The 144,179-nt window shown below is 39.9% G+C and overlaps 2 protein-coding genes across 2 annotated transcripts; both read left to right on the top strand.

Moving 5' to 3' along the window:
* The first annotated feature begins 7,344 nt into the window (after nucleotides 1-7,344).
* On the top strand, nucleotides 7,345-35,740 carry LOC142594474 (FERM and PDZ domain-containing protein 2-like). The gene is made up of 9 exons (XM_075717919.1): nucleotides 7,345-7,384; nucleotides 9,174-9,266; nucleotides 22,485-22,613; nucleotides 26,623-26,780; nucleotides 27,735-27,800; nucleotides 29,032-29,217; nucleotides 30,096-30,222; nucleotides 32,017-32,148; nucleotides 35,652-35,740. Exons 1-9 carry the CDS (start codon nucleotides 7,345-7,347, stop codon nucleotides 35,738-35,740), a joined length of 1,020 nt encoding a protein of 339 aa, XP_075574034.1.
* A 356-nt stretch (nucleotides 35,741-36,096) lies between these two features.
* On the top strand, nucleotides 36,097-90,382 carry LOC104029029 (FERM and PDZ domain-containing protein 2). Its single transcript, XM_075717920.1, has 38 exons — nucleotides 36,097-36,159; nucleotides 40,706-40,777; nucleotides 41,449-41,623; nucleotides 42,379-42,529; nucleotides 42,626-42,764; nucleotides 43,673-43,825; nucleotides 46,031-46,216; nucleotides 47,068-47,224; nucleotides 50,425-50,635; nucleotides 51,564-51,667; nucleotides 52,690-52,788; nucleotides 54,154-54,270; nucleotides 54,744-54,979; nucleotides 55,554-55,658; nucleotides 57,060-57,153; nucleotides 57,659-57,744; nucleotides 57,940-58,087; nucleotides 59,155-59,369; nucleotides 60,637-60,735; nucleotides 61,923-62,287; nucleotides 65,536-65,830; nucleotides 66,781-66,939; nucleotides 67,593-67,767; nucleotides 68,872-69,082; nucleotides 70,257-70,294; nucleotides 72,177-72,263; nucleotides 72,701-72,765; nucleotides 74,270-74,431; nucleotides 75,318-75,489; nucleotides 77,351-77,430; nucleotides 79,533-79,618; nucleotides 81,400-81,515; nucleotides 84,063-84,211; nucleotides 85,908-85,998; nucleotides 87,121-87,455; nucleotides 88,939-89,154; nucleotides 89,424-89,486; nucleotides 90,311-90,382. Exons 1-38 carry the CDS (start codon nucleotides 36,097-36,099, stop codon nucleotides 90,380-90,382), a joined length of 5,547 nt encoding a protein of 1,848 aa, XP_075574035.1.
* Nucleotides 90,383-144,179: the final 53,797 nt, after the last annotated feature.

A 144,179-nucleotide genomic window follows, 5' to 3' on the forward strand; every position in this document is an offset into this window, starting at 1 on the left:
AGGATGGCTGCCCCCAAAGCAGGGGACTATGTGAAATTCAACATATTTTTCTTAACTACTATTAGAAGAATCAGGAGTTTCCCTTCATTACGAACAAGGAAAGCTCACGTAAGTCAGTGAACTCAATTTGACAGTATCCTTAACTAGGTTTGGCCCAGTTTCTCTTCATGTTACAGTTTAAACCATTTCCAAGTTATCTAATATGCCGACATGCCTGCAAATACATAAAGGTGCACATCATATACTGTTCTACGTGAGAAGTGCATTTGTTAGCATCTCTAGAAGTGAGAGCAGGTCTCAGGTGACCTGTGAGACCATCACTGGTTAACTCCCCACACCTGTAAGTAAAACCCAGCTGCAGCGAGTAAACTTGCTCAATTCTACATGCACATGCCCTAGGGCAAGTAATACTTTCCTTCCCTGAACAAGCATAACACCCTTTGTTTTCATATTATCAGATAGGCCAAAGCATGGAGGATTTTTCAATTGTCTGAGAGGCTTCAGCAAGCCTATTCTGTACAACGTAACAGCTACGGGGAAACCTTATCGCGGCCTTTCAATAGACGGAGGGGGCTTCTAAGAAAGACTATTTACCAAGGCCTGCCGTAACAGGGCAGCGGTTTTAAACTGAAGGAGGCTAGGTTTAGATTGGACCTAAGGAATGCATCTTTTATGATGCGGATGGTGAGACACTGGAATAGGTTGCCCAGAGAGATGGTAAATGCCCCATCCCAGGTAACATCCAAGGTCAGGTTGGACGGGGCTTTGAGCAACCTGATCTAGTTGAAGATGTCCCTGCCCATGGCAGGGGGGTTGGACTAGATGATCTTTAAAGGTCCCTTCCAACCCAAAGCATTCTGTGGTTCTACAGAAATTCAAAAACATGCTGTCCACTCAAAACCATTATTGTAGCTGGGGGGAGGGGAATAAATAGTCAACTGAGATTTGCATTCATAGGTTATTGGTGGTGCTCAGCTCAAACTTCACTGATGGAACCACTCCAGAAGAAAGGCATAAAGAAGCAGCCTTTGGGAGTAAAACTGGATGCTGTTAACACCACACATTATTTATTTTGCTCTTTGGTTTCTCTAAAGAGACAGCTGACTCCTTTTGCAAGAAATCTAAGAATTAAAAGGCAAAAGAATCAAAGCCACTGCCGGAGTCCCTCAAGCCCCTATGTCTGGATCAGCTACGTTATCCCAGAGGCGCATTTTTTGCCTTAAGAGGTATTTTTAAGAGCAAGGTCATGGAAGTTAGCCCCGGAGGTGGCTCGCTCACTCGCAGAGCCGCGGTCGCACCTCCTCGACCGCAGACCCTTCCTTCCCCGGAGGCCGAGCGGCCGCCCGGGCTGGAGGGAGACGCCAGCCCGGCCTGGGTGCCCCCGCTCCCAGGAGGAGGAGGAGCCCCGCGCCGAGCCTCCTGCCACACCAACAAAGAGGCCCCCGCCATTATGCACCGAGACACCTCCAGCAGCCCCGAGCACACAGGGAAGGTCACCGGACCGGGCAGCCCCGCACCGCCGCCCGCCTCCGGACAAGGGCACGGGCCGCCCCCGGCTCCCTCCCCGCCCGCTGCCCCGCCGGAACGTAAACAAAGCGGCCGGGCCCGGGCCCGGCCCCGGCCCCCGCGGCCGCTCACCCGCGCACCGCGCCGCGCCGCACCGCGCCCCGCCCGGCCCCGCTCCCCCCGCCGCCGACCGCCGCTCCAGCGGGGCCGTGGCCCCCCGCCGCCGCGCTCACCGCCACCGCCGCCTCCTGCCTCGGCCGCTGAGTAATGAGCCGGGGCCGGGCCGCGCACACGCACCGCGCTCCGCCCGCCCGCCGCGGCTGCGGCTGCCCGCCCCCTCCGCTCGCCCCGCCCCGGCCCCCGGCCCCCGGCTCCGCGCCGCCGCTGCCCGGCCCCTGCCCCTGCCCCCGGCCCCCGCCCTCGGCCCCGCGCCGGCGCTGCCCTTCGGCGCAGCCTGGGCTCGCCGGGGGCCCCGGCGGGTCCCTCCCGGCCCCGACCTGGCCCCTGCGGAGGCTGCGGGGCCCCGGCTGCCCGCGGGCCCGCGCATCCCTGCTCGGCACCAGCATCGCTCCGGCTCCTCCGCAGCCTTTCCCCTGGAGCAGGTCCTTGCCTGAATTGCGCCCCTTAGCCAGGCCTCCCTTCCTGCTGGGGCTTTCATAAAAAATTTTAATTTGACGGGTCTTTGCCTTCATGCTCTGCGCCCGTGCTTTGGCCCCCAACCGTGGCACTCTGGCATTAGGTTTTCTGCTGCTTGTAGGCAACTTTCATGGCCTTGGCAGCCCCAGGCTTCCAGTTGCATGCCTGGCACGCAGCGCTTTATCTCATTATTGGGTGTCTGGAGCGTTGTAACGTTTTCTTGTTCTGTATCTGTTTTGGCGCTGGTTTTCCTTTAAATCTTCAGTGCCTCTTTGTGGGATTTTGAGTTGCTCATTACCATTGCCTCTGGTTCTTGGCACCTGGCATGAGTACTTGCTCCTTGGTTTTTCAATATTTTGTTTGATATATCATCGCCTCTTTTTTTTCTCCTTTTTCTTCCTTTTTTTTTTTTCCTGGGAATGTCCCTGCTTAGAGACAAAAGGAGCCCCTCAGTGCCTTGAAGCCACATCAATATGGTTGAAGCAAGCTTTTATATATTTTTACTACATAGCACAAAAAAGGCCTTATGAGCAGTATTTAAAAATACATAAAATCTACCAGTCAGGCACAGGGTGCTCTAAAAATGGACATTTCACATTTAATTGATTTTCAAACTTGAGTGGCCTATGCCACATTTTCGAAGATGCCGAAGATTATATTGAAATTGTTGCTGCTGGCAGCTTTTATCCATCTGTAAGAAGCATGGATTTTTACATAGTAAAGGTGGTGCTTCGGAATATTCCAGTTTTGCCCACTGTCTTGGTGTTAAAAGCTTCAGTTTGATACTGTCCATATACTATTCATATGCCCATTTTAGTGAGATCTCTGCACTCTCTGCCCTTAAAATACTCACTTAAATTAAGCAAGCCTATTTTCACTCTGTATGTTAGAAGTGGTTCTTTTACAGATCCCCACAGACAGATATATGATGCTTCCTTTAAATCTATACAAAAAAACGGAACAGAACTATTGCTCAGACTCCACCCCCAGTCCTCTTTAGATGCCACTGGGCTCTACGTGTGTTTCTAAGACACACCTTCCACCTCACCTCTGATGGTTTTCGTGGGACAGCCCCAGAACTGAATTAGCCAGCTTTTAGCTTTGAGGCTTTTTCTTGTTGCAGTATGTTAGATCACAGCCAGACATTGCATTCCCTTCCATGTTTATGTATGCCAAAGGCAAAGCTCAGCTGGCAGAAGGGGCAATATGAATCCCCAAAATACACTGCAGGCAAAATTTAATCTGGATAGGTCATACTCATCTTCACCAGCAGATTAAACTAGCCCTGCTGATTTTGGCTGATGCAGGTCATGGCACCTTCAGACGTTTCTTTCTATCGGCAAATAGACCTCTGGCGTTAACCTCCGGTCTCCTCTGCACAGAAGAAACAGGTGGGGTGACATCCTGTTCAGCCAGTTCAGTTATTTGCAACAAGACCCATGGCCTTCCAGATCACTGATATTACTCCTAATCTTTTTGGGAGAGTTATTGTTCCTGATCATCCTATTTGAAGTAAGACTGCACTGAGATTTGCAAGTGTCGTGGATTAGCCCCAGCCAGCAACTAAGCACCACGCAGCCGCTCACTCACTCCCCCTACCCCGATGGGATGGGGGAGAGAGTCGGAGGAGGAAGAGTGAGAAACACTCCTGGGTTGAGATAAGAACAGTTTAATAATTGAGATAAAGTAAAATAGTAATGATAATAATAACAATATAATAATGCTAATAATAACAATACACGAAGCAAGTGATGCACAATGCAATTGCTCACCACCCATTGACCGATACCCAGACCGTTCCCGAGCAGCGATCGCTGCTCCCTGGCCAAGCCCCCCCAGTTTATATACTGAGCATGACGTCATATGGTATGGAATAGCCCTTTGGCCAGTTTGCATCAACTATTCTGGCTGTGCCCCCTCCCAGTTTCTTGTGCACCTGGCAGAACATGGGAAGCTGAAAAGTCCTTGACTAGCATAAGCAGTACTTAGCAACAACTAAAAACATCGGTGTGTTATCAACATTCTTCTCCTACTAAATCCAAAACACAGCACTATGCCTGCTGCTAGGAAGAAAATTAACTCTATCCCAGCCGAAACCAGGACAGCAAGCAAAGGACAACAGTCCCTTTAAAGTACAAAATGGTGTTTTGCTTAGGATCCAGATTTGTCCCATTTCTTTTTCAGGGCATAATCAAATTCTCATTAAGATTTTATAGTTTACAAAGTTGACGCTTTTAAACAGAGATATTTTCTAAGTGACTTTTTAAGACGAGTCCTCACAACCTTGCATGCCATCAGTATCTATTGCCATCTTGCATGCGGAGCTGATAAGCAACAGAAACAGTGATGCAGAAATTACACAAAAAGATCAGATTGGTGGTGTTGCAAAGCATGATGAAGGAGTGTTATATATTTTAATAGGGGCTCCAAAATATGTAAAGATTTTATGAAGGAAAACTGTGAAAGGAAGATAAGAATTTCATACCATAAGTTTGCTACTTAAAAGTCTAATGGTTTAAAAAATAAAGATAATATGATAGATAGGCTATAAAGTTCCTGTACACTATGCAAAATTTCCAAGACATTGAAATAATACCTCTCTAAGGACAAAGATTTCTTTCATTGTGCGTGTAATCAATATTTCAGAACCAAGGCACTATATAAGAAAATAAAACTTTGATAATGTCATTGAGCATCACTATAGTATTGTTTTTGAAACTGCTTTGCAGAATATTTTCTTACAAGCATAATGGCTATACTCATGTATTGCACATGTCTGGGTGTAAACTCTTTTCTGGATTGTCCTGACTGATATCCAAGAAAATACAAAACTAAAGTCCTGATATCCATGAAAGTAAACAGGTATTTTGCAATGGACTTACAAACCCAGCATTTTTCTCTGGACCTCTTAACAGATTAGAAGGATACAGTAGGGAGCAAGAGTATGGATGCGTTACAACAGAACATACAGGCAAGCTTACAGGAGATTCGTATTTGTTCATAGAGGATCAGTAGCAGAAAGGGGAAAAAAAGTTTTGCAGAACAATATAGAGAAGATTACACAAGGAAGTGTGGCTACCTGGCAGGGGCCAAGGGCTTTGCAGCAAGGGCTCTCAGACTGTGGTCCTGCTGAGGCCACAGAACAACGTAACTTGACAGGATTTTTGGCAACAGGTTTGACAATAAACGTGCATGGTGGCCCATGAGAAAGTCTGAAAGCTGATAAGGGTCTCTTTGGCAAAATAATGGGAATCACCAACCTCAGAACTTGAATTTTCCTTTCCAAAATAAACATGAAATTTTATATATAAGGAGAATCTGACAAGCCGTTTTATTTAATAATAGAAACTCCAAAATTAAGTTAATGAACAATCTGGAGCATGAAAATCATCCTTTGCTGACATGTAATTGTTAATTGTTCTCTTACCTCCTCAGTTTCAGTGTTCATGTAGTGTTAGTCTTGGATTTGGACTGGTGCTTTAAAATAAGAAGTTGTTGAGTGTTTAATAAATTGGATAAAAAAAAGTGCTAGTAAAATCTGAATTATGTCAAAATACTGCAAGCTTTCTCACTCCCATACATTGGTATACAAGTATGTTTATGAACATCATATTAAAACATCTGGATTCAGCAGTCACGAAATTGCATTAAAAATGTAGTTTTGACATTTTTTAACATTTTCATTAAGTTCTTATCAATTACCACACTCTTGGTAGGAAACACAGTTTTAACATATTGATGTTAAACTGCAAAGCAAACAATTAAGGCTGAAAATTTTGGAGTCAAGGCAACGGATCTGAGTATCTGACCCAAATTTTGACGTACAAAAATCAAAATGTCAAAAATTAGAAACTATAACATAAAATAACAGGCCCAAAGATATATGGAGTAGTCATCCATAGTAAAGAATAATGATTTATTTTTGCACCAAAATGGATTAGCATAATATCCATAGCAAATATGCTTCAGCTGAGTGGGACTGTAGCGAACAGATACAAGGTGGTAAGTGCTTAAAACACAATAGCTGTTTTTCAGGTAAATTATGCCTACAGTCATTTTTGGACAAGCTGAAAATAGAAACAAGATATTCTAGGCATGCGTTGTAACTACAAGATACCAACATTTAGACAAAGAACGAACTGCGTGTTCTGGGTTTTTTTTAAATCTTTCTAGTTACGTATTTAAAAATACTTCTTTGCAAGAATGGACCATCTAACCTTTCTTTTCTTAAGCAATCTTCAGTAGATTGCCTTGCCAAAAATTGAATTTCATGGGACTTCTCAGGCTGAGCCACCTGTGCAAACATGCAGCCACTGTAATTCTATCACTTACTTATTTTAGACATTTATATATCATCATTGCATAGGCACCTAGGCACCTTGCAGCAGTGAAAGCCGCCTTCTGGAAATGAACCAAATTAACAAACCCTCTCTTCACCTCACTAATTATTTCATCAAGAAGAGATCAACAGGAATTGTGGGTACTCAGGGCGCCCAGTTTTTCCATGCTAAGGCTTGATAAGTCACAGCCAGGATCAACAGCCATGTCCTCTTATGAAAACAGGCTGATAAATATTGTTTGCTAAGGGAGATATATGTGGAAAGAAAACCCAGACTTTGAAACATTTTAGAAAATTCCAGAAGTAATACAAATGTTTACATTAAATAAACAAAGCAGTTTGGTAATAATATCTTTTCTTAAACGTTTTTTACCATTGGTTGTGGCACAGAAGCTGCATTTCACATAAGAAGGTGAAATGGAAATTTGCTAGAAACTAATTACAACCAAAACCCAAATTAATTGATGTTTTACTGCCTAAAAAACTGTAGAAAGAAAAATGAACCAAGAATTACACATTCTAATTGTTGATAAATACAGCTGAGTTAAAATATTTCCTTTTAATAATGAAATAGATGAAAAAGAGCCTAATAAAAGAAACATTGTAACAGCGAGATTTTTTTTTCCCAGTTATGTCTTGAAAAGCAGTATGAAATCATCTTCAAGTAACTAGCTGGAGGGACCTGTATTCCCTCTTTGAATGGAATTAGAAACAGTCAGTAGTTGCCAAATGTTGTTTTACACGTGAATTCTGACTATTAGCAAACAATTGTGAACTGGGGTAAATATTTTTTTTTAGCAGTAACTAAAATGAACTGAGCAGTTGCTGGCTTGAGTAAATGTAACGGAAGGCAAGCAGCCACCATGGGGCACCATGCGACAGGTTATAAATGTGAACATGAAGGTAGGGCCATGTTCATGGCTAAGGGATACTGAAGCTCAGTAAAAATGACATTTCTGTGTGTCTAGTCAAGAAACTGAGTTCTCTGAAATGTCATTAATACTATTAACTCCTCCTTTGCTGATCCTGCAAAGTTCTTTCTGAGCTGCCATAGTTCCATGTACAGCCAATTTATATTAAAAGGTATACCGAGTAAATAGGCAGCAAAGTATGTACAATCGTTAGACATACTCAGCCAACTGGAAATTGTTTGTGAAGAGAAGTGTAGTTTAACTATTAGAAAACAGTGTTATTGGTATCATATTTCTATACACTGATATTAACACAGCATAGAGTGTTCTTTATTTATACTACCACTCAATTGAAATTTTGCATGGGCAAATTTAGAGAAAGTTCTTGGGGTTTGGCATTATCTGAGGACAACATTAGAATCATAGAATCGTTTAGGTTGGAAAAGACCTTTAAGATCATCCAGTCCAACCATTAACCTACACTACCAAGTCTACTCTAAGCCAATCAAGGGTAGACTAGACTAAACCATGTCCCGAAGTGCCACATCTACCCATTTTTTGAACACTTCTACCCGTTTTTTGAACACTTAGACAGTGGGTTCACTGGGCTGGATTGTGGCAATATATTCTATCTAAGTCACAACCAATTTGTTGTGGTTTCTTTACTGGGGAAAGATTGATTGTAAATGTGTGCAGCTTTTCAGCTGTGGGGTTTAGTTCAGCAATCTGCCAAACATACTTCTAATTTATATCTGGACCCCACTCCTGTCTTTCTAAATTACATACTGAAATGCCTGATCTCCATTCCCGCACCCTTATCAGTGAAGACTTCGTATTTGGCTTTCCAAGAATAATTCCAGAGCAAAAGGCATTTCCAGGGTTCTGAACAAGGCCATAGGGACTTGATAATTAATAGTGTGTGTTATGCCTATACTGCAACAATACCATGACTTAGCACTAAGCAAACTACACTAGGCAGAATAAGGAGGAAAACTGCAATAGCAAATGATTCCCCTTGGGTGAAACTGTGCCTCTTTGTGCTAGTTGGGTGCCTGCACACATCTCTGCATTCTGGAATACTACCCTGTGACCACTTATGTACACTCATTTTAGGATTTTGAAATGAAGATATATTTTGATCACTTCAGCTATTGTAGAGAAAAATTATTTTCACTCTGTAAGTGAAGTGTTAATCTGATATACACAAGTCTATCTAAATGTATGCAGGTTTCATTGTGGTGGCCAAGAGCAATCCAAATAGAAAATCTCTTTTCCAAGAGAGAAGAGAAATTTTTTTTTTCCTTATAACCAGCATCCATGTCATTGCTGGGTAAAATGGCTCTTTTCAAGGAAACTCTACATGGAGTGTACACATGGAATTCCATCACCATATTGAGAAACCTTTAAAGAAGTTTCACTCTTTCTTTCCTCAAATTAATGGCCTGAACTTACAGTTCTTATTTAGAGAGTAACTCCATTACAGTCTGAGAGCATTTGGCATTAAACAGTGCCAGCTTGTACTTTATATCATGAATTACTTGCTTCACACCCTCTCTTCTTTTATCCTAGAAAGATGCATTGGAGGATGTATCATAGGAATACTGCCTCTCATTGAATTAGAGGATCAGCAGAGCTGCAATCAGATATCACAAACACAAGCTACTTGTCCAATCATGTTTTATTGCCTCACATCACATCTCAAAAGCAGTGTAAGAAGCTAAAGCAAATTAAACAGATTGTATTAAAAGTGGTATTTTAATTGGGTCTCAATCTATTCATAGACCTTTCTAAAGATTTAGAAATTCCCGGGGGTTTGATCCAGCCTTTGCCAACTATTGCTCTTAAGGAAAACCAGTTACTGTCACCAGTAGCAGGTAAGAGTTATGCTGCCTTCCTGGCCCCTTCAAACACAAACTTAAAAACAAACCCCAAAACACCTGTGCTCTCAGTTTAGTGGTTTTTTTAAAATTAACTTAGGAATTATTTCTTAAAGGGAAACAGGCTGTTCAGATATGTTTGTTCAGCTATTAATTGAAATTAATTTCCTTACATAGATCCTGTCTTTGCATCTTGCTTACATATTGGCCTCTTTTTCTTCAAAACTGAGATCAGGGCTACACAGATCAGAGCTGATGCTCATGAAGATACTGCTGTGAAACACCCCTGACAGCAAAGACCAGAAAAAGAGCATAGATTCACATCCCTGTATTACTTTGCTAAGCTAAAAATAGATGACTGGACCAATTCCAATCTGCTTAGAAACCATTATGGGAACAAAAGTTTAATTTGTATGTATACTGGACATAGGGATGATGCATGAAAGTTCACTATCAGAAGAAGTGGTTAGGTCCTGTTATATGACTTGAGCAGACTTAAAACAAAAAGGGACATTCCCTGATTTTTCTGAAAGCTCAAGTGATCTCCATTTAGCTCTGACAGCTCAAGCAGTTTATGATCCACTCCATGGGACCCTGAACTAAAAACAGAACTTAACAGAAGCACTGTGAGTCTTCTCTGTTTAACAGAAACCCCACGCCTGACCTGTGGTTGTAGTTTTGACATCCTGCTTGTACCACCATCAGCTGAGAAGTAAATAATAACCCTCACCTTTATGTAAACTTTAAGAGCTTCCCACACTTCAGCTTCTGTGGGATGAAAAGGCATTAATGTCAGAGAATAATTGGATTCTAATCCTTGCCAGTTCTCAGAAAGCTGGACGGAACATAAGGGAGATCCTAAGCCTTCATCCAGCAGTTCCTTCACTGGGATAAATAGTCTTTCATCTTGTTAACCTTCTTTCATAGTGATCTAGTTACATAAACTTTGCCACAATTGCATACATGTCATCTGCACACAGTAAGGATTCAATAGGTGAATAAAATGAATGCAACTGAAGTTCTCATGCTGTCTGTTTTGAGTTTCTAAGTCTGAAATACTACTTTGGTTCAGACCAATATGATGTGAGTAATTTTCCAAAATGGCTGTTTTCAGTGACTATTTAGAATAGAGAAGGAATCATGGGTGAGAATTTGATTTTACAAAACTGGAACCATTGCTTACACCAACAGAACTACCACAGGTTTGCATTGGGCCCATGTTTCCATAAGAAGAATGATTGAGTCTTTTCTTAAAGCAATGGAGCATAAAGTATTTAGGAACTTTGATTAGTTAATCAAATCAACATTTCTACCTGATTTAATGGGAGCATAGCCACACAACACATTATTTCTAGCAAAATGATTCAACAAGCCACACGCCCTATTAACTCCACAAACAGTATTATATACACATCTACTTAAATCAAATCTGGTAGCTACAAATGCACCACTATAAATAACTTCCTATCTCCTCCCCACTCATTACCTGGGGAAGGAACAGCCACAAACTTCCGTGTCGCTTTTATCCTGCTAGTATGACTGTACTGAACAATCAGGCTGAACACATCCTGAGGTGCATTGGTGCTCAAGAGTTTCTTTTTATCATCAACAGCCTTTTGCTGATCTGTTGGTACTTGGATCCATGAATCCAAAAAATGAAAAGCAGTATCAGTCCCAGTGATCACAGGAAAAGTGTCAACAAATAGTCTTTATTGCACAGTTGGTAAGATTTATCAGTAAATGTTGGTTTGCTGATTCCAAAATGTTCTACCTGAGACATCTCAGATGTGAGACTTTTCTACCTAGTTTTATTCCTGCCTGCGTTCCTGGCAGACTGCCCTTCAGATTAGATTTATGACTTCTGGACCAACACCAAATTTAGAAAAAAATAGATTTATTTTGCTGCTATAAAGAAAAGGGACCAGAGAAGGGATACAAGAAGATGGCTGATGTGCCCAGTCTGAGAATTCAGCAAAATGGATGTTTTCAGTGACATTTTGGATAAGGCAATATTGCATTTGCCAGTGTCAGAAGAGAGGGATTTGCAGCAATTGACATGATGAAAGCCTGAATAAATTTTGTTTAAAGATAGATAAAGAAGACCATAGCTTGTAAATTTTATTCAAAAGCACATGTCAAGATCCAGATACAGTGGAAGGGTTGACCTAGGAAGAAGACCAAACTGGATGTGTAACCCAGGGTATGGGCTAGGGATAACAGTGACATCATCCACAGTGACTAAGAAAGGAAAAAGGAGTGAGAAATATGGAAATAAGAGGGCTTTTTTTTGGCCATGTTGAACTTAAATGACTGCATGAAGTTAGGCAAAGAGAGACAAAGGTTTTCATTTGGACATGAAGAGAGAAATCTACAGTGGAGACATCTGTGAGGCATTGGCATAAAGATTGTAGCTGAAACTGCATTTGCAAATCACATTGCTCAGGGACAAATTATAGGGAGAAAGAGTAAACAAATGCGGCTTTGTGGAACGCTTATACAGACCTGGAGGGAGAAAGTGAAGGATCCTCTAAGTAGTCCTTAGAAGAGCACTTATGGGGGACAAGAATCAGGAGTGGAGACAGTCTTACAGTCCAAGGAAGGACAAGACATAAAGACGTACATGGCTGAATGTCAGCTGATAAATCAAACAGTATGAGGATCTAGGGTAATGATGATTTCAGCTTCTGATGGTAAAATAATCTTGACTTGTGTCTACCATAGACATGGACAGCAAAAGAGGTGGTTGCCTGATATGAGTATTTTCTTGTTGTAGCTTTTGGCCTTTTGTATGATAACGTATTTTCTGTTGTGTCACCCAATTTTTGAGGGTTGTCTTTAAAAATAAAATGCTGCCTGCTCTATCTGAATACTAACATTATCATAAAAGTGGATATTTGCCACTGCAATACATAACATACATTTTGATAATTTCTTCTTGTTGTTTTTTTTTTTTTTTTTTTTAACATTTGGAAGTAAATGAATAAATTCAGAATTTTTGGAGGCAGAGGGACTTCTATTAGCTCAAACCAGAAAGCTGTTTCGAAGGCAGAAGGAATAGAACAGAATGCCAAGAGAAGCAGAGCTGGGAAGAATGGAGGAACAATTAATGTGAAGAGCTTACTGAGTAAGTCCAATAGAACTTTGTTTTGCTAAGGTTGGTGGGTTTTTCCTTCACTTTCTTATGCCCAGCTCACAGTTGCCCTGAGGCATCCCATGAGCTCTCTTTGCCCTGCTCTGAGCGGAGCTGTGCCCTGCAATAATTAACCAGATTTTTTCAGATTGAGCAATATTAAAAAAAAACAATCAAATTCCCTTCTTCAGTTGTTTTTTTCTGCCAGACAGACCATTCAGAATCTCAGCTTCATTGTTTATTGAGTCTGAACGATTTTGCTGCTCATAAAAGACACACTCACCTCCTTAGACCATCAATCTCTGCTTTGGTGTACTGCTTGTCTCTGGATTGGCAGGGGGCTGAAAGTGACATCAGTCTACAGGGCTTTAGATCTAATGCTCCCATGTGCGTCAGGTAATCCAATTGAGTTCTTATATGTCCACGGACCCAGAGATTTATATTGAGCCACCTCCTAAAAGCTGACTCTTATTACCTGGTGGGTGAACTACCAAAAAAAAAAAAAAAGAAAAAAAAGAAAAAAAAAGAAAAACAAGAAAAGGAAGGAATGTAATCAGCCTCAGCAGACATGACGCCCTCAACTTCAAACCAGGAGCTGCTAGGCTTGGCTTGCAAGCAAGAGAAGGAACCTTACTGTTTATTTGCTTAGGCACTTGCCAGACCACGCAGTGCTTAGTTACAAGACATAAACAAAGCAGTAGAAAGAGAGAAAGGAAGAAAGAGAAGGAAACAGAGAAAGAGAGAAGGCAGAAGGAAAGAAAGAAAGAAAGAAAGAGAGAAAAAACAAGAAACAGAAGTATAAGCAAGTCCTGAATATGTTTAATGCGACATTTACAACTATGATGCTCTAAACAATCAGTATTGGGCAAAAATATAGATTTCAGACTATTCTGGATGCAGCATCTGTCCAACTTGTACAGGTATGTTCTTATGTATTTCTCTTAATCTCATTATCAATTAAATAAGTAATAAAGCATTCATCTTCTTAGCTTTGTACAGCAGTATCTAATATTTACCCTGGGTGTTTTTTTACATTAACGCTCATTTCATTTCTCTCAAGTCATTAGCTAATTCTGATTAGAAGGCTGCTTGCTTGTATGAAAAATGATAATATAGAATTGGTCAGATTGTGGTCCAGAATGTCAGTTCTCAGTCCCTCCTGCCTTCTTCTGGAGTTAGAAACGTTCACCTATGACAGAATTTCACTGATAAAAATTCAGAGTACCTCAGCCTATTTTTATTTTCTATTGAAGACCAAGGAATAGAAGACACAAAATTGTTACTGCTTTTATGGCAGGGATAAGTCTTCATTTGTATAACACAGTTCACATGATTCTGGAAAACATGTTTAAGTATGTTATTTATTCATGGATTTATACTGAGTACTATTATTTAGGAAACAGGACTGAACTCCAAACACCAGAAAGACATGTCTCTAGTGACTACAACATGGGACTAAAGACTCTCAATTAAGAAACCGGTTTCCTAATTTCTTCGCTACTGCTCTCCAATGTGTTTTTAGGCAAGTCCCTGCATTACAGTTTGCAGTTTCTAAAATAAAAGCAGACTTATTTTATGGAAGTTTTCGCATATGCTTTGTAAACATCACTGATTTAGAAATTTTTAGATGGAAATTCCAGAGGAATACAAATACTGGTAATTTACTATTTATATCTAAAGTGGATCACTAATGATAGCAAACTGCATCGTCCTCAGTGATGAAAGAAGGCACTGAGACTTTCTCAGATAATAGAGCCGTTCGGCATCAGAATCAAGATCAGAAGCTTTGGATATCTCTCTACTGCAACGAAAGGTATAACTGTGACACTTTCAGGACTCAAAAGCTAGCTTTAGCGTACCTGTTTAACATATTAACAATAGGCAAAGCACAGCAGCATTGACTACAGTAGGATTAGCTGCTTGAGAAGCTATGGAGAGACTTTGGGACACCTGGACAGTATAGGCTACAATCTTAACTCTTCATCTTTAATTTGGCACTTCATTTTTCTTTGGCACCTGAAGAAGCTAGAGTAAAGCCTGCTCAGGTTCTTTTACATGTGTTGTGGTGCTACCTTTTAACCTCAGCATCAGCACATCATTTGACTCTTCATTCCCAGTTCCTATGTCTGGAATGAAGCTGCCTCATTGCAGAGAATTACATAATGCCTAAAAAAGGACATAAGCCAATAAACATAGAAGAGAAATACTACTATGATGCTTGGGTTCTACTGTCCTACTATTTCTGGCACGGCAGCAGCAGACAGCATGTCTTTGAAGCTTCAATCTCTGAAGCACTAGAATGTAGATTATGTATTAGATGTATTAGATGCAGTTCTAGGCCACCAGTCTGTTAATGCTCTCTTGTAGAATGAGCTTTTAATGAAGGTGCATTAAAAAAAAAAGAATGGCAGTAGCTCTCTATCATAGATAGATATTCTATGAGGTCCTTGGGGTTTGACATCAGCCAGAGTGGAGGTGATAGGGCATATAAGCTTAGCAAGAACAAATATAGCACCACTTTCTTTTGAATGCAGTTATCCAGTGAGATGTTTTTATGCATTTCTACTGAAAGAATATCTGTTTGCAAACTGACTGCAGACAGTGTAACATTCTCCTCTGAAATTCACAGGTAGGTTCCCTTTGAAGTAAAGAGGAAATCGGAATTTGGTCCTGTAAGTCTGATTCTGTAGGGTGCTGAGTTCTTCCACATTTTCTTTTGTCATCAATAACATTTTGTGTCTTTGAGGAACAATGCCCGTAGGTCTTGTAATAAGGCCACATCTTTTAACACTGTTTCCATTCAGCTCATGAAATTCACTGCAGAGAGGCACAAAACCACACTGTTCAGGAGTCAGATTTCAACTCTCTCCTTCAAAGATTAGACTTTTTAAAGACTGGCCCAAACCATGAGAAGTTTATGATTTCCTGGCAATGAAATTTGGCTCTCTTCAGCAATGAAATTTTATCCCCCTTGAGTGCTGAATACTTTGCAATAGTCTCGTTAATTCTCCTATTGATTAAGTGCATGTTTCTAGAAAGGAAATAAAATAAAGAAATTTACATTAGAGGGTGAAAAAATATTGTATAATGAAGGCTGTATCATCACAGCTATAATTTCTGTGGCATAATCTTTCTAAGGAAAATTCATACTTTAGCAACAAGGCAACTCCCTTATTGACTTGTCAGTGTTTACAGATTTGGCTCTGCCTGTCTACTTTATTTGAAGAGATTTTTTTAACATCATTTTAAGTGTTTATTCAAATTATAAACCCATACATTTCCACCCCATATTTCAGAGAGTTGAATTTCATACTTAATGAGATTCATCTCTCTGGTATGAGGAATGCAGTGTATTCTCTCCAAAATTATAACAACAAGTGTACAATGAGTCAGAGTATAAAATTTGTATATGGAATATATATGAATAAATCAGGTTATGATTTAAATTAATTTTAAACTAGATCTTTCAAAAAATGTGCTTTTTTCAGTCTCTTCCCACTTTTCATGTAGCTAAAATTTATTGGTATTTTATGGACACGCAGCACTAAAATATAGTAGATTGTGCTTAAGCAAAGTAATTAGCTTTTTATCCAGTTATTATGTTTATACTTCCAGGTAAAAGCCATGTTGTCATGAATGATAGCATGTATCAAGAACTGACTTTAAATATATTAAATGGTTACTGTATTGGCCTTAAGATGCATTATATACACAAGAAGGTCAGAGTTAAATTTAGACATTTAAAAAAAGTCTGAAGTACACATTGAATGCATCTCATCTCCCCAGATTCTTTCCTTTTTTTCTCTAAAATATTCATACCGTTATGATTAAGAAATTATATTACATTTATTTTCAATACAGTTTTTTCTGTATTTCCCCTAAGATTATCAGTAACAGTCATTAGTTTGGTGATAGCAACAACATTCCCTTAATTCAATTTTAACTACATTTTAATATGTTTTGAGAATTTACTGTTTGGCAATTTACTTGGGCTTTCAATTTTAAATGTTATAGATGAATAGTGCCTATAAAACCAATATATTTAGTTGTCATTTCTTAGTAAATAATTTCTGTACTATATTTTTGATAAGCTTAATTCATCTTACGGAAGAGTACTGTTCTTCAAAAACAAAATATAACCTGAAGTATTAAACCAGAACTGTCATCAACACAATAGATGCAGTCAGACCCTATCCAAAGCTCACAATTACAGACTGAAGTGATCATCTTCTTTCCTCTGTAGCCAATTGCATGTTACAGTTTTGTGGATTGTTATGAATCAGATGCAAAACAAAACAGGTTTAGGGTTCTCACTGACAGACAGTTTGGTCCTAGCTTTCAGTCCTTCTTCAGTATCTCCTAACTACAAAGTCCTAGTTATTTTGGAGACCAACAGATCTCAAAATCTCCATACAGTATTCCAAATTACAGGGTTTCGATTTTTTTTTAAAAGAAGTAAACAACTTGCAGCCTTGAGAAACAAAAGATGGTGATCCTCATGTGAAAATCATTCATTTAAGAATATTTAAGTGTGGACAGTCGTGACTGGGGCAGAATTATTTCACTGATCCCAAACTGTCTGTAGAGACCCAGAATCAGTTTAATACGTATGTACTATGCAATAATCTTGTTGTGCCTCTATAAAAATAAAGCCCCGTCTTTCAATCCAGAAATGATTATGTACATAAAATATTTAATCTGTGTGCATACTAGGATAATTTTCAATTTCAAAAAGTCTCTACTTTCACATTTATAACTATATAGTATTTAAGTGCATAAAGGAGATCAGTTAAGTATCTTCCTGGAGACACTTCCGACAGAATGCAGAGAGGTGATTCTGGCGCTGGTTCAGGTTCATGCCAAACGCTGTCCCTGCCACCGTGACTCACACAAGTCAGAGGCAGTGGGACTGATGCTGGTTGCATCCATTCCTTCTCCACCTGTGACTACAGAAAGTGTTCTGCCTTTGTCATGTCACATCAATGTACTGCTAAGCTCAGGACAGACTGTTCATAAATTCTGTAAATTTATTTTGGAATTATCACTGATGATTTCAAAACTATAGCTCAATCCAAATGTTAATACTGGCCCTATTTTTAATGCCCCTAATTTTGAATTCCAAGCCTGATTTATTAAATAGCAAGTCCTGAGGTAGGCTGCAAGAATTTTCTTAGGTTATTTAGAATACTTGATATTAAAAAAGAATTTGTCTTGCCCTTAGTCAGATATTATTTGTGTTTTAATTTACTTCTAGGCTTCAATGAATTTTCAGTCCCTTTTGATGAAGTTTCTGAACTCTTGTGTCATAAAGATGTAAAGATACAAATTCACCACTGGGGTACTCTTAAACATAAGGCACTTCAAAGCAACATGTTACTGTAAATTATTAATCTTTGAGGGGTGGAACCACAGAGAAGAGTCAAGAGATAGGACAGACAGACTGAGTTTATCTAGGTCAAAGTCCTCACCTGGGTGCGTTCAGAAATTACATTACTTGATACATTAACCCATTGACAGCACCTCATGTCAAGTAAAAGGATGCTGACTAAAAATGCATTTTCCTAGCTGCTTTTCATCCTAAAAGATCTTTAAGAATTAGCAAGTCTGTCTTACTAATCTCTCTGCTATGGACACCTCTTCAGCCCTTAAAATCAGTCTATTAGCCCTCTAACACCCTAGGGGAATGTCACTTCAAGTTCCCATCTTTCCTGGCATTTGATCAGCTTAGATTTGAAAGCAGATTGCTCAACATCTTGCAGAATAGCACCTCAGGTCCTCTGGCTAAGTCCTTTCTTCCAAAAAGACTTTTTTCCCCCACTTCATCTTGCTGCCACTGATACAAGAAGTTTTGCCTTTGGCTATACTGAAGCAGGATTGGGTCCCCTTGGTTTTGGTCATTTATTTACAGGAGGTGCTTTTAGACTATCAGGCAGCACCTGAGGCCTAAAGGGGACTGCTAGACATAGCTAAGAAATTGGAGTACAACAGCTGAAAGGGATAGAAGGCTAAGAAAAATACTGTATCTAGAGAAAGTTGGCTAAAGACTATCTTTTTATAGACTTGTGTGTAGTTTTATTGTTGTGTCCTTCAATTCAGCAATAGAAGAAACAATTCTTGGTCTGCAAAGTTGCCTTTGAAAGTGACTGATGGAGATTAAGATAATTCCACATGATTAAGGTACTTCCACACAGCATAGTGGTTAAATTAAGAAAATCAGTATTAGCCAACTTCATGTGTCTTCATGTGCAGTGGGTTCACACCAGCTTACACATACTGTTAGGAGTAGACAACATTTCCGCATGTAGTGGTACAAATGGAAGAGGTTACACTCCAAGCCCCCTCTCACTTGCCTGTCAGTACAAGCCTACACTCATACTCTCTTAGTGAGGTTAGTGGCTGAGGTTAGTAACCTCTCAGATCTGCCAGAGGACCTACTCATGTGGCCTCTCTCTGGCTCACTCATATCAAAATCAATTAGTCACTAGAGGGGCTGTGATGGGCATTTATGTCCAAACCATAAATAGTCAATACACCTTTCTCAGACACAACTGTTTACAAAATCTACACCTGTTTACACCCTTCAGCAATTTAAAAGCTGGTTAAGTTTCTAGCTAGGTGTTTTGCAGATAGAATAATAAAGCAGAACTGGATGTTCAGTCAGAAGAAAGACAAGACCTCTGCAAGAACAGCTTCCAGACAGTAAAAATTGAAAGGCATTTCTGGTTTGACAGAAGCCTTTCCAGTTCACAGAATGCTTGGTTCCTACCCAAGGTTAATCCTTTTTTGTTGTTGTTGTTGTTGTGTTTATACACAAACTTTTTGCCAAAGATCTCATTTCCAGTTGCTCTTCAGGATGCCCAAATGGGGCAAATCTGGTTTTGCTTCATGCCTTTACAAGTAGACCAGGAACAAACTTGACCCTGTATTTTCAAATCCTAAACGTGATTTCTCCTTCCTCACCATCTTATTCATTGCTGTGTCCTATGATCTCCCTTTTTCACCTGTTTTTTCACCATCATCCAGTAATGGATGAAGACTTTCATGCTATAGAAACTGATTCTACAGCTGAACCAACTCCCTAATAAGCTTCCTCTGATAGGCTTGCGTGAAAAGGGCTGTCATTTAGTTAGGAATCCAGATGCCCCATTCCTCTTGAGGATGTTTAATTTACATGACTCTGTGTTTGATAAGGGAATGTTGGTTTCCCTACAAAAGTAATAGTTTTTAGCTCTTTTGTTGTCTTTATACAGTCAACAAAGCAGCAAAACTAAAGATGTTGCTCCCTTACATTTTACTAAATAAAATTGCCAAATCTAATAAAGCCAAATTGCACGTAAAGTGACCCTGGCATATCGAATTACTAATGTGTGATTGTTATTAAGTGTTAAATTCAGATGCAAAGCTGTAGTTCATTATCTTTTATAAAAAACATTCACTACAAAAGTTAAGCAGCCCTGGTGTAACTGCTGATTTCACTTGGTTCTATAAAGCTGTAACGCCTGCACTCTGGGCAGTTGCTGACTGAGTAACTTAAGCTAGTTAGAAATATCAGCGCTGAAATCACTTGGGATAAGCACTTCTATCTAAAATAGAGGATGCAGTGCTCCTTCCCCCAGCATGGTCTGAAATAAAACAGCACTAAGTACAGTCTGGTAGATTACCCATGTGGAGAAGCCACACAGATTCTAGCTCTGGGGATGTGAAATTGCTTAGTCCCAGTACCACAGGCTTAAGTGAAATGCTATCACAGTAATTTATTATTAAGAGAAATGGTGATGGCTTAGATTAAGAAGATTTGTCTGTCTCTTCTAATTAAGGTTAGGTTCTTAAGAAGCTTTACTGTCCTTTGAAGCTACAGAGACTAAAATTAGGATTCTGGCTCTGTTTAAAATGTCACTAGGTTGGTCCATAATCCCACAGTGATTGCAGCAAGGGATCATTCTTCCAACATTGTGATTCCTTGTTTGGAAGCTAGTGAGCCAGGACAAGACTCCATGAATCAAAGTCTGAGTAGTCTGTTAATCAGCAACAAGTTTTTCCTGCAGAACATTGTAATGCTCTTGCAGTGACCCCTTGAAGACTTCATAATAAACGGGAAGCTGGCAAAGAAATCAGCTGCAAGACACAGTAAATTCTATAGCAGGCTGTCCTGGTTTTGGCTGGGATAGAGTTAATTTTCTTCCTAGTAGCAGGCACAGTGCTGTGTTTTGGATTTAGTAGGAGAAGAATGCTGGTAACACACCGATGTTTTAGTTGTTGCTAAGTACTGCTTATGATAGTCAAGGACTTTTCAGCTTCCCATGCTCTGCCAGGTGCACAAGAAACTGGGAGGAGGCACAGCCAGAATAGTTGATGCAAACTGGCCAAAGGGCTATTCCATACCATGTGACGTCATGCTCAGTATAGAAACGGGGGGGGCTTGGCCGGGGAGCAGCGATCGCTGCTCGGGAACTGTCTGGGTATCGGTCAATGGGTGGTGAGCAATTGCATTGTGCATCACTTGCTTTGTATATTGTTATTATTATATTGTTAATATTATCATTGCTATTTTACTTTATTTCAATTATTAAACTGTTCTTATCTCAACCCAGGAGTGTTTCTCACTCTTACTCCTCCGATTCTCTCCCCCATCCCACTGGGGCAGGGGGAGTGAGCGAGCGGCTGCGTGGTGCTTAGTTGCTGGCTGGGGCTAAACCACGACACAGGCAAAGAGCAAAGAGCAGTAAGTGGGCTGTGTACAGACGGTGAAGAAATTGTTAGGGGGGAAGTTCTGTTTTCAGGCTGTAAGTGAAGTAATTTTACAGTGACATTTATAATCCTATACATGACAATAGCATCCTAGGCTCTAGCAGTGGTCTACAATGTCAAAACCTCAAAGCAATAGATGGATCGCTCCCAACTTTTCCCATTATGCCACTATTTACACAACATACAATGAACCTATGGAGCTCACTGTTACAGGATAGTAACAGCAAAAGTGTAAATTAAGTTCAAAAATTTTTAGCAATTTAAGCTTGGACTCAGTTTTCCTTACAGATATGTAGACCAAGAGCAGCTCTGCCTAGATTAGTAAATTACAGAAATGTAAAACTGGTGAAATGGAAAAATCAGACCCATTTATGAAGAACAAAACCTTCTTTGACAATATTTAGTATGATAAAACATTCGGAGGAAAAGAATCCTTGATACTTTAAGTCACAAGTCAGTTTCTAGTTGGCTGGGATTAGGAAAATACTTTTCCAATAGGTAAGATATTAAATTATGATTTACTACAGGGTGCCTTTCCCCAAATGATCTGATGCTGCATTGCAGCTGAGACAAAACATGGAGAGTGTGTGGACCAACATTTTTCAGTGGTACGCCAGGTCTTATGTACCTGTCACATAGGACAGTGTGCTGGGAGCCACTAAATTGCTATTCATCAGCTCACAGAGGGAATCATCTTTTAATTTGGTTTAGTGAAACAAAGCAATTTTATATGTATATTGGTATGGATGAACTGCAAGTTCTAAGTCTCAGGTATCTGACCAAGAAAATCTCTCATCAGTGAATTCAGTAAGAGTCTACAAGCTTTTACTCATCAATCTGCTAAGCAATGAATGAAACTCAATTGCTCTGTTGGACTGTTTGTATAAACCTTTCATATTACAGTGCATCTCTTTTGCTTTGCCATTCTTTTTCTCTTAGATTAACTCTGTCTTGTTTTTATAGACAAAAGCATCCAATTAAGCAGCAAAATCAATGCCCTACCATTCAGATAACCACTCACAAAATCTGAACATATTCACATATTCATGAAGGATCTCCTGAGTAAAAACTATGCCCCACAGAATCTTGTGATTAGTTTCAAATGATGAGCAAAAGGGCTCAAAAAGATTACAGGAAGTCACTTATTTCAGTCCACTTTATTTTGTCTTACTCAGATTAAGATAGGGATGAATGATATCTACCTTTTGTGAACAAAGCAGCAGGGTGGTTCACAAAATATTTCTTATTGTGAGAGAAGGGTACAGTTGTAATCAGTATGGTTTGCTTTGAAAAATTCAGTCTTCTTTAGTGTGTCCAAAATCTGGTTTCTCTTGCAGCAGGCATGAGCAGTTCCTGTGTGACACTGGCCGAGGTCCTGTGGGCAAAAGGAAGCCCTCTGGAGGAAGAAGAAATATGGGCACTCTTGTACCTGGCCACAGTGCAGCTTCTGGAGGACCTTCACAAAGGTGAGGTGAAAAGTATCTTATAGTTCTTACTGTTGGAAATTAATTCTTGAGTTATTATAGCTCTTTTGAGCTTTGTTTGGGATTTTTTTTTTTTGAGACAAAAAGCACTAATGGCAATAATAGCATATTGCTAATAAAAATGAGAAATCTTTCAGTGCTGCTGGGATTACATGCAGACTTCTCTGCCTACATAAGAGATCTTCACACGTTTTTTTTTCTTTCCAAATTACATATCAGATATTAATTTATCTAAGTACAACAACACGTGGTGGAACAGGACAGAAGAGTCCTTCCTAAAGTCTGAATAATATACACACAGAGCAAGTGCAGTGCAAGCTAGGATCATGTCCTTCATGTACTGATAGAGGAAGACAGGCAAATCCACATGGCTCCTCATTCAGCTAGTAAGGGACTTCTATCCCTGATGATAATAATGTGACTTACCATAATGGCTAGGCAAGTCATCATGATGAATGCTTGCCAAGCAGGCCAGCTGTACAAGAGAGCACAGCTGAGCAACCTGTCACATTCTGAGAACTGTTTATGACAATGGATATTCCTTTTGAAGGGAGAATGGATGAGGTATGTTCTTATCTCGTGAGCATGTAGCATTGAAATACAAAATACTGAACACAAGTGCTGTGTAACTTCTGCTATAGCTGGAGGGGTGATCTTTTATTACCAACTAGTTTTTAATGGACTGGAACACTATAGCAGGTTGACTATACCATCAGTTCTCTATTATCTAGTGTAACAACAGGATAGAACAGCCTAGACAAGACAGTCACCAGGAATGTGCAAAGTAGCGCAGCACAGAGATACCCACCTGGACAGATTCAGCTCAGGTCTGTCACAGCTTATTAACTCAGTGCCAGACACTAAGCTGACACTGTGCTCTCCTGATCTCTTGTTTAAAAAAAAAAAAAAAAAAAAAGACAAGACTTCTTGGGTGTCTATTGAATTGAGATAATCAGCCTACATTCCCTACGCTGCACCAGATAAATTTAGGGTATTATGATCAGAAGATGAAGAGCAAAACAAGAGGAAGTAGGGAGGTAGAACCAAGCTGGTCTATAGAATCATAGAATCATAGAATCATTTAGGTTGGAAAAGACCTTTAAGATCATCCAGTCCAACCATTAACCTACACTACCAAGTCTACTCTAAGCCAATCAAGGGTAGACTGGACTAAACCATGTCCCAAAGTGCCACATCTATCCGTTTTTTGAACACTTCCAGGGATGGTGACTCCACCACCTCTCTGGGCAGCCTGTTCCAATTCTTGACCACCCTTTCCGTAAAGAAATTTTTCCTAATTTCTAACCTAAACCTCCCCTGGCGCAAGGCTGCTCAAACATGTCTTTAGAGAGCTCAAGTCCAAAAGTGATGCCAACTTGGACTCATTCTGAAGTTGAATCCCCAGTGCTCTGGTTTCTTGGAGGGCAGCGAAGGTGAACTGCCTCTGCATAGCATCATCCCAGTTGCCTAAGGCATATCTCTGGCTCCACATCTCTTAATTATAGCTATATTGCTTCTGGAATCAGCCTTTTCTCAGGGCTAGTACTGCCACATTTGTGCTGCGCTGTGCTTGATGTAATAAATCCTGCTAGACCTGGTGATGGTCAGCACCACTTGCTATAGCAACATTTCCAATGTGTTTGGGCGCTGATTGGTTAGGCAGGTACGCTGACTCGATGGCTGGCCAACATTACAGAAGGCCAGGTAATCTTCATCGAGGCTAAAGTACAAGCTGGCTATCTGTTTCTAGAATAGACAAATTTCCCAGCATGTGCTACTTGTATTTGCATACAATACTACAGAAAATGGGGAAGGAGCAAAAGAGAAGGGTAGCTGATGATTTTAAGACCTTTAATTTTCTAAAGAAGTAAATGCCACAACTGTTGCAAGTACCAGTGGACCCTAAGTCTTGAATCTCTGGGTCTTCTGGCTATATACAAACCTCCTAGGTATATATAAGTTCCCAGCTTAACATTTTACCCATTTTTACCATCCATTTTCCTGATGCAAAGGTCACCATGCGTAAGAACTAAGTAGCCATTTTTTAATATATATTTTTTAAATTATAAAATACCAAAGCATTTAGGGCATGTTTCTGAGCTCTTCTCCTATGGAGATTTGAGTGGTCTCTGTTCTCACAGTCTAGACTGAAGAGAGTGGCTAACAGCCAACTTTTTTTTTTTTTTAATTACCTCTATTTCCAGGAGCCCTATATCTAAATATTGCCATAGTTAATGCAGCTTTTCCTCTTTCTAAAGTAAACAGATTGATCTTAGATGCTTTTTGTCTTGCTTTTTAATTAATATTTTAATGAAATCACTTGGATGTCTTTGGTCAAATTCACTTAACACGTGTATGCAAGTGCGGAGTGTTTGCAGAAGACTGCATATCCTCCTGCTTCAGACCACTGGGACCGACCTCAGTGGATCTCTGCAGTGATATTTTTTAAGAGTATTCAGCCCTTTACAAGAAGTATCCAGTCCATTACTAAGACACCTTCAAACAGATTTTTCCAGAGAACAGCAAGGATAAGCTGTTCCCTAAGGGACAGGGAGCCCAGACCCAAGCACAGTTACAAGAGTGGCAGGGCAGGGGCTGTGCCAGCCAGGGCCCTATCCCACAGTACCCAAATAAGGTGAGCAGGGCAGGTCTAGGGTTGGCAATGAGAATCCAGACCACCACACAAGTTTGTGGTGACAAGGCAGGTCCAAGGTCAAGCTGGGAAGCTGAGTCAGGATCAGGTCTGGTGTGGGCAACTGGAGTCATACAGCCCAGCAATCACTAGTGACAAGGCAAGTCTGACGTCAGGCTGGGAAGTCAGTCTGTGGGTCAGGATCAGTGAGGTCCACAGTCAGGCAAGGCATGGCTGTGGCTGAGCTGGAGACAGGCATTCCAACACCATCCATCAGGCAGGGACTCAAGGCCCTGGGCTGAGCTTAACTGGAGCCTGGGACTATGGGCAGAGGATGGGGTAGTTCCCAAGTGAGGCTGGTCAGGGCCATTAAGGTCTATTAGTGTCCTCAGGACCTTGTCAGGTTTAGGAGTCTACATTTATCATTTGAAAACACTTTTGTTTGAAATATCCCCTCTCTTTTAACAGAACTGACACGCAGACAGGAAGACTGAATGTGAATAATGCTAAAATATCATGGCTGTTGACATTACTTGTAAAGTCTAGTCCGTTTTAGTTTGGATAGTTTTCATATTTGCATTTTGGTAAAAAAATATCCCAAAGTTCAAGTTAGTTGGAAATGATGTTTCCACTTAAAAAAAAGCTTAGTAGGTTATAGCACTGGGACTTGGGAAGTTTGTTTCTACTGCTACCTCATCTTCTGTTGACTGACACGGTGTAGTCATCAAAGCTGGGCTCTGCATCAGTTTCTTTATCTGTACAATGGAAATAAAAAGATACTGACTCCTGACACTGGCTTTCTGGCAAAGTAACTTGGCTTTGCTAGACACAATACACTGAAAGAGAGGTTACTAAAATGCGGAGCTGACTGACTATAAGCAGCATGCAGAACAAAAAAATGCCACCACAGAGAAGAGATTGGTACCATGGTCATGCAACTTAATGGAAGCTAATTTAAGGTCTTTTGCAAGTGCCAGCTTCAAAGTATTCATGTTTAATTGGAAGGAGTGTTCTACTTTTTTGATATTCTCTTGTGCTTTGCATAAAATGTCAAGATCTTCAGAATCTGCACATGGGATGTATTTCTGCCTTTCCTTAGGCTTCAGAAATCCATTGAAATCAATACTTTGTTTATATCTGTGAAATGATGAGAGAGAAATCAAGTCTTTAACCATCACTGAATTCCAGCTGACAAAATCAGCCATGCATAAATGAACATGATTCCACTGACTTCTGGGTACCTCTCCAGGAAACTTCAGTGATGGGTTTGGCTATGCAGGTGACACACCAGGAATACAATTTTCTGAGCACAGTGAATTCAACACTAAGAACTCCATTATGTTCTTCAACATTTTTCAGACCCTGCCATCTGTGTGATTTGTCCATGGTCAGTACTACTGTCTGCTGAAGGAGATTTGTCCTTCCAAAACAATGCATCTCAGATGGAAGCTGTCCCTTTCAGTGCACCAGAACTGCTCCACAGACAAAGTAAAAACCAGCACATCAGACTAACAAAGGTGAGGTATATTATAAAATAGATCTTGACAGTACCTCATGAAGACAAGCTTGTGGATTTTAATGCAGCATATCAGATATCTACTGTCAAAGTCCATTTCTAATAACACTAAACAAATTAGGCTATGGTTAGAAAGATTTACATGTATCTTGCAGCTCGCCATTAGATTAGCATGCATGTCAACATCAAAATCAATTTTGAACATCAGTCCTCGAGGTCTGCAGAAATGTATTATGTGTAAAGGCCCACAAAAAGGAAGAATATTTCTGTGAACACAACGTTCGACCAGGTATGGTAACTGTAATCCCAGAAGCAGCAGGACTGCAGTATCTATACAATCAGAGAGTGGAAGCACTCCCAGGAAGGCAGAAATCTGTTCAGCTTTGTTAACAATTTACTTTTCTTGTCCCTGCCAAATGAGTCTCTCTGGCAAGACGGTAAGATACAACACTCAGGTACCTAAAAGTTTTAAATGCCACAAGGACCACATCAGCGCATACTTCACTTAGGCAGAACACAGTAGTTTCAGACTCCCACATAACTGATCACTTAGATGCTATGCAGAAACATGAAGCTTTGGAATAGGTGGCCCTTACTCCAGTAATCCTCTTCCTGGACACAACTGCTAGTCAGTCCCACAGGTAGGGGAGAGCTTTAATCACCAGTGGAAGAGCTTCAAAACTAAGAAAGGAGTACATATTTCTTTTCCTACTCATGGCATCATTGGATAGAGAGCAGTCTGGCTCAGCCCCTCCAGCTGAGCAATACTCATTGCGTGCTATCTAGTCCATAAGCCAAGAGTCACTATTGTACTTTTAGGTATGTTTCCTCTAGTCTTCTGCCATTTTGTGACCAAAGACAAGGTCTCTTATGACAAAGATATGGTCTCTCTAGTATGAGGCTTTTTTGTATTTAATGTTGACTTCATAAAGGCTTTCATTTTTGGTTTTCACAGACGTTGGTGTATTCCTTAGGAATGACCCTCTATTGGTCAGCAGACTACCAGGTTCCTCCAAACCAGGCCAGTAACACAAACATTTTTGTTTTCTTTTATTGTGTCTTATATTAGTAGGTTCAAAGATTGAGAGCATAATCTGAAGTCTCAGTAAGAGGGGCTTTATGTTTTGGACCACTAGAAAGAATTGGAAAGCTTGTGTCAAGGTCCAGACTTCACCAAAAATACTAGTTCAACAAAATCAGGAATTTAGTTAGGCCTTATCTTTATTTTCCTTTTCGTTTTCCTTTTTCTTCAAAAACCAGAATTGTTTCCATTAAGATTAATTGTACCTAGCTTTTAAGAGTGAAGATTATTTATTCCAAGACTGTAATAAGGAACAGGCTGCCCAGTGAAGTGGTTGAGTCACTATCCCTGGAGGTATTTAAAAGATGTGTAGATGTTGCACTTAGGGACATGGTTTAGTGGTGGACTTGGCAGTGTTACATTTACGGTTGGATTCAATGATCTTAAAGGTCTTTTCCAACCTAAATGATTTTACGATTCTGTGATTCTATGATAGGAAGGGCTAAAAGAAAAACATCATGTCGGCATGATGGTGGTGCTGTGCACATCTATGTGCTTTTTCAAAGAATGGGATGCTGGAATAAAACTAAATACTCTCCTTATTTCTGAGCAAATTCTACCAGCATCTCTGCTGGTTGAAATTTTGCATTTCTTGCTTACCCAGAGTCCTTTCAAAGATTTGTAGCATACCTTTTGCTTCATTTCTATATCCATGCCTTTGATTGCATGTTTTTGATTTGGACAGCACAAGTTTTTAGTAGATTTAACCTCCCTTTCATGGGTATACATGGTCTAAGAGAAAAGGCTCTATAAGATAAATGACTCTAAAATTTAAGTATCCGGTCTCTGTGGCAACCATTTTGGCTGGTATAGCTCCTCACCTTTTTGAAGCTAATGCTGCCACATGTCTTACTTGCATGAATCTTTAAGATTCACAGTCTAATTAGCAAAGCTATGGAGCAGACTGAGCTGTTGTCTCCCCAAGAAGCCCCTATATGGGCTGATGACCCTCCTTGTAGATGCCAGTTCCCTCCAAGGCTATCCTGGATCCCATTAGAGGCTCCATTTAGTGCTGTTATGCTGCCTGTCTGGAATTTTCCCAAAGTCTAAAGGAATTCAGTGCTCATTTCTCACCCAGGGTGAAAGGCTTACAGAAGTTCCTGATCCCAGTTTACACAGGATTTCAGACCACTGGGAGATGTCATTTAACAGTACCTCCATTTTGACTCAGTCCCTTCAGCTGAGTGACCAACTACACACACTTCTGCTGACACTGTGTGAAGATCTGCCACATAAAAGACTTTCTCCTGAATCAATTCTGGAAGCATGTGAGGCACATCAGAAGGAATCTGCTTCCTTGCCAGCAAATGTCTACGTAAAGAAAATGGTCCAGTTTGCTGTGGGAAGTGTCAGTGAGGTAGGTACTATTCTCATACTTTAATCAACTCCTTTTCTTTTGTGAGAGAGGTGAGCAGCAACATGGGATACAGGTAAGCAATTGCCTGAAATTAATGCTTGTATGAATTAAGGAAGTGAGATTTGGTTCTAGACTTCTAAGCAGGAAATTGAGTGGGCATGTGTACAAGCAAATGAGGCAATGAAGCCATCTCTCCCACCACTCTTACACTCCTGGGAAATTATACAAATCCAGCTTTTGCATTTACAGTATCTTAATTTCTTTGGCTAATACTGAAGCAATCATAACCTTTACAGAGACTTCATATTGGCCAAAGGAATGGACTTTACACAAGAGAAAAGACTTCCCCATTGCCACTCTGGTTTCAGACTTTCTTTGTGAAATTCACAGAAATCACATTTACATCATATTGAGAATTTCATTCATTGTCCTTGAGTGGAAATGAACATTTGCTGTGCAATCAAGCCTGACCACGTGAAGTCTTTAATAAGTGAGCACCTGCATCTTTTTCAAGATTTGAAATATCAACAAACATTTTTTGTTGACAAGCAGAATGAAACTGAAAGAAAACACACTGCAAATATTTTTTTTCTGTTTTCAACCAGTATTCATTAACATTCTGAGATGACCTTTTCCCTTGCACTCTCTATTACTCTATTTCCCACTGTCACAGAGGGTGTCCCCTCTTAAACAATGCTAGCATGAGAGCATGAAGCCATCAAAACTCAATCCTGCTTTGTGTTAATCTGAGACAATGAAGTTGCTTATACCAAGCAAATCAGCAGCCTCTGACAAGCAGAGGACAAGGATCACTTCAGTATGAGAGTCTGAAGTCCACATATCATGTGACATTGACTTGCAGTACTACTGTCTTCTAGGTAGAGCGGGTAGTCACCGAAGACAGCACAGCCTCTCAGCTTAACAGAAGTCATGTGATAAGGAAAAGACTGCATGAGAAAATATCAGACAACTCGCCACTGTCCTCCCAGATGAATTTTCACCAAGGTAAAGAAATACTTATAATCTGAACTGTCTAATAAGGATACAGCCAGCCTTTTCTGAGTCTTTTCCAAGTTAGGTGAATTGTTTAATTTCATGCTGTAGTGATTGCATGTAGTGTTGGATAGGATATTTATTGCTTTACATATAAATTACTTCATAATGGAAAGACTCTGAGGCAAGTCAGCAAGGTTTCTGTTCCTTATTTCCTCAAAGGACAGTAGTCTGAGGGCTGTGAAGCAATGATAACAAATCAGCTTGCACAGATTCGACTCTTAAAGCACTTTGCATAAAACCTGTGCATATAAAAAAACCCTACTTACAAAACGGCTTTTGTACTTTGTATACTCCAGTGTATTTTCGAAGGTAAAGAGTGGGATTCTGTGAAGTTATCCTGTTGCTATTAAGGAATATATATTCATCCTTCCTATTTGATTACTCAAGCAAAGATTTGTGGTTTCTTTTTGATTTTAGTTCTGTTTTTCTATTCAAAAGATGTTTTATAAATTCACACATGGATTGCTGGAGTGATTTCAAGACACAAGGCCAAATCCTGCTCACTATATAAATAAACCAGCATATCCTAATTTCACATTTCATTTGACTAAGATCGAGATTTTATTATCCCTCAGAGTAATTCTCTAACTGTAACTAAATGTGGACTTCAGGTTCAGGTAATTATTTTTTCTAGTCTCTATATGGTACTGTTCACTTCAACAGAAATCTCCGATTTTGGGGCAAGGGGAAGGTTGGCCCAAGCTATGCAGGCTTTTTTTGGATATGCTCAACATTAGGCATATGAACTATCCAATTCCTATTCAGCAAATCACATATATGTTCCATTAACTTCAGCTAGAATTAAACACACGCTTAAATACCTGTGGAAAATTTCTGTTAGGTATTATTGGTCATAAGAAAAGGAGATTCTTTTGAAAACATACAGACAAGCCACCCCTTAAATGGTATTGGCTTGCCCACTCATTCAGAAACTGAGCTTATAGATTCACACTTGCATAAACTGGTGAAAACTCTGCTACTGCCAGAAGGGATGGTCCCATCTTCAACCCCCTATTAGCCACAAATTCCTGCCATTTCCCTTCTACTGGTTCTAGTGATTATGTATCTGGGGTGATCTCTGTGTTTTCTAGGGATTCAGGTCATGTGGCTTACACTTGCTGAAAGACTTCAATGAATCAGGATGTTGATGACATTGGGAATGTGAGCCACGCTTTTCAAGGCAGCATTCCATTTCTTTCCTTTTTTTTAATTAAAAATTATTACCTTCAGATTCTGGAAAAGGCCAAGAGACAATGCAACCAAAGTAAAGTTAGTCTGCAACAGAAATATGTACTTCCTAATGACTTAGGATGACCCCTTAATGGAATTTCTGCAGCCGACTCTGGCAGTCGATTATGTCTTGGCACTGTCCACCCAGCACACAGAAAGAATACTTTATAGCTGAAGGTTTTGGGCCTCAGAATTTAAGGAAGGAGAACTTTGCAGGTTATCTTTGCAACCTTTCAGTTAAACATGCAGAATAGAATTAATATATTAGGCTTGTTTTATTTGGAATGGTTGAGAACTATGAGAACGATTTTGGGTCAAAATAAGATTATGAAAGTCATAGAATGAAGTTACCAAGCTTTCCTCGGTCCTTAAGGAATTGAAGTCAGGGTTAGAAGACACACAGATGTGGACTATATAAAAATTAGTCAAGCCAAATGTTATTTATGTTATCATGCAGATACAATGATTTACAATTAAAGTATGTGATTCACCCTATTTCCTTTCTGTTTCTAGACAAAGGATCCAGATTAATGAATTATAGTTGGTCAACAGAAGATTACAGACAACTTTCTGTGGACTACAGTGACTCTAATAGTATTTCTGAAAGTACGTCTTTGATACTGTCTAACCGAGGACACAGGAGGGGTAAGATTTTCCTGAAAGATTATGTTTATGAATTATGTACTCATCTCTTTTGTCCCCTGAAATGTGAGACTACCCATCTATGGTCAGGTGATAGGTACTCCCATGCACTTGTGGGTACATGACGAGGGAGGTATATTTGTGCTAAGCTGCATAGAAGAAAGATTCTTTTATACTGGATTCCTTTTTACTTGTGTCCTACTGTAAAGCTATATATTCCCTTTCTTGCTTTATGCCCCCTTTGCCAGGTGAAGCTGTTCAGCAGATCACAGACAAAGCATGACAGCATGTTTCTGGCACATGGAATCTTGAAACAGATGAGAAACAGTGGAGCTACCCCACAAATGCATGGGATGGGCAATGTCAAGATGGCAGCACTGAAATCAGTTGAATCTATGAATAATACCTGAGACCTGAATGGTGGGGATTAATGTTCCTTCAAGCCCATTCAAAAACAAAGTGACTAATTCTGAAATCTAGAGGAAAAAAACAACCAAACAACTCTTTGTTTTCTTTTCATTTTTGTCCTAAAGCCATTGTGTATTTCCTGCTCAGCATGTTGTTTTCATTGTGCTAAATGCCAGGTTGCAATGCTGCTCTTCTGATTTGCTTTGTCTGGAGAGATCAGTGTCAGAATTTTAGCTCCACTTTCAATCGTTTTATGGTAGGAACGGCATGAAAGAAACTGTTGGGAGAGGATCCATTCAGTGAAGACACTGTGGTAGACATCAGTCAGGGTCCTTCCCAAGCCACTTATGTCACAGTGTAGAGGGATATTATGAAGCAAAGAAGGGAATTCAGCAGGAAGGGAGTACTGCTGTGCATGTGTATCTTCATGTTTACACTGGAATCTGAGCTAGTGACACCTAGACAGGACATTCACACTGCCCAAGAGCAAAAAGTTCCTGTTGCCCAATGTCATCAGTGTTTCCTAAACAAACAAGCTTCCCATGCCAGCTACCCATTCTCAGACTCCTGCCCATTTCTATTCTCCATTCCAGTTACTGACCCTCCCATCTGCTTTCAGCCTTTTTTCCCATCCTGCCTGGGGCACTTCTCCTGAGCTTCCAGACCCAGAGGTGGAAGTTTACTTCTGTACTTTGGAGTTTACTTCCTCCCTCTATGAGCCTCCATGAGAAATGAGGTACTAGGTCCTGCTGTGGCATGGATTCAAACGTGCTCTGTAAGCATGTGTGTTTTTTTATCCCAGAAATTTCTTCCCTATGACAATAACCCTAGCATCCACTACATCAGTTATGATGCAACAAGGTATGCACACCAACTGGTTAGTTCACTGGTGCCATAAATAACAGAAAAACGCTGAGTAGCCCTTGCTTTTTCTCACTGGGGAGTGTTAATTTGGGTTTATGCTATCCAGCTGCTGATTGTCATGAAATTCATAGGAACATATTATCCACGCTCTTCCAGATTTGAAAGGCTTAAAATTTACTAGGCAAAAATGAAAGCCATAGAGCATGATCTCAAGGGACTAATTTCCCTTAGAAAGATGGCAAAAAACCTGGGTGCATACTGCATTATCACAAGTCTGCCAGGAGATAATTCATAGAGAGAAAGCGAATACATCTTGGAAAAAAAACCCCATGTAATAGCCTCTCAGCCCCAAGCCCTCAGCCCCAAGGATAAGGAAGGTGAGGTTACTCATACAACTGCTGTTGATACTCTCCTCCTGAAAGGTGCTGCTTTTCTGCAGCTCCAGAATTGCTATCAATATCAGCAGCAATAAAAAACTAAGACTGCAGCTGCTCCCTGTGTGATGAATACATGTCAGTCACATACCTAGTGGCACACAGTGAAGGTAAACTCAGGAGCCTGTTTTGTAAGTCCTTTTCTAAAAAATTTTGGTCATAAATTTGACAAAGACTCATTCCAGTGAATTTATGTATGTCTCAGTCTCCACTGAAACACTGGTAGCTGTTCGTACTCAGGATTTTGTTAGACAAAACTCTAAAAATACAGGAGAAAACACAGAATGTGAGAGCTTGTTTGCTGCAGACATTCTTTCATGAGATAATGTATTAGAAAAATGCATTCTTCTCTAAAAAGAAATATTACCATCTAGTAGAGCACCATTATCAAGGGAGATCAATATCTCTACCCAGACTGTACTTTAGCAGCTCATTGAACATATAATAAATTAATTGTCTATAGGATCAACTTCTTTGAGGGCCTACTTAAAGATCGGGAACATGTTGGATTTGTGATCAAAGCATGGCAGTCTGGCCACTGAAACTAGCCAACTTGTCCCACTGCCATAACAGCTGAGACAGAAAAACTAAAGGGAATTTTATGTGCTTGTCAACGTATATTTATACAATTATGTGAAACCTATAGTGTAAGCAGAGAATTTTTCAAGGCTTTCTCATTAAAAAGCATGTAGTTTCAGAACACAGGACTGAATCTTAACTTTGGTAACTAGCCCTGAGTATTTGGCTTATCTCAAATCTCACATTTTATCACTACCATCTGCAGCTTGAAAAAACATGTTTATGCATATTTTAGCAATGTGATTGTAGATTTTCTAGTTTTTAATACTGCAATTGGTGGTTGGTACACTAGAATTCAAACTCATGTTTTCATGTTGGAATTCAGAGTGAGGTCTCAGGGTCTAGTTCATGGATATATTATCCAGAGAAAAAGCTGCCCTAGAGGATTGCTTCCATATAGCTCATCTTATCACCTCTATCGTTCTGCCTATGTAACAGTTTGATATGCACTTCTTCAAATAAGATCAATGAAATTATCCAAGTGAAGAAAAATTTAACCTTCCCACCCTTCCCTTAAGGATTTAAAACATCTCTGCTGCTACAAGAAATGTTCATGGAACTAGCACTTGCATAACCATTTCTGGTTGTACTTCTCAATTTCAGCCTTCATGTATTTGGACAAAGCAATGCCTATCCTTTCTGTAGCAGCACAGATGACTGAAGGTGAAAAATTATACAAATCTTATCTGCTAATGACTCACAAACCACCCTATATTCCCACCAGATTTTTATGATGTAAAAATGTTCACAATATATTTAATGTAGCTAATAACCAGTGGAATATTTACAAACAGGTTTCATTTCAGTAATTTTATACCCTACTCTGATTAAGCCGGAGAATTTTCATTACTTCCCCACCCCCATTTTATGCCTGGAAATAGAAGAACAAAGAATACTAGGGGTAATTTCTGAAGAGCGAAAGCTGTTTCACAAATTACCCCCATACATATGGAAATAACAGCCATTGTACCTGCACAGCTATTTTCCAAATTACATTCACATGAAGGGTTATGAAGACAAAGTAACAAAACTACAGAACTGGGAATACTGTTGGTGTAGTATTCACTTAGCCTTATCAAATAGCCATTTATCATGCCCAAGCAAGGACACAAGAGAGGAAGTAGCCAGTCTAAACTTCCTCCTTGTTGTAACTGTCCCAAGATCTGATGCTGAGTGCTGCTACAGTTGCTTCAATTGTGAAATTTCCTTTATTCATTTCAGGGAGAGTTCCACAGACACACAGGTCATGGGACCCCACCCTTAGTGGGTCAAGGACACAAAGTAGCTACAAGCTCTTCATAAACAGGTAATCAAAACTCATATTCCTGGAAGATGGAAACTGTTTTATTACCAAGTGAAGCAGACAACCAGTGTGGCAATGTCATTATCAGAAAATGCCTGGATCACCATCTGAACCTGTTTCGATAATAGACACTGCTTATGTAGAATTAAAGTGCACCTAGACTTGGTTTGGCTCCAAGTGAAACAGTCCAAATGCTCTAGTGAAATGGAGCTTGGGCCCTGAACAATCCGTACAAAACAAGGACATTGAAGTTTTCCACCTTCACTCTACCTGTGTGTCCTGCCAGATGTCACTGGCCTCCCAGAACAGCTACCCCTAGCATGTCTGCATCAGAATCAGACAGGTAAGCAGCAATAGCTCGCTATGACTGAAACAACTGGGAAGCAGCTCCAAAGAGAGTGTGGAAGGGAAAAACCTGTTGAAAAGGTATGAACAGTCATTGCTTTAACTGGCAAGGCATTCTGCAGAGTCCGTATTTGTCTACATTCAGATTTTGGATCTGGTCTTGCCTTGCTGTCACATTAGCAGAGGCCTGATGTGTTCTGGAGTGGTTATGACAGATCATATATATGATCCATCATTTTCAGTGGACTATTTGCATTTCCATCTCAGTTCTCAGATTGGTTTGTCTCACTTGTGTCAACCATATCCAGGCCTGCACCGCCACTTTACTGAAGAGTTACAGGTAACCCAGGGGCACAAGCTGTAAAGACCTCTGCTCTGTCATGAGGATTAGCCTCATTTCAGCCATGGCATGTACAGCAGCCCTGTACATAAACAAGGAAAGCTGAGAATTGCCCAACTGACACTAACTCCTTTTCAAAAGCCAGGGAAACACCACTGCTCCCAAACAACATTTTTCTAGACTGGGTGTTAGCATAGTGCAGGTGTTATCATGACTGTTTCCAAATGACAAAGAGATGTAAGTACTGTTAGCCTCTAGGCACCACAAAGACCAGAAACCCATAGTTAAGCACCATGTAATCCCTACAGACATCCCATTTAAATTGAGTTCTTGACCCAGTTAAACAGGAGTTTCTTCTTTTAACCATGACATGAGTAATTCAGGCCCACAGGAAATGCTCCATTTAGATCAACTCCCAATTAAATGTATCCCAAGTAAACAGTTTGAACTTCCTGATAAATGAGCCACGATAATCTGAGCCGTGTGAGATACCCCAGTACACCTCTAAACCTGCAATAAGAAAGAACTACAAGCAGGTTGCAGGATAGTGGCAGCTTTTGTGAAGAAAGAACTGTCTACCTGTCTAACTACACACACACACATATATATGTGTGCATACAGACATCTATATATGCATCATGCACCTCGCAATGATATCAGTAACAGAAGATTTTTTTATTCAGTATTTTGCAGCAATTGCCATGCCTCTGACTACTAGCCTGGGTATCATCTTGATATCCTTGATCTAAAATCATGCTGCCAAGAAAATGTTCCCTTCCTTTGCTGAAAGATGAACTCTCTTCTCCAAATTTCCAGCCAGCTGTTTCCCATAGACCTTCAGGGACTATAAACCCCACTTTTGGTTGTAAGCATCTGCAATTTAATTTCTACCAAGGTCACCATTCTATTCTAAGTACTATGACAACAATGGAGTTGAAATAATTCATTTGGAAACCACCAATTTCCTATATAGGAGGACAACCAACACAAAACTTAGTGATAGCTTTACTATCTATAAAGCTTACTAATACCATCACGCTCATGTCTGTAAGTAGTCCAGCTGACATAATTTACATCTCATAAAGTTAAGCTTGTAAGTATATGGAGGGCTATGGCCTATAAATAAAGAAGACACAGCTGTCAAGTCTGGCATCTCTCACCTCACAGACTAATAACAGGAAGTGTTTTTCACAGGAAGAGAAAGTCTTCTTAATACAGCATCTTGGGGTTTGAGCTAATAGTATTTTTATACCCACAAAAGTCACTTCAGGTCATTTTTAGGCATAGCATAGATATCTTTATAGGCAGAGGAATGCAACTAGAATAGAATAGAATAGAAGAACAGAACAGAACAGAACAGAATAGTTCAGTTGGAAGAGACCTGCAACAATCCTCTAGTCCAACTGCCTGACCACTTCAGGGCTCACCAAAAGCTAAGGCATGTTATTAAGGGCATTGTCCAAATGCCTCTTAAACACTGACAGGCATGGGTCATTGACCACCTCTCTAGGAAGCCTGTTCCAGTGCTTGGCCACTCTCTCAGTAAAGAAATGCTTCCTAATATCAAGTCTGAACCTCCCTGACACAGCTCTGAACCATTCCCACATGTCCTGTCACTGGATACCAGGGAGAAGAGATCGGCAACTACTCCAGTAACTTTGTTAAACACCTTTTGAAACCTCTTGAATAGTTCCCTGGAGCAACTCTGCAACATGCGAAAGAGAAGGATAAAACTTTGGGGTAACAAAAAAGCTTCCAAGTGACTTTGGCATTTGTTAAAAATGTAGTTAACAAAAATCCACCTCAAAAAAATCTTTCCTTCTATACCACATAATAATTCTTTCCTCACTGATAAGAATATATATTATATTTTAAGTTTATTCTAAGCATACATGTGTCTGCTCGTGTGGAAAATGCCATTACTGTATGGGTTAAAAGTATAGTATAAAGACAGCTTTCTGATCTGAGATTTCACACATCTTTCTCTTAATTAAATTGAAAATTCCCTCAGTTCTGTAAGACATTAATTTATTCTAATGAATTAGTATTCAAATAATTTAGTTCCCATCCCTGGAAATTTCTGAATAATGTAACAACAAATGTTACAGTTTTCTGAAGCTTTTTTGCTTCAGAAAATAAAAAATGAGGAATTGACTTGGCCCTGTAGAATTCCCAGAAAGGCATGGGGCTAAATTCTTTGCCTATTGGCTTCACCAGACTTGAACCAGCTAGTTCTGGCTCACCAAATGAAGAAGAAAAAAAAGAAGACCATTATTGAATTAAAGCATAGTTTAGATTTATTTATAAAGGGCATCAGTAATATTATCCCTATTAAATTATTTTTCTTTCTCTGTAAAGAAATATTTACAACTTATAGCCAACATTGCCCTGGATTTCATAATATTCTGCCAGTCAATGTACCTTACACTCTTTGTCCTCAAGTCTGTGTTGTTTTGATTACATGCTCTATATATTGCTCATTATGACATTTCCTTTGAAGGTCAGTCAGCGCTGTAGAAGAAATCCCTGGTGGAACTCAGAAGAACAGCAGACAGAACCTGCTAAGTTTAGGTTCCACCTTCTCCGTGTCTACAAAGGACTACACAGCAGCTGCTGCACCACAGAAATGTTTGTTCCACAGGAAGGAAAAGGTGACTAATAAAAAATGTGTAAGCTGATTTCAAAATGTAAATATCACTAAAGAGAAACCTCTCATCCAGTTGTCGTTCGTTCACCAGTGACGTGTATATTAGCTACTGAGTCATCTCATTCCATGAGTATTCTAAATTGACAGACTCCAAATTAGGCATGATCCAGTTGTGATAACTCAGAACTGAAGGCAGTGAAAACTCCTGTCCATAAAGACTAAGCAAAAGCTTATAACTGAACCCTCTCTGACCGACATGTGTGATTTCTGCAAGCATCAAACACCATATGGACTGTTTTCATCAACCACTTTGACAGGAGCTTCAGAACAGCAAAAACATTTACAGAGACACTGAACCCAAACCCTTGCTGGTCAACGGTGCTTGAAGGACTTGAATGTTTTTTTACAGTGTATGCCTGGACAGAAAGCATAGGCTAGCAGTGAGTGTGCCAAACCAATAGTTCACCTAAGGGTCTATTTCTAGTTGCTGATTTGTTGTAGGACTCTGTTAAATGAGAAGGATAATGCTTCTTTAGCAGTTGGATCTCAAAAATCCAGAAATAACTGAACCACAGAAAACTCCACGATGCTGCTGCCCATGGAGTTTTCTGTCGTGGAAGTAGAAGGGACAGGTTTCAGGCTGGTGAATCCTTTCACCTGTGCCCAGTTCACAAGCTCAAGACTGACCTGTGGCAGAACTGTGATCATGAGTTTCAGTTAGATACTTTGGAAAATTATCTTTTTATATATAAATTTAGTTTTCAATTTTGTTCATATGATTTTTGCTGGGATAATGATTGATTTCTTCAGAAGGAGTCCAGCCACTGTTACAACAAAGTGCTAGTCCCTCTTTATATGTGATACAAAACTGCATTGTCTGTTGGTAGGACAATACTAGTATTATGAAACAAACCATAAATTTTCTCAAAAAAAGATCTAAATGGGTCAAGGTACTAAGTCATGGAGAATGGTTGCAAGGATCCACATCTTACCACTTGGAGACTTTTAGTTATTTCTGTCTGCTTCAAGGATCTAAAAGCATAAATAAACCTGAAAAAACCCCAACATGCAAAATTTCTTGAGGTGCATGTTCAGCAAGAAAAAAAGCATCTTGTGCTGTTAAAGTTTGTTGAAGTTAAAGCAAAAGAGTACAATGTCTGCTAATCAGAAATATCAGTCAAGCTTCATTACAGGGAAGAAAGCAGCTCTGCATTTTAGTCTGGTTCCCTATGGAAGCTAGGCTCATGAAATCACAGTGGTATTGTATGTATGTGTGTACCTGTCTGTGACTGTCCTCATAGTAACTTGGGAATCAAATGGGAAAAGGTCTCAGAAGAAATTAAGTTTCTATAAGTGTCATGAAAATAGGTGCCTCGCAAAGGAAATGGATCTTGGTTAAGTGCCTTTACAGAAGGAAAGGCTTCGGCATGAGCTTGCCCCTAATTAGACCCCAGAGAGTCCAAACAGGAGAGACCCCAAACAGAGAGAATTCTTCAATCAGCATTTGCACCTTATTAGACACTGAAGTCAATTAGCTACAGCATACAGATCAACAGAAATGAGTTTCATTGGTACTGGTGTTTGGGATCTTCATTACATTAAGGAGACATTTATTAAATTTCTAAATGGCTTCCTTACAGTTTTCAGGTCCAGAATTTATTATTTTGTCTAGTGAACCACCAGTGACCTTACAGCTGCCTGGATCAATTGTGGTAAGTATGAACACTAAGAATTTAGAACTAATCTAGTGACCTTTTAGACGGGGCTCTTCGTAAGTTACATCTGAGTCCCAGCCCATTATTCTTGCTATGTCCTCCTCCCAAACCAAGTTAGGGTTCCTGCAGAGGTACTGAGACTTGAAAGGAGGTCATTTAATTCTCAGTGCTATGTAGTTATTTCTGTTGGTGTGAAAATAGCTTAATTTATCCTTCCCAGATAAGAAAGCTCACTTTAGCACAAGACTTTTGAGATTAAGATTATACAGCAAATATGCAATGTGACATCTAGTGCCAATGCATTGGACTCCAGTTTGCAGGCACATCCTCCACCTTTCATTAAGATAAGGTAAAAGGCTGAGAGCATATAGCAGTTAAAATGAGGGCAAAGAAAATGTGGAATTACCCTCAAATCTAGAATAACCCTGGTGATTGTAGAGTCTGAGTATGCTCAGCTGTTTTGTTGGGATTCCCTGGGTTTTTTAAAAAGTAGAAATGTTTGGGATATTAATTTATGAGAAGGGAGGAAGGGAATAGCATAGTGTTGTGACCAATTCTATCAGGTTATGTAGAGACAGGAGACTAGGGGGCCTCAGTAATAAAATGCTGTGGAACTTGCATTGCTTGTACTTGGTACTCATTCTTCACTCTTTGTTACATGTTCTTAGACTAAAAAAGGGAAATCGTATTTGTCCCAAAGGGATCTCAATGTGATTCTACTCAACGGGCAGTGCCTTGAGGTGCAATGTGACATCAAGTCCAAGGCAAAAGATGTTTTCAACACCGTGGTGGCGTATGCAAACTTGGTGGAACATTTCTACTTTGGCTTGGCTTACCTGAAAGGTAGTGAGACACAGCTAACTACAGTAACAGTTCTCTCCCTTAGTGCCTCTGTAGTCACTTTATTAAAGAATTCCACTAAGATCCTTTAAGATCCTCAGATGAAAGCAGGTCCAAAGCTTAAGCAAAAGTAAGGTACATTGGTTTCAACTGTACTGCACTGATGTAAAGCATGTCTACCCCAGGACTGTGCATCAGCACAGCCGTGCTGTTACTGGCTGATACTCCCATGCAGAAAAGGCTGTGTCCCAGCCTTGAACTGGAATAATACTGAGCCATGTAGCTCCAGCAGAAATTCCAGGAAGCACTGTAGTGAGGAAGGCTGTCTTTGTTACCAGATATAAATTGGAGTACAGGCTCAGCTATTTCATCTACAAGACCCACATCTCCCTAGCCGATTTCTGATGGCAAGCATGGCTGAGGGACTAGGAAGAAGCATACCTTGTGTGTAGGACATGAGGATTACCATGGGGTGCAGAACCTGAATGGTGAGCAGAATGCAAGCCTGATCAATTCTTGAGTGATTCCATAGATACCACGCCAATCCAGCGTCTAACAATTGTAGTCCTAAATTACACACTGTCATCCTAAATTCTCCATCAAAGAAGCAGTAAGTTAAGCCATGACACAGAGAAGTAAATCTCAACTGACATCCACTTTATTTTTTATTGCTAGTGATGCACTAAACAAAGGCAGCAGAACTTTGAGCTACTGAAGTATCTCCAGACTTATCACAGAACCCAAAATTCTCATTTCAGGTAAAGAATTCTTCTTTTTGGATGAGGACACCAAACTCTACAAAGTGGCCCCAGATGGCTGGAATGACCAACCCAAGAAGAAAACCTCCATCATTAATTTCACACTCTTTCTGAGGATAAAATTCTTTGTCAACCACTTTAATGTTATCCAGTAAGTGCATGGTTCTCCTGACTGCAGGAAAACCAGTAGCATTTAGGGTGACTGTTCAAGGCTCCTCCTGTGTTCCTAAACCCTTTTGTGTTCCAGGCACGGCTTGACAAGGCATCAGTTTTACCTGCAGCTTCGTAAAGATATTTTGGAGGAGCGATTATATTGCAATGATGAGACTGCCCTGAAACTCGGCGCCTTGGCTTTACAGGCAGAGCTTGGCAATTATGCTTCTGAGGTGTGGATAAATAATACAACATTTCTCAGAGGTCTCTCTCAACAGCTTTTGCAGCTTTTGTTTGTCGCATAGAGTTTAAAGAAGAAATGTGAATAGCATGTAATTTCAGCTAAATGCTTCAGTAATCACATTTCAGATTTAATTTAAAAAATTACAAAATTTGCCTGATTAAGGAGCAGTAATGAGACAGATGTATTTGGCAGGAAGTATGGCAGAATGATGAAAGGCTCTTGGTCCTTCATAATTGATAACATAGCCAAGAAGCTCCAGAAAATCTGTAGAAAATTTCCAACATAGGCACAGCTTGGATGTGCAGAGGGGCATAAATAGATTAGAAAACATGGAAGAGAAAAATAAATAAACACCCCAGAATTCACAGCTATTTTGTGTGTAGGCTCAAAACCACAGGCTGCAAAGACAGGAATGTCTCTGATGGTATACCTGAACTAGTTATCCTAGTTTTGAACTGTACAGAAAATACCCATTTATGTCCTCTGCCATATCTTCAGTTATATAAATCAGTGTAGCTCTATTAATTGAACTCTGAGTGGTCTGATCCATCTGGTCAGATCCATCCCAGCACTGGGTCCCCTGTTGCAGGTTGTACTGATGCTGCAGCTGTCAGCTCTAAGTGCAAGACTGCAGGCACGCCTGTAGGCCCAGCAATTTTCTCCCCTCTGCACAGAGAAGTAGTGTGTGCTTTGAGCACCTGGCTAAGCACAGGTGCAAGAGGCGCATTTGGCTGTTGGGACACTACCTGCTGTTCCCCATCTTCTTTTAGGAAATGGCAACAGGGTGACGTCAGCACGTGGGTCACCCTGAAAATGGAAATGCACTAAATAAGAAAAGTCATGAAAGAACAAAAGGCTCCTCTTTCTTATGTTTTTTTTAATTTTTTTCTCCCAAAGATGCATGGAAAGAACTATTTTCGTGTTGAAGACTACATTCCAGCAAGCCGAATAGAGAAGATGACCCTGGCATATGTACAGCGAGAACTTGCTAAATTACATCGTATGAATCGTTCCCTATTTGAGGATGAAGCTGAACTAGAATTTTTAAAGGTAACTTGACATAGCCCAAACATTATTTATTTATTTTGAGATAGAAAGCCCCTCTCTATTTACCATTCTCTATTATTTCCTTCTTGCCTGATACAGTGGATTTTAGGTGAACAAATTTGAATAGTCAACAAAAAACTCAGAATTTCATTCTGCTGTAGATACTGTCACTCTAAATAACTTACATCACATTTACATGGTAGGTTTCCTTTCACTGATAGTTTATAAAGGGTTAATGCACATTTCAGGGTATTTTCAACATCCTAAGGGTTGATGCAAATTTGCAGCATGTTACCAAAATGTCTGGGTTCCTGATGATTATAAGTACACCTACTGAACGTATTAGAGATGATTACAGAACATAGGAATAGGCACTTTCTTGACTTATGAAACTATCACAGCTGTTCAGCCACTTCCTAAACATGTAGTGACTATTTGTTTAAAAATATCTGTGAACGCTGGAAGTGAGGAAGGAGTAATCTGAAGTATTTTTTCACATGACTATTTTTCTAGGGCTCTAGGGTGTCACGATGATGTGACATTTAATTTTTTTCCCCCTAGTTTCTCCTTCTCCCCCAAACTTCTCTGCTTTCCATCAAATGAAAAATATCAGGCATTAGATTATGGATAAATACCAGTAGCCATTTTGCTGCAGTGCCACATGCTTTTATTTATAGCATCATTTTAGTTCAGTTGCTGTTTAATTATGTTAGTTCCTCATCTAACACTGTCAGTGGAATTGAAGAAATAGATTGAAGCTTAGCCTTAATGACAGTCCCATCATGCGTGGCAAATCCAATGAAGAAAAGCAGCTTTGTTAGTATCTGTTTCAATAAATAAGTCTGTAGAAGGCGTCAACACATCACACAAAGCGAGAAAGATAGCCCCCATGGCAAAAACAAACAAATTCCAAATATGAAAGGGATTAAAAATTAAAACCCAGATTCAGCTAGTGATTATAGTTGCCCCAGTTTTCAGGACATGAATGTTGTGCTCTGGATACTTTCTGAAAAACAGATCTTCTTAAAGTGTTTTATTTTGGTCACTGAAATCTCTATTCATGTTTGAAAAGTCATTTAGGGATTCTACATTAGCTTCTCAGAAAAAAAAGTTTTAGAATAAACTCATATTGATCTGTAGATAACAAAAGAGGATGGAAAACCCTCCTCATACTCCACAGTTCTGTAAAGGGCCTGAGTCACTTTTTAACATTTTGTGGCCAAGTGCAGGAGGTAGAAGCCAAGCAACAACACCCAGAACCTCTGGGTGAGTTCCTCAGAGTATCCTCTGTGCAGTTAGATGGCAGGGCAGAAGCTGGCTTCTTAGTCCCCTGAAGTACAATCCTACTTAACTCTTCACCCAGCAATGAGCACTGTGCAAGAAAGAAGCAACACTGAAGATCTGTTACTATAAAGTCTGGCACTGAAGGGAATTCTGGGGCAGTGAAAATCCCTCAAAAGTCACCACTATATTTTTGTAAGATACTTCAAGGTACAATGCAGCAAACCCTATAACTTAAGATTCTTGGCAATGGAAATTTATAACATCTGATTTTAAAAGATTATAGCCATAAAGGAATGGGCGTATGTACCTGAGTGAGTTTGTTGCAGGCTGGGAGCTCTGGTGTCACTGCAGTTAAGATTTGATCTTAACTAGTTGATCATCACTAATGTCAGAGTAGCCCTGACACCAAAGTATTAGCAGTTTTACTAAGATCACCATATTTGCTGTACCTCATGGTTTCTGGGTTTGCTCAGGGAAACAAAGACACAGAAAATAAAATGGAAAAAACCAAGGTCTAACAGTAGTCAAGCAGCATTAATCCTGCCTGGATTTCTATTCAGAAATGCACACAAGTGCCAAGTAGCAGTAATGCTGAGTACCTCAGTGCCACTGTAATGTTTAGATTATTGTGCAGGAAGCTACATAATTGTCCTACCTCTTCAAATGTGGTGCGTGGGAAAGTGTTATTTCAATTTTACACATTGAAAATGAATGCATGTAATGGCTCTATGACATACCAAAGTAAGGTGATGATTCTGTGAGACAGGAGGTATGAAAATTTGGTAAGGGCTTCCAAACATTTCTTGGCAGAATGAAAGAATATTCAGTAAAGGCACTCAAAACCATTTCCCTTCCCATCTACCTACCTTTTCTCCCATGCCTCTTTCTGAATAATGCATGGTAAATGCACATTTTCTCTACAAGGTGACTCAGCAACTTCCTGAATATGGAGTGTTATTCCATCATGTGTCCCAAGAGAAGAAAGGAGCAGGAGGGGACATCATCCTGGGAATCTGTGCCAAAGGCATCATTGTGTATGAGGTCAAAAATCACACAAGAATTGCCAGTTTAAGGTTCCAGTGGCGTGAAACAGAGAGAATTTCAGCTCATGTGAGTTGGAACCAAGTGAATCTCTTCTCAACTCTACTGCTTTACTCCCCTTCTGCCTGTCACTTTGATAAATTTATTGCATTCAGAGCCAAGATTAGACTCATTCTGTACAGGCAAGTCGGTTTTGAAAACAGTCTAAAATCAAGGCTGGATCTGGATGTGAATCCCAAGACATCCAGTTCTTACTATAAAACTGAATAATCTGGTGTTGACTATTACAGAGACTATGTCAAACCTCTTTATGGCATATTCCATATTCATTCCTCTCTCATCTTTACTTCTCTCTCCCTTTTCTTTTGTTTTCTTTCCTACATCAGGTCATGGAATCATGTGTCCCTCTTTGCAGATCTTATTATTCCCATCCTCATCTCTTAGTATATTGAAGTCTGTTAACAAACCAGTATTGGTTACAAGATTGTGACCCCTTCTAAATGGTATTCTGCCATCAGAGGCATATCAACCTAACATCATACAGTGTAGGTGTCAACCTACATCACACACTTCCCAGCCTGTTTGACTTCTCAAAATGGCCCTTGAAGATATTTTCATTTTCACATTAAATCGGTTTAATTTAACATCTGTAGGGCCAAATTTTGCCAGTTCTATCAACCTGCTCCCAATGCAGTCAATATCCAAAGGCTCTTGACTTTCAACACAGGGCAGTTATGATCCCAATGACAGACACCTCACTAACAACTGTTGAATTTATGACACGCATTTACTGCACCCAAAAGGCATGCAGCCAGGCATAAATACAACTGGACAAACCAACAAGATTATACAAATGAACTTTCAGTGCCTCAGTGTAATGACTGATATATGAAGGAAGCTGTGCTTTTTTTCCCCTTTAGAGAAAAAAATTCATGATTGAAAGCAGCTTCAGTGGCAAGAAACACACCTTCATTACTGATACAGCAAAGACATGTAAATATCTACTGGACCTCTGCTCTGCCCAGCACAAATTCAATGCACAGATGAATTCTAGACAACTTCGGCAAACTTCATCAGGTGAGGTATAAATGCACTTTCGTTTTTCAGGCCACAGGACAAGGTTAGGTTTTAGGCAAGGTGCATTCAGTGAAGCTAAGAATTACAACCTGCCACACCAGTTTCACTGTGCTTCAGTTTCTCATTTGCAGAGCAGAAAATAATGTCTCCTATTCGCTGGAAGTTAAGAGGTGTGTAAGTCTAATTTAGTGTGTGCATGTGAGTATGTGTGTGTGCAGGAGGTGGAGAGGTGTTCTCTGATGATAATAACTATATAGCTAAACTCAGATTTCAGAAAAAGCATGATTACACTTCCCTTCAGGAAACCTGCTGAGAATTCTGAAGAAACATATCAGACTTATCCCAAATGTAACCTGATAAATGTTCAACACACAGAATAACTATAGTAGTGCCCAGATATGCTGGAGCTGAATTTAGTTAACTGGCTATCTTTGCATAAGACAGGTGTTCAACCCTATAGTTCAGTCCCAGGACAAAGCCACCAAACCAAAAGCACATCAGTTACACCCACTCAACTATGTAGCTGCTAGCTGCTCTTATCTTAGGTTTTGCCATGTCTGTAGAAGATATGACTATCACCTCCTTAAACTTCAGATTTTCCATAGTTTCTAAGACAAAGTTCTGCTCAACCCAGCACAGTTACGTAGCACTTCTCACCCACAGTTCTCAGCATGCTCTGTAAAGATGGGTGTGGATCATTATGGGGAAACTGAGGCATATAAGAAATAACAGCCTAAGCTGACAACTGTCATCACTCTTGACTTCAAGTGGAGCAACACGGATTTTCACTAGCTGAGGACTTGTCCTTTGCCTTGAACAGAATCATCATCATTTACAACTACTGAATATTTGACCCAGTGAGTCATAGCAGGAGAATCAAGTGTCATGTCTTATCTACTGGGATACTCCTTCCTCTAGTAAAACTGTAAAAGTGTTGGCAATGAAATTCTATCATGGGATATAACAGGATGATTGATATATTGCTTCTTTCCCACTAGAATTATTTCATGAAAAGTGAAATTCCACCTGCACAAATTTGTTACCACAGAAAAAGGTGCTAGGATGACATTTAGGTTCAAGGCACCTTTTGTTGCTTGGGCTCCTGTAGCTTCAAACATAACTTAGTGGGACTGTGATTTGTAGCATAAAAATGAGTCCTAATAGTGAATCTTGAAGTTTTCTGTGTCACACTTTCTTGTGGTAATATTTCTTAATAAAAATTACTACATTCCATATATAAGAGAACAAAAAGAGTGAGACCTCAGAAAATTATAACCCAGGTCCTGATTACAAGCACCTCAAATCACAGAAACCAGCCAGACTTACACAAGCCATGTGACTGCAGTTTCTGAGGTTCCGTGTGTGCTTGCTGTCCCAGAAAAAAAGGCTTTGTGAAGGCAGTGATAGACAGTAGTTCAAAATGCTGCCTTTGCCACCACAGTGAGACTGTAAGAGATTATAAGGCTCTTTCTGCATGAGGGAAACTCTTCCTTCTGCTGCATTGTTCAGATGTATAAGTCACCATCTCTTCAAAACTTGCTAGCAACCCCCTACTTTGAAATCACCATGGCAACTCTCAGACTGCGCTAATGCTGTGGACAGTTAAGCCTTCTGATGCCTCTAACAAATGCCCCTGATCAAAGTCACTGAGGAAGGAGGGAACCTAGGGTTAATGATGCAGAGCAGTGTTCTAGAAAGTTGCATTCAGGCTAATATTTGTTAGGAAAACACATGGGAGGTCAGCTGTCACGTACGAGCAGAATTAAAGCCCATATTTGTGCTAGCCTGTACCAAGCAGGGTTCTTGTTTTACTTTCTGTCTCTTGTTTTACTTCCTGTCATGTTCCCAGTTGCCTGCTGTCCATTTCTCCTTCAAATCCCCTCTCCATCCCACCAGTTGAGAATGTAAATAAATCAACAATGCCTCCTCCAGCACTAGCTTGTTTCAGGGAAGTAAAATATTTTGAGAGAATTGATTCATATTTAGTATAGCCTAGATGTCATCAAGCAAGTAGAAGATTTCACACAGAGGTGGAAAATTGGATAGCAAGCATGGTCCCCTACTGCCACCAGGATGGTCCCCCTACTCAGCTTCACTTGTGCAAATAACTCAGAGCAAACAGCCAGCTCCGTGGCCCCTCTCTGAACTTAAGAGAGCATGTGTTGGTAGAGCTCCTGTCTTCTCAGATGTATGTATATTGGAGTGGTGGGCCTGTGAAGGATGGGAAACTACCAACCTAGCTGTTTCAGTCTCTGACAAATAGGTATTTCTCATACACAGAACATTTACAAAATATACTTTACAGAGATATTCAGGTTTAAATTATACAGAGCTGTATATTTCATCTTTGTGGAAAGTCAATTTGCAGAATAATTCATAGAAATGAAATCTAAATACAGCGTATACCTTCTGTGAAAGAAATGGACTGGAAACCCTTTCCACTTACTCGAAGGTCTAAATATGCTCAAGGACACTGTGCTGGTTTTGGCTGGGATAGAGTTAATTTTCTTCTTAGTAGCTAGTATGGGGCTATGTTTTGAATTTGTGACCAAAACAGTGTTGATAGTACAGGGATGTTTTTGTTATTGCTGAGCAGTGCTTACACAGAGTCAAGGCCTTTTCTGCTTCTCACTCCACCCCACCAGCGAGCTGGCTGGGGATGCACAAGAACTTGGGAGGGGACACGGCTGGGACAGCTGACCCCAGCTGACCAAAGAGATATCCCATACCATATGGCATCATGCTCAGCATATAAAGCTGGGGGAGGAAGAAGGAAGGGAGGGACATTTGGAGTTATGCCGTTTTGTCTTCCCAAGTAACCGTTATGCGTGATGGAGCGCTGCAACACCTGTTTGCTGATGGGAAGTAGTGAATGAATGCCTTGCTTTGCTTTGCTTGTGTGTGTGGCTTTTGCTTTACTTATTAAACTGTCTTTATCTCAACACATGAGTTTTCTCACTTCTACTCTTCCGATTCTCTCCCCCACCCCACCAGGGTGGAGTGAGCGAGCAGCTGTGTGGTTCCTGGTTGCCGGCTGGGGTTAAACCATGACAGACACCAAAACAAATGTATTTGTGATGTCAGTCTTTTTTGCTGGCATGTTCAAAAAGTTAGACAGAAAGCAGCTTTGAGCTTCAAAAGATGGAATAACATCAGTGGATTTATCTTTCCTTCCTTCTCCCCTCTCCCTTCTTATTCAGAGGAAAGTAAATTTATGGAAATAGACAAATCAAATTCTGCATATGCAGCTCCACGTGAGCACCTTGCCCTGATTCAGAGACTGTCTCGTTCAGAGAATGTGCTCTATGGAACAAATCCGGAAAACCTTTCTGCTGGGATGATGAGCAAATCTTGTGATAATCTCAGTGTGGAAACCAACAACAGGACTAGAGACAAAAGCAATCTTGGCAGGTAGGTTTGCTTTTTTCTCTAAACATGTGTAGGAATACTCAGTCATAAACTGTATCATTGCAAACCACTATGGTAAACTGTGAGGCAGACTTTTTTTTTACAGTCTTTATTGTGGTCACACCAAAAGGCCCCGTCAGGCCTGGGGCTCCGTGGTGCCAGCCGTAGTGCAAACACAGGCAGGAAGCTAACAGTCTAACAGATAAGAACTTGAAAAAGAGTGACATTTAAATTTGTATCAGGCTCAGGAATGAACCACTTACTGGGTTATGGAGAAGGATAAAAATAAGGGATATTAAAAGTAAAATTTTTAATGTCTGTATATCTTCTCTGGAAATGGCAATATGTGAATTGAATGCACATTGGAAGCTGGTTTTGAGCAGGTCTTACCTAACTGATTCCTCCATGTCTAAAGGTGCAAATCATAGAGAACAGTGTAAGAACTTATCCCTTTTTATTTGCATTGGTACATTCACCAGTGTACGCAGTTACTATAGCTGCACAGTCTCAAGGCCTTTGATGAATTCTAGTGCCTTTTAGAATATGAAGAGTTAGAATAGAGGCAAGAAGAACATGAACTACCAGGAAAACTTTCAGATGTAGTTTTGTCTAAATGGACAGCAGGGCTAAATGAATCATGCTGAGGCTGTCTGGTGTTTTCCTGACGCCTGCACTCAGGTCAGAGAAGAACACAGGGGGAAATCAGTCATGATGTGAGTGGTCCAATGGCAGCTTTTATTTGGAAGCAAATGCTGGCAAGGATCAACTACCTCTCCCCTACAATGAAATGTGGCCCAGAAATCAGAATACTCATTGAAAGGCTATAAATATGTGCATTCCCAACTTGGCTCTGACAGACTAATAACAATGAAGATTGCTAAATAGCATTGTAGATTTGTTATTGTAACAGTCTTAATTTCCTGCCATGCAGATCCACATCAGGGCTATCCCAGTCAGAAATGCACATCAATTTGAATGGAAAGCAAAGGAGTTATGACTACCTCTCTATCCACTCAACTCAGAACACAATCAGTGGTGAGTATAATAATCATAAAGAGAGACAGTGCCCTTCCATATTTACTGTTTCAATAGCAGGAGACCAAAATATATTCTTCTTACAGATTAAAGAATATCCTTTTGCACTTCTAGTCCTGGGAATTAACCCAGAGTTTAGCAAGCCAACTTGTTTTCTTCCCTTTTACTCCTGCTTTCTATCAGGAACAGTGGTAAGGGACTCCATGATAAAATTATTCTATCAATGGTGCCTAATGCTCTTCAGAGACATAGTTCAGTACACCCAGGACTCTTGCATGGGGCAATATCCCTATGCCCAGAGGTCATCATTTGGTTTGCAGTTGAGATCTACAACTCAGTAAATAATGCACGAGACAACACAGACTCCAGGTTCTTCCTCTGTTCTTGCATTTGCTGCAACTAACTGGAGTAAGAACAACTGGACAGCTAATTTTCTAAAAGAAGCCATACTGCATGCACACAGTGAGCTGATCTATGGAATATGAAGCTATGATTATTTGGTTAGTCCATTTTAAAATTAGAACTGTACTTTAAACACACTGTGGCAATTGCACAATGTTAAGTGGTGTTAACACTACAAAAGTCACCATCACAATCACTGCTGATCGCATTGCACCTACAGAGCCAAAAGGGCCCACAGGGCTGAAGGCTAGAGTTTCCAAAGGAAACCGTGGGAGATTTTGTGTTGAAATCACCCTCATGTTCAATGGGCACTACACACCTGACTCTGTAGATATGCTAATCTTAATAAAAACATTGCAGATAAATGTGTACTTTCCCAGAAACAGACATTATAGGAAGAGCTTACACAGCTACTGTACACATACTTTTCTAAAGAATGCAAATTTCCACACACTTGTTTGAGCTTCCTTCCTGCATTATATCGATTCAGAAGTACTGGTAATGTGGAAAAAAAGGACAAAATATATTTCTAATTTTTGAAGGCCCAGTTTTGCATACTATATGAATCTACTGTCTCCCTGCATTAATCTGCATTTATTCTAGCTGTTTTGTTTCTGCAGCACCTGGATCACCAGCCATCCAAAAGGAAGTTTTGCTAAGTGGTCTAGAAAGAGAAATAATTTGTGTCAGCCTAAAACGTGACCCTAAGAATGGATTTGGTAAGTAAAGAACATGAAGGTTATGTTTGTTACTGGGACTGTCAGATCCTGGTGTTAACATTGATACTTACTGACTCAAGCTGAGCAAGATTGCAACCTTCTTCACCTCATTTATTCTTCTCATAGAATAAGACTACCAATCTTTGTGAAGGACTTAGAATTTCCACAAATGAAAAGGACTAAGTGCATAAATCAAGACCACAGTTTTTTCAGAGGATGAACTAAGGCCACAGAGGTCAAGGGGACCAAGTGCTAAGAGTAGAATGAAAGGAACAAGGGTCTAGTTTTGTATCTGAAATACATGCACAGTGATTTTATTTATCTTCAACCTTACACAGGGGGAGATGATGTTCTGCAAACCTTTCAGGTATTGCCTGTGGGGGTGCAAAATGTGTACATAAGCTTAACATGAATGTTTCCTGAGTTTTGGATTCTTATTTGGATAACATTTTTGTTATATAGTACACTATCGCACTGTATCCTGTTCTTGTGGATGAGTTCAGAGGACCATAAGGTTTCACAGCTGACCATTAATACAATTAAACGTCAAATTTCTAAATGGTGCAGGTCTGCGTGGAATATCCTGATCCCAAACCCAACTATTCTACCAGTGAGAAGAATATATTCTGTAATAGGCAGAATATTCTGAGCTAGGATAGTGAAACTGAACTACTTGACAGCAGATTTAATTTTCTTAGGTATCTCTTACATATCCATTAGAAGTTTATATGGCCCACTTCAGGGGCCCTAGACTACATGATGTAGAACAATGTTCAAATTTACCTAATGAGTTTTTAAACTGTTTTCCTCCTGCAGGTGTTAAATACTGAAGTCCACAACAGTTTATGACTCTTGTAATAAAGTAGTTGGAATCTTTAAAAGTCCCAAGTCAGGAAAGTATTCTTACTGAGAAATTATATTTAAAAAGCCACCAAAGTCAACAGCACACTTTACTTATGATGCAAATTTAAAGCTCTCCCAAATCAAGACCTTGATGCCATGTAAATCAGAGCTCCCTATTCTCCATACCATGTATAAAATTTATGCCATTGGAGTAAGAACCTTTTGTGCTCCTAAGGTTTATCTTTTCTAATACTGCCAGTGTCTCTGCATTCTCATGCTATCTCATTTTTGCAGGTTTCGTAATTATTGGAGGAGAAAATGTAGGAAAATTAGACCTCGGTATCTTTATTGCTTCAATTATCCCTGGGGGACCTGCAGACAGAGCTGGAAATATCAAACCAGGTCATTGTCCTTACTTTTTAATTAGACTTAAAATACTTTCATGGTTTAAAGTTAGCTACTCTGGATTTATTTCCTTACTTAGATGTGCTTTGTCTTGTTTTTTCCTTTTTTTTTTTTAAGGAGGACGACTCATCTCTGTGAATAACATTAGTCTTGAGGGTGTTTCATTTAATACTGCAGTTAAAATCATACAGAATTCTCCCGATGAAGTGGAGCTCATCATCTCTCAACCCAAAGGTATAAAGGCAAATGCCTTTGCTGGCTATGGAATGCTAATAGTTAACTCAGGACACTGGTATTTACTAGGCACTGGGATGTAGTAGTACTTTCTTGCTACTCAGTGCCACTTACAATAACCATAGGCTAGCAGTGAAAATAGTCAACTTCTAGTAGGTATCATGTGATCTCTGTTCCAGTCAGTGTGAAAAAAAATCTATTATGGGCTACACTGCTGAATACCAAGGGAATTTTGGCATTTCTGTCTCTGATAGGGTCATAGTCCTCTGCAGTGATGAAGCAAATACATTTCTCCACACTTATAATAGCAGCACTCCATTTTACAATGACTGACTCATTTTATAGATCTGATTTCACAACCAGTTGATGCAGGAAGTTACTTTGTCCTCCTGTGCTGAGGTATAATAATACTTGCCTTCAAGTTTACTTACTGTTTGCATTCAGCAGTGTTTTATTTTCTTATGGCTTTACAGACATGTATGAAGAAGGATTAAATGAAGAAAAGAATCTATCAAGAGGAAACAGCACTAGTGGATCTGAGATCTCTTGTGTAGACAGTGGGGGAAAAAAGATTCAGGATTGTCATACAGCTGTCCCCAAAGAACAGGACATAAATATAGATGAACTTGAGAAGGCTCTTTCCTGGAGTTTAGCACCAAAATTGGGCCCTAGGATTCCAGTGCCTTCAGCTGATAGCCTGGATGTCGAGGTAACTGAGATTTTGATGCTATTCAATAATATGATGCCCAGCATGTGTCTTAACAACATGCCAGCTATATTAAGAATGGAAAATAACCAAGAAATTAAAAAAATGAGGAAAGGAGAAAGAAAACCTTGGAAGATGTTGCTTCTTAAATTACATTGGAAATGTCAAAATGATAGACACTTCTAGAATATGTGAAAAAATGGGGAAACCATTCCACAAAATGTTATTAAAAATTCTCTTTCCTTTTCCAGTGGAGGTAGAAATTTTTCATTATTTTCTTGCAATCTCTTAAGTTTTCAATCAGCCACAAGACAGCAATATTTTGTGTCATATTTACTACTATTAGACAGCCTCCCTATCTATACTCAGCTTATGCATATTTAGACAGATTACATTTTGAGTAACATTAGTGTAAGCTTGAAGTAATGTCAGGGATATAAATGGTACCACTCCAGGCTTACAGTGACAGCAGGATCAAACCCTTTATATCTTCTGGAAACTCTCTCTTTTTCCTCCCTTTCCCCCCCTTTTTTATTGCAATGCTGTAGTCTCATTAGTGTTTATATTTTTGAGACAGGAAGCTGATTCTTTGCCCTTACCATCTCCATCTGAAAACAACTCAAAGGAAATCTATACTGTGGAGCTTGTTAAAGAAGACGGGACTTTTGGAATCAGTGTGACTGTAAGTGTTACTGTTAATCTTTCAGCGTGTCTGTCAAACTGTTACATGACCACGAAACACATAGGGAAGTGTATTTATGTGGAACAAAGATAGAAAATAGGATGATAACAAAAACCGTTAACATGGCACATTTCAAACCTACATGTCCAATTGATTGACAGATAAAGCATAAAGTACTGGCTCTGCTCATTCCCCAGTTCTTGCCCACAGAATCTGTGAAAGAAGTGTGTCAGCATAAAGCACATGGCAGTATAAGCCCTTTTCATCCTTACTCAAGCTGAGAACAAGACCTACCACTGAAAGTGGAGTTTGGTCAGGGAGGGGTATAGCCAGAGCCTCTAGAAAATGCAGTGATGCAAAGAATTCCCCAAATCATGACTAGTTTTGCTGCTCCTCTGGAGCTCCTGGAACTCAAAGGCTGTGTCTGTACAAGCAGATTACACAGGACCATGGCATGGGCTCAAACAGTGGTCCACAGGCACTGTTTAATTGTTGACAGCCCCCAATACCGCTTTGAGCTGTGCCTCAACAAGCAGTGTAAGAGAAGCCATCCCAAGCCCCGGATATGGCTTTGGCTTGTGCCTCAACAAGCAGTACAACAGAAGCCATCCCATGCTGGAGGGCTGAAATTTTAGCTGTATAGAATCAAGATAAGCCACGCTTCTTACTCTGAAGGCCAGAGAAAGGGCCCTAGCCACTTTTATTTCCTAATACAAGGAAATACAGTTCTCCATATATTTAGAGGACCAGAGAAGGCAGCAGTAAAAACCATCTGCCGCATTTGAATAATAATTCCTTGTCCTGGCTATCAAGGACCTCCAGGCTAAGATTTTATTACAGTCCTTGCTGAAATGGAGTGGGAAGCAACAGCCATTTCATTGCCTGTGGAAGAAATTGAGGACTGCTTTTTCATCTGAATTTGGCCAGGGGATGTAGATGGACAGAACATGATTCTTAGGTTAATCTGGAATTCCTCTGAGCTTTAGGCTCTCAAGTGGCTGCACAAGTTCAGGTCATGCTTCATATATTGTCTTGAAGGTTAATAATTGCTGAATGGATATTGCATAGTTTGGAAGCTGGGCTAGAGACCGACTGAAAGACGCAACCCCATCTTTATGTTAGCATAAGGAAAAATTTATGAACAGTTAGTGAATGTTTTTACATAGCAACGTAGAAATGCATTGCATTTTCCTGAGAAAATAAAACCAGATTACTGCCTAGGGCAGCATATTACAACTAGATGGGATTTTGGAGTAACACCCTCTTTCCTTTTTTATCCAATTTAAAAAAAATTAATTCCTGTAGCAGTTGCTTTGCAATGCATGTGTAAGTTGCTTTGATTTTTATCACAGGAAGAACATGTGAAGACTCCACTCTAATCTGTGGGCATCTGTTTTACAGGGTGGAATTAACACTAGTGTGCGTCACGGTGGGATATACGTGAAGTCAATTATTCCCAGTGGACCAGCAGATAAGGACGGACAAATAAAGATAGGTAACATGTCCGGCAATACAACTCTGGGCTGCAGAACTCAATGTTAGTGTGGAATGCTTGCCACAGGGACAATAAAACTCATTTGGGACTGGAGGTCATACAACTGTGAAATGTAATATGCGGTCCGTCATTCCTCAGCCTGTCCCTGTACTACATGTAGATATCCCACTGAAAAACCAGGAGCCGCATACCAGCACGGTACAGTTACTCTCTGTAGCTGCACATCAGGCTAGTGACTCTGACATCTACTTTCAGTGTTGCTGTAATAACCAGATACTATCACGGCATTTCCTTACAGAATACCTTGGTATGTTTTAAGTGCTAGTTATAGAATGCTGTACAACAAGCAGTATTGCTTTCATACAAAGTAACATAATTTGACACACGTAAGCATGAAGATCTATTGCAACGTGGGTAGCCTCAAGGTTTACACCCATTGAACTTGAACATCAAAGCAACTTGACCCTTTTTTGTTTGTTTGTTTGTTTGTTGTCTTTTACCTCAGGTGATCGTCTGTTGGAAGTAGATGGTATCAGCCTCTGCGGCATCACCCACAAACAGGCTGTGGAACACCTTAAGAAATCTGGCCAGGTTTGTACAACAGCAGAGCTCAATAAAATACACAGTAGAATAAACTGCAATTAGTATGAAGCACAGTAGCAAAGCTGGGCCAAAAGGAACTTTCCCCCCCGCCCCGCCCCATCCAACCCCATTCTCCTAAAAAGAAAAGTAAAAGTAGGGCTCACTGTGTATTGCATAACTGGAACCTGTTCATCATTGTTTTAGGTTGCCAAGCTGGTTCTAGAAAGAGGAAACTACCAATTGGCGGAGCCATGCCTGACTGCTAATGACAGAAAGGAGGACCAATGTGCAGTTGTTTCTGTGGCAACATCCTTCACAGATGGTACCAAGGACTACTGCTTTTTGACAGATGGTGAGTGCTAAAAAAGGAACTCAGGGTGACTTCTCACAACGTGCAAGAAAGGAATGAATGAAAATAATTCTATGAAATTTCTGTGGGTTGGAAGGAAAACTGCATACTGAATAAAAATATAATGTGCAATATTAATGGCATTATCAAAAATAAATCCTGAACAAAATATTTCTGATGTACTTAGAGTTACAGTTGCTAGATATAGCTGAATTTATCCTAGGCATAAATACCATATCTCTCAGCCTTCACGAGATGGGGCTGGCAGGGGACGTCCCTGTCGGTACTCTCCAGCACTGTCAGGCAGGAAGCAGCTGTGTTGGTGTTGCCAGCCTGTTACCCACAGAGCGCACCACCAGCGCAACTGCTGATGCTGTGTCAGCGATGAAGCTAGGGTGAACTGCTGCCCCAGGGCCAGGACTGGAGACTGCCGTAACTTCATTTCTTAAAAGCAGAAGATTCAGAGATCACTTTCACTGAATTTAGCCAATAAATAAATGCTGTATCTTTTACTGTAAGGCTGTCTCATAAACACTAAGTCTGAACCATACTTTCCCATGGGGCAGTTACTCCGCTACATTGTCCCTAGCAGAATGGGGTTCAGCTGCAAGTATGGTATTTGGGAAAGGGTTGGTCTCTTGTTCTTGTCTGGAAAGAGCAGTAGCTCCGATTCTAGGTTATGCTGGTTAGTGCAGGACCCAAACTAACATTAGGCAGCTACAGAACAGTAAGATCTACCCCACACTTACAGAACAATGTCAGAAAAGGATAGCATTTGAACCTTTTTATGTTGGTACAAAAGGCTTCTTCCTTTATGGGCGGGTACCAGATGGCATAAAGTCTGTAAACACACGGTGGAATAGAATCCAGTTCTCCCCATTCATCCTGTGCAATTTCAAGGGCTCACATAAGTTAAAAGAACACCAAACCCTTCTTTTGCCATTAGTGTCAGTAGATCTACCTCTGGAGCACACAGGGAAAAGGTCTGCTGAGGTTATAATTTACATCAGCTCCTTAGGGGGTACATACACCACAGCTCCCACTCTTTTTTCAATCCCTGCTTTGAACAGGTAATACATTTGAAGTCAAATTGACAAAGAATTCTGGAGGCCTTGGCTTTAGCGTTCTGCAAATGGAAGGAGATGCTTGTGAACACCTTGGAGGAGCTATTGTCAGGATCAAAAGACTGTTTCCAGGGCAGCCAGCTGAAGAGAATGGCGAAATTGAAGTCGGAGACATCATTTTAGCTGTGAATGGGAAATCTATTCAAGGACTCTTGTATCAGGTACCAGACAGAACTATCACTGGGCTTCCTGATGGGTAACACATTAATAAAGACAATGGGATGAAACTCCATTTAAACTTAATTACCACCAGAGGGGGTCAGAATTTGCATATGATGAATCCGATTTCTATGTAGGATTCTTCTCTAGAGTTCTTAAGTGAATTTCTTTCACTATTTAATTTATAACTTTCTACTACTGATGCACAAAGTCTACTGTTAGATGCACACCAGTTGTTAATTAGTTGGGATCTTTGTTGCTGTTAGCATAATTGGAACACTTTTTCTCTGTGGTCATTTGTGCTTTGTAATGTCATACTAAATAGTATGCCCCGGATTCAAATCTCTACCAGATGAGTTAAATCCAGTGTAACTTTTTTACCTGGAATGAGAAATTCTATACTCATGCGAAGAAATTAAATGGTAAAAAGGAACTACATGTGGATTTATTTTTCTCATTGTAATCTTTTCACCTTATGAAAATCCCTGAGTTTTATATATGAATATGCATTGAATAGAGAAGATTGGTAACAAACAGAAATGATGAAATCACGCAATTTTCTCACTGACAGATCATTCATATCATTAAATAGCTAGGGCAAAAGACAAGGGCCTGTAAGTCCTAGACACCCAGGGGGGTGCTGTAATCGTACTCCATTTGTTTTTTTCTGACCTGGAGTCTGTCCTTTTCCACTGCTGTCTTGCTCTCTGACAAATAGCCTTTTTACTCAGTTTGTGCAGAGGGGGAGACAGCGTATTTTGGCCTACAGCATTTTTTTTTTTTCCTCTAGATTAAGTATGTCAACTCCCACTATAGTTCAAATCTGAATGCCACTGAATAGATGTTATGTCAAGGAGGGTCTTTGAGAAAGTCTACCTTTGGTTATGTCAATATGGCAGTCTGCAGAGCTATGTTGACATAATTGACTGAAGATGTGTCCCTGCCACACACAGTTTGAATGCATTTACCTGAAAACCATGTTTTCTTCAAGAAAAGAAAAAGAATTAATGTAAACCCAATTGTCTGTTGGTGGAACAAGGGTTTGTAAACAGAACTGACCTTACTTTAGGTATACATTGACATAAAAACTATGGTCCACTTGTATGACAATCATGCAGTTGTGAATTTTGGCCCCCAGACACTGCTGAGAGGCACAAATACTAGGAATTTGACATTCACAATAAAAATTGTCTCCATCCTAGTTGGTAAAATAACATGTACTATAGACTGTGTTCCATACGAAATCTAATACTCCTGCTTCCTGCTTAGGATGTCCTGCACTTGTTGCGAGGAGCTCCTCCAGAAGTCACACTACTAATTTGCAGACCACCAAAAGGTGTTCTTCCAGAAATAGAGCAGAGTGCCCTGGTAAGGCAAAGCTTCTGTCAGTAAACTTGCTTCTGTAAACCTGGGAAAATACTACTACATTTTCTATCCAGTCTTGAACAAGGCCACCTTCCCTTTTCTCCAAGGCCCTCTATTCCATTTCTTTCCCTCCCCGGCTTCAACTCAACCACTAGAGGTCAACTCATTCTTCCTTAGCAACCAAAATAATAGAAATCTGACAGATATGAAACATGTTTATCCCAGCCCAACAATTTTTGAATTGCAGTACTGTCATTGGAGTGAAACAGCACATATAAAACAGATCTTCTGGTGATGCTTCTAAAAATGCTCTACTAGATCCTCAGCCAAAAACTGCAGATATTCTCAACTGCAGGTGTTATAACTTGTGGGCTTGAGGTAGCTATATTACTCCCAAAAGCGAGAAGAAAATAAAGAACTTTTCCTATCCAGGCTACCTCTTAATAAACTTAAATAAATTAAATAATGGTTTCAACTGGTTATTCAGCTTCCTACTGATAGTTAGCAGAATCTGCAGGGGAGAGGGGTGCAAATCAAACAGTAGAGACTGCAGAGACTAAACCAGTGCCGTTAGGTGTGCTAGCATTATTATTCCTGCTTCTTGAACACAACTCATGGACACATACACAAGTACTCTTACAATGAACATGCATTTGCATTACTCTTGCTCCATGCACAATGGCCCACTCATGGTTCCTGCCCCACCAGGATTTACAAGTGCTGTCCACGGGCAGACAGAAATGACTGTCAGGACCATCTCCAGATAACAAACGGGCTCCCGTTGCTCTCCTGCAATGTGCCCTTGGCTGATTTCTATGGTCAGTCGCACAGGAGTCAAATCTGGAAGCCACTTCTACACAATGAAAAGAATATAGACACCAAGTTGAGGTGTGATATGAAAAGAAACAAAAAGGGGGCACCTCTAGCAAAGAATTCATTGGGAAAAGTGAACTTGTGTAGTAGTTCCCTGGCTGGAACTCCTGAAGAACATGTAAGATGAGCATAAGACAAAACTGTAATTAGTGAGAGAGTACCTCCCTGTATTTTTTCCCTCCCTTCCAGCTACCATTTGATATTTTCACATTCAGATTCTTATTGATATTGTTTCTTCAAATTATTTTGTTCTTAAAGGAAAGAAGATGGGAGATAAAAAAAAGGAGTTAACACTAACCTTTCTGTTATTTTGATAGACTCCAGCACCATCTCCAGTTAAGGAGTTTGTGGCAGAAATGTCAGGCAGTACAGAGGTAGGAAATAGTATGGATCAGTCTACCAGTGATGGAGGTAGCACCTCTCCAGATCTTGAAGACTGCCTGGATTCTCCAGTGGCAGCAGATTTCAGTGACCCTCCTGAAGATGACAGCTCAACTTATGAAGAGCAGGAAGCTGAGTTTCAGGTGAAGCCCATAGAGAAACTTATGACTCCCAGGGAAAGTTTCTATAAACATCTTTGGAAGTTTCATCAAGAAGCTGCCAGTTCTGAAGTCTTCCACTCCCTAGAGGATGAAGTGAAGCAGAACTGCTACTCACCATGTGAATTTGGATGGGCCAAAAGGTAAGGAATACTGAAATCTGCTCTGCAGACTTTCCTTCAGCTCTTAGAATTTTGAAAGTGAATTGCTTAGATTTAAGTACAGGCCTATCTGCTTCTAATTACTGCTGATTACTGAAGATTTTGTTTTACCATCTTATTCTGACTATCCTAATCTGCTGTCTCTATTTACTCTCATCTTAGTAGAATTTTGTGTAAGTCTGCATTGCAAGACAGTTGTATGAGTGCTGCACTACTGTAATCATTCACGCTGTTCAGCTGAAGCTGGTTACAGTTTGAAATCAGTGGAAAAACTCTTGTTGACTTAAAAAGGAACCAAAGACTTTCTTATTATATGATCTTTTAATTTCAATTTTCTCAGAGATTACTTAAATAGGCAACAATTTTTTTTCTTATTGTATGATCTTTTAATTTCAAATTTTTTCAGAGAAAATAAAAAAAACTCAGAAGACAAACTGTGATCAAGGAGAAAAAAAAAAAGTTATTTTCCAGTCTTCAGAAGCCAATAGAAGCCCTGAGCCAGAGGAGTTATACAATAAAATACAGTGCAAACGGACTCAGCCTCCTTTTACACTCTTTTGGATATACCAGACACTAGCACACAGAAGATGATCCATTCCATTTTAATCATCTTTCCCAGTGCAAAAGAATATAAATTATCAGAACAGAAAGGATTGGTGGAAAGACAGGTTAAAGGTCTTCTAGCAACCTTTAGCTAAAAACTTTAGTAATTTTATCTAGAAACTAATTTCTAATATTCCACAGTCACTTGAAATCCTTTTGTTACTCTTGACATTCATCAAGCACAGAACCAGTCAGAGATTCCAGTCTCTGGGGAGTCACAGTGCTAGCTGACTGCACGTCAAGTGGGACCATAAGAGCAATTCATAATTTTAGCTCCTCTGTCTTGAGAGGAGAAGCTTCACTCACATCCATGAGTGAAGCTCCTGCTTACATATATGCCTCTCTACTGCTGAGAATAAAACCAGAAGAAATATGTCTGTAGCAAACATATTTGCCAAGAGATACAGTTTCAACAAAAGTAAGTTTCTTGTGGGAAAATATCAATTCCAAGAAAAGTTTTGGATTCTTCCCAAGAAGGATGTTCTGAAATAAATGGGGTTTTTTGTTACTTTCTTAGTATCATTTAGTTTCAGCTTTTGCGTTTTCAAAAGGCAGTCCGAGCAGTTTAAGACAGCATGCATTTTAAACAATATTTTAAATGTATTCTCAGTTTAAATGATACTTCCAGCTAAAAAGATATAAAAAAACCCCAGAAGGACATAGTCATTAATGAAGGAATTCCTTTTGATTAATGAAGAAATTTCTTTTCTTCAGATTGCTGAAAACTTTTCATGCAAATGTAAAAATCTTCTGATGTAAATTTTAGAAGTTCCCTGCTCAGGGTTTCACATGGAAAATTCCTTTCACTCTTCTTCTCATTGCCACCAATAAGAATCTTTGAAAAAGCTGCTTTGAAAACATTTAACCCATAGTTTTCCCCTGTGAAGTCCAGGCAGAGGGGTCACAAGACTCCAAAAGAAAGTCAAACATGTCAGTGGAGCTCATGTATGGGCCTGCAGGACCAAGACGCCCCTGGTGATGTAAAGGTGGGCTAGAAGCTGTGTTATAATTAAGCCACTGCTGGCTCATTGCCTTGAGTTTGTGTAGCTCTGCCAAACACCTTTCATACCCTTTGAAGGTCAGTCAGCACTCCACTAGCACGTGACAGCTTCTATGACACCCACATTGACCAATGTCTATTGAACTTATTCTTTTCTTTCCTGTCTCCAAAAGAAAGCAGCAGACTGCATTTACTGTTATCCTTAAACATTTCTTTTAATTATCCCAGTCGTCTTCCACAGTATTGTAAGTATCTATTGTCCAGCTATTAAAGCACAAACTGTCAGCTTCATCCTCAGCTTTGCTGTGCTACTGGAGATGGCCAACTTCTCATTTCCTCCCTGCACAGGTATAAACTAACAGACTAGACTGCTTCCCTCACTGAGGGCATAGAGTACAAGCCTATAAGTTTTCTTATTTTCATCAGTATTTCAAAAATACCACCAAAGGTTACTAGCCATATCCAGCCAAAATGCCTGTTTTGTACTTTGCTTTATATTTTCGTTTGACTTCAACTTTTGAAACAAGAGCTTAACACTGTGGGTCTTCTATGATTTCATACAAGACACACAATTTGTGTTCCTTTTAGTTGTATATGTTTGCTTGGGAGATAGCAGACATGGTTCAGTTGCACCAGAGAGCAGAAGATCCTAGACGACTGTTACATATGAAATGACATGGCCTCTTTGCTATGTGAAGCACTAATAAGAGTTATGCCATTTTAAGTGTCTTTAAGATGAATGAGGTTTAGCAACATTTCAATAAAGATTGACATCAAAAAACCAAAACACTTAAAAAAAGAAGTGTTTCAAGCATTTCTATTAGTGATAATGGTAAATTTAATGGGAGACAATGCTATGGTAGTCTATTAGAGTTCATTAATGACAACAGCCAAAACAATATTAAGCACAACACATACAATTACAGTCTGGGCTTGAACATTAAAAGTGCTGAATACTGTGTCTCCAATATCATGGAATAAAATAAATAATAATTTGAATTCAAGTAATTGAACAAATCCATTGATTTCCATAGGACAACTCTTATGCTTCAAGGCAAGCATAAGAATAAAAGCAGGCTTACAAAGAGAAGTCAGGACTTGTATTTTTTATGGAGAGAGAGGAATCATTTTATCTTTCATGTTTCTGGTCTGTGCTCTAGTTACCAAGGAAAGACCTGTAGGAGCCAGGAACGTGGCTAGCACTCCTTTTTCAAGAAAAATGCAAATATGAAAATTGTAGTAGTATTGTAATGTGCATACCACTTACCAGATAAGATAATTAAGTTGTTTATGGCAGATGAAATTATTAATGGTCTAAGAATTGTCCAATTATTCTTTTCAAGAAGCAACCAAAATACTAATTAATGCCTTAAAAAAAAAAAAGCATGCAAGATTTTGCAAAAGCTGTTTTCAAATTCTGAAATATTTTTAATCTTTTAACTAGCTTTGCAAAATATTGATTACTTATTTATTGTTATAGTAACACTGGAGGACCCAGACAGCAATTTAATACCATAACTAGTACTTCAGTTAAAATACGGTCGTGTATAAGCAGTAGACTTTTCAGTGGCCATCTAATAAAGCATACAGAGGAAAACCCCAGCACTGCAATCTTTTTATTTTCCAGCCACATATTTAATAAGAGTGATGATGACCTATCGAACACAAAATGTATGCCTGAAACTCTCTCTCTAACCCCTATTGATGAAGAGCATCTCACTATCAGCTCAACGTCTGTGACCTCACTTTCATGGGGAGGAAGCTCCGAGACACTCTCCACAACCATGGCGACCCCACAACCACATGTTTGTGGTCCTTTCTCATCATCCCTGTCTGCTAGAGAGACACATGACAGTGACAATGAATGGGAAGACTTGGAAGAACTAGAGGAAGAGAAGGAAGAAAAGGAAGATTGCACTAGGGTATGTGATAGGCACCAGGTTATTAACAGGTAGAATATGACAAGGGAAAAGAAAAAACTTTAAGAATGCAACATTCTTAAACATTAATTTTAACTCATTATCTATGTTATTTCTGCATGGCTTTTTGTACTTTCCTGAATGTCCACAATTTTCAAGTAAAGCAGACCTTCCTCTACGCCCAGCTCTCCATAATTCTTTACCATTTGCCCAAGGCCATCTCCTTGCTCTTGTCATCTTACTATTTCTTCAACTTTCCAGCATTCTGCAGTATTATTCCCAGTGTACAAAGGCCTAAAAGCCCTCTAGTAGCCTCTAAAATTAATTGGAGTCAGCTACTTACGGTTTTTCTGTCGTGTTTTAAACCCATGTGGAAAATCACTTTGTTACAGTGATACTACTGTAATGTCCTGATAAGAAAGTATGATCCTTGTGCTAATTACTATTCAAAACATAGGGTTCAGTCCTGCCAAATGCTGAATGTCTTGCATTCCTGCTGACGCTAATGAGCTCTGAATTCCTACTAATTTGAGAGCACCGCGGACAAAATCTAGGTCCAGCCATTTCCTTTAGTGGGACAGAATAGCAATAACAACAATAATCTCTGCAGCCTACTATTGCAATGCTTTTCAGCTCAGAAGACTCCAAGCCCTTCTTTATACATTTCAAATGCCAAAATTCCAGTCCCCAATGGCATTCTCTGCCTTACTAGGCCCTATCAATCAATCACCATGAAGGTCCACTAGGTAAAAAAAAGTAAAATTAATTCTGGAATAAGACAGAAGTAAAATTAGTTCTGGAGAAGGCAGTGACATATCAGAGAAACCCTTACGTATGCTCTTATTTATACCATCCGAGGATCTGATTCCTATCTCCATATGAAACGTAATGGAAGATGTTAATGAAGCAACAGAAAAGCCTACATCAAACATATCTTGTGCTTATTTTAATAGGAAATGGAGATCTTTGTGACTTTGTCAAAGTCAGAGAACAACAGTTATGGATTCTCTGTAGTTCTTAACAAAGTGGACAACTGCCTGTATGTTGATGAAATCTTGAATGAGCCTGCCCTGTCTGATGGAAGACTAAGAAGGGGAGACAGAATCATTATGGTACAGTAATCCTTTGAGTTTATACAGAGGAGAGAATATTTGCAGATCAATGTAATTTAGCTTCAGTATTCTTCCTTCCATAGGGTTTAGTTTATCATGTATTGAGGCATGCAAGTGCAAACAGATCCTATAATAAATGCAATTCTGCTGACTTCAGTAAGACAAATTTCAGACTGAATAGATTGTATGACCAGACAAATAACATGAATCATCTAGCAGCAATGCAAGACAATCAAGACATTAAATGCCTTCCCAATTAAATGGCATAAACTGAATTAATGTAATAAGATAGGTGACATACAAAGGATGCAGGAGTTATGTCCTTTGTAATGTATGAATAAACCCTGTTTTCAGCCTGTTTCATCTTCAGTTTCTTGCATTAGGCTCTCTGCTTTGTTTTTTGCTACAAGACCTTGAGTTTCAAGAAAAAAAGATCTATTTTTCTGAAAACTCTGCATTCAGAAAAATAAAAGTTCAAAAAAGAAATCTTACTTGAATCTTAATTGTTGTATTCACTGACATTAAATACCACAGCAAAGCAGTAACATGAAAGTGAAAACTAATTTAAGTTCATATGAAAAATTTAGAGTGGAGGGAGAAGTACCTGATGGTCAATGAGATCTATGACATCATTTTACTGGTTTGTCATTTAGGTGAATGGAATTGATGTCACATCTTTACCATGCAATGAAGCCCTGACTTTACTGCAGAGCTCTCCTCATGATCTGCACCTTGTGGTTGGTCGTGCTGACAGTGATCCACATCCCTCTATTAGGCCAGATGAGATTCCTGAAATTACTCTCACAAAAGGTGCCAATGGACAGCTAGGTGTGTAGTAAATACTATGCATACTATTTTGGACAGTGGTTACAGCAACTGTAAGATAATCATAAGCAACTGTGGTCTTGGATCAATATGATCCTGAGTGGCCTTCACACCTTTATGCTCTCCTCCATCACTCGTGACCAAGGAAGGGAGAGCTTTATTTTGGGCAAGGCTTTAAAGGGAAGACTAATATCTTTTTATTAGACCAATAAAGATAGTTGGAAAAATTATCTTGGTATTATCACCCTATCATCTGAAGTGTCTGGCAGATGTCCAGTCTCATATTTTTATGTTACTGATATACAGAAGTTGTTGGTAGTTAGATAATAATGCCTACTACCTGCTGAGATACATAAAGATAAAGGGAAAAAAAAAAAAAAAAAAAAAGGCAAAGTTTAAGAAGGATGAGCCACTGGCTAGGGCAATAGTTTGCTATTCAAAAAACCTCCACCAAATCCTTGATTCACCACAGACACAAGGCTTTATCTACATTGTGCAATCCAAGTGATAAAAGAAATCCCCACAGTGTGAGTATCTTGGTATTTCTGCAGAATGTGGTGAGTACTACACACAGATAAAGCTGTAGACCTAGGAAATAGTATAGCTATATTTGCTAAGGTACAGCATCCTGTTTCCAGTTCAGAAACTACCTTGTTCAGGGATTGCTTGAATATCATTGCACAATTCTATTTTACACTGTATGTGTATCTCCTTAGTTATCATATGCTCCCATTCCCTATGTCACTCTAAAGAGTGCAAGGCACTTAAACACTCTGGTAATTAAGGAGTTACTGCTATGCAGCTAAGTGTTTTTTCAAATTACTATTCAACATCAAGTGAAATAAAGCACTATGGAATAGCTGAAGCACAGACATGGACAATACCATTTAAGTTTTTTTCCATACGTTTTTAACATCTAATTGCATTTCACTCTCCCAGTCCAGCTCTTATACCCGGACTCACCAGGGCAAGACTGTTGTTTATAATGTTGGTGATTTGTTCAGACTATCTTTCAATGACCCACATCTATTCCATTAGGCTGTATGTCACTTACAGTGAAATTCAAAACACACTACCACAAAAGATGCTTTCTCTGCATTATTCTAGGCTTGAAGCTGACAGGAGGAGCTGGAAGCAAGTTACAAGGTATTTATGTGCTAGAGATAGTGCCTGGCTCTCCTGCTAGTGTGGAAGGCAGTTTGCAGCCACGAGATCAGATTGTTTACATCTGTGGAGTGTGGACTGAGGGCATTAGCCTGGATGATGCAGTGAGAGTGTGTGAAGCTGCCACCCAGAATGTCCAAATCAAAGCCACAAGGTAAATCTGAGCTGACAAGGTAAATCTGAGCATACTCAACCTCAATCCTAATGCTAAAGCAGGTTTCTAAATTTTACATCAACAAGTCAAACAATAAAAACAAGACAAACTACAAGAAAAATGCTTTACCTCAAAGGTCTGAATGTTGCAACCTAACACATAACATCCATAAGATATCTTAATTCCTTGTAATTACAACTAACACAGTGAATATAAGCAGACTTGTATGACACAAATGAGAACTCTTCAAACTTCATGATCCAAACACAAATGTCAATCCTTTAACTGTGAGGCTGGCCACCATTTTCAGATACCTGGTTCCTCAGGGAAAATCTTCTTTATATTTCCACCACTAGTGCCAACCTTCTCCATACATTCTCAGATTCACAACTACAGGCAAGAAGCTACCTCTGATGGGAACTCTGAGTTACTTCCAACAGCCAAATGTTTTAGAAAGGTGTTAAAAATGCAGCACTTAATCTGCAGCAAGTTAAGAATTTCCCTCATCAGTTCTTGGCTGCACTTTAGAGTTTTGTGTTCTACAGTCTTATAGAGCATCAGCAGAGGTCCTGGGCTGATATAGAAATAGCTTCCAAAGATCTCAGAGGAACAGTCAAATAGTAACCAAAATGTATGTGAAAGACTAAGTTACATAACCAGAGTTAGCAACAGTGTGTCTGTCATAGCTGTCTTAATGTAGTTCAAACTTTTACCAATGTTTTATTAATTTGCACTGGGCTAGCAAATGAAGAAGCTGCAGCCTCATTATACTTCTTGCTTTGCAAGCAGTTAGTAGGCAACACACCCTGATCGTAAGAATTTACAATCTAACGAGACAAACAGAAATAGGGTAAAGGAAATTACAGAAGATCATTCCTACTTCATAGAGGGGGAACCAAAGCTGAATTCAGAATGTACCACAAAGCAGTTCTGTATTGGGACAGATGGTTTAACATGTTCTCTCTTTCCCCAACCCATTTAAAGAAAATGTTTCAGTGTTGTTAAATACAGTCAAATATTTTATATGCTTACATAAATGCTCGTTAGGAAAGCACCATAACAAAATCATAGAACTACAATTTAGACAACTGACTTTCTAAAAATATTTTTCATATGTGCTTTACAAAGCGTGCAGCTCGTAATGGCTCACATATTTCACTTTTTCTGCCCCCAGAAATGGCAATCCAGTGGTTCCTATAGAGCAGGAAAATAGTAAGTAAGGCTAATATTTTTGGTTTTTAGTTCAAAACTTGCTTCTGATTTGGGGAATAAGCATAAGGTATTGATTCATTGCAGTTTAAAAGTTATTAACAGATTGTAACTTGGCATTCAGTATTTCTGTTACAGCCATTCTAAAAGTCTGAAGAAAATTTGGTAGCTCTTTAAAGATAGAAATAAAATGTGTAGTTCTCTATAAAAAAAATATTTATTGCATTTTGCATAGTCAATGTCTATTTTTTTAATTTGTTGTTATTAAATAGGAAATTTATGTGGTCATATTTCAACATCTGTTTTGATTGAAACTACTCTCCAAGAGGTTTTCCAGCACTTTTTGAGCCACTATTTAACATGAGCCACCACTTCATCATCTAGACCAACTTTTTAAACTGTTATCCATCTGTAGAAAATCAGAAACAGGCAGCACCAATATCCCTTAGTTAATATAAGAGCATTCTTATCAGGGGACAATATTTAATACTATAACTGACACAAAACTTCAGTAATCACCTGCACTATAAAGACTTGACTAGAACTGCTTTAGCAGTAGGAGGAGTCTCAGCAAGCAGAGGTTGCACCTGCACCATCAGGTGGAAGGATAGGTATCACATCTATGTCACTGTGTAGAAAGTATGTTAGCTATGCAAGTATTACTTTCCAGTATACCCTTGTCTGGAGTGTTAAGTCAGGCCTAACCCACAGTTTCATTTACCTGACTGGATACCTGAATTTTTTTTAATCATGCAAAGATGACCTAAAAAAGTAACCCTTGACCAGAACTGCTCATATGCCTACACTCATCTGAATACTGGCATATGGCTACCTGAAGAAATTATTCCAAGTCAAGCTAGTTACAGATTTCCAACTCTACAACTAGTCATGTGTTTGTTTTTATAAACTGAAGCAACTTATTTCACCTATTGAAGAACAAGCTGCTTTGAATTTACTACAAGACACAGATAAAGTTATATGTACTCTCTACTTACTGTGGTGTAACTGGAGCATGGTAAATCCATATCCTGGTAGGACCTTGCTTAGACATCCTTGCTCCATAAGCTTTTCAGATTCCAAGATTTCTCAAGACACCTTCAAAAGAGGTTACCAGATCTGATCCACCTCTGATACATATTTATGAACTCTACAATGGTACAGTTACCTGCCGTTCTTATAAAACAAGATTCTTGCCTTTTATAAGGCACTTATAAAAGTCTGTAGTAATTTGCTATTTGGTGTTCTGTTTGCTATCATCTCTGATAGGTTTCTAGATAAATCTGTAACAATTTGCTATTAAGGAAGCAAGCCTTCATTTTATAGAGTCTCTTAGTTACAAAAATGCATAGTAAAATTGCAAATGTAACAGGGAGCTTTTTTTTTTTTTTAACAACAGAACACTCATAATTTTCTATAATTCATAAATAAAGAGTACTTTGTGGAAAACAACTAAGATGACAAGATATGATAAAGCAAAATCCCAAAACTGAGGGTGGTTGCGTAGAGGTGGGAGTGTCAAGAAATGCATATTGTCTTCTTACATATCCATCTCTGCAGACACTAACACACCCTGCTTCTTCCTCTGCCTGATCATTGCCACGTGTCTAGAATGACTCAGTCTGATCTCTGTTGTTACAATTTTAAAAATAGCAATGACTGAGATGCAATATCTCTGCAATTCATGACAGAATTGTTTATATGCCGGTGCAATTGGCAAACTTAATCATGCGGTAGTAAGTGTCTCAAACTGCCTCATGTAGTATCAATATTGCTTATTGATGCTTTGTTGAATAATCTGAGCACAGAGTTTACATTCCCTTGTGTATACAAAGGTTAGCAGGAGGTTAGCAGGCCTGTCAGAACAAATCTACATGTATGCTTTTAGGGCCACCTGCTGAAACAGAGAAAGCCAATATTTCTTTCTCAAATGAAAACCTGAATTCCCAAGAACAGCATCTGCTGCATCATCACGGTAAGGAACTTTGTATTTTTCAATTAGGGTTTGTAAAATTTTGTGCACTCTTTGAAAGAAAATAAGTCTGTAGGTGGTACTGGCAGCACCTGGGAAAGATTAATTCTTCATAAACAAAACTGCCTCCCTCAGAGCTTCAGAGAACATTTACACATTACCCGTTGTCCATCTGGTGTCTCTGACCCTGTAACATGCAGCTTTTAAAGCTTGTTTTGGAACCTGCTCACTGGGAGGTAATAAGTCTACAGGTATAATGCTCAGAAGGCTCAGTTCACAGTTCAGGAGTGTAAGCCCACATAAGTCCACACAGATTTTTTTTGTATTTTACATGTCAAATATAATATGTTTTATTACGTGTCTCGATATGATTTTGGGTGCTATACTATAGAACATTTTACCAGTACAACTGTGTAAAAATTGTTGCTGCTTTTTCACAGAGAAACATTTGGAGAAAATAAACTGTGGTGCTCAGCAAAACACTCCCGATTCTCCAGAATGTAAGGTAAGTAGCACTTTTATCAAGTGTGAGACAGTCCGTCAAGTGAAGGAAGCTATATGGAGTGAGATTTTTTCAATACTGGTATTTAATGTATTTGCTTCCTCTCCAGTTTCTTTGAAAATGTGAATATAATCCATTTGGAGAGCATCCTGTGAAGTGTTGAATTGCTTCAGCGTTCTTGGACTAGAATGCGTTGAGCACTTCCTGGGGTCAGACACTTCTATCGCTGTATAATATCACTGGTTTACCAGCTTGGTAATACAAGCACAACTCATACGATGTAGCCCCTCCATTAGGTCTTCATAGTACTCTTAATAGTTTACAAGATTAATCCTTAGCTTAGAAAGAAAGTAGCACAGGAAAGAGATACAGAATGTCACAGCATGGGACTCTGGGGAAAATAAGCGTCATTGTAATTGTGAAGCATTTTCCACAACAACCTTTGAAACTGGAGATTAATATGTTTCATTCCAAAATTCTCAGATGGGGCACCTGAAAAGAGGGCAAAATTACTCCAAACCTTTGGCATATTATGCAGCATTGACAAAAACCATAATGGTTTGAATTTGGCAAGAGTAATGCCATTTTTGAGGTGATGAATTCCTAAAATACACAGGTGTGTTCTTTGAAAAAAGAAGTCATTTCCATGCTCAACGTACAATGCTTCAAAATTCTTACTAGTGCAAACATCACTTCTTCTTGTGCAATAATGTTACTTGGAATTGAAATTACCCACATTGGGACTGATACTTCATGGGAATACATTTACTAGTTTTCTCTTGTTTGTGGTTTGCAAAAAAGGGCTGTCTTGTTAAAATTAGACCTCCAACATAGCAGAAAAATTGGAACAATTTTCTCACTTTTGATAAAGTCATCACTATTACTGCTTTTTCCGCACCATTTAATCCATGATTGTTTATTTATTCAACTTGCTAAAATAATTTCTGAAGATGATATTTGCAATATTGGAATTAGTCATGCTGCAAGTCATAAACATTCCTAAGTTGCTGCTATTTCTGAATAATACTTGACCCTAAAAAAGCAGCTAATTTTAAAACTGAAGTGCTAAAGCCAAACAGATGGTTATGTTGGGGTTGCAAGGTTAAGATTTTCATCATAGAATAATAAAAGAATGGAGTATGTACTGTGTTACTGTCATCCTGGAGATAAGTGACTTGTTTGTCAATGGAGGTGATGTATTTGATATATTATAAAAGGATGACAAAAGTACATGTTTGCTTGCTCTGAAGAGGTTATTTTCCCCTCCAGCAATTATTAAAAAGTATTATGGAAATAAGTATGTACTATTTTAATTCCAATACGTACATGCAACTGCTATGTTAATCACTGGAAGCTCTATACACCTATTCAAGAGAAGGATATATCCCATGATCTACATCAGCCAGTGAGGACTGTGAAGCATAATGGGATTCTTTGGTAATAAAAATGCAAACAAAACACAGCCCTGAATAAACTCCATTTTAGACTGCATCCTTTTCTATTCTAGGATTTCATTATTAAGATTGAGCTGGAAAAAGCAGAAAATGGAAGCCTAGGATTTGCACTTGTAGGTGGAAGAAATGGCAGGGCTATCCTAATAAAAGCCATCAGCCCAGACAGCATTGCAGATCTAGATGGGAGGCTTCAAGTTGGTGACATCCTACTTAAGGTAATGCTTGTTCTTCATTGTTTTGGCCTACATTTTCTCTAGTTACTCTACAATGAGCATTCTGTTCAGTATAAAGGTTGTGCAGATTGGAGATCTGGGGCTGCTTAGCACAGTAACGTGTAGAAGATGGTGTCCCTCATCTCCTGGGGGTCAGAGGGCTGTTCTGCCCCCCGCCGCCTTGCCTAGAGTTCAGCTTCCTGTGGGACTGGGCCTCTCTGCAGCTGGAAGGTGGCTGTTGGGCACTCCAGCAGAGAAGCAGACCCAGAATAGCAGAGGAAGCAGCAAAGTGCAACTACTCCATTGTGTAACTGTGCCCAGTGAGGATTACACATGAAAAAAGTCAGGGAAACAAGAGTTAACTGACCAAGCATGCATATAACAGCTAACCAGGAGGATATTGGGAGGAAACTATCATTGGTTCCAGTTAGTTATTATAAAGACAAGCAAAAAGCACTGGAATTAGAGCTTTTGAATCTTTATTTATAATTTTACTATCTTAACCACCTTTTAACATAAATAATCTTTTTTCTTTTCTTTTACCCAAATTATATTTTTCTTTCCCCTCCAGGAGTTTCAATATTTTTGTTTGCTTTTCTGTTTTTCATTTACTTCCACCTGTCCTCCATCTTCCTTCAGAAAAGCAGGGGAAACAATGCCTTCTTAGTGTCTCAGAAAAGATGCAGACTATGCTTTTGCAGTGTACTGGTGGCAATCATAGTATAAAGAAGCAGAGAGGAAAGGATCAAGCAAGTTACTAAAAGGGGAGGAGATAAGGACACATGAAGTGCAAAGAAGTTATATAAAGTTTGCTCCGTGCTGGGATATATGATTAAAAAAAAGCTTTCTGTTACAGGAATCCAGAAGTACGTATCATTGTATTTTTCAGGTGAATGAGACTTTCGTGTCTGGTCTGCCACGCCAAACAGTTATAGATCTGCTGCGCAAGGCTCGAGGCACCGTTCAACTCACTGTCTGCCGAAGCATGGCTTTGCATTGGGCTTATTCAGGCAATCAGAGCAACAGCATACTTTCCCCCTCAAACACAAAAGCAGAGCCTGGTAAGCAGCCACATCCGCTCAGTACGTGATAAAAGCGGGATGAAACTGAATTGCCTGAATTCAACTTTCCTATTAGCAAAACAGTTCAGTATTATTAACTTTACAGTTACTCCCAATTCATAGCTGTAGATACAAATGCATTCTTCACCCTGAACTGCAGCTCTGGTTAAGCTACTCAAGACATAGGACCACAGGGAAGGAATACCCAAGTGTGATTTTTTTTAAGTCTAGTAATAGTGGAAGCAAAGCTGCAAGACCCTCAAAGATACTTTAACTCAGCTTATGTTTCTAAGCCATGAAGGCTCCCAGTTCTGTGCTGATTTTACCCAATTTTACACAACTCACTGATAGAATCACAGCCAATTACTGACCCACCTCCTAAAATATATTTCCCACAAATTTCACATCCCAGCCCTCCTACCTTATCTCTTGTAAGTGCTACACTTCCTGTTCTGCCTGGCATACAGCTCCTCTCCCTTCTGTGCTTGTTCATGTTCAAATCCAGAAGCCTCTACTCCCGGGTTGATTGCTATTAATTTGAGAGCACACCCACCTGCATAAGGCAGTACTTACAGAGCTGACTAACTCTAATGGCAGAAACTTGTGCTGCAGGCTCTGCTCCACTGAATACTCAAGATTTAAATACTAATTAAAGCTGGGAGCAGCAGCAAGAGTATACTATTACCAATAGATTATGGGTTTATATTCCTCAAAATTCTATTTCTTTGAACACTGACATATTTCCTATAATGTGGAGAAACTTCAGTGAGAAGAGTACAGAATTCCTCCTTAATATACCTTCTAGCCTGCGAATTGGAGGCTTTGTTTCAAATCTTCTGAGGCAAGAAGCCACTGCCATTGCTATTTGCTTTCTCCCAGGCTGACTAGGGAGAGATGCAGAGCGGACTGTGGGTTTCGGACCTATTTTACAGCAAACATTTATGTATCTAGTCAGCTTTACTGATGCAAACTTACCTGCATAGGTATTTTAGGCAGTTCTGCTGTTAGGTAGCAGCTGCCTCTAGGGTTTAAGGATCTCAATTTTTTCAGTAGCTATTAGACTGAACCTAATCCTCTTGAACTTCTAGCCTGTATCATAAGCACTGGACACACCTTCACGTACTGGAAACTATGCTGTGTGTTTCAAGAGCAAAGCTTTCCCCTAAGGATGAGAAAACTATGCTCAGCACTGGCCTGGAAGGAGGATGCTCACTGCCCCATCTCTATTCCAGTTTAATATGGGTGTTAATGATGTAAAAAACGTGGAAGGATGGCCAGTTATAAAAAGGCTGATTGAAGCTCTTGCCTTATTAAGGGCTGTGGAAATATTCCCATTCAATTCAGTGAGACTAGCCTTTTCTCCAGCTCTGCAAATTCAAGGAACTAGCTGTGGGGACGTTTATTTGCATCTCACATTACATTGGTGAATTACACAGTTACTGGAAAGTTTAAACTGTTTTTCTGGACCAGCAAAACGCAATGGTATTATAGAATCACTGGCATCAAAGTTAATCTATGGTATTTGTCCCTTAGCGCTGCAAAGGAATGGGCTGGGTTAGGGACGGCAGATTTGAATTCTGTTTCAGGTTTTTTATAACTGCTATTGATACAGGGGTCTACTTCAGTGTATCTTCTGGCAACCTGAATTATTCTGGCTTCTTCAGTGGTGATATATGGCATTTGTGCTGTACTAACCCTCTCAGAGCATCCATGAAAGGGATATTCCATGTCAGTTTCTGGCACTATATCTCAGTGGTTCTTCCAAGATCAAAGTCCTCTGGTGTGGGTGGCACAAAAGAAATGGATCTATATTTTCATGCTTTATAGGCATTTTACTTTGATTTTGTTTTCTGCTATTCAGACAGTGCTGAGGGAACCCTGCGAGCTCAGCCTGTTTTCACTTTCAAGGAAGAAGAAGAATCCAGCCAGATGTGCACCAAGGTAAAATCTGAATCAGGCTTCTAGATGTTATCAGGCAATGTACTCATAAGTTTGTTCACAAAATGGGTTTGCTGCAATGCAGGCAAAACCCACACCTTCTTAATGAAAAAAGATTAATGTGAGGGAAGTGTGCTGCAATGACTGGAACTGCTAACATTTGAATGAGTCAGGGGATTCCACTGAGATAAGAGCATATGATTAGTATAATATATATGCTAAAAGTGGTGGTGGTGGTGGGAGGTTGCATATGCAAGTCTAGTTCTCATGCTTTATAATACTGGAATGAATGATTTATTAATTTTACCATTCTTTCAGTATTTTAAAACAATATACTTTGAAAGATTTCTATTCAACTGTCTTCTCTTAATGTTCATAACTCCAAGGCACCCAAACTTCTTCAAACATGGTTATGTTTTTGAATCTTAGTCAGTCCTGCAAGAAATTCCACATTAAACTTTACAGCATCTATTATTTCTAAGTTTATAACTGTAAAACCACTCTTCAGAAAATGTGATAATTATAGGTTGTCTTACTCTCCAGAGCAAATAAAAAAACAAAACCCTGCCTCAACCAATATAATCAAACTAGAAAAAGGAAAATGGAAGAAATCCTTGACGTGAATAAGCTGAGAAAACCTTGAAGAGGAATGTGTTTGAGGAAATTTTCAGTAAACTGTTGGAATGGGTGTTGGAACTAAACTGTTAGAGATTGGTGAAATGTAATATCAAAACAAGGTCATGTCCATTATCTGACAAAGAAGTACACCCAAGAAATAATATCAATGAGAAGGAGTAGATAGTACTAAGGTTACAGGTTCCTTATTAGATCCCTGAGTTCACAAGGTATTAAGGCACACTTTTAGTTTTAAGGATGTGGTTAAGTCTGTCTAGTTCAGCATAGCACATGCCTAACTTCAAGCACATGCTAAAATTTTTTGCCGAATTGGTTGCATTAACTCTCTCTTCTTCATTATTTCCAGCTTGCCTTTAGCTGTCTCCTATGAACAGAAACTATTTATGCTTTACTTTATAGAGCACAGCTGCCATCTACTCCAAAGATGTAGACTTCAAAAATGACAAGCTACTGAAAAAAAAAGATGCAAAAAAGCAGAAAAAAAACCCCTTTCCTTGGCAAATAGAAAACAAAAATCCATATAGCATTCTCCAATCAGCGTAGTCAGTAGGTGCAAAAACTGAGTAAATGAATTAATGGTTAAATAGGCAGCCATGAATTCCCCTATTCTCATGGGGAAACACAAGCACAGAAGTAAGAAAATAAGGTATAAGTGGCAGCTACCGTTAAGATTCTGTGGGGCATTCAGTAGTTTATATTGTGTAACATGCCAGGGTGGTTTCTGACTGCATGTGGAATATTAAGCAGGGAAAGAAGAAGAAACACCACTCTGAACTAAAATTTAAATAATTATCTGTCGAGTGTTACAGCTGAGAAGGAGCCACTTCCACATACTAACAGCAGATATCCTGCATCGTTATTTAAATGCAGGACCCAGTTATCATTCTCTAGGATGGAAAACCAGCCACCAATACTGTTGCTTCTACTGTGTATGGAGGGCAAACAAGGGTCTGCCTTCTCTGTTAGTTGAGTGCTTCTTCACAGAGCATCTGCACCCTGCTTCTAACAGCTGGCATCATTGTGTCTGAGATAAAAAATGGAAATTATTACCAACAATTCAATCTCAGACACTGGTGCTTTCTGCTGCCAAGAGCTGGGAGGTGAAGAGTAAAGTGTGACTCATGATTCCTGTGATTGCATTTTCTTTATGAAATCAGAGAGGATATAACTAACATGAACCTTTTCAAAGTTTAGTCATGCATGCTAAGTTGTAGAGATGTCTGAAGACTGTATTGTTATGAAACTCACAAATACAGCTGATGTGGCTTTTTAATCCTAGTAGATACCCCAATGCTGAGTCAAAGTTATATACTTTCTTCAGAAAGTGGAAACTATTCTACTTTTCCTTTCCTTCTTGACTGAAAGACACATTTTTGTCAGATATAAGAAAGATTCTTGATGAAAGTAACTATATTCTTGATGTTTCTGTGTACTGATTTTTCACAGCTTTTCTTATTTTAAACCTGCAGGATCCAGAAAGTATGCACAATTCCCCTCTGGAAGGTCAGCTGGCTGGACAAGACTATAAGGATATCATTAGTAACATTTCAGACAGGTAAGTCTTTCAAATGCAGTAGAACTATTAAAATAAATAGCACGGATAATTTATTCTTATATTTCCAGAGCTGTCCTAATCTGGTATGCAAATGCACTCGTGTCCCAAATGATAGAAATACAGTTCTATTGGAATGCAGCTCCATCTGCAGTAAGAGTTGCTAAACAGCTTCCATGCAACTACTAAGACAAATGAAACAGAAGCTTCTAGGTGTGACAGCTCATGCAGACATGCCTAAGCTAGCCTTAGCCTTTCTAGCTGAGGAGGAGGGAGAACAGTGGTAGCACTATTGCATTGGTGTGGGCAGGGTCCCTGTGGGTTTTACTAAGTGTTCCAAGCAGGTATTGTAGCCTGGGCTGGTCCCTGTGCTACTATGGCTGTAGTGATACAGATGTTGAACTCCAGACATCTGGGAATCAAGAGAATTTGAGGAGGTTACTCCAAAGAAAGTACATAGTACAAGAAGAGAAGAATTTTACTTCAAATTTTAAATCTACAGTACAATGGGAAATCAAAGAATAATGGAGTGTTGATAAGACATGGGCAGTTTTGTCTATTACAATGATGCACAATATATGAAATATGATTATTTTCTTTACCACTTACAACTGACATAAATAGAAAAAAGAACTAAATGTTTACATTTAAAACTTAAAATTTTATAACAACTGTACTTGGCCAATCAAATAGGGACGAAAATCTTCCCTAACTTACCTGCTTGCAGAGAGAAAGTTTGAAAGAAGCTTTGAGAACATCTGCACGTGAGAACATCCATGTGAACATAGGCTTAATGCCAGTTGCTATTATCTCATTGCTAACACAACTTATCTTGTGATATACCAGGTAATCCAGTGTGATTACTGTTAAATTACCTTGCTCTGTGTGCAAGATGCATAAATGCATCTAGGGCTAATACTAAGTTATCTTATCATATATAGGGACAACAAGTATCTTTTCTGGTTGTTTTGCAGATAGAATGGTTTTTTGGCCCCTGTCCTGTAATCTGAATCTTTTTACTATCAGTATTTTCTGGTATTTATATTTTCTACTTGCAAAACCTTTATGCAACTTGAACATGCACAGCCTGCAACGGTCACTGATATTTGCAAAGCTGCTATGTATTATCTTATTCTCCCTCTTAAGTGTACCTTTTACGATTTCTAACATTATGTATCATGATCATACATAGGATAGGATAATGTAAGACTGTGATATGCTTAGGCCTACTAACACAGTTAAATGTTAAGTCTGAGGGTTTCAGAGTTAGCCAGTAGATGAATATTTGACCCATTCTGCACATGGGTCAAATAGTTGTATTCTGGATTGCAGGCATATCTTCTACCTAAAACATATTTAAGTGCTCTAAAATTTTCTAAATACTTTAGGAAACAGTAACAAGCAAAGCCTATTTAGCTATGATTGCCTAACAACTCAAAAATGTCATACACGAAAATTTGTCTATAACTGTGACAAAACTTATTTTCAATCATTTTGGGGCAGCTTTTTATACAAAGCGTGCTCTTAGCTCTTTGAAAAAATAAAATACCACATAGAGATAATAGTGGTTTTCACTAGCTATATTTGCAAACGCTACTCCAGACAAAATACTACTGTTACTCCTTGAACTTATGTTCTTCAGAGTTCACACTAATTCTTGAAAATAGTTGCTCAAGAAAGTTAAAAGTGACCAAAAATAGATTAAAACCAAAACCTTTGTACAATTCAGATTATCAAAGCTTCTGCCGCTTCCATAAGACCGTTCAACTAATGCTGTTTTACAGGTCACAGAAATATGCAGAATGTGAAGGCTGCAGAAGAGAGAGTCATCAGTCTGAGTCAGACAGCTGGAACAATGAAGATGATGACATGCCCCACAGGATTTCTGTTCTACCTAGAAGTAACCATGCAAAAACTTCTCTTGTTTCTTTAACATTATAGGCCAGCTCCTCCATGTCTGTACAGTAAGAACAACACTAATCCCTTGTATACAAGCTAAGAATTTGCTCTTTGTGTCTCAAAGACCAGGGCACTCATGACACAATTTTTACCATTGATACATATGAAGGCCATCCAGCCTTTGCAACACCCACAAGAGAGCAGCCTACTCAGGGTCTCTCCAGCTCTTGGAGAACTGCTAGAAGGCAGGAACATGAGTCTCAATGTAGTTAACTGAACCCAGGGAGGGCAGCTCTGCTGGCCATCACCCAGTCACCACTGCTCTGAGTACCTCTGCTTTGGAATTCCAGTTTCAAAAGGATAAGTGACTTTTTAGTTTTAATTTTTTGTGGGGGCTTTTTGTGTCTTTCATTTTGGGTTTTGATTGGGATTTTTTTTTCTAATGTTACATATCATGTCCTTACCCAAAGGAAAATGTCTGAATACCTTGATTACACTCAATTAGGTGTACAAACCAAGCAAATAAGAGGAGAAGAAAGTTGTCAAATTAATTTGAGCAACATCATGACATTTGTTCAAATCATGCACTATTGGATAGTGCAAAGAAATGAGACATTGGCTCAGTGGCTGAACAAAAAAAATGAACATTGCAATTTGGGTCAGAAGCAAACTTGTGGGAGCTTCCCAGTGCATAATTAAAAAAATTAAATTCTTAGTTTGTCCCAAAATTAATAAAGTAAAAGCAGATGGATTATCTTATGGACTGGTTGTAGCAGAAGGCCTTTTTCATATATGAAAGGCAATGACAAAGAAGGCTTTGAGAATTAACGGAACAAATTCTAGGAATATACTACAAAATGTGCTTGTTATCACTGCATGCAATAGGTTTTTGAAATAATTCTCCTCTCTCCCTTACTATTCCCACACAACTCCTCAAAAAAATAAATGAAAGCTTACATAAAAATGTAGAATGAAAGGGTCAAATTTTATATCAAGACTGTTCCCAGAATCACCAAATTCCACTTCATATAACAACTTCATTAAACCCTCTAGAACTGATGTGCTTAAACACATACTGAACACTTCCACAGCTCAGGTGCTAAAGCCCTTCTGATATCAGAAGACAGTTTACAGAAAGAATCTGCCTAGTTGTTCCTACAGGAAATTAAGCCGCTTCTGCCCCAAACAAGAATAATTTGTGAAAGGAATCATACTGACAATGGTGCAGTATCCCATAGATTCTCTGAAATACAGGTCTCCCCCTGCTGCTTCTTGCTCTGTAGAAGCAATGAATTGCTGGTGGCTTTTATCAGAAGTAAACCACAGTTATCCCCCTCACACTACCAAGCTCTGATGACTAGCAAACAGAAAGCTATAACGAATCTATCCTCTACTACCTGCTCAAAGTTTGAGTTTTTTATTCCACTTGATCTGGAAGGAAAGAGAGGTATATGCGAAATAGCGCGCTCTGTCTGGAGCAGGGGATCTATCTTCACTGGCACTCTCTAGTAGTTAATAGAAACACTCTCACATCTGTGAGGGTTAGAGAACAGAAAGTGAACAGAAAGTGTCTTAGAAGCTCAGGCAATGCAAGTGCGAGCTGTAGCCCAAGACAGGAGCATAGCAAGCACAACACTTTTGTAACAGAGACTAGTTAAGAGTAGCAAGGACATCTTACAAGAGGAAAACAGAGCATTGCTCCTTGTCTTCAGCCTACAACAAACCTGTGGAACAGAACATCAGGTTTTCTCTGAGACCGTGGCATGTTATTCTTTGTCAACAGTAGCCTATGACTAAAAGGAGAAATTCCATAATTTCTCTGCCTCAAACCACTATTTTTTACCAAACAAGCTACTGTTTTTACTCTATATAGTAACACAAGTTTTCCAATTGCTCCAGTAGAGTAGTGATATTTCTGGAGATATAAATGTTTCTCCATTGTCTTAACCTGTCAAGTTTCGGATCAGAACATATACTTCAGGATGAGCTAATTAGTAAAACTGAATCCTGATTTTGGTGCATTAAGGATACTTCACATCTTGTTCTTGAAGAGGAGTGTGAGGTAAGATGAAAAGAACAGAAGATATTTTCTTATTTCAGGGAGGAGGAATTTACAGTGATTATTTCTAGCAGTGGGGTGTGGCAATACTAATTTTCAGGAAAGTGTTGGAAACATGAAGATGATTCCCTGTGAAGATGTGGCCAGAGTCTCCTATACCAACATAAACTAGTGTTAAAGTTTACAATTCTGCAAGAACAGTTTATTTAGAACAGACTGTATTTAGAAATTGTATGAGGCAATAAATTGCAATAGTTGGATCTGCTTCCAAATTACATGAAATGTGGTGCTGGTTGTATCCATGGTGCCGACTTATTCTTCTTTCTGCTGTGAACATGAGTAAGCCAAAAATATTTTTTCATATTTCACTTGCACAGTATGAGCATCAAAATGTACTTAAGTACTGCAGCCTCCTAGTTTTTAAAGCCAAGACTTTGCACTATGAACAATAATCATTAAAAACATCTTTGTTTTTTTGTTGCTATATAGGCAGAACCTTTGCTTCTGGAGATGAACTGACTCAGTTAATTAACTTTAAACCATCACTGACTGGAGTAGGTCCAAGGACTGGCATCAGAGGTTTTATTCGAGGCCTTCAGTTGCGGATTGAGAATCAAGAGGTGTTAAAGGAGTTTATGGTAAAGTGTGATACTTTTTTAAGATCTGAACATTTAGCAGAGCTAAGAAAGTGACTTTTAGCAGCCTTCTGCCTACTGTATGGGAGATCCACCTGTGTGTCTTTACTGACTCCACTTCCTCAGAGAATTACTCCAGCCAGAATGGGGCTTCTACTCTGCTGTTTGGGTGATGCTACAGAATTTGGATCTCTCTTTTTCCTCACAGGTCAGGCTTACAGTGTTCCCTGTCCACATGGAATGAAAAATAAATAATACACAAAAGTAGAGTATGAATCACTTTTTCCTAGACTGACTTCTTCCTATTATCCCCTCAGCTCTGCTGAACATCTGCTAAGAACTATTCTAGAGGCTGCATTAAAGCAAGACATCCATGCTGCTAGGGATTCACTAGTGTTGAAACACTTAGTTGATGAAAGGAAAATATTTCACACAGTGCTCCAGTGATCCATGGAACTCATTGCCACAAAATACTATTAAGGTCGGGAACTTCGTGAAATTAAAAAGAAAAAGTAACATACCTCCATAGATAAGGAAAACACAAAATTACATCTGATGGCATATAAATGATGAAAAAGTGTAAAATTAGGAAAGCATATAAAATCTGTTGTTTCAGGATATAAATAGAGAATTCAGTTACCAGCAAATTCCCAAAGAACAGATTATTTTATAACTCTTCAACACAGTACTGGAATTTCCTTTAAAGGATATGCTCATTACCAGTGAAATAGGATGCTACCACTTTTCCATAGTAAATACAGTGTTATTGGTTTCTTTCACTTGCCTTTATATCTCTGGCTTTCTGGGTACCAAATCCCACAGGCTCAAGTGTATAGGACTTGCTGACTTTCCCTGAAGGCTCAAGGGCATGTACTAATTTCCATTCATTTCATTGTATTACTGATGTAGGCATAGCATACTATGAGCTGAGTCACACGTCTGCGCAGAAAGTATAAAGATCTTAATAGGGAAAGCACTGGTTACCAAAACCAATGGATACTTCATCTGACTAAAAGCTGTAGTGACTGATGAAGATGTTAAAGAACTGTCACATGTATTTCAGTCCATATACACTGTATAGTGGCATAATGTGATGGCTAAGCATTGTGCAATGCATACCAAAGAGGTAAAAGAATAAAGAATATTGAAAGTAACTCAAAACTGTAAATGAAATTAACTTGCACATTCTGGCTTCCAGCTACACTGCATTCTGTTCCCCTAAATCTGCTGTGAAGTACTTATGACCATATGATTTGCACTTAATATCATTCATGCTGTTCCCTATACCCATCAGTTTCTCTGACACTGACACTGACATTCACTACCTGTTAACAGTGCAATAGTTGGTGCTTCAGTCAATATGTTATCAATTATGAATGCTGACATTTGGCCAAGACACTATTCCAAACATCTATTTTATAGCAATAGACATAAGGGATATGTAATGACAGGGGCTGAGGATGTGGGTTGGAAATCTCACTTGAAAACCCCAGAAATTTTGCACAGGCTGAAGAAAATACAAAGCACTTTGAATTCCTTGCCTAGAAGTTTAGAGAATGATGTACTGATTCTCTTCTGTAAGAAGACTATTTGCCAGTCTTGGGTCACATATAGCAATAAAGTTTGCTCACACCGACTCTGGAAAGGTTGTCTATAAAGGATGTGAACAACATGGATTGACTATTTCTCTTTGATCTAGGCTTTAGAACATGTGAAACCAATAGACGACTGCAGAATTGGCAAAGCACCAGAAAACCAGGATAAAAACAGATACCAAGATATTCTTCCATGTAAGTATGCACAGTAATGAGAACATACAGTCAGTGAACAAAGACATTGGAAAACAGAAAAACAGCTGTAACACTGAGATGTAGCAGGCAAATCCCACCACATCCTTAGTCACAGAGAGCTCCACTAATAATGAAACATGTTGAGAGTTTTCCAAAAGAGGTAGAGTTCATGCAAGGATGTCTGCATTGCACAATATGTAATTTTCTGAAGTATCATCTTCCACAAGGCAGGACTTGGTCTGGTAGGGGGCCAGCTGTCTTGGTGTTTCTTTCCCTCTTTCTCAGAGGTATTGTTCTACTACATTTCTGTGGGCAAGTGTAACTTGAACTATGATAGCAGTTCTTTACATCTATTTAAATGTACCGCTACCTCTACTGCTTGTGACACACTGGAATTCTGAAAAGTACAGTGGAAATCATGAAGTTATGTAGCTCTGGGGAAGATAAAGATTCAGAAGTATTTGAAAGCATAATATCCAGCCAGAGGTTTCAGCTGCTCAGCTCTGATCTGAGTCAGAAACAAGTTTCATTGCCAATGAGAAGTCATTTTAGAAGGAAGATTTGAGTCCAAGAGCTGAACGACTGCTGTTAACAAGGATTTCAAAAAAATAATGTACTGCTTGATGATTCCCCAAGAGTTATCATTCAGAAGGAGAACACTTTCTGGACCTTTGATGTCTTTCTGAACTGCAGCAGCAGGACAACACATGCAAAATTTGTAGCACAGTTACCTCTCTATATTAGTGATACAGCACACATTCTCAGAAGTTTACTGTTTTATAACACCAACACGCAGTGACAATGTTCCCAAGCCATACATTAAAAGCAGTGTTGGATACACTATTTTGAATTACTGCCAAACAATTCTATAGTAATTAGAAGGCCTGTCAGAGTATTATGCAAGTATCTTAAGAGAAATAAAGCTGCAGTGAACCATACAATTTATCTGCGGGAATTCCTATTAGCAGTGATTAATATTAGTGCTACTAGCCGAATTTATTCTAAAATCCAGAGGCATACTTTGCTGCTAGAGGCTGAGGTTCCCCATCTCCTGAGTGCTAGCGATGGTCGAACTCTGTTTCAGATCTACAGCTGAAATAGCAACTTTCTGTTTCTGTACAGATGATAAGACACGAGTTCCTCTTGGAGAAAAGCATAGCTACATTAACGCAAGTTACATTAGAATGAAAGTTGGAGAAGAGGAACATTTCTATATTATAACCCAAGGGCCTCTGCCATCCACTATGGCTGATTTCTGGCAAATGGTCTGGGAGAGTGAATCAGATGTGATTGCCATGATGACAAAAGAAGTGGAGCTAGGGCAAGTCAAATGTCATCGATACTGGCCTGAACCTCCCCATGACTCTATAGACCTGGCTAATTTCCATCTCAGGCTAGACAATTACCAGATTCTGGAATACTTCATGATTAGAACAATAGAAATGATCAACAAGCAGGTAAGTTGAGTACACTTTATACTTTCCTATATGATCAAATTGATATTTTACATAAGTAAATACTAGTATTATTGTTTGCTGCTTCTGTAACATTTGCTCAGTATTTTTCAGGATAAAATCTGAATAACAGGCATGAAATTAGGGTTAATCAGATGCTGCTTCTTTGCTCATTGCACAAGCAATGGATATAACATTACATACATTTGGACTAGAATGTCCAAAAATTAGTCCTTTAATAGTCACAGAGCTGGTGCATTCAGTGTTTTGCAGAATTGCTTACTGTTCTCATAAAATCAAATCAGTAAGGCTGCCGGAGTGGGATCACATTCTGTAACGGTGGCTGGAAGTAAAGAGGGAAGAAGGTGGTTTCATCCTAGAATTTGGAACAAATGATACTTCTTTCATTTATGAAAAGACATGAATACACATGAAACTACAAATCTAGCAGCAAATTTTTAGAAACCTAAAAAATACAGAATCCAGGTATAAGAACATGGAAATCAGGACAACTGTTAAGTCCATCAGTCTTGCTTCAATTTAAGTAAAGCTGTGCAAAAATTTCTTCAGGACATATTAATTAATGGAATAATTAAAATATTTGTAATTGTGCCAGACTACCTTGGTGTCTTTTTCCATCAAGAAAACAATTTCTCTATATGAAGAAAAGACAATTCATCTTATGTCACTGAGTGTGAAGCATAGTAAAGTATTTGATATGAGTCTTCCCCAAAGATTATTAAGATGGGATGATGGGCCATTATATGTGATTGTTTCAATGAACATGTTATGTCTGCTATGCTTGTCTTGGACCAGTATCAAATTACTACAGAAAGCCACAGGTTTACTTCAGCAGAAATCCAGACATGCATTCAAATTCTTCTGATGGTAAAAATCCAGGTAGTTCTTTTGCATTCAGCTTAACATGTTTTGGCAAGCTGGCAACAAGAAGTACTGTCCCACATTATGTCCTACATTATGATTATTCTTGTAAGCATTTTTTTTAGTTGATTTGGTTTGTATGTTAGGGTATCTAATCACAAATTGTTCTTTTATATCTGATAGCCCGAATAGCATTTATGATCTTACTACCATGGCTATCATATTACTACTCTTCTATTAGTACGGCTTAGTTCAGTTACAAAAACAATTTTAAAAACAGTACTGGAATGTTCTAATTTAACAAATATTTTTGTTTTTCCATTCTAACCAAAAAATAAGATAAATACATCCTTTTGGGGCAACAGAGTAATTTCAGTGTCTCATCAAAATTATATGAAGTAAATTTCCTAGGCCTGTGTCTTCTGAGTGCATTTCTGAAAATCTAAAACAATCCTTAATAGGGTCAAGTATGAAAAGTTGAAGAATTGTAGGGTAGACAAACAATTAACTAAGAATGAGGCTGAAGGAAAATTTATCAGTGGAATTCCTTGAAAATTGGTCTTAGGACTGATCATTTTTAACATTTCTGGTCTTTCTCTTCCAGACAAAAGAGAAGCGCATTATAAGTCATTTGCAGTTTACCACTTGGCCAGACCACAATACTCCCAAACTGACTAAGCAGCTTGTGAAATTTATTTGTTACATGAGAAAAGCTCACAGTACAGGACCTATTGTTGCTCACTGCAGCACTGGCATCGGAAGAAGTGGAGTTTTGCTGTGTGTTGAAGTTCTGCTCAGCTATATAGAAAAAGATCTATGTGTAAGTATCAAACAGATCATCGTTAAGTATTACAAATTCATACAGAGGTCAACAACATGTGGGGGTATGTTAGACCAGAGTAATTCCTGGTAGAATTCATCCTAACAAAATGGAATAAATCCAGCTTTTGTTGTTTTAAACAACAAAGATAAAAACAACAAATACACTACTTGTAAAAGAACTGAGTCACAGCTTCCCCATCTGAATATGCTTAAATCTTTCTTTATAACTTGCATGTCAACAAAATAAATACTGTTCTCTTCTGATAGTTCAACATCAAGCAGATAGTGAGAGATTTGAGAGATCAGCGTTTTGGCATGATCCAAACTAAGGTAAGTTCTCAATATTCAACTAGATTATGATTTTTAAAAGCCTCAATTAATGGTACATATCCACATGCTTTGATAAATCTGGGATTTAAAGCATAATTTTAGCCCTCTCGCTTGAGGAAGATAACAACCTTCCAGGCAAGTGGTCTAGATTTAAATATGAAAGAACTGCGCCTTACTAACCAACTGAAATAAAAGCAAAGCACCAATATAGTACAGATACCACCACCACCTTTTTTTTTTAAGCAAAAAGAAAAGCAGAGATCAACAACAAAACTGGTGAGATACCCTAAACTCTACCCTGCAAAATTGTGGCCTTCAGTTGAATTCTTGCTGTTGCTGGGTTATCATCACCTCAATAAACCCTTCTACTGCTGAGTTAAACCTACCCCTGAAAAGAGTTTTCACACAGGAAAAGACAAAATGTGGCTAACTCAGTTTAGAGCAAACAGGTGGTGAGAAGAAAAGCAAGACAAGACTAGGATGAGTTCTTCCTATAGGCAAATATTTTAGCACATGCATCAATATATTTTTCTTCAGGATAATGATTGAGCATGTGATTAAAATTAAGCAAACAGATAACCTTCATTGACCTAAATGAGATTTGAGCCCATGCTTACAGGTACTGCATTGAATAAGAAAGCGTTCTTGAACTTTTATGAGTGATGGAACAAAGAGAACAAGGATGCTTTTAAATATCTAAGTTTTTATATCCGTGTTACAAAGATGCTGATGTTATAAACAGCACTTCAGCCAGTCCATCCTTCTTTGTCTAGAATTTATATTGAATGTAACCAGATGTTTCACATTGGTGCCTCTATGTACAGGATGAGTATTTATTCTGTTATGAAGTTGTGCTGGAAGTCCTTCAGAACCTTCAAGCAACGGATTCCTCCTGACAGCAGTATGACTATTCCCTGTTGCTATTCCCTTTGGACTCCAGGGCCCACTCAGCAATTGCTTCAAAGAGATGTCAAGTCAGCACAGACAAGTGTTATATTACATGCTTAGTTAGATTACTCTGATTTCTAAGGCATTTCAAAACCCTGCTTAACATGTCCTGGGTAAGTCATTTAAATCTTGGCTCACAGTTTGGAGAAACAGCCAGCCAGCACTGCAACACTGCTGTTAAACTGCCGTGAACAATTTGTGTGTTCTGTGTAATAACATTTTAATTGTTAGGAAAATATTTTGGGACTGTGACAAGAAGATAGCAGCCTTTGGAATTAGCTTTACTGTCCAGAGGGCAAATATAAAGATCTAAGATTCTGTTGGTGTTGGTGGAAGATTAGTTGTCCCTTACATATTGGTGTGCACTCTTCACTTCTGGACTGCAAATCAGTGTTTTCTATAGTAGTTACACTTTTGTGTGGAAGGACTCAATTTGTTTACCTTTGGTTGCTTGAACAATGTAGAACCATTTCTAGTCATCACTCCAGCCCAAGAATTTATACCACCATCACTAGACATCTTAAATCAAGAAACTGACAGAAAAATAGGATGCCTTTAAACCCTAGTTGGTTATCTTCAAAGCAGGAAAAGCATTCTAATAATTGGATGGAATATTAATTTTTCCCAGCAATATGAACAGCTGTAGGTAGCATCAGTATTCTTTCATTCTGCATCCATGTGAAAAGGAATGCAATACTAAGCCATGAAATGACTGTGTGTGCATTGTGGCACGCATATACATTTCATATTGCCCTGATCCTTTCCATTGATTAACTATCTTGTAATTCTTATCTAGGATCTGAACCAATCGATGGGAAGTCCCACTGGTTTCAGTAGAGACTGAATCAGATCTTTAAATTAGAGTAAATAACTCTCTGTACAGTTCATTTCTCTTGTAAAAAGCATTTCTGTTAGTGTGAGTTTGAGTGGATTTGAGCAGAAATCTGCTGTTCGAGTTTGTAAGATTGTACCTGTTCCTATAGTCCTACTTCTAAGTCCTTTATCTAGGAGGTATGTATGGAAGTGAAATTATTAGATGTGCACTGGAAGAGTAACTTTTAAACATAGGAAATTATAACAGCATTTATTTAACTGAATTGTACATATTTTTAAAAATTCTTTGATTTCAGGAAAGGAGAAAATATTAAGAGGCATTTAAATATAAAACTGCAGTAGAAACAAGACAATAAAATAGCTGTTTATTTTCATTACAAATGAGAGGTTTATGGTTCACAAGAATGAGGAATTAAATACAAATTAAAAGTATGACTTTTAGAAAAAGCCACTGTAATGCAACTATAATTAAGGCCAATGGCCATTTTTTTCTTTCTGCTCTCAGATAGTCTGCTGGAAGTCAGGAAAAGATAGAAATGAAATTTATGATGTGAGCCAGATGCTAATTTCAAACATATTGATAGAGATTCAGAGTAACTCTAAAGCAGTGGAGTAACCCTGGACTTATATTGGTATAAACATAAACACATTTCAATGTTTTGTGTTAAATTCATTGAATTTGAGCCTTCCCAGAAGCATCACTCTCCATACATTCTGCATTTACTGTCTTTATGTTGCATCTAAAGGACGATTTGCACAGTTTCGTCAAGTGTCATCGGACAAATTTTTGTTCATAACTTTGTTACCTTCATTTGGTATTTGGCCTTTCACTTTGAGTTTAATTACTGCACATGTACTACTATGCAATGAATGCACTACACTGCAAACAAATGCACAATTCACTTTTTGTACCACAGAAACTTTAAAAAGCTTCTCAGTGAAAATATTCCTGTACTTTATGCAAAGGTGTTTTTTCTGTGGTTTAGAACAAGCATTCTGGATTTAGAAGATGATCTTCATGGCATTATTTGTTCCTCCACATTTGTGCATCATCTTTACAGCTCTTCGACAGAAGTGTTTGCTGTTTGACAGAAGTTTTTCCTGTTTTACAGGGATATTAAAAAGATTTCTGAAAACGCTGAATTGCATTTCATTTCAATTTCTTTTTATGAAAAAGCAGCTGTAATACTTAACTACTAACCAGTAAGAGCTCCAGGGAAAATATTTTTATTAATTGGGGCTTACATTTAGACTTCCTCTAAAGGCAGATTTTGTGATGATGGTACCTTTTGTACCTTCCCCTAAAGCAGGTATTACTGACCTCTGAGACATTCTGCCATATTCCATATTCTTATCCTTTAGGAATATAATAATTGAATGCTTTTAAACAGATACTATGGTTATAATCACATAATGGCATCCTCACTCAGACTGAACCTTGTTTTGGATGAGACATACAATTTTACAAAGATCTAGTCCTCTAAGGCTGCTAGCAGAGTAAGATAAAACAGAACTGTCCTTCCAGATATTTTGCAATCTGTTATATAACAAGGAAACTTTAATCCACAGAAAATCCCAGAGCCTCTCAAACCAACTTTGAGCAGGGACAGATAGATGCAATTTACCACATGCCTGGTGACAGGCCCTCCGTCTGTCACAGTCCCAGAGCGATCCTACAGAACAAGTCTCTCAATCCACAGCCTGAAAACATTTTAAGACACCTGCAGACTTGCAAGGGTTCTGCACATGTTGGAAGCTAAAGGCTGGTCACCTCAGTACTAGTATCGCTCATGAGCTCCGCTGCTGACAGCCAGCCTAGACAGCAGATAAATTTTGAGGGAAGGACTGAAATGATAGACACAGCTTCTTCCTACAATAGACACCATGTTTGGAGAAATAAAAACCAAGTCATCACCAGAAAGTGCTTAGCAGATGTGGCTGCTGTATATGCTCTCTTGGAGATGCTAAAGAATCATCTGTTCTCAGCTTCCACTTTAAAGGTAGGAATCGGGGATTCAGCTTCCAGCTCTGCTGCAGACTTCCTGAATAAGCCAAACCACTTAAACAGGATTATCTGTGCCTCACAGGTTTTTGTTTTACATTGCACTACTGGGGTACACTCATGTCCTTTACAGATGGGGCCACCGAGCTGTCCCGTACCCCTACCATCGGGGTAGGGGGAGTGAGCGAGCAGCTGCATGGTGCTTAGTTGCTGGCTGGGGCTAAACCACGACACGAGCTCAAGGCGTAGATAAACTGAGAACAGTTAGAAGACTGTTAAGAAGCATTTAAGTATGGGGGAATCTGGCTACATCCAGCAGCTCATACACCATTTTCCCCCATACATAGCACAAATGAGAGTCCCACTTCTGTGTTCTTTATTCATGCAAAACTCCCATGGAGATCAAGGCTTGTTGATATGCATTCATTTGGAACAAGAGATAACCCACTCCTTAAAGAGCTCACACTACTTGACAAGTCAGGCTGAAGTGGAAAGAAAGGAAGATCTACTGTCCCGTTTCGGTCATAGGGAAGTGAGGCAGGGGTTGGTGATTTGTCCAAGGTCTACAGAGTTTTTGGAAAACTTGGGAACTAAACTCAGATGATATAAGCTCTGATTCTGTGCCTACACACAGAAGTATCTTTTCTCAGTCAGAAAATAGCATCATACTCCTCTGGCCCGTTTCTGATGTGATATTGTTTAGCATATGAAGTGGTCTGCCTGGAAATTACACACATCCCAACATGCAAGAGATTCATTATGGTACCGAACCTCAGTCTGTGCCTGTGATCACACTGCTTACTTCAGAAGTGGCACTGAGATCACTATTTGTATTTCTAAATCGTGTTACTCTACCACCTAGTCACCAGTCAGGACAGGCTGCAGTACAAATGCAAACAAAAAGGACACGTTTGTTGGAGGCAGTGCCTGCCATAACAAGCACTCAAAACAAGTAAACATCTGCTAGTCCTCAGATTCATATGGTAGCACAAAAACTTGTCAGTGATACTCTATGTTCAGACAGTAGCTCTGTCCACGGAACAGCACATCTTGTCATCTTACTCTGAGGAAGCGACTGTTTTACTGCCATTGAGACCGCTGCTAAGTTTTTTATGTCTACCATTTTATCTCAATTTAAAAGCAAGTATAGCAAGGACAACCATCTCATAGCTATTAAGTTACAAAATCAAGTGAGTAGGGGGAGACCAGTGTCCCCGTTCTTTCCTTTAACATCTTCATTGAGTTCCATGGACTCAGTACTGCTTCACGCTGATGGCTCTGTGTACTCTAATTCCTCATCTGCAAGGGCAAGATAACTTAAAATATCCACACATGCCAAAATGGGTGCTATTGGCTACAAGAACATTGTCGGGTCTGTATAATTGACTTTTTAAAGTACTAACTTGTATTTTTACAACTTGTACTAATATAATCAGGCTTCCTCTTAATTTTCTTAGAAAGCCTGAAAGATGAGACAGTAAGTTTTCTCCAACTGTCTCTTCGGTTGGAGTTTATGGCCTTACTGAACAACAGAATCTTCTGTGATGGAACAAATACGGTAAACGCAAATACAGCTATTATTGCAAAAGAACAGCAAATACTGCCATCTATGGGCAAATTGCTACTGGAACAGCATTAATCGCAATTGCCACTTGTGCCGTCGGCTCAGAACAACTCCATGAACTTTCACTGAGGTTCACTCAAAAGTCTTACCAAGACGGGCTTGGCAGGATGCAGTGCTCTCGCTCCAGCCCAGCAAGCTACAGCCTGGCCAGGCAGGTGCTGCATGCTGCTGACAACTATATAGCCATACTGTCCTACAGATCCTAAAATAATAATAATGAAGTACTCGGTCGGCCTCAGGAAAGGGTATCTAGAAATCTGACAGGATCTGTCCAAATCTGACGAGAGCCTAACTCATGAATAAACTTGCTCATGACCTTAAAGCAGGGGTGCTTTTGGAATGAAGCACTTTCTTCCCTCATTTACTGAAAATTATGAGTAATAGGAAATCCTCCTGGAGTTTTACAAGAACTGGTTTTATGAAACAATGTGAGCAGCTGAATCTAATCGGGTTGGGGTATATTCAGTGTAAGATAATCCCTGTAAACTGGTTTATATTGTCAAGTATGTTGCAGATTCATCTGCAGAAGGAGGACTGGGGATAGCGTCATGTATCTCAGTGTAACGATCCTGATCACTGCACGTCGAGGAATGTGATCCACTTAATGGTTAACCTGAGTAGGCCCAAGCCTGTACTGTGCTGCACATACAGCTGAGCCTTCAGGCCTGTGTTGTGCTGTGAATATCTTTTAGCCACAGGATAAAGGTAGCCAGCTAATTGTAACACAGAGCCTGTAGGCAGCTCCTACTTGCTACTAGTGATTATGCCACCTGCGAGCCCCTGCGAGCACTTCAACTGAAGTGCAGCAAGAAGTTCTCATGTAAACATTCTTGCTGTTGGACAGTACAGATGTTGAATGGAGTTGTTTTCTTGTGAGAAAATGATACAATAGTTCAAACAACCAAAACAGGGTAACCCTTCCATGGACAGGGTCTGCACGGTGTGCTGCATCCAGATCAGATACCTGTTCGATGCTGCACAACTTGGAGTTCTGGCATCTGAAGGGACGTAAGATTATCTATACTATCCTCTCTTCCTTTACACTGTTAGTACTGATAAATAGCATTTTAAATGATACTTCCCATAGTCTGAGTGCCTTTCTTACTGGAATTATATTGGAACAGCATCTCCAGGCGCAAAACACTCAGTTACCGGTGAAGGACAATGGTATTTCTCACAGTCTTTAAATCACAAAGAGGGGCTCAACATGAAGATAGCCTGCCTACTGCTTGAGAAGATGACTGAATATTATTATAATACTACAAAAAATAGATGCCAGATGAGATCTCCACACTGAAAAGAGAGCTCACCCTTGCAGTCTAAGCAGGCTGAGGGTGACAGTCCACTATTAGATTGATCTTTTAAAGGTCCAGTAATATGTGTGATGGAAGGGCACAGCACTTATAAAGGTATGTGTAACAGTGTGATTTGCACTGATGGTGCTCTGTAGGTTTAGAAATAAGCTTGTGAAACCAGAAGAATGTTCTGTAGTGCCATACAGGCATCGTTTTTCTTGTCTTGGTCAATTACCTAATGCACACCAGGAATAACAGAACCTCATACTTCATTTGTGCTTCTCCAGGCCCAATAGCATGGAACAATTAACACTGAACTACAGAACCACAAAACCACAGAGTAGTTAGGACTGGAAAGAACCTCTGGAGAGCATCTAGTCTAAACCCCACAACTCAGAGCAGTGTCATCTAGAGCTCAGGACTGTGTTCAGTTGGGTTTTGAATATCTCCAAGGATGGAGACTCCATGACCTACCTAGGCAACCTGTTGTGATATTTGACCATCCTTAGAGTAAAAAAGTTTCTTCTGATGTTTAAATGGAATTTCCTGTATTTCAATTTGTGCCCATTGCATCTTATCCTGTCATTGGATATAACTAAGAGGAGTCTGTTTCCACCTTCTTTACTTCTTTATTCCCTCCCATCTAGGAATTTGTACATATTGACAAGATCGTTCTCCATGCTAAACAACCACAGCTCTCTCAGCTTGTCCTTATGCAACAGACATTCCAATTTCTTATTCATCTCAGTGGCCTTAATATGCCAATACCGATTCAGAAAGAGGATGAGATTCCATCCAACAGCTGCATGCCTACTTAAACTAGGAGATACAGTTTTTTGGTGCCTATTAGCATGAGAAAGTTCCTGTTTTAATACCACTTACGCACTGATCGAGGCCTGAGAAGCCAATATGGGAGTTTAAGAGAAGATGCGGAGTCTGGAGTATTTCTTGGCTGTCAGTCTGCAAGATCTGCTAGTGAGCAGCTCTACTTTTTAGCTAGCCTTAACTCTCCGGTGTCTTTCTTTGTGTAACTGAGCTCTGTACATAGCTCCCTCCCACAGGAAGTAGGTGGCTATTCAGAATTCATTGCCCCTTCTGCACAGCACCAGATACACATGCACGCCTGAGGGACAGTTAACTTTTTGAGATCCTGCTCTGAATTTTACAGCTATTTAGCTTGCTCGTTAAACCATTCAAAAACAAAAAACAAAAACCAGCTAAAATGCCCCAGAGCAGTACACCCCCAGCAGGCGGCAGACACAATAGGGACTATACAGTAGCTGTCCAGCACCCCAGCTCATTACACAACCCACCAATTAACTGAAGTTGCCTGTGCTCCCTCCCTTCCCTGAATTTGTTCTCGAGATGACAATTCCTTCTCCTCCTTCCTGTTCAACCCTCTTGGAAAGGCGCCGTAGTGATTGTAGGCTTTCCTTTCCCATCACTGCTGTAAAAAAGCTCCTATTTCCCTGACCACTTCCTTCATGGTTGAAGTAGATTTAGCCCAGGCAAAGCACCAGCTGCAGTACCTCTAGGCCCATTCAGTACACCTACCAATAGCTCCCAAGGCAGAAATGACATGCTGTGCCCTTGTTTAATGACAGCATCCTTGGATGAGTGACAAGCACACTATGGGAAATAATGAACATTAGGGAAATGTAGCTATAGCAACACTAGTATTCACAAAGCAAATCCCCACCATGAGTGCAAGGAAACTTCTGTTAACTGTGTAGGGAAAAGTGCTGATAAAGCAGGAACTTGGACTGCAGCATCACGAGAGAGCATGCCTGGCCTGCAGTCTTGCCACAACCAGCAACACATGCAAAAGCACACCTAAAGCAGACAGAAACTTAACTCACAACTTTTGGAAATGTTGGGTGAAGCAACAGATCCAAAACTGTTGAGTCTTTGCAAGGAAATCCCAAACCTCGCTCAGCTGGCTCCAGATCTTACTGCAAGTTTAGCACCGTGTCATCAAAGGAACCATCTACTGATAATACTGTCATTGTGATCAGGAGGCTGTCATTGTTCCAGAGGCAGGAACTAAACCTTGGTCTCTCACTAAACTGTCCTGCCTCCATCTCACACCTGTTTTATCCACCAGGCAAAACTTGTAGTTGTGTATTGAACAGGAACACAGACAGTGCTTTCTGACTTCTTTTTTAATTTTAAGCTGAAGTAATTGAATGACTTCTGTGGAATTTCAACTTTCAGTAGACAAAAGAAATAAAAATTTAGTTTATTTAACTTGGAATATCACTACACTTATTCCTCCAGAACTCCCGGGTTCCTCTCTTCAGCATATCTATAATTCATTGTAAGACAAGTTCCTTAACAGTATCATGCCTCATTTTCCTTGTCCAGTGTTTTGCCATCTTAGAGGACATGCATGAGTCATGGGTAATGTTTGCAAAGTGTCAAGGAAGTACTCAAGGAAAAGGCAACACAAATCATAAAGTATTCTTTATGCTTGCACTTTTCAGTTACCAAACATTCTCCTCCACTACTGTGTGTGAGTTAGGGTACAAGTAGCAAGCAATTATTAGGAAATTTGTGCTGCTTCATTAAGGGAAACATTTCACATGACTTTGAGCTATTTCCATTGCATGTGCCTGTCCCCTGGAAAGAACAGGATTCTGCTAATGTATCACTTGAACAGTGAGTAGGAACAAAGTGGTTATTTCACAGCTAGAAATTCTATTAGTATCACCTAACTTAGAATCATAGAATCATAGAATCGTTTAGATTGGAAAAGACCTTGAAGATCCTCCAGTCCAACCATTAACCTAACATTACCAAGTCTACCACTAAACCAATTAAGGGTAGAGTAGCAATTTCATGTGTCCTGGCTTGGTGGCTGGGAGCTACTTAGCACAGACTGAGCATCATTCCTTTTGCTTGACAGCAGTTTTAGATCAAAAGATCTAAAACTGTTCCCATAATCAGAATCCAGACAAGGCCTGGGATGCCAGCAGCAGTGGGATGACCACACCTCTCAGCACAAAACAAATACCCAACTCCTTCAGAGCAACATTGCTCTAGGCAACAGCAGCTCCTTCCAGAGCACTCCATGCCAGCTCCTGCTGAGATTTTCAATGTCATGGAGACTTCTCCACCTACTCCCCTTCACATCAACATTCACTTAGGTCCCCAGCTAAGACTGTGGGTGGCTGCTGGGTTATGTTTTCTGCTAGACTTTGGCAGCAGTTCAAAAGGCCAGGTTCAATTATCCAAGGAATCCTCCTGGGGACTTTCATAACACTGGTTTGAGCTCTATCAAAGCATCTGGTGAAACTCAGTTATCTCCTTGGAGTTGTGAGAAGGACACAGAATAAGCTGGGAGCACCACCAACAAGTAACAATGTTAAAAATACCCATTAAATAAAACTTTTCTTCCTCCCCCTTTGTCAACAGTTCTCCCCTCTTAGTTGTTGAGTTAATAGGGCAACAGGTTTGCACACCCCACTTCTGACTGTCTACCTTGACTCCCAGTTTTTTGTAAAGTCCTTGAGGAATCCAAAGTGTAGCTAGGCTACCTCCAGGTGGTCAGGACTGCACTGGGCAATGGCCTGTAGCCAGCTGAAGTGATTACAGCCTTGGGCAGTGTGAGAGACTGAAAGAGGTAATGCCTCAAACATTGTGGTGAGGCAAGTTAAGGTCTGCATAGAGACAAGTTAAGGTCTCCATAGCGACAAACTGGGGTCTGCATAGCACCACAGAGCCAGGAAGGGGTGTCAGAGGATGCGCAGTTCCACCTTCTGATGTGCCCTTACAACTCACCATATATGGCCAGAGATCATACAGAGTTCATTTGAGGAAGGGGCTCACGACCACCCAACAGACCCCTCGTGACCACTCCCCACAGTGACGCCTGAGCAGAAGATGAAGAACATTCTGGAACAAGAACCATAGCAGTCCTCAAGGGGTCGAGACTAGGGGTGGGGACTGGCCTATAAAAGACACAACTCCAAGGAGCTGTGCGCGCCCACCACCAGAGGATTGCCATGCCTACCATTGACATCGCAGGATCCAAGAGTGGTGATCTCTCTCTCTCTCTCTCTCCCCCCACCCACCCGCCTCCCCGTCTTTACCCTCCCCCCCCACCCCCTTTTCCTCTCTTTTTTTTCCTTTCTTCATTAGGACCCACACTGCCTACCATTATGCTTTCCTAGTTCAGGTTGCCTACTGTTACACTTTCCAAGTTCAGGTTGTTTTTTACCATCAATAAAGTGTTTAATTGATTGTTTGGTGTTGTTTCACCTTAATTTAGCCCAAAGGAATCACAGAACCACCACAATCCTCCCTGGGTAGCCCAGTTTGGATCATGACAGGCAGGGAAGAGAAAATTTTATCAAAGCTGCTGCTGTCTGTAGCTTCAGTCAAAGTTGCCTCAAAATCGTTACACAGATCAGCTCCCTGAGCAGTCTTCAAAAAGCAATCCATATACAGGGCTTGGAGCAGACAATAAAGTTTCTTACCAAAATCTAGGTTACTACTTAGCTTTTCTAGGACCTGTACAACACCGCTGTTGACAGACAAGGCTGGTCCTTAATCAGAGCACATTTGGTCCCATTCACTTGTCCAGTCCTCTACAATGCAAGGTTGGTAAAGTTTAATCACACCCTCATCCCTTCTTTTCCACCATTTACACCAAAATGCAAAATGATCCGTGACTAATGTGTTTGTGAGATATGTTCTGGCTGCTCTCCTCCCTGTCCACTAAAGGGAAGACACCCTGTCCTCTTCACAGCTTTCAGCCACAGGGTTTACACGTTCAGTTCCCTTTGAGGTTTCCCTCCAAAACTCCAGCATTTCTCTTCCTGTCAAGCTGTTCTTTGAACACTGACTGGGATGTGACCAATCTGCTTTTAATTCTCAGTTACCTCTTCAACAGCTGGGGTTACCAATTGTATATTGCAATTTCCTTGGCTTCTGAAAGAGGGAGAATATACCCATTCCCAATCCACCTCATATCACAAACACACATGATCTCTACTGGTCTGGGAGAAAACTGGCAGGACTTGGAAGGGCATCTGCATTAGTGCGGATGCATTCACCAGCCTACAATGCCATGGGAGCAGGCTCATGATGGATCCAGGCTGCCAACAAATTATGCAGGAAATGGGGCAGGCAGGGAGAATTCCCACCTTTCTTTAACTCCTTGGAGTAATGTCCTCTTTTCTTTGTTCTCACCCTCTGCCAAATCACAGAATAATCTCCACTAAAATAAGACATCTGTTCACTTCTCAACCTAAGATGAAGTAATGTGTGTGTTTGTGTGTGAGTGCACAAGTATACACATATGTAACATTGCTCTCTACAGAACAGAAACAAAAACATTCAACTAAGTGCCCCTTTACAGCTACTACAGATTTTGTCAGTGGGGATTTTGCCTTCGTTCCTGTCTGTGCTTTGTATAGGAGAATCTTTCTGCCCCAAAAGATGCCATGTGTGCAGTGTGGTGATGAACATGGCTTTCTCTCTGGGTATAGACTTAACGGCTTACCACTGTGTCAAAATAGTACCATGAACACTTCGGTATCAGTAGAACTGTTTCCTGCTCCACTGCTGGTCAGAGAAGCTAAAATAATGGGCTTACCCAACACTAAACTCCAAAGACTCCATATAGTCTGTTATGTTAAAGGCCTAAGGTCTGCCCAAGTAGCTTTAGGCTCATGCCCTGTGCTCACTATGCCCATGTAAATATCCACTACCTAGATGAGCTTTCAGTAAGGGCCTCATCTGTCTGTAGTTTTGTGTTGGCATGAACATGAGGCTAGGGCTAACAGGAGGGTGGTGACAATGTTCTTGTCAGAGGGGAAAATCACCCTGTGAGGATATGTGTGATGGACCCACTGGAGCGAATTAGGTCACCTAGTGCTGTCATAAACAATAGGGCCAGAGCTCATACAATGGCAAGCAGCCTTCCCTATGAAGGATTTTGGACAATTGGCTCTGCTAAGAAGGTTACCAGCAGTGACACTACGTGTCAGGACATCACGGCAGAGATGAGCTGGCATGGGAAGGGAGGCAGAGGTCTGAGGAGCTCACGGCAGGCAACCTGAATCCTTAGAGTGAAAATCTTACTCCTAAGCAGCTAAGAGGATATCTGCTTTGGACTTGACGGATCTCACCCTGAAAATCCACCCTGCTTTGTCCTCTAACCTAGCTCTTTCTTACTGAAGGATGAAAAGATAAATAGACTGCAGCAACAGGCTGTGATTGTTTAAACTTACCAGTGACTTTAAGGTCCCAGTTCAGCATTCTTCAAGGGGAAGCTGAATTTCAGGAAGTGCTGTGTATCCACATTCTGGATTCTCAAGAGTAGCTGGATCTGTGGTGTAGCCTTCACAATTGCTTCTGAAAACTTTGACCATCATTTTACTGATTTGCTCCTTCTATATCCATTCTTTCCCATTACAAATCCTAAAAAAGGATGAAGAAGAAAAAGAGATTGATTGGTAACATTTCAGAATCTTCCCCTTTTATCAAAGGCCTCACAAAACCCTTGGCAAATGCAGGGAGTCCTCCGTCTTTCAGGGGATGTACTGTCCCAATATCTAAAAGGCACTGGGAGAAAATTTCGTTGGTTATTACTTGCTCCATCTTGTGAAGCTGCACAAATGCTGTACACAGCTAGATCTAAAAAGCGCACTTGCAAAACTGAGAGCAAAGGCAATAGTGCTTGTGTTTATAGGATTAAAAATACCTAGAAAAAGATGGAAAAACTAATTCATATGCATCTGCATGCAGATCCTATGGGATAATTCATTTGCACTTCAAGCAACCCATTTCTACTTTCTGTACCAGAATTAGCTTAAATATAACTTCACTACCCTTCCTTTCACTGAAGTTTTGTGCTCATTGTCGGACCCACACCTAATCCAAACTCTGGGCACACATACCTAACTGCTCACAAGTGGGTTGCTGAACATACCCACAATGGTACTTTCCAGGCTAAGGCATATACATGCTTTGTGCTAAGTTTAAATATGATGGAGACTGGTTATATCACAGGGGTCTGGCACTGATGAGCAAATGTGATCTGCATCGTTTGGTTTTTATACTGATATTCTGACCAGGCTGATGAAAAGATGGCAGTTACATGCCTGCAAAAATCCAATGCCAAATTCTTCATATTTCAGCTCTGTTAGGTCCCATCAGCATGTCAAGCCCTTTGATCTCTAAACCATACAGTGTTCACTATGCATCATTATAGCATCATATTTTGATTTTGTACTCTTGTGAGTCTGAGCATAAAATCAATAGAAATTTTTATGGCCTTTTTTGGGGAGAATATTTTTAAAATTTGTTTTATAAATTACTTGGGAGTGAGGGAAAAGCTTGCAGTGCAGAAGACGGTTGGTGGCAGAAGATGGAAGCAAAAGGCTTGTGATCCTTCCAGTTCCCACCAGATGTCACCAAGCTCTCAAGGATCTCTGGAGTCAGGGCAGCAGAAACCTCCTGCTTGAGTGCCAGTCATACACGGTGTCTTTCACTTCTAAAGAGAACAGGGATAAAATGGCAAATCTAAGGAGCTGAGGACAGCTTTCCATTTGTGTGTGGATGAAACACTGCTGAATCGCTACTGAGCCAAAGCTGCTACAATTTCACTGCTGTTGGATAGTTTAATTTGAAAGGAGTCAATCTCCCTTCACTTACTACTAGGAAACACTGCCATCACAGTTCTACTCTCCTGAAACACATGCACAAGAAGAAGTTTGTGTTACTGTTTTACAGGCTACAGACTCTGAGATGAAGTAGCCTGCCTGAAACTGTATATGGAGTCATGAGCTAAACTGGGCACTGAAGCCAGCTTTCCATACCCATCTTGAAAAACACTTGCTGGTAAGCATCCTGCTTTTCAAGGCAGTGGTTCTCTTCTGAGTTTTACTGAGTGCTGAGCATTGTGGTGTCTTGCACAGCATAAATGCCTGAGGTCTCATTACTCAAATATGTGCGTTCCCCAAGAATGAGACAGCTTGCCAAGAGGCTCTCCTCAATGCATCCCAATTGGCAGAATAGCACTCTTAAGGCTCTGCCATCAGAGGAAATGTTTAGTCTCAAAGAGATTAGATGCGCAGACTAAGTAAGATGAATAGAAGTTGACAAATATCCAAGATGTATGTTTCAGAATGAAGAGGCTGAACTGGAAATGAATGGATTTTAATGAGAGAAAGGAAGGAAATTCACCATGAATCGCAGGCATCTATTGTCCTGAAAGGGCATTGTTCCCCATGGCCCCAGAACAAACATGAAAGGCACACATTCCATGAGGTATTGTTGGGGCTGGCTTGACTATGGCAGCTTGGGCCTGTATAGCACCTTTCATGGAGGGCTTCAAATCATTTCACTTCTCAGAGGCTGGTAGCATTATTCTGGGCTTTTTACAGACACTGAAGTACACACTGAGACAAAATGACTTGGCTTCATGGTGAGCAGCTCCCAGAGCTGGGAAAGTGAATCCTGATCAGTATAAATGAACCTCTGGCCTAGTGCCTTACTTCTGCAACCTTGCTCCTAGAGAAGCATGGCAGTTGGTTTCTATTGTGCCAGCTCTCACAAATGACATTGTAATGAAGAGATCCTTGTCCATAAGAATAGCAAAGCCTATTTGTCCTGGGTAGCTGGGTATAGAGTGTACATTGCTACCTACAGTGTACACAGCAGCCAAGGGCATGCAGAAGAAAGAACACAGTTTGGCCTTACTCTTTGGTGCCCTGAGAAGCTGACGACAGTCACAGGGTGATTCAGCTCAGGAGTTAGTTTCATGCGTTATTTCTGTTACTGAGCAGGTAACCCTACTCTTGTTTCCTGCCCACTGCAGCTGTCAGTGTTACGTTCTCCTCCTGCCTACCAAAACAGCTTCCAATCTAGAACTGGAATATCTTCATTGTTAGGGTGTAAGTTGTGTCTAAGAGTTGTCTATATCTTTTTTAAATAGTTCATGACTGCAGACAGAAGACACAGAAACCATTCACTGTTCCATGACTACATGGTCCCAATTCTGCTTCCTGAGGACGAGAGAGGAGCTACAATCCCAGCCTGGGCTTTCTCTCCACTGTTTTTACCTACATCAACAAAAGTGTTCTATACAGTTATCACAAACTCTTTCTCTTCTTCTGGGAACTTCTCTTTTTCCTCAGCTGAGCCAATGACTAAATACAGTATAATAACATTTCCAATGTTTCATTTTCTGATAGAATAATAGTTTCTCTTCCTGCCATAAACATCTTGCTTTGACAGGTACACAGAAACACCTACCATTTAAAAGGCAAGGTAGACATTGTAACCCCTCCCTTCTGGTACAGAATCAAATTACCCTTCTTTTCTCCCTCCCATCAGCATTCATCATCATGCATGCCCATGACTAACCCTACTTATAACCAATATAACCATGATTAGCAACTGAGTATGGGATTGGAAGCACAAACCTCTGCCACTTACAGAATGCTGCTTCTCTCCTCCACTACAGACAGACATGATCACAACTGACACAGTGCATTTGCTCACACACCAGCCAGCCTTGTTCAGTTTGTGGTACAGCCTGTGCTTTTGAATGTCCACTGCTTCTGGTACCCAACTTAGACTTAGCAATTGTAATAGCTGGCAGCTCTTTTGCAGCTACCTGAGTTGCAATCATATCCATGACCACAATGTTGCTGTAAACTTGAAAGGCCATCTGAAGATTTTGCCTGTTAATTGCTTCGTAACTAGTGGGAAATTTTCCACCTTCAGGGCTATTGGAAGGAATTCAAGCCATAAAGCAGAAGGGTAGCAGGACTCTGATCAGCTGAACACTAACTTCTAATCTAAAAAGCCTGTATTTTACTTCTGATTCTTTTCTTGACCCATTTGCCTTCTCAAGATTGTTCTATTTCTCATCTGTTAATTACAGCTCATCATTTTTTTCCCAGTAAAAAAAAGCAGATGAAGGGAAAAGAATGAAAAAAAAAATCAACAATTAATTTCAAAATGTATCTGAAAAGCCAAAACCTCTTTGGTTTCCCGAAATCTAGACAAAACTGCAGAGGCCCCCAGGAAGAATTCTTGTTTCCAAGCAGTTCAATAAGCAATCTGAGCCAGGGATTACTTTACTTCTTCTCTAAAAAAGATTCCTTAGAGGGCAACTAATCTTGAATGGTCCTGCTATAATAAAATATTAATGGATAGAAATCAATCTCCAATATCACTGCCATGCCATGCTCCCAGAAATAGGTGCACCTACCATGGCTCAGGTTTAGTAACTTTGGTCCTGCTGTAGAGAGGCAGCCCTACCTGTTGCCTGGCCCTACTACAAAGCAAAACAACACATGTCATCCTGAGAAAGCGCATAGAGATATCTGGCTCCTTAATTGCATCAATGGTGCTTGCTTGACTGTGTGTACTTCCTTGACTAAGAAAGAAGTCTCACAGAAGTTGATCATAGAAATCTCCCTATAATGAAGGTTTGTGGTTTCTCACAGTCATGCAGTCCCTACAGGCATAGTTGCATTCCAGCCTGTGTTTAAAAAATTGCTAATGGAAAATACTTCCACACCCAGTGGCTAATTACTTTCTCCCTCAGAAGTAAAATCTTGGGTTTGTTGTGAATGTGCTACCTTTTAACTGTTAGTTTCAACGGATGGCAGAAAGACCTAAAAGGGACAAGAGAGACCCTGTAGTACTGCTCGTATTATGCTTTTGCCTGTCAGACCCCGCTTTTAAGTAACTGATAGTTAGGGTATAAAACCCAGTTTGGTTTCCTGTTGATTTATGTCTGAAAATCTAGAATATGACAAATGTATTAGTGATAATTCATTGAATTTCCTGTAACTCCCTATATTCCCTGTAAGGTTCAGTGTCGCTGGCATCAGATGCCTGAAAATAAGAGAGGTCTTTCTTCAAAACTGTAAGATTCACTTAAAAATAATTATTTCTTTTTCAGTGAGGTGTTGGGTTGGTGTTTCAGTTGTTTTAGCTAACATGTTCAGATTTTCTTCACCAGCCACAAGCATTATTTACTTCATAAGCACACAACTCCAGGAGACAGGTTTTCAAGAAAAAAAAAAACCACAAATGCTTTAAGACTTTGCTTTAAAGCACAAGACTTGGTGATGCTGACAATTCCTACATGGTTCCAAATGGAATTGCACATAGGTCACAGGTTGTAGGAACGTTTCTTGCTGGTATCCACAAGTTCAGAGGATGTGCTCTCCAACCTGCCCCACCCCCACCAAAAAGGAAAAAGATATAAATATAAATATGAACTGTGATCGTCTTCTTGGAAGGAAACAAAACAGGTTAGCAGGTAGGAAAGGGGCCACGGCCTCTTCAGAAGGGTCCTTTATTTGGATTATGAGAGGCATTGTGGGTCATACATCCTCTAATTTTGACATAGGAGTTGTGACCATCTAAAATGACCTGCACAATACATCCTGGAGAGTCAAATCCCCTCACTCAGCTCCACAGTTTAGGGGTGAACAATTGACACAGATTTTAGGCAAACACTGCTACTTTGTTCCTTCTCATTCCCTCCCTGGACTTTGAGATGCTTAAAAGCCAGAATCTTATGGACCAGATCTCTGTCCAGATTTTGGCTCATCTGCCTCCTGCAGCACCAAAAAAAGCATACTGAGTTCTGACAGTCCCTCAGTTGCCCATCTTATCTGAAAGAGATTCACTCCAATGGGGACATCTGGCAAGCTAAAAGTAGTAGCACAGTGTTGGGAGTGAGAAAGGCAATGCTGAGAAATTAAGTCATTTGGTTCTTGAGCACAGCTGGCTGCCTTCACGTCCCTGAGTGGGCTAGGGCTTGGGGGAGGGGTATAAATTGCTTGTTTCAAACTGTCCTTATTAACTAGACATTTCATTTAAATTCTATTTAGCACCTGCCTCCAATTACCTGACTTCAAGGCCGATGCATGACAGAAGCTGGAGCTCTGATTAAATCCATGCTTCATACTAGTAAGCCATTAAGCCAAATCAAGGCTCGCCGCTCCTTTGAAGGAGATCATTTGTCTTCATTAAAAGTGGCCATCCTTGATTGCTCTGACAGGAGCTTCTCCCTGCAAGATAATAAGGTCTGTTATTGTTGAGAGGTAAAATAATGTATTGCAGTCCCCTGGAGAGTGATCTGTATTTATTAATGTTCTCACAAATTACTGTACCCTGATTAACATGTGACTGTGACAGGCAGCAGGGTGTGATGCTCATCATGGCCATTCATGCCGGCCACCGTCTATCCTCAGATCACTAGATAGTAACAGAACGTAAGGAAGCTGCCTCCTGCCCTTTAATGATGCCTTGGTTCTGTCAGGGCGTGATGGACAGAGACTTTGCCAGGCTGTAAAAACCTAACTAATCACATCTCTTATTAGGGCCTAGTCTTCAGTCCAGATACAGAAGACTACACAAAAGTCACCTTCTTTGCTAATAATATAATACTCCATATCCTCACCACTGTGAACCAGTATCTTATACTTCTCATCCACAGATTTTAAAGTGTTTTACAAAAGAGATCAAACTTCAGTGGTGGAGAAAGAGAAAAAGAGGAAATTAGTAAACTGACTTTCTCACGATCACTTGGGAAGCCAGGAAAAAAGCAGGCACAGAATTCAGGTCTTTTAAACCACTAGCCCTGCCATTTGGCACATTGAAAACTGTGCAAATCCCAGTGCACTTTACTTTTGTGACAATCCAAACTGAACTAGAATTAGTGTAACATGTTCTTCCACAATTATATCATAAGTAAACCATCTCCAGTGCATGGGTGACAGGAAGCACACAGCAGATTTAGAAGTAGCTAAATAGCTGCAATACCTACTGCGGTGGGACTGTTTGCTAGCCCATCTCTGGCTTCCAGCTCTGGGTCTCTTTAATCTACCCCCTTGAAATTCAAAGGTTCTACTTTAGGACAATAGCCAGTTCTGGCTAAAATAAACTCATTCCATACTCTGGCCTTAAGGTAATTTTCAGCATGCCACTATGCCAGTTCACTTTCTGAGGGAAAACAGTGGCAGACAAACACTTATTAGTGCCCACATCAGAAAACAGGAATGTGTGAATAGCTGTTCTCACCTGTACTATGAAACTTTTGTTAGTTCAACAGAGTTCAAATAGGGACATTTGATTCAGACCACTGTAAATGAAGGAGATACAGTGTGGGGAGAAGTTGAAAGAAGGCAGAACTTTAGAGCAAACTCAAAAGGGATTTTCCATTGAAGCTTTAGGGTGTAGACAGTTCCAGTCGTTTCTACTATATTTCCAAGTCAGAAGAGTCTATGATCATGTTACCAGTTCTCCCTAAATCCAGAACCAAACTGAGCTGTTGATACAGTGACAGAAGCTTGCAAGAGCCCTAAGTGGATTTATGTTCCAAGCGCTCCAAAGCAGAGATGGGACCTTTCCAAGCAGACAAGCTTCGTAGCCAGTTACAGAGGCAAGGTCTGTTGCATAACTGCAACTATGTCCATTGAGCGAGCAGAGGCCAGTATCCTCCAAACGAGCACAGTCAGTAACACTGCGGAACATGTGAGAATTCTGGTCGTGCAATATACGTCCCCAGTCTCATAGTAGGACTTAGCCTGCTATGGGACATGACTTTCAAGGGGACCCATCACATGCCCTTCTGTAAGATATTCTTTTGGTCTGTAGTAGAAAAAAGCACTTGGCTGCCAAAACAATTCATTTAGTCTGTCTCAGTACTATCTCTACAGCTGAGAGATGCCCAGGAAAAAGAGAGGTTGCAGTAGCCTGCAGGCTGGATAAACTGCTCTTGCAGGCTGAAGCTGCATCTTGTTTTAAACTTTGGATCTCTCTGATTTTGGCAAGTCTTCTCAATTCTTTAAATACACACTTAAACAGTCATGTGTTTAGAATTGATTTGCTAGTGACATTAGCCAGATGAAGAAGCAGAGCATGTGACCCTAAAATTCTTCAAATGTCTCTTTGAAACTCTCTTCCATGAAGATCTCTACAAAACACTGGACAATGTTTAGACAGCTGAAATGTCCTTGCACTTGTTTTAAGTAACCCACTGTCAGTTCACAAAGAGTCTGAGTTTGCTACAGCCATCCCTTCTGAGTATGACTCTAATTCATTAAGCCTAGCAGCTCAGAAGCTTTTATTTTTGATGATCAAATTGCCTGTCACACTGGCCATGAAAATAGCCAGCACTCTGTAACTACTGTTTATTACACAGATCCTTATTGTTTAACTCTCACATGTACATCTTTCCTTGTGTTTCACTTAACTCTTGGTTCACAAGTCATACTTAGATGCCATATAGAACTACTTGCAGCGTTTCCAGTGGAAGAGTTTCATTGTTATCTACTGACTTCAACAAAGTAACTAACACCTTGTCGTGGTTTAACCCCAGCCAGCAACTAAGCACCACGCAGTTGCTCGCTTGCTCCCCTTGCCCCAGTGGGATGGGGGAGAGAATCAGAGGAGTAAGAGTGAGAAACACTCCTGGGTTGAGATAAGAGCAGTTTAATAATTGAAATAAAGTAAAATAGTAATGATGATAATAACAATACAATAATGATAATAACAATAATATAGAAAGCAAGTAATGCACAATGCAATTGCTCACCACCCGTCGACCGATGCCCAGACAGTTCCTGAGCAGCGATCGCTGCTCCCTGGCCACCCCCCCCCCAGTTTCTATACTGAGCATGACGTCATATGGTATGGAATAGCCCTTTGGGCAGTTTGGATCAACTATTCTGGCTGTGCCCCCTCCCAGTTTCTTGTGTACCTGGCAGAGCATGGGAAGCTGAAAAGTCCTTGACTAGCATAAGCAGTCCTTAGCAACAACTAAAACATCAGTGTGTTATCAGCATTATTCTCCTACTAAATCCAAAACACAGCACTATGCCTGCTACTAGGAAGAAAATTAACTCTATCCCAGCTGAAACCAGGATGCACCTGAAAAGTATTTGGGGGGGAAATCGTATTCTATAATTCCAACTTTTAAATTAATAAGTTTTGACTTGATAATTTGTATTAATTTCATCCATCTTATGCAGCACATACATGTGTCTGGGTGAACAGATATATGAAAGAATTTAAAAGTGTTGTCTTATGTGTTTATTGTTCTGCAGTGAAATTTTCTATAATTCTCTTGCTCTGGGAATTTTTGAAATGAAACCTAAGTACCTCCTGGGGATCTAGGCCACTGAGCCCTGTTCTATGACAAATCACATATGTGAACATTCTTCTAATCTACATATTAACAGCAGAAATGATATGGGAAGGCATATCTGAAAGTACATACTGAAAAGAATACAGACTGCATCTTCATACTGTATTTTACTCTGCCATTAGAACTCTTTGACCCAAGATGGTCAAACAACTGATAGGTCAGCAAGAAGAGAGCAAAGTCTGACTCACTCACATGTGGCCTGTCAGTGTCTTACTGAGAGCAAGCTCTCTGCTCTCACAAGCTGCCTGGCTTCCTCATAATTCCTCACATGCAAAGTAAAGCCTGTCATCTCTCTTAATGTGTGGCTGAGAACATCAGCCACTTATCAGAAGCTGGGTGATCTGGCAGAGGCATGTTCCTTGGGATGTAACGATCAGGTGGCTTTGATCGTGCCTGTGCCATTAAAAATGGGGTAGTGCCGAGTATCCTGTGAGTCTCTCCGCACCACAGAATTCTGGATTTCTCTACTCTGACCTTGAAGTCTTTAATTAGTCCATTACACCAACCCTCTGTCATTTCCTCTTCTCAGCCCAGGAATCCTTTGGTATCCTGCCCTGTTATCTCCAAGGCAAATACGAATAAGGGTCTTGATGATTAGATAAATAGTGCAGAAAACAGATGTGAGGGGCTGCAAAGTGTATACATTATGAATAGTATTGCAATAACATCTTTAATCCCTTAATGAGTGCACTTTGTCAGGGCAATGGAAGATAGACAGACTGAGGGATTTTGCTGCTGTATACAGAAGCCCAAAGAATGCTCTTAAACTAACAAACGTAACCAATGTCATGACACATTCTTACTTCTTATTTTCGTACTCCATGAAACTTGCACTGATTTGCACATGTTTTCAGACATGCCATTTTTAATTTCATGCAAGGGTCCTCTTTCATATATTAATATGTTTGTCTGTGACTTTAACAACAACATACAGGGAGAGCTGTAAATTGGAAGACAGTTGAGAACAGACGAGTTCTACACACCTTTGTTGAGCATTTTGGGCAATACTTTTCATGACCTGTTCACAGAAGTTGCCACGAGCTGGGCCAGTGCTGTGTTTGGAAAGCCCTCACATACTGCATAGATTTGCTTGGGAAAGTTTGCGCGTGCCCAGTAACCAAGAAAGTACAGTCGGAGCTGATGGCCTGACACTGCATTACTTCCCAGAGCTCTGGGGGATGCCTGCTAATCCTGTAACACATCTAGGCCCTTCTTGGGGGCAAGCCAGATTTCTGTCCATGATCAGAAGTAGCATGCAAGAGGCTTGTCTTGTGGTATTATGGCATTTCTGCCTCCAGACCCAGATGGAAACCAGACATGAAACAACATCTTATTCTAATAGCTGAGAGACTCCAAAGGTTTGGGTTATATTTGGTACTGAAATGGTGGGAGGAAAGAAGAGAGAAAGGAGGAGGGTTGGCACATACATTTTTTCCCTGTTCCCACCTAGACTTCAGTTATGGTAAGATGTTTGCTTTCTTTTTTTCCTCTCTCCTCTAAGCTGTACATTTAAAATGTATAACAGAATTTAGCACTACTGATATCTATGGCTGTTAGCCCATACTCACTCTGACAAATCAGCAGTTACACTCTTTTCACCTTACAAGGCAGCAGCAGCCTGACACTTGACACGCTGCTGGATAAAAGATGTGAAAGATGTTGGACTAAAGAAATAAGGGTAGCTTTTTGTGTACCAAGCCAATATCACAAGCCAGCATACTGATCTATGCAATTGTTCAGAACAGTGGGGATAAATAAAGCACTTAAAAGTTCCTTGAACTCTCAACACAGAGTTATCATTAGCCCTCTCCTTACAAGTGCAAAAAACCAGGCATGGAAAAGATGAAGAGTTCTGCCTCCTCAGTACATTGACTAGCATAAAGGATCTGGCACAAGAGGGGATCCAGCTACCCAGAGAAAATGGTTGGTAAAGTTTAATACAATTTTAGTATGAAAGAGAAGAATGCACAGCCACTGTTTCCCCTTCAAGTGACAATCTGTTTCCAGCCTTGGCCTTTACAGCTTTGTGCCATACCATTCTCAAGATACACTGCAACCTGCCAGTACTAATCTTATGTGGAAAGGGTAGGGTAAAAATTGGGAAAGTATCTAAAAAAGTTGTCTGTCTGTCTAGATCACAACCAAACCATCTTAATCTGAATGTGTGAACACAGGACTGGTAGGGGGCATCCAGACTATCAAAGCCAGTCCTCCACAGCTGTAGACAGCCAAGCAACAACTGGGCTGGCAGATAGATGCAGGCTCTTTTGCAAGATTTCCAGGACTTCCAGCCTCTGGCTGGGCTGGAAAACCCCAGCCTGTGCTGTGGAGCATTAACACAGTACTTCCATTTCAGACTCCAGCTGGAACTAGGGGCCGTAGAGACAGCCATGAAAAAGAATCACTATTAACAAAAAAGGGACCCTTTGAACCAAGCTTCTCCAAGCTGCCAAGATGAACCACAGAATCCATTTGAGCAGACACTGTTTCAAGCAGAACTTAACTGGAAAGGCTGGAGTCTGCATCCATTTGGGTGCAATACAGGCAGGTGGTATATTGCTATGTCATGGCACTATCAAATAGGGAAAGGCACTGGTATCTTCTTAGTATGAAAAGGTTTCTGGAATTCTCTGCTGTACGTATTATTCTGTCTGCTACCACAACAATTATTTGATTGCACTGTGCAAATTGTCTCCCATCAGGATTGGGACTTCATTGTAATGGGTGCTGTGCAGTCCCTGCCTTCTAAAATTAATATATGAAACGTTGTAAGAGATCGGATTTTATGGATGTTTGCACTGGAGATACATCTAATACCAAAACCCTAGTTCCAAACATTAAGTTGATAGTAAAATTGCCTCCCACTTTCTTTGATGCTAGGAACAACCAAAACCAAGAGACCTAGGAAAAACACTAACATTTAACTCTTATTTGAGGAGGTGGCTTCATGCAGCATAACCCTTCTTGTTGCTAACAGAGAGATTGCCAGTTAGTACTCTAAGTGACACTGCAACCCTTTTTTGTGAAAGTTTCAATTTCTCCATTCCCTATTGCCCTGGACATATAGTCTTCAGAGATTAATTATTATAAATCTCAAACCTTATAATTTCAAACCAGTGATTTCAACCCTGCCTATATTCCATCAGCACCTGAGTGAACTCAAGGGAAGCTGCAAGTCCTTAGCACTGTCCAGATCAGAAAGAGAAACAACGAACCAGTCCAGCCATTTGTACTATTCTACATATCATGAGAAATAATCAACTTCTAAGGATTTCCCTCATGTTTTATACAGTCAGCGCCTGGTCATATATTATTTAACCCCAGGTTTTGGGGGCTTTTTTGCTATGCTGAATCCATGCACCACGTGGATCCAAAATGTAATTATAAAAAAAGCTGCCTTTTATTCTTGTGAAAAGGGGATTTACAAATCTCAGAGTAGGAGGCCTTTCTTACCTGTGGTATTCAAAAATCTTCACCCTTTGGTCTTCCTCCAATTTGTTTCAAATGGCATGGGGGAATAAACAGGCATTAGCCAGTCAGCCCCATTTCACGGCTCTGAACAGTTTGTAAATGAACTTCAAGACAGCTAATCGTTCTCCAAGTGGGGAAGCTCAGCATCACCAGTGATGAATGCCTATATTTTGTGACAAGGTCTATTTCCATCTGCGCTGAGACTTCCTAACAGCACACATGTGGCAACTTGTGCACCGCTGCATAATGAATTGGATTGGAGAAATTGAAAAGCTTTTCACTCCTTCTATACACAGAGTGGGCACAACGCCAGACCTGGGATAAGGAAAGGTGCCAAGTTTCCAGTTGTCATGAGTCACTACTGCTAAAAAAGAAAATGTGCACATATATACATATGTATGTATATGTGTGCATGTATATAAAATGTGCTCTGCACTTCCTCACTTTTATGCCAAGTGGCCAAATTCAGGACAGTTATTTCCTGTCTAAATCTACTTCTCGTCCACTTTTGTATTCCACAGAAGTGGGTCAACAGCACCTGTTTCCAAACCCTACAAAGCAGCCATGGCATAATGCACGTTGTCTACAGTATCATGGGACTCATCTGATAAAATTAGATACCTGGTACATCTGACACAATTAATGGAAAGCAATGATTGCAGCATGACTAAGAAAAGATGTAAATCTAATTGCAGTCACACTCACTTTTGCCTTTATAGCTAGATACATGGCCAATTTCCTGTATTAAAGCCTAAATTCACTTCCTATTCAAAGTGTTTGGGCATATCCCTGTAGTAAGGCTACTCTATGATGGGGGGAACAAATTTAGCACTACATTAATCCTCAGCATGGGCCCAAGTATGCTTCACATTAAGAAGATAAGTTAGTCACTATATTCCACCTAGAAAAGTATCATCACTGTGTTTGCTAAGGGATAATGGAGCAAGTAAGCAGCCTAGGCTTGACCTGCTTTATGTCTATGTCACGCTGAACAGAACTACAAGCACCCTACGTCCTAGCAGTGCATATAACATAGTCAGGTCAAGGAGCTTGTTGTGCTTTAACGTGCTTGCATTTTGTCAGGCAGTTTAGCAGTAGCGTGTATATAACCCTGGGGATGTTTACACCATAAAATGCAGCTACCACCATGCAAGCCAGTGCTTCTAAATGATGCAGTGTAATACTTACATTAACATAGGCTGATATTGGACTGTATTTTGGCTATGAAGACTGTCGCTTGACAAGACAGTTAGTTTAACTGAGTGCCGCTTTTACGTGGCTTTATTGCTTCCAGTCCCTGAAGCTTACTCAAATGTTGCTTGCTTGGGGTATCTGTATAGGATGGTAGCACAGTACTGTGCAAGACAAAGACATGCTTAATGCTGCTCTGAGTTTCACACCTGTAAAGCAATAAAATTCTTTGTCTATTTGGGACATTGACTAATTTAATCTAGATTTACATACCTTATCAGAACTCAGAATTTGAATATCATGTTCAGTTGTAGAAATACCAGTTTAGGCTCTCTGAAAATGATAAGCACACCAAGCTCAGGGCAGTTCCACCTGGTTACCCCACTGTATGATGAGCATTAATTAAACTGCATGCAGATCTGGCAGTGCCGTACAGCAGTTACCTTGAAAATGTGACAGCAATTTAGTGGATCACTACTTAAAAATACTGTGTGTCTCTGTTTTGACCCAGCAGCAGTACAATGATTCCCTCAGATTATAGAGAAAAAATATTTTCCTTTATTTTTGGCTGACAATGTCTCCTGAAGAACTGTAGTAAAATGAAACTTGAAAACTATGTGACAAAATACAGAGAAGGTGATTAGTGAGCAAAGAAAGCTGCACTTACAAAGTGAACCAACCACTGATTTTCAGCAACATACAGAACTGTCATAGCTGCAAAGCATCAACATAAACGAATACACCCCGTTCTTTGTGAATTCAGAATGGAACTCTAATTACACCACACCAATGAAGTCCATGACATTGTTGGAAACAGAGACCAAAGAGACAAAAAATTTTACAGTAATTTTTTATACACTATAACCTTTTCTGGGGAAAAAAAAAAGAAAAAAGAAACAAGAAAAAAGAAAAAAGAAAAAAAAAGAAAAAAGAAAAAAAGAATGCTTCTAAGTAGGGTGAGAAGATGAGAAGGAGGAGGGGGAGTAGATGGGTGGGACCCCAGACCGAGTGTCTCTTCCCTTTAGAATTTGTTGCACATGTCAGCATTCAACAAGCCAGCGGTATTGTTCAGGGCAGACCTTATTAATTACTGTTCAGTAGGTGGCAGATGATAGCACCCACAACTGCAATTGTCATTGTGCCACCGATCATCCCATTCCATTCACTTGCCAAAGCAGCAGCCTTTATATGAAACAAGCAAGCACAAGCAATGAGCAGACATCTGTGATGACCTACAGGGGCTGCCCTGGGGATCTGCTTCTCTTTGAATTCTCCACCTTGTGGTTTTTGATGCCCTAAGAAGAGCAGCCCCTCCTACCCCACATTGTTCCTTAAACCAATGGATTTTACTCTTATCAGGTGTTGCCATACTCCTCTGACTGGCTGGACTGGCATGATATGCTTTTGTTCACATAAACCTGTACTGCTCATATAGCAAATAGTCTTCCACAACAGTAGAATCTAGACGAGGAAGCCAAAGCAAATGGAACCTCTAAATACTATTGTTGAGTGAAGGTTTCCAATTTTTTTGGCTGTGTGACTGGGATGTTTATTTTTAGAAATTAAAATATCGACCCCATCCTGCCCCTCCTCCCCCAAACAGATGGAAAAAGAAGTCATACCAACCTATATTGATGAAAAGCATGTTCCAATACTTTGGGGAAAGAGCTCAGGAACAGTTTATACAAAGGAAAATATTAGTCTTGTGTTTTCTGGCCAAGTCAGTGGCAGCTTGGGTTATCTGCAGCAAACATGCCAGTTAGACACGCCCAGAGAAATGTCAGGCTTTTCCAGCCTGCTAACTCATAAACATAATACTGGTCAGTAATACTGATTTTTCACTTGTTTATGCCAGGATCCCTTTGCTTAGCCCTTCCACCTTCCACACACCAAAAGTTTCTGCCAGTGATGCATTCTGATATAATTCCAGGATCAAGTCTAAATGCCATACCTGCTCCAAGCCAGCCTTCCATGCTGGAATGGAGTCTAACTGGACCTCATGAGCAAACATTATCATGACCTCGTTCAGCATGCTAGAGGAAATGTTCAAAGACAACCTGGAAACTGCAGCAGATGGTGCTAATTTTTTTGTGGTAATTGCTGTCCTTCTAGTTTCAGGAATGAATCTAATACAATATACTAATGAGAGTTCTGCTGCTTGGGTTTTGTGAGGGTAGGCGTTTTGGAGATAAAGCACAGTCATATGATCGTGACTGCAGGCAGATTCCAGTTTTTTGAATTCTTAACCAAACTCTGGTTATTTAGAGGTTCACCCATTACTTACAGACCAGATGGGATGAGGAATTAATTTGCATTGCCTGAAAGCTCATACCCTGGGAACTATTTGTTGTATTCACCTATTTTATTGCTAAGTTGTTCTTCCAGTTCTCAGCATGCTTTTCTGCTGTGTTCCAGGAACAATAAGAAAGTTCTCCCATTGCATACTCAATGCACGAAAGTTTCCATGCTTGTAACCTAACCCCATAAAGCCTAGAAAAAGTCAAGCTGGTGTGGCCAATGATTTTCTTGAAATTTACATAGTGCTACTTAGGTTCTCGTAAACAGTTTCTTAACAACAAATTTCTTGTTTACTGATCATGATGAACAACATCATATTCAAGTTTGTTCTTTGTCATAAGACACACACATGCGACTGCTGAAGCCTGCTTTTACTCTCCCCAACACACCACCATGACCAGAAACTTCTGTTGCTGAAACAGGACTGTGAGGTAGACTTTTTTTTTCTAGGCAATACTGTTTCAAGCAATACAGTTAGTCTTTCATAATGATGGTCATAAGAGGGCAAAGGATGAGAGAACAGTTCAACAATGCTGCCCCATTACAGCATGCACCCTGAATATAATCCAATTTACACCTCCCCATCTCCTTGCTTTACTTTTAATTTGATAAGAACAAACTTAAACTTCCAACTGGAACTGACTTCTCTTTCAGGACCCTTTTGTTCTGGCATCATTTTGATTTGCTTCAGAAGCACACACAACTCCTTTTACATACCAGGGGAACAGTAACAGGACCCACCTGCTGTGGCTGTCTAGGTAAATTTAAAAAAGAGCTATGCATCTCCTTCATATTTACTAACTTGCCCTGTACCTCTGCATATGTGAACTTGAGCATGACACTGAGATCAACATGTAAAATGGTTTAACAGCACAGGGATTTCACTAGTCTCCATAGAAAAGGAGGGCTGATCCATTTAAAAACATTATTCCTTCTCTTCCCTTGTATTGAAAAGTGTTTTTGGAAATCTGCACATAGGAAAAAAGCAGACCACGAGCAAGCCTTCCAAGTGGATAGACTAGAAATAGTTTTGGCTTGTGAGCACAAGAAGACACATAACCCATCTTTAGGGGATACTATGCCAAGAGAAATGTGTTGAATAACAAAGCAGAGTCACTGGGCTTTTATGCACACAGACCATACCTCCTAATAAGCTCAACCTGTAAAATCTATGAGGATTGCAGACCCCACAATGAAAAAATAAAGGAGAGATTTCATGTGATTCTGCTGGAGAGAGAATTATTACTTATCTCAGAAACACATAAAGAAAAAATATCAAGACATTTTAAGCAGGAACACAGAAATGCTAATAGCATTGTAGCACTGGATGGAGGATAGAAACACAGCAAGCAGGGCTTTTTTTTCTGCCCATACTTGTTAAAACTATCTAAACCATGGCAAGGTAACCTTGATTTTTTTTTTTTTTAAATGCCAGATGCCAAGTATCAAAGACGTGCTTTTCATATCATGCTAGTGGAGTAGTGGAGTATGAAAATTTAAAACCAGATAAGAGGAGGAAAGGAAAGACCATTAAGAAGGAATAGGCAGTGGGCTGTGGAATCAGAGTAGTAGGGTGTAAATTAGGAGAGATTCTGGAATATTTCTGTGACCGACATATTTCCTAATACATACAAAATATTTAAAATTAACAATCACCTCCACTGCAGCCAAAGGCTAAAGCAGTAGCAGAGGTTTTTCAGATCTTCAGAGAAGACCAAACAACATGTTCTGCCAGTCTTCCAGCTTCTACCTGAGAATTATTTTTTGGCATTTATTCTCCTGTAGTGCTGAAGTGATACATGGTGTCTGCCTTTTCTGAGGGCAACACAGTCCACTTATGTTTAACTGTCATTCCAGTAAGAGCAAATATGAATCTTTTCAATGCTGCTAAAGAATATAAATGCGTATCCCTTGAGAAGGCCAAACCTAACCTTTCTCTTCATCTTTTATCCTGTAATACAGCCACAAAGAAAGGTGGTACTGACTTCATGTTAATTTGCCAGTCATAAAGTACTGACCAGCTCTATCCATGCATCACGGACACTCTAACAGCCCAGTTGAAATGCTTTCATTAGTCTCCTAAATAATCTGAATCCATATATGTACATTGTACTAAGACAGCTTTTGAAGCCTTTTCTATCTTTAAAAATGAAAATTAAATAATATATACAGGTAGGTATATTTGAGAGTTTCATACCTATTTTAAGATGAACTTTTAAAAAAATGAATAATGTAAAAAATGGAAGTTACTAGGAAAATGGAAAGTACGAACTAGAATTTGAGCAAGCTTTTCAAACAGCATGATACAGCTCTTTTCTCAGTAAGGTAGATCTTGTTATGGTACTGTTGCACAACCTGGCATAACTGTAGGATTCACCACTTAGGCATTCTTCAGCCTGCATTGTGGAATATCACAGCAAAGAAACAGATGGATACTTGCTGCCCAATATGCCAGTGGTGCCTTGCTCTAGTTCACAGTTATCTGTTTAACTCTCTAAAGAGAGCACAGTTTTGACCTTGCTCCTCCTTTTGCGTTACTGTGCAGCTTAACAGGTTCTGCTGAGCATCTGACAGGAGAACAGAAAACACATTTTTAGACCTCTAGCTGGATTTGCATTGTGTAGGGAGTCTGATCACCTAATTCAGGACCGTAATTCCATTTTATGACCTGGCATCTATGTTAGACATTGTAACACTAAGTCTTAGCTGCATCACGCTTGGGACGCATCTCAAAGTGTATCAGTTCTCTGTAAAATGGGAATTTGTACAGTATTACCTAGCATTATAGTATTACCTAACTTCATGTGAAAGAACAAAAGCATTAAAAATTGTCAGGTGGCTATGCTGCAGGGGAATGGAGACATACAAATGCCTTCAAAAGGTGACAATCATATTGAAAAATGACTACTGATTTACCAGCATGTAAGGTATATGCTAGCAGAGCAGGAGGGCGAATTGTTTTTCCAGTGTCCCTGCTTTTCATTTCTCCACATCTCCTAGTACTTCCATTCACTGCTTTCAGTACAAAGTTCATTAACATTTGCCTGGAAATCTTTGTGGCTGTTGTTTCACCGGTGTTCAAAAGCACTTTCCATTCTTGTCAAATGGTTTACATAATTGAAGGCAGCCGGACATTCAGGTGGCAGAATATAACACACTCCTGCCATGGCTTCCTTTTACATGCTCCTTCCTCCCAGCTTTGTTTTGCAAGCGCTGATCTGTTTCACTTGCATCTGGGATTCCTTTCTTTATAAGCTATGGCTAACACATGTTCTTCTCCGACTGGGAGCTGGATGTGTCTTCGCTAATGTCACTCAGATGCTGACTTATTCCTACATGAAGTTCTCTTGGATTTTTTCCAAAGCAGCATGGTTATCATCATTTCATGTTGCCTTCTACAAAGTCTTGGGTAGGTCCTCTGTGAAAGATAAGCAGCTCCATGGACCTCAGTGAACTGATACATACTCAGCTAGAGGAAATTGATAGCTGTTTTCCCATGCCTCACTCACCTTCTCACTTTTCCCTGTAAGCCGCTGTTTGGTAAATCCAGTCCATATATGGGATGAAAACTGAAAAAGCATGGTTCTGCTTATTTAGTCTAGAAAAGGGGAGCATTATGCTAAAAATAAATAAAACCAAAGTTACAGAGGAGAAGAAAATTAACCTGCCATCCTGCCATCTTTTCACCCCATTTCATGAGTTGTGAACTGGGGCTGTCACTGAAATTCAATGGCTTGTGGCATAAACCTAAAGAGAGATTATTGTATGCAATGCATAGTCAGATGGCAGCATTCACTGCTGCGGGAAGCACAGAGCTAAGCACTGACACAGGGGTTTTAAACGGCTAGACATAACTGCAGTGATGTGGTCTGAGAAACAGAGGATAATCAAATTTCATGCTTCAGGACATGAGCTGATTATTTTCTGAACCCTGCAGGCTATCACACACTCTACAGCACCCAGCGTTCTGCTAGATGGTTTACATACGCTTCCGTCTGATTGTCCAGGACCATAGTTGAAGAGAAGACACTAATGTACAAAGGAGGAGAAGAATATACTGTGATTAGCCTCAGCATCCTCTTCCAATCCTGAGCACAAAACAGGTATGATGCTCTAAAAGGTTGTTCATATTTTCTTCATGAAGCAACTTTGCTGGAAAACAACAGCACTTGGAGGGGGGAAACCTCAAAATATGTGAAAGTGTGACTAACCTTTTTCTAATTTTATTTTTCTTCTCAATGTGAAATTTTGTTTTGAAATTTAATTTCTATGTACAAAGTGCAGGCATTTTAAAAGATCAAAGCAAAGCAATGTTTTTAAACTACTGAAACAACATTTCAAGAAACCCAATCTTATTTTTTTCTATTTCCACTAGTAATTTTCTAGATTTCACTTTTTCATTCCAGTAAGATGAGAAAATAATAGGAAATACACAGTTTTCTTGTGGAATGAAAGAACAAAATTTCCTGTTATTTCTCTACTTGGGAGAACACAAGTACAACTACTCCCTGTTACCTATTGAGATACAAGGAAACAGGACTAAGGCTTCAGTCTGTTTCTCAGCTAGCAGATCAGACTGCCATACAGGGAGATGGAAGTAAAACAAGTGTACCACACTCTGCATTGACAGAGGCAACGTTGCTCCTGGATTTCAGTGGGATTCTTGAAAATCAGTATTTTTGTGAAACAGTTGAGTAAAAAAAAATTCTTCAGTCAAATACAGACTGAAGAATAGTGACTTTCAAACAGCCCTAGAAAGATGGCAGCATTCCTGCTGAGGATCTTGACTCACAAGCATACATACAGATTAAAATAAAAGCCACAGTTGTCCAACTTATTTGTTTCTCAGACATAAGTACTGCATGGACAGCCAAGCTGATAGAAATGAGCCTCCTGAACCACTACAAATTACAGCTTGGTATATCAAAGAAACCAACGGAGATTTTGGTTTTCCACAGTGCATCACACTAACTTGCATGTTTCAGGATCACCTAAGCTATTCATAGAGTGGTGTAAGGAGTCTCCAAGGAGCAAGGAATCTCCAAGGGAGAGAAGTGAAGCAGACAGAAGCAGGTGATAATCTCTGTAGCCTACATCTATGAGTCAGAACAGTGTGTACAGCTATAGGTCACTGAGAAGAAGGATCTGGTAGGCCTGCAACACAAAATCTGCTCTTCTGGGAACCAACTTACTGCTTTACAAAGCCAACATCCTTCTATCGACCTTAAAATATAAGTTTTGTCCAACAGCCCCTCTCATTTCCTGTGGGAAAAAAACAAAAAAACAAAACAAAACAAAAAAACCAAACCACAACAGAAACAAATCTCTCTAAGTCCGTATAACTGCTAAAGGAGACAAAAGTAGTAAGTGATTTTTTATAAGAATGGGACTGTCATAAAGATGCTAGCTGCTGACATGCAATGTCAGAGCAAGGCTTGCAGGCTTTTCTGTGGCAAGCATTAGTAAGCACCAGAGAAACAAAAGGAGGTTGTTTTTAATATTTGGAATATTTCTCAGGTTCTGTTCTGAATCACTTTGAACTTCAGAGACAGCAACCTCTTGTTAGGTTTCAACCTTGATCAAAACAAGCTAAATGGGACATTGTAAGCAGTTTCCATTTCAAAGCATTTGAAGATTTTGCACCATGAATATGATTCTGCTTAAGTAAATCTAGTAAAACACTAGAACATCTTGTAAAAGTTGCAGGGAAGAGAAGCCTGTCGTTCAGACTCACATCCCTCCTGCACTGCCCTCCAAGTCCCTAAGTGTGTTCTGTCCCCACAGTCCGTCACAAACAATGTCCCCGCAACCTTCCAGCCTCTGCAGGAACAAGGAGCTTGAGTCCAACTCTCATGGACTCCAGCAGAGTTTGGAGAGGTTCAAATATGGGTCTAGCTGTCAGTAAGTCCTATTTCACATAAATAAAACTTTTATTGACATTTAATCACTACTGAGGTGAACAGAGCTAATTTGTTTCCCCTAAAGCATCTTCTGGGTAAAGTCAGAATTTCCAAAATTTTTGTTGTTTGGACAAGAGAAGTGGCAAATTGCATGATCCTTCTCATCTTTATGTGCCAGGAAAGGATCTCGGTGAGAGAAAGGAAAGGAGACATCTGTGGTAAACATGGTTTGGAACAGCTTCCGCTAAGAGTCTCTGGCAACAGATGAGAGCCTTCCACCACAATATCATTATTTCCAGTTAGCAAATTCAGATTTCATGACTGCTCTCAGGAGACCACTGTCCTGCTACCATGAATCACCAGCATCACTGAATGACCTTCTGCAAGTCCAACAGCAAGTCTGTTCCTTGCATTCAAGCAGAAAATAAGGCTTCATTAGCCACTCTCCATGTGAAAACCAGTAGCACAAGAAGTGCGAGGCTTATTACCCATTTATTTGCTGCAAGGACAACAAAAGCATAACTTCATTCCTCCTCCCTCTCTAACATTAATTTTTCTCCTTTAAATATTATCTGTACTACATTAGGAGCCCATAGTTCCAGCTGAGATCATTGTCACATTGCGGTACATGGTCTGTGAATGCACACACTAAATCTTCACTGTAGACTTAACTCAGACTGTTAATTCACGGTTGCCCCACACTGGACTTGTGTCTGTGTAGCAACGTTGTGGGGTTATCAGCTTAAGCTAACAGGCCTAACTGGGGCTCCCTCATTGATTAGGAAGGTCCCAGAGGGGATCAGTTAGGTGCACATAATTTGCACTGAGCCAGATAGTTGGAACTGGTATGGAAACTCAGTTGCTCTGGAGATCAAATCAGAAGACTGCATTGCATATTCACACAGCTCTTTCTGCAAGGAACCCCCTTTTTTATCTCTCTCTCTCTCAACCTCTCAGACTCCCTATTCCTTTTCTTTCCATGCAGAGCCTTTATTTCTTGTCTCCTTTTCCCTCCTCCCACTTAAAGACTTTCCCCTCCTCCCCATTGTCTGTTTTCTCTCCTAAACTTCTTTAGCAACAGCCTTTTTCTTCTCTTCCCACTCCAGCTCTGCATTGACAGCTCACATCTGTTCTTTCCAAAGCCTCATTAAGTTGCTTGGGTTGCAACCATCTTTTCTGTCTTTTTCCTCTCACACACTCACATAACATTATAGATGTCTTGCTCTGGCCAAGAATGCTTGGTGAAATCTCTGTGCTTCTCCTCTCATTCTGGGTCTGTTCGGCCCTGTGCCCAGTGATCCTGCTTGAGTGATGGGGAGCTGCTGCTGTATTCAATCTCCTTCTCCCTCAGAAGCTGTGTTTGGGAATGGATCTCTAACAACCAGTTGCCAGGCTGGAAGAGGAACCAGTACAGCTGCCCTCCTTACACTCTTTCTCCTTCTATGCTCTGCACTTGAGGGGCCATTTCCTGCAAAACTGATTTGGAACTATTTGTAAATGAGGCCCAGAGGTATATGCACTACTTTTCACCTAGACAGACTAAAAGGTGAGGAACACAAGATGTCCCAGCTTCTAGATACATGCCTGTTTTCAGCTCCTTCCAGAACTGACACAAGGAGCTGGCATCATGCTTAGTTCTCAACTGCCACAGAACCTCTGCTGATGGAGAGACATAGCAAGGCAGCCACATGGGTTTTGTTTATTTCTCTTTTATCAGTCCCTGTTGTGAACTTCTCCCACCTCACAAAGAATCGAAGTCACAGAATTTCATCTAATGCTTTCCATCCCTTCTTTTCAAAGGCTCTGCTCTCTCAACACTCTCCAACACATCCACAGACTGAGGTTCCCCTAGGTCAGCTGCCAGTCTGCATGAGTATAGGCCTGTCGTAAGCCTAGTATTATAACTGATCGCCGTTGTGGTAGGGTAGCAGGAAGATAGCGATCTGGCTTCTCTGCTTGCTAGACACCCAGCCAGAAAGCATAAAACAAGGTCTATTCTGTAACGATATTTTGGAAAGTCTTTAAAAAGTGATCAGCTTTGAGTCAGGAAAACTAAAATCAGGTTTTTGAGTTTGTTCTACAAAGAGTACAGACTATTTCATTTTGTTGAACTGCCTCAAAACATTTCAAAGCATTTATCTGCCTCCATATGGTTATATGTATCTTTTTATTCCAGATCCCATTTTCTGTGTAATTTCAACAAAGCATTTCAGATAAGATCAGGCAGACAAAAACATGAAATGTTTTCATTTCTGAATGCTGAAATGTTTTGATTGAAACAATGACAGTTCCAAATATTTTTTTTTCAGAATTATCATAATGCAGTGTATTTTTTTCAGCTTTTTATTTCACTTTGCAAGGAAATTAAATGGTAAACTTTTCAGATAGTTTTTACAAGAAGTCATCATGACTAAAGGGAGGGAATAATCAGACACAGGATACATTTCCTCTCCCTTTTGTTTTTAATTCCTTCTGTAAATTTGACCACGAAGGTTCACATGCATTAACGACAGTTTGAAAATTAATATCTATTTTTACATTGCAGAGAATTACTATGCTGATTAGGTAAAGTATAAACTCCTGTCTGCATATTTGTTCAGTGAATGCTCTTGAAAATTCAATCATATTAAAGTAAATGTAGGGTTTTTAATGGACTAAGCCAATACTTGCCATCAACGTTTTACCACTGAGGCACCAGATTGTGTTGTTTTGGTCCTGCTTTTTCTCAAAATCACATTCACTAATGCTTCTGAGCAGTCTACAGTCATTAGGACTTGTACTCATACTATCCCTGTTTGCCAAGGGAATACTGAACCCATCCCGGAGACATGAAGCAATCAGCCTATGGTCAGAAATTGAATTTCTGTTCTCTGGAATGCAAGGCCAGACTCCATTCATAATTCCTTCCTTTCTCTCTTGAACAGGTTTCCGTTTCGAAAATTCTTTATCCCACACATTTCACCCGCATTTAGAAATAAAATTTAGAAATCTCTTCAGTATGCAGGTGAAAACATTTGTCTGCTTTTTGTTAACTATTGTGATCAAAGCATTGAGATACTGAGATTTTCTTGTGTAAGACAATGATCATGGTGACTTGTGCCACCCCTGTCAACAGCGGGCATATGGCGCAAGTAGAAAGACAAAAAGTCCTCCCCTTACCTGTTCACCATCTCACCTGGCCTTGAAACACCTGTTTTGCTCTTTGAAAGTAGCTCATAAATATGCTGTTGGCAAAGAACCTGAAGCACAGGTTGTTATAGGCGAGACTTCTGCCATAGCTTCAGTAGAGGGAGCTGTTTTACCGGCTAAGGAGGATAGAGGAGGTTGGGATTCCTGTCTTGGTAGATACAAAGGAGCATTTTCAGAATGAAGTACATCCATTATTCCCGTTGACAGCTGCATCATTCTATTCTTCTAGACTATCTATACTATTAGTATCTGTAGGCTGTAATCAAGCACTGATTTCTGTTGAATATTAACTCCTTACTCTTTCACCAGTACAAATACATACAATGAGACAATGGAGTAAGAAAAAGTGTTTTTCTCTCTTAGTGCTCTACCCTACAAGTGAATCCTGTAGCATCCAAGTGCCTGATATTCTAGATACCAGCTGTCAGATATCAACCTAGAGGAGTTCATCACCTCTAAAGGATGGAACAGCTACACAATGAGACTGTGCTACACAGTGAGACCAGGTTCTGCAGGTATTTTCCTGACCATGGGAGGTCTTTCTGCAGGCAAGGACCTGTGCTTTGTGGAAAGCTGCAAAGAAATCTAAATACATTGCAAGCACAAGCATTTTATAGTTATATAGGAAGGGAGGTTATGCAACCAGCTACTGCACAGAGGCAGCTCAGAGATCATTGCTCCTACAGCAGCATAATTTTCCAGCTGATAGCCCTTTAACTTAAAGGCCACATGTTTGGCCAAATGAACTTTTTTTTGCCCTTAGGACTGTGATCTACTAACAACCCTAGCAATGTAAGAAAGCAGAAAGAGGGTGACACACAAAGGGCTTGCAAGGACCTCCTCCTTGGTGCATTGCATTTGATCTACAAAAGCAACAAGGTGAGTGAACTTCAGTATATAGAAGAAAGGAAATGCTTCCATGCCAAAGTTCCACATGGGATCTTAGTCTTCTTTTTCTCTGAAGTACTAGTTTTATTTGGATTCCTTACTTCTTCAGCTGGAGAAATAAACAAAGTGGAAAAGTCTCTTGTGGAAACGAGAAAACAAAATATCTTGCCATTCCTTTCAAAGAATGTTTTAAAACTTATCTTCAGTATCGGACAGTGAGCTTGCAGTCAGTGAGATTCCGCAGCCCACCTGTATCCTGGCCTTCCTAAAGTGGGATGCTGTAGAGATAAGGAGTCCCTCTCCTTTCCTTACAGGAAAATGCCACAAGCCAAGCTCTGAAGGATGGCACCCAGCCTACAGAATATGTAGGTATACAGAATACTGCATGGACACAAAGATCCATTTAAATGTATCATTGTATATGTTTGGGAATGCATGACCTAAGTCTCTACAGAGGTGGTATCTGTTCATTTCAGATACGGTGAAAGAAAAATAATACCATGTGAATCGATGCTTCCACTAATAAACTGAAGGACAAGGTGTTACTTGCTGCCCACAAGTGTTTGGGTATACCCTGGACATTGCTTTCAGAGATTATGCCAGGTAGAAAGGTTGCAATTTATAGTGCTGCATCTGGTTCTTGACCCAACCTGAAATTGTTCCAACTCAGATACCTTTTGAAAGAGTCTGAGGACCTCAATTTAGCAAGGCTTTTTACATAGTATTTTGATGAAAACCTAAAGTCCAATAGTGATAGGGGTTTCTTTGGTAAACCAAAGTAGATTAGGTACCAGAAAAGCAAAGTGTATAATGTACCTTACTCACCAGACAGGTGGGGAATGGCCTTTAACCACCATCTATATAGATTGTATGTATAAAATCAGAGGCCAGTTGATTTTGCTACAAGCAGTACATTAAGAACAACAGCCCTATCCTGGTCCATTCTTATTTAAACTGTGATATCATCAATTGATAAAAATCAACTCTTGGATAAAAAGCAGTGGGATCAAGCCAGGATAGAAGCAAAATAGAAAAAGACTTAGGGAATAGCTGAAGAGACATTCCTCTTTGTTGAAGTACTAACACTTCAGCATCCTCTTGGTCTCCTCTCCCATTTCTGGGCACCAAAAGAGTACCAATGGCCAAGAATACTTTTAATATATCACAAGCTGGCTGGTAGAATATGCCTTTATTCCTAGACCCAGTCATAGCACAATAATCCAGGATTTTTTCTGCACTGCTGCAATACATCTACCTGTGATCAGCTGCACATGGGCCACCAAGGAACTCCAGCGGAACCAACATGACATAGCAACTTGCCTCTTTCATGGTAAGGGAAAGACAGACGACAACACATTGCACTGGGGCTTCTTGCCATATATTGGTACAACTTGGACCAACTTAAAGGCCCTGGCGTTGATATTAAAGGGTTCCATAAGTAAGCTATTTACTGACAGCTGATGATAATAGCTATCAATGAAAATGGTTAGGCTCTGCAGCGGGAAATAGAGCTAAACCAGGAATCTGGTGTTTATCATGTGGTTTTCTTAGAGGTCAGGAGGGTCCAAAGGTGTTATGCTCTGTTCTGTGATGAACTGGAATTGCATGAAAATTTTAGGTGAGGGATCCCATTAACTACTACAAAGAGATATGTGAAGTGACTTCTGTTAACAAGACCAAATTTGACAATTTAAATTCAGCAGTATGTTTAGTCTGAAACAGGTATAGACGAAAAAAAAATCAAGAGATTTGAAACATTTTGACTTTTTCTTTAAAAAAAAGTTTTCTTATTTTTAATTTTTGAAAGTCTTACTTACCTTAAGGGTTACATACTTTCAGCCAAATTAAGACATTTCAAACAAATATTATTTGCACCACTTTACTGCATGGCCTCTGGGCAGTGGATGTTCAGAATGTGGCTTGCTTCTCTCCCCACCCTTCCTGACCTGCTCCCTCAATCTATGGCATTTCCCTCCCTTGATGTGAACATGGTGCCAGAAATCCATGTGCTTCCTGCTTCTTGCCACGCACAAAAAAGGTAAACCACAGAACCTCACACACACACAAAATTAATACAAAATAGATTTGGTTGATCGCATATTTTTCTAATAGCTTTTTGGCTTAGTTGCTTTGAGCAGAATTATGAAACAAAAAGGACAGACCCAAGCTAAAATGACTAATTGCTGGGCTGTACAGCCTGATCCCCATCTCAGGGTGGTGTAAATCTTGAGTGACTTCAGTGGAGTCCAAGAAACAATCCCAGGGACACTACACATATGCAGCTGGTGAAGTACAATGATGCACTCATGGCTTTGGGCAGCCTGACTCCTCTCCTGTGAGCTAAAAGAAAAGAGAAAAACTGGGCAGGCTGCACAGTTTCCTAGCAGTTACCTACATTATTAAGATGCTCTTCAAAGATAACAAATCACTAGCCAGATGTGTTCAGTTTGAACAAACATGAGAGAACTCAGTAGATGAAGGTGATACACTAGATACTTCATTTAGCTTCCCCTGTAAAACACCTGAAGAAGCCTCATACAACGAAAACTTTCTGACCTTTTTCAAAAGCCTACTTTATAGCCAAACAGCTCTTCCTTTCTAATGCAAGCCCATGCTCTCTCATTTGGCAGCTGACACCCTATGATATTTAGAGGCCAGTAATCCCAATCCTCACTCAGTTTCTAAGATATTTACACATTTACATGGTATAATAATTCCTCCCCAGGTCAGTGAGAATTTCTACCTGTAGATGCCCTCCTCTCACCCTTCATAATATTCTTTAAAGCCAGCTTCTCAGTATATTTGTTAAAATTGTCGTTATTTTGATCATGTGCAGCCTGGAACAGAGGTTCAAGTTTCATAGAACATTTACATACATTACTTAAATCAATCTCTGTTCAGTAAAACATGTCAACATATGCTTAATTGTAAGTAGTCGCTCAATCCCTCTACAGAGCACAAAAGGACTGCTGGAATGGGGCCTGCTTCCAGTAGTGTTTGTACAGTCTCTGTGATACGAACACTTCTGGTGCAGTTCCTGGTTATTCAGGGTGATACATTTCACACCAGAGCTTTACTGTTAATACTCCAGCCCTCTACAAGAGATGAACATCAGCTGTGCCATCTAGATTTAAGCCCACATTTAAAAAGAAGTAGCACGTCAGGACATACCCTTGTAGATCTTTGTGTACCAGTTCTTTTAGTCTTAGCTGGATTTTCAGCTTCAACTGAGGCACAGCCAGTGAATGCTGCCCTTTTGCCTACCCTTCTGTCGGCATCAGATCAAGAGCGTTAAGCCTCTGACACTTCGCAGTGCCACACACACATTGCAAATGCATGAAGTGAAACAAGTCACTCCCAGCCAGACATGTACATAGAGTTCTGTGAAGTGCACAGGTTCAATCCCTGCTTACTGCAGGGGGGTTGGGCTCGATGATCTCTCAAGGTCCCTTCCAACCCAAAGCATTCTATGATTCTATGATTCTAAGTGCATGGTCTGATGTCTGGTACCTGATGAAATACAGGGCTTGGGGGCTTGCTGGTGTCTCAACTTTACATGATGCACAGCTTGAAATGATTTCTCCTCCTAGCAAAGCCTTGCTTGCATTCTTTGAGCAAGTACTCCTATCTACTTGCAAGCATACTGTTCTCCTTACAAAGGTGAACTCAAAATATGTTTCAATATGATTTTCTGGAATGGGAAGAGAGAGCCTCAACCCAGCCTTTTGTGTTGCACTCAGATTTTATATTAGCCTTTGTCACTTGTATGTGAAAAAGATTGTGTATACACAGTTTCATTCTTATGTAAAATTATACCCTTGGGGAAATAAAAATTAAGTTCCATCATTCCTAAGAAATAATTTGCACATGTAATTCCCATGAAGACCCATGGGTTCTAGTAATCTAAGTATCTCATTATCTAAGCCTGAATCTCTAATAAATTAAAATTACAACAAAACCATTTAATCGGTCCCAATAATATTATCTGTATTTTAAACATCAGTTATTATCTTGTCTACAATTCTGTTTGTATGCACAGATAAACAGTGTATTCTGTCAGGCAGCATGTAGCCTAGTAGATCCTAATTAATCACAGACCAAGAGATAGGAAGGATAGAATCACAGCAAAATCTCCATCTTGGAAGGAGCTTTTTGCTGCACCCAGTTTTAGAGAAAATGTCTCATCTTTAATCAGTACTTAGAAAACACCTCTGCCCCAAGTCTTAAGTCATGCATAATTCTGGTAGCTACCACATTTTGTGTGTGGAATTTTAACTTTATGATTCTTACATGCTTCTCAGGCTGGAGTTCTGAAGAAACAGAACTGGTAACTTCCATTAGTAATCAGATAAAGTTTAAAAGATCCTATTGATCATTAGGAAGATGGTTTAAGTGCGCTCTCTTTTCAAATGTGTATTTTATAATCCATTGCAAATTTAAAAATCAGATTGAAATAACTGTAATGCCAGTGAAAAATTTCATGAGCAGTTTGTCCTTGCAGCTCACTGCTGACACTTCCATGCTTAGCCCCCAGCTCTCCCACACCTCCCCAAACAATCTCAATCCTCACAATTTCCATTAACCCTCCAGCCACATATCACTGTTAGTGGAGGGAACAGATGATAAAATATAACCTCTCCAAACATACCTTGAGTTCATTGATAGTAGCAACTGTTGAATCCTGACCCTCCTGGAGACACCGAGCAAGAGTTTGCTTTCATTGCTGCCATCTGTTTAGGAGAGGAACCACTCTGTGCACACACCCCATCTTCCTACAGCCAGCACCAACTACATCCCTGCAACTACATCCCTTTTCTGGAAAAGCTAATCTTGAGAGATCAGCTCCCTGACCTTAAGAGGTGATATCATTTCAGGTTCAATCTTGCATCTGGAAATTCTTGCAACTGAAACTAACAAATAAACAAGCAAACAAACAATCCCAAATCCATATAGGACTTTGGATTTGTCACCTTAGTAAAAATTGTTCAAAACTTCTCCACAATCTTGAAGAGATCTGTAGATCCATAGCTACAGGGAGGCTTGAGAAGCTATAGAAAAGTGGAGCTCAGTGGCACCAGCAGCTATGAAAGTGTGTATTTCCTGAGATGCAAAAGAGAGCACATCCCCTGACACCAGGGTTACTTTGATTTTTCAAATGTTCGCAGCTGACAATACTGTCAGATGGCCAGGACATGGGGAAATGTCCCCAGCAGGGGCAATCCAGAATGCATCAGCTGTTTTGTGTGGTCCTTTAAGGATTTTTTCATTTGCCAGGGAAGAAGCAGCAAACAGAAGGCAGCAGCGTAGAAAACAGTAGTGACTTACTGCTTACACATAGATTCCAACAAACAATAATGAGGTGCATGTGGTCCAAGAATGTAAGGGGACCAAAGAAAGGGAAAGATACCCATCCATCACTGCCATGATTTTAAGGAATTTTACTCACACTATATCTGCAAAGAAGGTGAAAGACACAATTTGGACTTGACAAAGCTGGATTGGTTAAAGTTAAAAAGTACTCCAAGGCAGAACTAAGAATAAGCACAAGAAACCCTATTTGCTTACATGAATAGTTGTAAAATAAATATAATAAACATGTATACATATATCTACATATGTATATAAATGTATGGTGAAAACAGTGAAGTGGCATTCAAGTGGATTACATAGTTGATGAAGCATCAGAAGATAACATGGGAAAAGATGTGACAGAGTGTCCAGGCTTGACTTCTAACATGGTTCTTGCTGACTCCCCATGTACTCTCTCAGCCCATCAGTCTGCCTGCAATGGGATGTTTCCAGCAGCTAGGAAAACTGAGAAAGTCAGCCCCAGCTCTCCCAGGACTTACAGTGGCACTCACTTCTCCAGAGAGCAATGTGCTACAATGCAGAGACCCAGCAAAGTGCCCCATCAGTTACATCATGGAGGATGGTGACTTCCTGACCTCTCACCTTGTGTTCTAAACTCCACCGTCATAGAATAAGCCATTAAAAAACAACTCAAACCATTGTAATAGTGACCATCATTACCATGGTGCTTGAGGTTGCCCAAATTATGTTACAGGAGGGAGGGGTAGATGGAGGGAAAGAAGGGAAACTTATCCAGCTCATGTAAACTAACTCAGAAATAAGAACTTAAAAACAAGAATCTCATCTACTTTTTGCTCCTTGGGTATGATGACGATTTTTTGCACAGAAACTTTTTGTCAAAATCTCAAAGTGAAGCATTCTTCCAACTGAAACATTTCACAAACACATATTTGGAATTTTTTTCCAGGAAGAAGATGGACATTTTTCTTCTCCTCCCATTCAGAACTTGTTTTCAACTAGAAACAGCACTTTACTTGAAAGGCAATTTTATTTCATAAAATTATGTTTTAAAGTATCTTGGAAGATGCAACACATCATTTGATTCTAAAAAAAAAAAATAATCTCCCCTTTTACAAGTAATGTCAGAAAGAATGCTGGGGGGCTGCAAAACAGACTTTGGTTTTGGTTCATGGAAAAAAACCCAAACAAATAATTCACAGGCCTAAGCAAGTTATTTGAGTTGAACAGCTCTCATTTCTTATTGCAGTGTCCTACAGACCAGTTTTTTGGCTAGGCAGATAGGTTTCTTTAGCAGGCAGCATACAGTGCTAGCTGCTATCATGCATTAATGCCACCATACCTGAACCCTGACAACTGCATTTTGTAAGTGGATCTTTACATTAGATCTTTGTGAAACCACAGAATCCCTTTCCCTTCCAGGCTCAATAAACAGCTTAGCCAAGGTTTTGACTATCTGTTTCATTTAATTACATATCCCTTGATTTATGGTTCAGGAAAGGCTGTAAATGAGGACATCACATTTTCAATCCAACCTCAAAATGTTTTCAAAATCAGCGACAAAAATCCTCACATGAAGTCTTAAGAAAACAATTCCCTGGGGAGCCACATGCAGTGTAGCGTAGTTAGCTTCTGTGTTTACCGAACAGGAGAGATGAATGGCTGACTTTGATTTTTTCCTAGGTGTGCAAATAAGGAGCATTAGACTTGCTTATCCTGAAGTGTTTACCTTCATCTGTCAGTGTTGGGAGCTGAACTCATGGCTCCATGCCCCAGGGGAGGCATGGGCCAGGAGATGTAAGGCTGAGTTAATGTGGCTTGGCAGAACTACATGGTACCAGAAAGGCAGAAGGCGGCAGACTGTAAATTAACAGGGGTAGTAGGCACCAGAAATCACAGAACAGAGTTTCTAGATGCTTGGTCATCCCACTTCACTCAGACATCAGAGTCTCCAATGAGTACATAAAACAACAACGACAAAAAAAAGAGGGAAAACCCCTACGGAAATCCACACCAAACCCTTGCTCCCAGCATACCTGAATTATGGGACCATTAAATCCAAAGCCTGCCTGAGGCTCCACATTTATCAAGTGACCTGTGATATTAATAGTGAGAGAAAGTCCATTTTTAAGCTTGCCGTTCTATAAGTAGTTCAAGGCACATGATTCATGTGGCCAGTAACATGCGAAACAGCAGTGTATCTGGAATCCCCTCCACCCAGAGCTGTAGCAAGGTACATTGCACACGCTGGCATGACACCCCTGGGTGTATAGCTGGCAGAACAAAAATTCCAGGTAGGAATAATCTCAAATAATTGATCTCATGAACAACGATTCTAAGGGAAGTCTCAGGAGATGAGATAAACATGTAGACAGAGTCCTGCAGGTTACGTAATCTTCCATTATCTGAGGCATATTTGCCGGGTCCTGCACTTGGGTCACAACAACCCCAAGCAATGCTACAGGCTTGGGGAAGAGTGCCTGGAAAGCTGCCTGGCAGAAAAGGACCTGGGGGTGTTGGTCAACAGCCGGCTGAACATGAGCCAGCAGTGTGCCCAGGTGGCCAAGAAGGCCAACAGCATCCTGGCTTGGATCAGGAATAGTGTGGCCAGCAGGAGCAGGGAGGTGATTGTCCCCCTGTACTCAGCGCTGGTGAGGCCGCACCTGGAATACTGTGTCCAGTTTTGGGCCCCTCAATACAAGAAAGACATTGAGGCGCTAGAGCGTGTCCAGACAAGGGCAACAAAGCTGGTGAAGGGTCTGGAGCACAGGTCTTATGAGGAGCGGCTGAGGGAACTGGGGTTGTTTAGCCTAGAGAAGAGGAGGCTGAGGGGAGACCTTATTGCTCTCTACAACTACCTGGAAGGAGGTTGTAGTGAGGTGGGTGTTGGTCTCTTCTCCCAAGTAGCTAGCAATAGGACGAGAGGGAATGGGCTCGAGCTGCACCAGGGGAGGTTTAGGTTGGATATTAGGAGAAATTTCTTCACGGAAATGGTAGTCAAGCATTGGAACAGGCTGCCCAGAGAGGTGGTGGAGTCACCATCCTTGGAAGTGTTCAAAAAACGGGTAGATGTGGCACTTCGGGACATGGTTTAGTCTAGTCTACCCTTGATTGGCTTAGAGTAGACTTGGTAGTGTAGGTTAATGGTTGGACTGGATGATCTTAAAGGTCTTTTTCAAGCTAAACGATTCTATGATTCTATGATTCTATATTTTGGTTCGTAGACAGGCAAACTTTAAAACCATATCGGACCACTACGATCATCTATACAAATCCACACGATGATTTACACAACAATGTTACATAGCACATGGTTAATCTGTAGTGTACTGTTTAAAGTTCGCATGGGTGTCTTTCCAAATACCTGCCAGTGATAGAGAATCCACCACACTTCTCGCAAGTTATTGCATTAGTGAACCATATTCTGTTATATAAATTGTTAAAATATTTTTTTTACTAACAGATTAAACCAGAAATCTCTCCCTCTTGTGGGTGTTTTGTTTTAACTTAGATAAGATTAGTATTTTGTGCTTCTTAAGCCTTTTGATCTAAGACAGGTGTTCAAGACTTTCAATCATTCTTTTCAAACTGTAAAACACTGGAAAAAGACACAAAATATCCTTGAACGAATCAGCACAAGCACTGTCACACTTTTAGCTGGCCAATACATTTATATTTTTTTCAGCTACCAAGTAACTGATTCACCCTCACATAGTGCAGTGGTTGAGGTGAAACTTCAAGCAGGAAGTTCAGGTCCAGGATGGAATTTCTGATCAAACTGCAAAAGCAGCCTTTAGCACAAGCAACGGTCTGTAACAGTGCCAGTCACATGCATAAATAAAAATGACACTGAAGTTTCTCCTCTAGGACAAGCACATCAAGGATTTGAACTTGGGTCTCACAAGTCCTGGGTAAGGAATTTTTGATAAGCTACTTCAGAATGTTTCATTTTCACAGCAATGCACCACAAAACCAGAATTTGAAATATCTTACCTATTTTTAAAAGCCAGAATTCTTATTTGCTGATCAGCCCAGATATTTCAATGAAGGTTTCTTAGGTTTATAAACAGAAGTAATGAACTTCCCTTACCCCACTTGCCGCTCCTGTGACTATATTCTGGCAGCAAGCAGAGACTTAAACCAGAAAGTTTAAAACAACTCTTTCAACTGCAAAGGTTTTCTCGAGAAAAATGTCCTTTTTATGTTTCTTTCTAAAAATCAAATGCACTGTTTCTGTCTAGGTCATTCTGCATTAAATCACTGGATCCACACCTCTCCCAGAAAGAATGGAGAGGAATCTTATCATTCCCACACTGGCTCACTCACCCTAGGTTGACAGGAAAACTTAAGCCCTTTTCATGCGGCTTATGAAATGGCTTACAGGCAGGAGGTGCAGGACAGAGGCCAGGGCGTGTGATGGCCAGGGTAAACCTGCCTGAAGTGCCAAGCAGCTCACTATACCGAGAGCTGTGCAGAGGCTTTGTACACAGTAGTCTGGAGATGGAGGCACCCTGCTTCTGTTCTCACACACTCTTTATTAAATGGGCTTTTGTTAGGCTTATAGTTAAGATTAATGCAGCTCAATGAAGTACCAGCTCACTGACTCTTCATTTGATGGGTAAATTTCAAAACTGGGCAAGTAATTAGAAAATCTCACCCCCTACAACTTAATGTATTCCTATAGTTCAAAGAACTATTCAATAATAAACAGCTGTTGCTGATATTAAAGTTATTTACCACATATTGAAATGCTTTTGAATCAGATACACAGGGAAAATTATCATTTGAGACACTGGTTCCTCTGAGATAGGAAAAGCTACATTTTACCATTCCCTTAGTACCAGCCACTGTGGGGCAAAGGCTTACGCAAAGAACATCTTTTTAGTATTTGCATTCATACTGCCTTTCTGCATATAAAAGTTTGGGTCTAAAATCCAGTCCTCATCTCTTTTTCTTCCTTTGTAAAAGGACACAGAACCCACACTGGAGCTAGGCTCTTACACCATGCTAATGCACACCTCACCTCACCCACTCATGACAAGAGAAAAGGAGATGGCTTCCTCTGTGGCATACCTGCCTAACATCAGGAGCAATTTAGCCTCCAAAAGCCTTTATTATTTCAAAGTAGCAGTGGTAATAACATGAGGTGCCTTTAAAAGCACACTGCAATTTCAGGTGAATGTCATTGATTGCTGCATCTCATACCGGGCCATAAAACAAAACCAAGAACAGCAAAAGCACATACGTCACAGAACTTAAGTCTGAGTGTTTGTTTCTAACTCTTGCAGGAGGAAGAAACATTACTTTCATAAGTCCAAGATGTGAAGCAAATAAGCTCTAAACTTCTTGTGCTCAAAAGCCCTATAGTTCTTTTGGTTGTCATGAAAAGCCAATTCCCTTTGATTTTTTGCTTTCTGATTTGGGGATTTGGCAACACTATATGTATTTTCCTAGTAAGGAATTGAAAAATATGCTGAAGAAGAGATTCCTTTTGCTTGTTGAACCTCTATGGGCCTTAGAAAGGTCATCCTCACCATTCCTGTCATTGTACACTCTGCTACACCCCTGACTGTGCTGCTTGTAACCTTTTTGGCTGAACCAGCTGCCTAATGAACTTGCAAGGAAACACCAGAATAGGTTCCCCCCCCAGGAATATGCTGGATTCTGGCATGCTATTCCAAAATTCCTAACTCAATCACTTTCCAAACATGCTTTTCAACATCCTGAGGACTCTGTTTGGTTCAACAAGCTATTAGGGTCCATATAGTACAGCCTACCAGATTTTACATAGCACCCTAATGACTCTAGCTCAGTCTGTTTGATTGGTAGGCCAGGACAAAGGAGGGAAAAAAAGCACTGAAGAAATTTGATAAAACACCTTTCTCTCCCCCCCTCACCAAGTTCTGCAACTTTGAAACATCTTGTTCAGATAACTTCAAATTTGGTCAAATTATCAACTGCCTACAGCTGACTCATGCCAAATTTGAAACTCAACAGAGTAAGAATGAAAGTGCTTTAGCAGAATGCCAATAAAAACTTGATTTATAAAGGAAAGCAAATTCTGTCCTCACCTAAAGAGTGTAAGATTGTGAGTTAGACTTGCAGAAGGGTATTCACTCAGTTTTGAGTGATCACTACATCCTCCACATAACAAATTAAAAATCAGTTAATGCACCCAGTCCCACCAAGACACCTTCTGAAGATGTAGCAAGAGATTCTCTCTGCTTCCAAGATCCTGCAGTACAAATACACAAGATGCACAGAGTAAAGCAGCATTCACTTCATTTTACATCTAGGCACAGGAAGACCAAGTGAATTATCCATTGTCACTGAAGGAATAGAATTAAACTCAGATCTATTGAATCCCATGACTGAGCTTCATCTGCTTTCAGGTCCATTTGCATCTTTCCCTTCACACTTATCAGTATTTCTAAAGCAATTTGAGATCTCTTGATGAAGAAATTAGCAAAATAGAATGTATTCTTACTTATACTACAGCAGAAACATACATTTATAAAAGGAGTAGAAAATATTACATGTAGATAATACAGAAATTATAAGCATTTCTCACATTGCCCATTGATTCACCTTTTTAGAAGTCAGTGAACTAAATTTTGTGGGTACTGCAGGGCTTGCATGAGCTGAAACTTTATTAAAGTTTCCAGAGGGATGAATCCACTCCCTTTTGACCCTAGAAATATCTGTATCCTAACAACTACACAAAACAATAGTGAAGTGTGACTAAACGTGAATGGCAATGTACTGCTGACAAGCTCTGACCATTAACATTTTTCTTTCTGTTTAACTCAGCAGGAGAAAGGCAGTTAACAGAAGCCGTCTGCTGTTATGAGCACTCACAAGCATTTCATTGTGAGCACGCAAAAGAAAATGAGTTCAATTCTCTCTGAGAATGCTACTTTCTGGGTTTTCATTATTTCTTTACAGATTAATTGTGGATAAATGCAAACAGCATATTTAGAAACAGGGCACTTTCTTCTGTTGAGACCTTTGAAGCCTGTAACCCAAGCAGGTGAAATAATTGAGACATACAAGGCCAACATCTGCTGTGCAATTGTACTAATATGATTAGTTTTGCCATGGTGTTACTAAAAGAAGAATATAGTCCTTTTATAGCTTAATTGATCACATTTAGATGTTTGGTGAAGTCTGAATGCAATGGGAAAGTTTCTGTAGAGGTCAAAAGTGACTCCCCCTCACACTAGTATGTAGCCTCACTATTAACTGATATGCTGAACCCCCTTAGACTTCAGCAGGTTGTGGGGAGACACAGAACTCAGCTCTCCTCCTCTCTGGGTGAAATTACTAGCTACTCTGTTCATAGAATCATAGAATCGTCTAGGTTGGAAAAGACCTTTAAGATCATCCAGTCCAACCATTAACCTACACTACCAAGCCCACCTAAACCAATCAAGGGTAGACTAGACTAAACCATGTCCTGAAGTGCCACATCTACCCGTTTTTTGAACACTTCCAGGGATGGTGACTCCACCACCTCCATGGGCAGCCTGTTCCAATGCTTGACTACCCTTTCCGTAAAGAAATATTTCCTAATTTCCAGCCTAAACCTCCCCTGGTGCAGCTTGAGACCATTTCCTCTCGTCCTATCGCTAGCTACTTGGGAGAAGAGACCAACACCCACCTCACTACTACCTCCTTTCAGGTAGTTGTAGAGAGCGATAAGGTCTCCCCTCAGCCTCCTCTTCTCTAGGCTAAACAACCCCAGTTCCCTCAGCCACTCCTCATAAGACCTGTGCTCCAGACCCTTCACCAGCCTTGTTGGTTACATAAAAGGCTGTTGTTACATAAAAGGCATGCCCTGCTTTGCTTGCAGTTGTGTTTTAAAAGAAAACAATGAGCCCTGCTCAGTTCTCTGGAAAAAGGCTTGTAGGTGCCTATATTCAGATGATTCATGGCACTAGATCCTGAATGAATGGAAGAACCTGTGTGTTGTCTGGAATATGAACCTTTGTTTCAGAGAGGGCTCTGTGCTTAACACTTCCAACTGGTTACTCTACATGGCTTCCTGCTCCCAGCACTGGTTGCTTTCACTCCCATTCTGAAACCTACCTTGGCCCACCTGTTGTACTGGGAGCCTTGGCACTTAACACTAAATTCTGGATTCCACCAAGGGGAGTTGGCACTTACATTTAAGGATTACAACACCTTTCTTTTGGGTGTGCAAGCCTGGGAATTCTTTCTGTGCCTTGACCTCCTATAATCGATGAGACCAGTGGCTATTACTTCCCTCTGTAATGTTACAGGATCAGTCCGCAAAAAATATTCCAGGCAAATTAACCAGTTAATAAATGCGCATTCCTAAAAATATTGTTACACGTTTCTCTGTCTACAGGTATAACAGGAATCAGATTAGACTAATCCTTTGGCTGCTGTAAATCAATGTTACCATTGAAATCGGTGCAGATGTGCTGATTTACACCTGATGAAAACCTGGGCAGTAAGATCAATTAAAACAATTATCTTAGGAGAGAAATAAAGACTGTACAGAAATGTTCACCTTAAGAAAGTCTCTTCTTGTAAATGTCATTTTGTAGTTCTCTGGATTGTTACTGGAGGGTTCTACAGTACTTAAATATAAAGGGGCAATTTTAAAGTACAAAAATTTAAATAAAGAAAAGCAAAGCCCATGCTCAGTGAATTATGGAGAGTCCGTGAAGGGTGGTAAGTGTGAGAATCCAATCCCTGCTCATAGAAAGAGCCCTACTGTATGTTCCTACAAATATTGATGTTTGAAATCCAAAGCACATGTGATGCATTAGTGTGAAACAGGGATTACATACATGCTGCTCTCTGCCCTCCAGTTCAGGAAAAGTCCTTATGTAATGAAGAACTGAAAGACTTATGAGGGAATCCAATGGACTGTTATCGTGTAAAAATACCAGTGCTCTCCAAAGTCAACTCACAGTTGCTCAAATGTATGTCGGTATGTGTTTTGTTTTCCAATAGGCCTGAGAGAGAAGGAGCTCCATTCATGTCAGACCCTGTTAATCTCATACCTACAGCTCGGTCTGTGTGAATGAAACAGTGACTTGGGAAAGCCACTGCTTTTCTTTCCAGTCAATTTTCAAACATATAAAACCTACCGCAGGAGATCCAAACACACTCAAACAATAACAGGCAATTTTGCCAATTACAGAAACTACTTGTGGGCAATTTGAAGGGAACTTTTCATCCAACTAGGGGCTCTGATTTTGGGTGTTGGAAAATTAAGAATGGTTTCTTGATGCTTGCTTCATCTGCTTCTCTCAATGGCCATCTGAATCCTGTAAGTTTTAATCATACATTATACAAATGCATGGAGCAATTCTTGATTTAAGAATTTAAGAACAAAAACACAAGAGAATTTAAGAACAAAAATCCAAGCAAAATGCAACAACAGAGCTCCGAGGTTGTGTAGTCCCAACATGTTATAGATCAAAATAATTTTATTTTAGTGGGCATACAAAGAATAGGACCAAGCCCAGAGTTTTTCATAGGCCAAATTCCACGCTCTTTTCAAACAAAGAGAAGTTCCCATTAACTTAATGGTAACTCATTAACAATTGTAACTGCCTAAGAAGTGCTAAATAGGAGCTACAAAGAGACCTTCATATTTACTTCAGATATAGCAAATGCTCACATGCAGCACTTTGGGATGGTTTGGTTTACCCATCATTCCTTACCCACATGTTAAAATCCCACTGCCCCTAAAGAATACTACTGCTATAGAAATCAGACCTTTGCTTTTGAGAATTTCTCAGAAATTGCACGCAAATCCTTGGCTCTGTTTCAGATCTCCAGTAAGACTTGATTGGTATTGTCACCTGCAAAGTTTAATACACTGCATAATTGTGTATCAGCATGAGAGAATGTTTTAATTCACTCTTGTTTCTGTAGCCAAGCTAGCAGCACCATCTATGCTTCTAGATCACCTAAGCCCCGGTGATATGGTGTTGGTATGGAAAAGTCATAGAACACCTAGGGTAATGGGGCCTCTGACTCATCCAGAGATGGAAATCTGGAGTGAAATAGCAAGAGTCCTTTATGTTCCTTTCAAATAGATTGGGTTTGGTGTGCTTTAATTGAAGACTCAGGATGGAAACTATTCTGAGTCTGTCTGCATTCCTAAATTGCTTTTGTGAAGGTCAGTATCTTATTTGTAGCTCAAGAGGTATCTTCTTGCACTGCTAGGTCACAGTCGTCCTGTAACATCAGCTGTTTGATCTCACCTTTTTAGGAGAAGAAGTTGCAATCTATGTTATTGTTGCAACCAAGGAGCAAAATAAGCATGCTTATTTTAAGCTGCTTATTTATTAAGCTGAAGACATCAAGACCTATAGAGCTAAAAACTTTAAAAAATAAATCCTGGGTTTCATTTTGTTGCACCACAGGCCACCAGTTTCCTCAAGAATGATCTTGATGACAGTTTTTACATTTGATTAGACTTCCAAAGAAAGATTTATTTTAAATTCATGCAAATTTTGCAACAGTAGAGAGCACAAAACTGCAGGATGGCATGA

The sequence above is a fragment of the Pelecanus crispus genome, chromosome 10 (assembly GCF_030463565.1).
Source record: "Pelecanus crispus isolate bPelCri1 chromosome 10, bPelCri1.pri, whole genome shotgun sequence".
NCBI lineage: Eukaryota > Metazoa > Chordata > Aves > Pelecaniformes > Pelecanidae > Pelecanus > Pelecanus crispus.

Bases quoted from the DNA above. Each gene is read 5' to 3' on its own strand.
- LOC104029029 (XM_075717920.1), top strand. From the start codon at position 36,097: ATGACTGAAACAACTGGGAAGCAGCTCCAAAGAGAGTGTGGAAGGGAA. The intron at 42,530-42,625 runs GTAAGTGCATGG...TTTGTGTTCCAG, and splicing joins AACCACTTTAATGTTATCCA to GCACGGCTTGACAAGGCATC. The intron at 65,831-66,780 runs GTATGTGATAGG...TTATTTTAATAG, and splicing joins AAAAGGAAGATTGCACTAGG to GAAATGGAGATCTTTGTGAC.
- LOC142594474 (XM_075717919.1), top strand. From the start codon at position 7,345: ATGGGGCACCATGCGACAGGTTATAAATGTGAACATGAAG. The intron at 9,267-22,484 runs GTAAGAGTTATG...TTTCTCTTGCAG, and splicing joins GTTACTGTCACCAGTAGCAG to CAGGCATGAGCAGTTCCTGT. The intron at 26,781-27,734 runs GTGAGGTATATT...TGGTTTTCACAG, and splicing joins AGCACATCAGACTAACAAAG to ACGTTGGTGTATTCCTTAGG.